The sequence below is a fragment of the Microtus oregoni genome, unplaced genomic scaffold (genome assembly GCF_018167655.1).
Source record: "Microtus oregoni isolate MIOR12 unplaced genomic scaffold, Mior012 000004F_ref0000308, whole genome shotgun sequence".
In the NCBI taxonomy this organism is placed as follows: domain Eukaryota; kingdom Metazoa; phylum Chordata; class Mammalia; order Rodentia; family Cricetidae; genus Microtus; species Microtus oregoni.
Window position 1 is genome coordinate 30260021 of NW_024543063.1, and position 121896 is coordinate 30381916.

Consider the following 121896-nt stretch of genomic DNA (forward strand, 5'->3'; position numbering starts at 1 on the left):
ACCTCTCGAAAAGTTCTGCCACACATTATGCGCATATCTAATATTTATTTTCATATGGGCATCATCTTCCACAAGTGTTATTTTAGGTGTTTGATATTTTAAACCAACCTAACTGGTTTGGCAAGATTATTACAAAAAAAAAGTAAACGGCAATTCGTGCACATAACTTCCGGTAGAAAAAAATGAAAGCCCTGGGGAGGGTTTGGAGGGACATCAGGTACACGGCCAGAGGAGACATGCTGGGCCTGCAGGCTGCAAAGCACGCTGAGCGAGCACGGCACCCAGCCACTCAGCTGGCACCTTTCCTTCCTCGGTTTTGGTTGGTTTTGCTCTTTAGGATTCCTGCCCTGGGGCCTTCCAGCTGTTCCAGCTCATCTGTTCACCCACACAAGAGAGAAAGGCTAGTTCCATTGCCTGTGTCCGTCCACAGTGTCCCTGGATGGTGTGGGGAGACACCCAACTGTCTGACCCTCCCTGCCCCACAAAAGAATCCCTCTCCCAGACCTTTATAGCAATTGATAGGCTTCCAACTCCTAAACCCTCCACAGAAACTCCCAGGCAAACACTTTCCAACTGCCAAGCCCTCCAGGATAATAAGAACTCTTAAGAAACTTCTCCTCGTTATTGCAAAACCTTGACCTCCCTTCTCTTTGCAGCCACCGTGAAGATAAGAGCAGACCAGTCAGCGATTCCCAGCAACCATGATTGTGGGCCAGAAGTTCTGAGACTCAGACTGCCCCACCTCTCCCGGGACTCTCTGTCCCCAACAAATCACTCCTCCAGATGATGGGAATGGAGGGACACCAAAGGATTTCTTTAGGATACCACAGAGTAGCCAACCCTCCCTGCTGGGTCCTCGGCAACAGAGGGAATGTATAGACACTCAGATGCTGTCTGGTCTGCCCACGTCCACCTCCGAGAAGCAAGCGGAGTCTACTGCGCCCAGGGCCAGCATTCTTGGTTGTGCTTATCCTTAAAGAATGTCCTCCGAAGCCGGGCGATGGTGGCGCACGCCTTTAATCCCAGCACTCGGGAGGCAGAGGCGGGCGGATTTCTGTGAGTTCGAGACCAGCCTGGTCTACAGAGCTAGTTCCAGGATAGGCTCCAAAGCCACAGAGAAACCCTGTCTCGAAAAAAAAAAAAAAAAAAGAATGTCCTCCGAGGCAAATCTGCTTCACATGGACTTTATAGCAGGAGAGAGTTTAGCTGACCGGGGGTCACTACTGTTAGCTGCATCACCGAGTGGAGGAACCTAACTCATGAACTGGGATCACTACATGTAAATGAGACTCTTGAGTATAACCTCACTTAGAAGTGAGGCCTTGGCTTCAAGGCGCTGGTAATTATGGAAGTCCAAAGATCCTTGTGAACTAACTGAGATCAGACAGGCCACAGAGGGCCACGGAAGTGTGAAAGGTGAAAGGAAGTCTGGATGGGGACACAGTTGACCTTTCAGGAGAGCAACTGATGGGCACAATCCTGGATCCAAACAGACTAACTCTTCCCAGATAATCCCAAGTGTATGCGTTACAGCCACCGCATCTTCCAAAGCTCGCACGCACGGATTCTGAGCCTGTTATTAGTCCTCCAGCTTTATACACTGAAGACAGCATCTCAGGAAGACTGCTGCTCTCTTTCTTCTTCTTTTTTTTATCATTTGAACCAATAACATTTTAATTATGCTGTTATAAATTTTGTATAATAGAATATCAGCACGTTTCCTTTGAAAATTAGAAAGTTGGATGATCTTGTTTGATCGTTATTCTTTCAACCAAAGAATGAAATTCACATGCCAATACCTTGAACTTCAACAGTTATTGAGAAATTGACCGACCTAAACATCCAGTTCCAGGCCGGGCGATGGTGGCGCGCACGCCTTTAATCCCAGCACTCGGGAGGCAGAGGCAGGCGGATCTCTGTGAGTTCGAGACCAGCCTGGTCTAGAGAGCTAGTTCCAGGACAGGCTCCAAAGCCACAGAGAAACCCTGTCTCGAAAAACAACAAAAAAAAAAAAACATCCAGTTCCATCCTCTCTAGCCTTACATAGGACACAATCCCTTCAATGTGGGAACCACAAATTATCAGTGGAGAAAACTGTTTCTCAGAGAGTGTAGCTCAGGGTTGTTTAGGGTGCCCGAGTGTGCAGCACACAGATTCATGAGTGCAGTCTGAAATATACGGCACAGCAAACGGACCTGGGTGAGATTGTTTATCTCGCCCCAACCCGTGTCAGTGAACACTTCTGCGAGCCTCTGTGAGCCTCTGCGAGCCTGTGCTTAATGCTGCAGAAAATGGAGTATGGCTGCATATCCAAAGTCAATAAAAACCTTTGCCTCACTGTAGGAAAGCTTCAGAAGCAATGCTCATTGGCCATAGAGTTTCTTCTGATTTTATTTTTTAAATGCTGCATACATGCATGGATACATTCACGTGGATGCTGGTGCCGCTGAAGGCCTGAAGTGTAGGATCCAGAGTCACAGTTGTGGGACACCTGACGTGGATGCTGGAAATAAAGCTCCGGTCTTCCAGCTGGGTGTGGTGACGCACACCTTTAATCCCAGCACTCGGGAGGCACAGGGAGGCGGATCAGAGAGTCTGAGGCCAGCCTGGTCTACAGAGCGAGTTCCAGCACAGCCAAGGCTACTCAGAGAAACCGGCTCAGAAAACCAAAACCAAACAAACTCGCGTACTCTGCAGAAGTATCGCCTCCTAATGTGAGCCATCTCTTCAGCCCAGCTTTTAAAATTTGTATTTGTTATTGTGTGTGTGGTGTGCAGTAGGTGGGGGAATATGTACGCCAGAGCACGCGAATAGAGGTCAGAGGACAACTTTGTGAGTCGATTCTCTACGTCTACTTTTATATGGGCTCCCGGGCTCACACCCAGATTGTCAGGCTTATGTGGCAGGTCCCCTTTTGTATCAGGATTTTTTATTGGCTGCCAGCTCACAAATGACCACAGAGACATTAATTATGAAAGCTTGGAGTAGCTTAGGTTCGTTCCTAACTGACTCTTTTAACTTAAATTAATCCATTCATATTAATTTACATTTTTCCACGTGACTCGTGGCTGTTACCTCTCCTCCTGCCCATCCTGCTGGTTCTGTGTCTCCTGGTGTCTCCACTTTTTTTCTTCCCAGAGTCCTCTTCCTCTCTGGAAGTTCTGCCTAACCTCTTCCTGCCTAGCTATTGGCCATTCAGCTCCTTATTAAACCAATCAGACACATCTTCACAGTGTAAACAAATATTCCGCAACACACTTTATTCACTAAACGATGTCCCCAGCTCTGAACACGGTTTCTAGGATATAGTCTTGACCAGCAGGACTGAGTTATAGCAATTTGCCTGTAGCACCCTAGCTGTGGGTAATGATAATGTGTTGGGCATTTGAGAACCACTATCTTAATTAGGGTTTCTGTTAACTGTGAAGAGACACCATGACCATAGTTACTCTTATAAAGAAAAACAGTTAATTGAGGCTGACTTACAGTTCAGAGGTTTAGTCCGTTATTGTCATGGCAGGAAGCATGGCAGTACTCAAGCAGACATGGTGCTGGAGAGGTAGCTGGCAGTTTTACATTCAGATCCAAAGGCAGCAGGAACAGGGAGTGAGATGCTAGGCCTGGCTAGAGCTTCTGAAATCTCAAAGCCCACCCCCTGTGACACACTTCCTCCTACAAGGGCACACCTCCAATAATGCCACTCCATATAAGTACATGGGGGTCATTTTTATTCAAACCACCACAACCACTGACATTTTATTCTAAACGTTTATAAACACACACACACACACACACACACACAATTTCAAACACAGTGACTCACACCTGTAATTCCAGCACTCACAAGGAGGAGTCAAATGGACTCTTGCGAGTTTGAGGCCAGCCTGGATTATGTAATAAACTCAAGGCCAGCCTGGGCTTTATTGTGGTAACATATGTCCATATCAAGACATCATGTTAGGGGGCTGGAGAGATGGCTCAGAGGTTAAGAGCACTGATTGCTCTTCCAGAGGTCCTGAGTTCAATTCCCAGCAACCACATGGTGGCTCACAACCATCTATAATGAGATCTGGTGCCCTCTTCTGGCATACAAACATACATGGAAGGAATGTTGTATACATAATAAATAAATAAATCTTTAAAAAAAAAAGACATCATGTTATACACTGTAACATTTTGTCAGTTTCACCTTAATGAAACCAGTGGTGGGTGAGAAAAGGGGAATTCTTTTAAATTTGCCATGAGTTTTCCTTTCTTCTCAGGTAGTGGGAGGAACTTCTCTGGTTCCCCCATTCAGTTGTATCTTTTTGGCACCCTGAAACGTGGCAGCAAGTACCCAACCTCTTCGTTAAGGAGCTGGCATTCAGAGGTGACATTTGACACAAACAGATGGACAGTGCTGGGAAAGACACCATCACACAGTAGCTGCCCCAGGGCCGTGATGTGGACTCCAGCAGCTCTGCGTGCTTGGGAAGGTGGATCCGTCTAGGGGAAGAGTTAAGAGCCAGAATCTGACAGCAGGAACTGTCCGTCTGGTCCTGTGACATTGAAGGGAGAGATGCCACCGGTAAGTGGGGACAGGCCATGGTTATGATGGGGTCAATTCAACACAGACCTGGAAGGCTTTGGAACAGATCTGAGAAGTTAGCGTGGGGTGACTTGGGTTGCTGATAGGGAAACTGTAGGGGACAAGAAGAAGCCAGGCTTGGGACCTGCCTTGAAGGTAGAGCAAGCAAGATCCCCCTGATTCCACGGGTCTTGGATTTGCACACACACAGGAGTGGGAAGGACAGCTCCAAAGACAGTGGCCTGGTAAACTGAAGCAGTTGGCGTCTGAGACAAGGAAGATATCAGCAAATAATAGTTTGCTGGGGCGATTCAGAACTTGCCTTGCACATTCAAAGTCTGGTAGTCCAGGGGGTGTCTTATTGGATATGTCGACCAAACAGTCATACACAGGAGTCCGGAGTTCAGAGAAAACTTGGTGACCTATATAAATTAAGTTTCATCAGCTGATCAACAATCATGGAGAAGGGGAATGCATACCCAGAGAAGAGAGACTGAGAATCGGACCCCGTGTTAAATAAGAGGATCAATTCATTGAGCATGGCCAGATATCAGACACTGAATAGACAGACAAGAGGAAAAATCCCAGCCCAGGCCTCCACTGTAGAGGACTACCAGCACTAAGCCCCAACACCAATCGCAGACAGCTGAAGCAATCCCTGTCTCCTGTGCTCACACTATGGTCAGCAATAAACCTGCTACAGCACTCGCTCGGCCCTACAATAAGAGAGCAGCACCACCTATCCTGCCGCCGACTGCTTCATAATCGGGGCGTGGCGAGGAACAGAACAATGCCCATGGGAACATGAGGTGTGGGTGCCTGTGGGTAAGCCCTCAGCGTCCAGCCCAAGCTGAGCAACTGGGTTCTTCCTGTGTCCACGTGCCTGCTGACCGTGGACATTGCCCTTGGCTGAGCCAGTCAGCAGACCTATTGGAGCTGGCTCTGCCCGACACAGCCCCTGCTCTCCAGGCTCAGTAGACTGGAAGCACAGCCAATGGGGTACATAGAAGAATCTGTCAGTTCTCAGCTTTGACTGGGAGTGAACCGCCATCCAGGTAGCTTGTTTCTGCCTGAAGAAGGAAAATTTCTACCTGGATCCTGAAATTACAGATGAAGCTCTTAGATTTACTTTTTACTCTTAGACTGAAAAAAAAAAAGCCTAGTGGTTGTGGCTCACATCTTTGATCCCAACTCGGATGGGTAGATCTTGGAGTTCAAGGCTAGCCTGCTCTACAAAGCAAGTTCCAGAACAGCCAGGTACACAGAGAAACCTTAGAAACCTTGTCTCGAAAAAAACGTGTGTGTGTGTGTGTGTGTGTGTGTGTGTGTGTGAGAGAGAGAGAGAGAGAGAGAGAGAGAGAGAGAGAGAGAGAGAGGCGATGACAGAGCCCTATGCCCACCGGGTACTATCTCTACTCAGCTCCTTAGTCTGAGAAAGTCCCTGGGAAATGATTGTGTGGGATTCTATCTCAATACTCAGCTTTTATGACTTTGTAGCTTAAGAAGACATGATGTCCACAAAGGAAGATAACCCAGACAAAGGGACTTGTGTGTTTGTCCTGATCTTGACTTTAGTACTGGCATGCCCTGCTGGTGAGTGGCACAGAACCATGACCTTCTTCTTGTGTCCAGTGCCTCTCCGACCCTGAATAAAGTTTCCAGATGACTGCCCGGATTCATGGCTGCTGGTTGGTTCAAGCACAAGAGCCGGATTAAACTGAGAAGAGTCCAGACTATCAGTCCTGTTGACAGAGGCGGTCATCTCAGTAAGGCACCCGCCTCTGATAAGATTCTTTTAATGGGAGATGGCTCAGTGGTTCAGAACAGAGGACCCGGGTTCAATTCTTAGTACCCACATGATGCGTAGCTCCACTGTGTGCAACTCCACTGTGTGCAACTCCACTTCCAGAAGAGTGCTCTCCTCTGGCTTTAGCTACACCAGGCACACGTGGTTCACAAACACGCGTGCAAACAAAACTCTTATACCTACAAAGGAAATAAATTAATTAAATTTTTTTTAATTTTTTTTATTAATTAAATTTTTAAAAAGACCCTTTCAGAAAAGTTGAGCATCAACTTTTCCCTCTGCTGATGCCCAAGAGTGGCTCCAGTTTAAGACTCAGAGAATGGCTCTGACACAGTGCCCCCTTGTGGGGACTCTCGTAAAAATGAGGCTTGCAGTAAGCAGTTTTCTCTCCGACTGGCTAGCCTCTCCAGGTTGAGGTACGTCTAGGGATATCTGCACAAAAGTGACACCAAGAGACCACACAGCCACAGAGGACAGAGAAGTCATTTTGGCTCCGGGGACAGTTACACAGAGCCTTTACCCTGTGCGCAGGCTAAACACAGAGAGTTACCCCGTGCCACGACTTTCTGACTCTGTCCCCACACAGAGCTTTGTGCAGCTCTGCGGTAGGAGACAGGAAGGCTGGAGGGTTGTCGCAGCGGCCAAACCACAGCACCCTTTCAAACCGGGCACATCAAACATGGATTTCCGACAGTGTAGAGATCCGAAACCTTTGTTCTGGAATTCTCTGGGGGAAGCCATGCTCTGCGTCCGGCGCCTGCAGAGGCTGACTCTTGGCTCCTGTCCCTCCAGCTCTGAGTGCAGTCTGATCGCAGGTCCTGACAGCCCTGGAAATGGGCAGCCTGGGCCTTCTCATCTCGGAGAGGAGTGTGAAAATGAGGTCATTCTTGTCCAAGGAGAGCTGGAATGTTCTCATGAGCAGAAGGTGAAGACATTGCTTTCTTCTTAACATCTTTTCCTGATAGATTCCAGGCTGTGCTTGAAGGAAGAAGAAACAAAAAACTCCAGGAGGGGAAAAATGAACTTCTCAAAACTATTATAAATCTCAAAGAAGTTACTTCTACCCTGAATCACACCAACTCATTGGAAAGAGCACTCTTCCAGAGCGGTGAGTAGGTGATCTGCAAAGAGACATCAGGAAATTCTGGAGGCTTCAACATACCACACAGAACAGGACAGAGCCAGCGAGCAGGAAACAAAGCAGCAGCATCTGGAGACCCCACTGAGCTGAAAATATTTCTCAAGAAAATAAAAGGTAAGATGACAAAAATGACAGCGATTGTTCAGGAAATCACAAATCAAGTTACGAAGAAAATCTCAACAGAAATATTACAACCCAGTCTTTGTTTACCGTGTAATAAACCTGGAAACTGCTAACAACTAAAACCAAGAATCCGAGGCTGGAGAGATGGATTGCTGGCTAACGGTCCATACTGCTCTTCTGAAGAACCTGAGTTCAATTCCCAGCACCCACTTCAGGAAGCTCATAACAGTCTGTAACTGGCTCCAGAAGATCCGGCATCCTCTTCTCGTCTCCTCAGGCACTACACTCCCATACAGACAGACAGACAAACACACATACACATAATTAAAAAAAATAACAACAAACTATTCAAAAAACCAAGCACACATAAACGTTGTTACAGGTGGAAACGTGAAGGCTGCTACCAAGGACTTGTGGACAAAAGAGGAAAGATAAAGTTAGAAAACCTCTGTAACACAGTGGTGGGAGACCATAGCAGCAAGGTGGACCAGGTGTAACCGGTGACAGGGATCTTCTTGAACTCTTCATAGTGGGATACAGGAATGTCACTGAGAGCGGACTTTGAGGTTTCAAAAGCCCATAGCAGGCCTAGGGTGTCTGTCTTCCTGCTGCCTGCAGATCAGGCTGCAAAGCTCTCAGCTACTGTTCCAATGCCATGTGTGTCTGCTTCCTGCCACAAAGACCATGGGCTAACCCCCTAAAATTGTGAGCAAACCCCCAATCAGATGCTTTCTTTGATAAGAGCTGCCTTGGACATGGTGACTCTTCACAGCACTAGAGCGGTGACTAAGACAGTGAGTGTGTATGGGTTATATGGTCAACATTATGTTTAAAATGTCCAGACTGCTGTGCTTAAGAGATCCATGAGAAAACTGTTTCAACGTGTAAGTTTCTAGCTTCTAAAACTTGCCCTGTCTTCTAACTTGTCCAAGATGGAGGACCTCCCAGATTATTTGGGCTAGTCCTGAAACTGCCTAGTCTTGTACGTTTTTAACGGCCTCTGCTGTTCTTTAAGATAGCAGGCTACAAGCTTAGCCACGTGTTCTGCTTCTGTAGGAAAATGCTGGCTTGCTCACTTCTGAGGCATCTGTAGGACGTCTGTTACCAAAGTTTGCTCTTTAGCCAGGCATGGTGGCACACGCCTTTAATCCCAGCACTTGGGAGGCAGAGGCAGGCTGATCTCTGTGAGTTCTAGGCCATCCTGGTCTGGTGTGGGAAGTCCTTCTGTATATGTGTTGCTTTTATTGGTTATTGGATAAAGCTGTTTTGACCAGTGGCTTAGCAAAATAGACTTAGGTGGGAAAAATAAACTGAATGCTAGGAGAAAGAAGGCAGAATCTGTGAGAAGCCATGGAGCTGCCAGAGGAGAAAGATGCAAGCTGCCAACTGGAACCTCGATGGTAGGCCACGAGCCTCATGGTAAAATATAAAATAATAGAAATAGGTTAATTTAAGATATAAGAGTTAGTCAGAAATACGCTTAAGCTATTGGCCGAACAGTATTGCAAATAAAATAGTTTCTGTGTGATTATTTCGGGAGTCTGGGTGGCCAGGAAATGAACGTAGCCTCTGCCAACACTGGTCTACAAAGTGAGGTCCAGGACAGCCAGGGTTGTTACACAGAGAAACTCTGTCTCAAAAAACAATTTAAAAAAAAAAAAGTTAAGCTCTGCCTGCATGTAGGCAGGGTATGCATTAACTTGACCCCAAATGTGGTTTTGCCTTTATAAACCCCAACTAACAATAGCTCAGGGGTCATACTTATAGAATTCCAATTCTCAGATGTGGACCTGGTGCTAGAAATAAAAAGCATCTTCTTTGTTAATATTATTCCTAGTCAGACTGGTGAATCTCTGAAAGATCGCAGACCCATAACACTGTCTAGATACGCATGTGGAGGCCAGAGAACAACTTACAGATGATAGGTAGATAGCCCTGGCTGTTTTCGCCATGTAGTCTTAGCTGGCCTGAATTTAATATGTAGACCAGGCTAGCCTCCAACTCACAGTTTCTGCCTCCCAAGTGCTAGGATTAAAGGTGTGTGCTACTGTACCTAAGAATGATATTTTTTTTCTTTAGAGACAGGGTTTCTCTGTGTAACAGCCTTGGCTGTTCTGGAACTCCCTCTGAAGACCAGCCTGGTCTCAAACTCATAGAGATTGACCCACCTCTGCCTCCCAAATGCTGTGATTGAAGGCGTGCGCCACCACCACCTGGCCTGAGAGTATTTCTTCTGAGATTAGAAGCTGTCACCTGAAAGTTCTTCCGGAAGCACAAGCCACGCCTTTAAACAAGAAGGGGAAGCAACAGACAGTGCAGCGAGAAGTGCGAAGACGCCAAACCATTGGACAAGATCACAGGTCTGTAAAATTCTCGATGTCGAATGATCAAGCTGACTCAAGCAGTAAAATAATCCAGCAAATCACCAGACTATAGGCCACCATAAGCACACAAACAGCTTCCAACACACAAACAATAGCCAGCTAGCTAGCAAAACTGTAGCGAAAATCTATTTACAGCAGCAGCAGAGAAGAGAAACTGTCCCAGAGTAGATGAAATCCAGAGAGGCACACAACCACTATGAGGAAAACATTTTTAAAACTCCTCGAAAGAACTAAAGGGGAATGTGAAGAGCGGTGTCATTTGTTCCGACATAAGAGGACTGGCACCATAAAGATGGAGCGCTTCCTAGGTTATTTTATTAACGAGGGTTTTTTTGTTTGGTTTGGTTTTAGTTTTTGGTTTTCTTGGGAGGGGTTGTTTTGTTTTTTTGATTTTGGTAAGACAATCCCAATGGGAATGCCAACAAAGCTTATTGTTTTTGGAGCTAGACGAGTTTATGCTAAGCCATGCAGAAATAATAAATATGCAAGAACAGACAGGACCCTGAAAAAGCTACATGGGAAACTAACGGTGCCAAATATTAAAACATCCTTCACAGTCCCTTGAATTAGAACAATGTATCTCTGACACACTCACAGTCAGACTGATCGTAGGAAAGAACACAGGTAGGAAGCAGGCCCTATGCAGGTAGGGAGCAGGCTCTATGCAGTTAGGGTGCAGGCTCTATGCAGGTAGGGAGCAGGCCCTATGCAGGTAGGGAGCAGGCTCTATGCAGGTAGGGAGCAGGCCCTATGCAGGTAGGGAGCAGACTCTATGCAGTTAGGGAGCAGGCTCTATGAAGTTAGGGAGCAGGCTCTATGCAGTTAGGGAGCAGGCTCTATGAAGTTAGGGAGCAGGCTCTATGCAGTTAGGGAGCAGGCCCTATGGGGTAGGGAGCAGGCTCTATGCAGGTAGGGAACAGGCCCTATGCAGGTAGGGAGCAGGCCCTATGCAGGTAGGGAGCAGGCCCTATGCAGGTAGGGAGCAGGCCCTATGCAGGTAGGGAGCAGGCCCTATGCAGGTAGGGAGCAGGCTCTATGCAGTTAAGGAGTAGGCCCTATGGGGTAGGGAGCAGGCCCTATGGGGTAGGGAGCAGGCCCTATGCAGGTAGGGAGCAGGCTCTATGCAGGTAGGGAGCAGGCCCTATGCAGGTAGGGAACAGGCCCTATGCAGGTAGGGAGCAGGCCCTATGCAGATAGGGAGCAGGCTCTATGCAGTTAAGGAGCAGGCTCTATGCAGGTAGGGAGCAGGCCCTACAGACATTTACTGTTATTCCTGTCAGTGGAGAAAAAAGAACAGCTTTTCAATAAACAGCTGTGACAACCAACTGTCATTTGGAAAACGATAGATCCTGATGTTATACTATACACAAGAATAACTTCCCAATCAATCAGGAGACTCAGAAACAAGCAAAGAAAATGGCTGAATCTCTCTTTAAGCTGTGTATAGGTGAAAATGCTAATTAACTTTGGAACACAATATTTGAAGTATGTGTCCTAGATTATAGTAAGAATGGCATTCTAGGGGCAGGAGAGATAGCTCAGTGATTAGGAGCACTGGCTGATCTTCCCCTGTAGTCAGATTGGTGACTACCTTAGTTGTCACCACAGAACCTTCAACCAGCAACTGATGGAAGCAGATAGAGAGATCTACAGAGGAGCGTCGGGGCGAACTACCTAGGACCAGCCCAAGAGAGGGAGGAGTGATAATACAAAGGGGTCAAGACCCTGATGGAGATACCCACAGAAACCGCTGACCTCAGTTAGTGAGAGCTCACTGACTGTAGACTGATGGCAGGGGAACCTGCAGAAGACCAAACTAGGCCCACTGAATGTGGGGGACAGTTGTGAGGCTTGGGCAGTCTGTGTGGCCACCGGCAGTGGGACCAGGATTTATCCCTAGTACTTGAACTGGCGTCTAGGAGCTCATTCTTTTTGAGAGATGCCTTGCCTTGAAGCGAAGGGTCAGACTTTGTTGACGCCCATTTCTGAGGACTGGATGGAGAGATGATGTGGCGGGAAGGTGGGGGAAGTGGGAGGAGGGGAGAGAGTGGAAACAAGGATAGCTATGCAAAATGATCAAAGATTGTATTTTAAAAATCATTATTAAAAAAGGAAAAAATAAAAATAGTCTATATGTTCAAGAAGTAAAGAAGTATGAGCATATTAAAGACATGGAAAAAAAAGAAAGTCAACTTGTGTAGTTGGACTTTCCTTTATGGGACCCCCAGCCTGTAAATAATGATACAGAGACTTATTATTAATTATGAAAGCTTGGCTTTAGCGTAGGCTTTTCCCTAACTAGTTCCTATAACTTAAGTTAATCTGCTTTTATTAATCTGTGTTCTGCCATGAGGCTCAGTTACCTTTCCTCAGTATGGCACATCCACCTTGCTCCTTTCTTCTTTCCAGAGTTTTCTTTCCTCCTGGAAGTCTCACCGAACCTCTTCTGCCTAGCTATTGGCTGTTCAACTTTTTATTACACCAACCACAGAAACACATCTTCACACAGTATACAAATATCCCACAACATTTCCCCCTTTTGCCTAAATAAAAAAAATGTTTTAACTCCAGCATAGTAAAACTATAAACAATAAGAACAATTATCAGGTAAGAATTATACTCACAATGTCCAGTCCATTTGTATTTGGCAAAACTGGGGAAAGTACTCTGTTATCTACCATATCTTGATGAGTCCAAAGTTTATAACTAAACCATTTTCTATATCATAATTTGTAATAACAGCCCAAAAATATCTTTTTAGGCCTTAAAGTATTCCTATATAAACAACTTAAACTTTTATGTCTCTCAACCTTATATATTTTATACCTCTTTTAAGAGTTTCTTTTCTGAATTCAGTGATAAGGAAAACTGTAACTATAACTATCTAGGCTTCAACCTTATCTTATTTATGGTTTCTATTGCTGCAGTAAAGCACCATGACCAAAGAGCAAGCTGGGGAGGAAAGGGTTTACTAGGCTCACACTTCAGTATTACTGTTCATCACTGAAGGAAATCAAGACAGGAACTCAAAACATGGCAGGATCCCAGAAGCAGAAGCTGATGCAGAGGCCATGGAGGGGAACTGTTTTATGACTTGATTCCCCTGGCTTGTTTTTTATAGAACCCAGGACCAGCAACCCAGGGATGGCACACCCATCAGGGACTGAGCCCCCCCCCCTTCATTGATCACTAATTGAGAAAATGCCTTACAGCTGGATCTCACAGAAACATTTCCTCAACTGATGCTCCTTTCTCTGATGACTGTACCTTGTGTCAGCTGACACACAAAACCACCTAGTACAAACCCATCAGAGATCCAAGAAGGATATAATGTTACCTGAGTAAAGAGGAAGTACGAGCAAGCCACTTCCAAAACTGTAGAAGTGACAGAGACATCTGACTGCCTAGACAGTCGCCAAGTTTCCTCTGAAACACTGGGGCATCCATCCTTGGCCTCCACCCCAGATTGTCTGCCAGACTTCTCTGAAGCAGGAATTTTTAAAGGACTGTCCTATCTTGTCTTGGAAAAGTTTGGCAGTTGCAATCTTTATCAACCAGCTAAAAATTAATTGCTAATATGAAATTAGGACAGAACGTTTGTTCATTTGGGGTTTTTTTGGTTTTTGTTTTTTGAGATGGGGTTTCTCTGTGTAGCCCCGATTGTCCTGGAACTCCCTCTGTACACCAGGCTGACCTCGAACCCACAGAGATCTACCTGCCTCTGCCTCCCAAGTGTGGCGTGCACCACCATGCCTGGCTAAAGACTTTCCTTCCCCAGCTTCAACCATTCTAGCTGGAGTTTGACTCACTTCAAACATGACACTGTCAGCATCAGCTTGTGGGGGGGTCAACCTAGGCCTCAGGTAGGTTCTTTACGGGCACTGAGGAGGGGGTAGGGTACAAAGCAGGAAGGTCTGTGATATTTCACTGGATGGGGAGGAGTAAGGCAGGACATAACAGAAGCAGAGAACCACAGGTGGATCCAGCATATCACTGATTACAGCTCTCGGGAGACAGAGGCAGGGGGACCCTGAGACTGAGGACAGCTTGGACTACAAAGAGACCTTGAGGAGGAAAAGGGCCTTAATTCTTAATAGTTGTTTTATTTTTAGTGTTTTTGATTAGAGCTATGTCTATCTGGGTGTTGCTAGGTGCACATGACCGCAGCTGCTCACAGAGGCAACGCATGTTAGATGCCCCTGGAGCCGAGTTCCAGGTGGCTATGAGACTGGTGCTGGGAACTGAACTCAGGTCGTCTGGAAGAACAGTCCGTGCACTGAGCTGAGACTGGTGCTGGGAACTGAACTCAGGTCGTCTGGAAGAACAGTCCGTGCACTGAGCTGAGACTGGTGCTGGGAACTGAACTCAGGTCGTCTGGAAGAACAGTCCATGCACTGAGCTGAGACTGGTGCTGGGAACTGAACTCAGGTCGTCTGGAAGAACAGTCCATGCACTGAGCTGAGACTGGTGCTGGGAACTGAACTCAGGTCGTCTGGAAGAACAGTCCGTGCACTGAGCTGCTGGACCGTTGCCCCAGCCCTTAGTAATTGAGGCACACATGGAGCTCCTCAGGGTATCAGGAATTTGCAGTTTCTAAATCCTGTGTGTGTGTGTGTGTGTGTGTGTGTGTGTGAGAGAGAGAGAGAGAGAGAGAGAGAGAGAGAGAGAGAGAGAGAGAGAGATTGCCAGGCAGAAAAGGACCTGGAGTTACAGACAGTTGTTAGCCACCATGTGGTTGCTGGGAATTGAACCCCGGTCCTGTGGAAGAGCAGCCAGTGCTCTTAACATCTGAGCCATCTCTCCGGCCCCAAGGGAGCTGTATTCTTCTTGTCTGCCAGACTCAGTGCTTGCTTCCGGAATCTGAATTTAAAGTATCCCGAGCATCATGAGACTCAGCCACCACACCCTCCAGAACTGTGCTGTGCAAGCCGTTGGCTCACATCTCAGGCCATGATTACACCTAAACTACTTATGGTTTAAAGCAACTGCAGAGCTTTAAGGTCTCATGTAATCCAAAGGACTTTGTGACCACGTCGAGCTTGTCCTTACTGGGTGCTCACCCTAATCTTGCCAAGCACCATAAACTCTGGATAAAGTGATTAGAGACTTCCGGTCCTTCAACCCTTGTGTTGACTTTGCTAGTGTTTGGACAGTTGTCTCAGAGGGCAGCTCTGCTGTTTGGGATGAATTCTACCAGCTACTGTTCTGTACTGTAACTTGTAAAATACACACCACAAGATCTGAGCATGGGTGTTAACAGCAGCTCCACTCATAGTGGTCAGAACGTGAAGCAACCAAAATGGCCTTCAGTAGGCGAATGAAAATCACACTGCAGTCTTTCCAGATGGTGGAACAGAACTCAGTGCTAAAACAAAATGAGCTATTGAGCCATGAGGACCTCTAGTGCATGTTACTGAATGAAAGAAGTCACCTGAAATGGACAGACAACACAGTTCCCTCTGCATGACCTCCTAGAACGCAGTTGCCAAGAGGAGAGTTGGGAGGGTGGGGAAAGTTAAGCAGGAACAGTGAATCGCAGTGGACTCTTGGGGCAGTAAGCCTACTCCATGTCGAGCTACGTCATGGTGACAATAACAAACCATACCACTACAAATCTATAAAACCCCGGATGATGTTCACCCCCAAGAGTGGTTCCCTCCTCTCTGCGAACTGTGAGCTCTGAGAAGAGACAAGGAGGCAATGAAGGCTGGTAGCTTTCCAACACGACTGACTTTGGGCAGGTGTGAAGCAGGGAGCAAGAAGATCCGGGCACAGGTGACATCTCTCACCTTCTCTTAAGGAGCCTAAAAAGGCTCTCAGAAGCTTAGCTAGGAGGCAGAGGCAGGCGAATGTCTGTGCGTTCGAGGCCAGCCTGGTCTATAGAGTGGATTCTAGGACAGCCAGGGTTACACAGATAAACACTGTCTCAAAAAAAGCAGAAAGTGAAAAGCTCAGTTTTTCATGTCTAGATCCTTAACTTTCTTTTCATAATCTAACTTTCATATGACTAATTTAAGTCCTTTATAATTTTGAGAACATTATTAAATTATAGGATAAAATCATAAAATATTTTTATTTAAATACTACATAATATGTTCTCTTAAAAAATAATCTTCAAAAAGCTGGGCAGGATAGCACATGCTTTGTACTTGGGCAGTTGAAGCAGGAGGACCAAGAATTCTTGACCAGCCTACGCTACGGAGCAACAGCTTGTGTCTAAAAAACAAACAACTGTACTTTTTTCTTTGTAAATGCTCCAAGACATCCTATACTACATAGTGAGACCTCATCTTTTTGCTTTGTTTTTCAAGACAGGCTTCCTCTGTGTAGCTCTGGCTGTCCTGGAACTAGCTCTGTAGACCAGGCTGGACTCGAACTCCCAGAGATCCGCCTGCCTCTCAAGTGTCGTGACTAAAGGTGTTGAGGCATCACCTCTGGTGAGACTGTCTGAAGAAAAATAATAACTTAGTATCCTGGAAACCCACTGAACAGAGAGAAAACTCCAGCAGAGAGTACAAAAATAAGAAGAGTAACTTTCAGACACTTGCCAACTATTTAAGTGTGTTGCTTTTGAAAAGGACACCTTCCACTCCCAGCTTCCCCAAAGTGCTGTCTTCGCTGCTGCCAGCCCCCTTCTTACACCAGCAGAGAAAATCAACCTGTGCAAGTGACTGGGGTAGCAGAACCAGTGCGCGATTTGGACAGTTGTAAGGGAAATGCCAACCTCAGTTCCCTCGAGTGTTTTGTAAACAGCATTGGATATCAGTGCACAAAGCCAGGCTCAGGGAAGCTAGTTCATGAAATAGCTCAGAGCACTGCTGGTCAGCGGGAAGACTTGGAGGGAAGACAGAGCTCAGGATGCTGCAATTCTCCATGTCTTCCCCTGCTTCCGCCACAGCAGGCAGTCAGGACAAAGGAAGAAGGAAAGTAAAAAATAAAATAGAACCTAACACTAAGGGAGCCCCAAAGCCCTAGCAAGCTGCTCTGCCTCTAGAAACTGGATTTCTTGGCTCACAGACAGCGAGGTAGAAGGAGTCAAGGGTCTGTCACACTAGAGAGAAAGACTGTTTTTCTAGAGAGCACTTTAGCAACGGCGCCTTCCACAGAAGCCATGAGAGGTGGTGGGGAGCGGAACATGACAGCCGCTGTGTTACAGTCTCAACGTCCAGATGCGCCCTTCTGAACCCTTGGTATCTGCTAATGGACGGTGGACGGGATCCCTGCTCCGTCCTGTGAGGGGAGAGAGGAAGACAACACTTATTATCAGGAGGGACGAGTCCCGAGAAAAGGGAGGGGAAGGAGGAAGAGAGGCCAAGAGTGGAGAAGGGGCGTGTTGGAAATGAAATACACTTTTTTTTTAAGATTTATTTATTATATATACAACATTCTGCCTCAATGTATGTCCGCACACCAGAGGAGGGCGCCAGATCTCAGTACAGATGGTTATGAGCCACCATGTGGTTGCTGGGAATTGAACTCAGGACCTCTGGAAGAGCAGCCAGTGCTCTTAACCTCTGAGCCATCTCTCCAGCCCTGAAATACACTTTTACAGAAATCAAAGCATGAGAAGGAAGAGGCCAGAGGGGCAAATGCAGCCCCCAGGGGAGCTGGCAGTTCTATCGCCCTCATCTCTGTTTTTTTTTTCTTTAATAGTAAACAGTGGTTCATTCAAGCAGAAAACAACTGAGTGCCCTCTCAGTCGGTCAGCTCTTTTTTTTTTTTTTTTTTTTTTTTTTTGGTTTTTCGAGACAGGGGGTTTCTCTGTGGTTTTGGAGCCTGTCCTGGAACTAGCTCTTGTAGACCAGGCTGGCCTCGAACTCACAGAGATCCGCCTGCCTCTGCCTCCCGAGTGCTGGGATTAAAGGCGTGCGCCACCGCCGCCCGGCTTGTCGGTCAGCTCTTTTGCATTTCCTATCATTAAAATGCCTTTTGCTTGTTGATTGTGATTATTATATTAGGAACTGACATTTTCGAGAGATGCGGCTGCAATGGCAACGTGCGGACACTAGAGGGTGCAATGCTCCCAGGCCAATGGCTGCTACCTTTTCCACAAAGCACCTGCTCCAAAGGGCCGGGCTCTGGGCACAGTCACAACTTAACACTGGCTGTTATTATGCCCACCAGGCTGCCTCCATGCCAGAGCCTGCTGCAATGCCTGCTGTCCCTATTCCTTCCGGAACAACTGAAAATAAATTGAGATACAAACAGCTAGATCAAGACGCCCACAAGGTGAGGTCGGTGGCGGGTCGGGGGTGGGGTAGGACTAAAGTTCCTGCGGAAGTGGGGCACTCTCTGGCTTGTTAGTATTCTCATCAGCATGAAGGCTCTCCAAATTTAACAGGTCAGAGATCTCTGAGGCTCCACTGCGCAGGTATGAGTGATTACACCATCGACTATTAGATAGTACCCTCTCATCACAAGGTTGACTTCTCTGGCAATCAGGTCCCATCTGAAGCTACTTCAGGGTCCCCAGAAATCACTGGATCACAGGTTGTGCTGGTACAGTTGAAAGAGGCTTATTACAACCAACCAAAGTATAGCTTATTACAAACCAACCAAGGGTATAGGAAGTTCTGGGCCAGGAAATGGCGGGGGAGGGAGCACAAATATTTACTTTTTATTATCTGACAATAACATAGTAACAGTTTACTTGCCACTATTTTGAATTGTCCAATAAAGTGAAGGCCAGTAAAGTGAAACTTATTGTTAACTTTATTAAAAATAGTATAAGCCGGCAGCCCTCGGAGATCCCGTGGATCTGTGTCTTGCTTCAACAGTGCTTGAGCGGAACAGACCCGGGGCCTCCCTTTGTTAGCTTCCACCGCTCCTCATCCTCTGCAGTCGCAGCCTCTGGGACCATCTTCTGGCTGCCTTCAGCTCCCAGGACCAGCCAGCACCGTCTCTTTGCCGGTAGCTCCGGACTGAGTTTCAGCCATGACCTGCCAGGTTCGTCAGAATTATTCCACTGAAGTGGAGGCTGCCGTGAACCGCCTGGTCAACCTGCCCCTGCGGGCCTCCTGCACCTACCTCTCTCTGGGCTACTATTTCGATCCGGATGATGTGGCTCTGGAGGGTGTCGGCCACTTCGGCGAATTGGCTGAGAAGCGCGAGGGTGCTGAGCGTCTCTTCAAGTTGCAGAACGATTGCGGAGGTCGTGCATCCTTTCAGGATGTGCAAAGCCATCTCAAGATGAGTGGGGTAAAACCCAGGAGGCCATGGAAGCTGCCTTGGCCTTGGAGAACTTGAACCAGGCCCTCTTGGATCTTCATTACCTGGGGTCTGCTCGCACAGATCTGTGTGGGCCCCAGGCGTCTCTGGGCGAGTCCCTCTTTGAGCGGCTCACTCTCAAGCATGACTAGGAGGCCTCTCCTTCGGTGGGGCTCCCACCTCTGCTCTGCACCAGCCTGCCTCAGGACCTTCACCCGAACCTCTCAAGAAGCCACTAGGTAGCTTTGCAACGCCCTGGAGCCCCTCTCAAGTCTTGGACGAAGTAAAAATAAAGCCTTTTGAAACAGCAATAACAACAACAACAATAATAAAATAGTATAAGCCTGGTGTGGTTGTGGTGCACACCTTTAATCCCAGCACTCAGGAGGCAGGGCAGATCTCTGTGTGTTTGAGGCCAGGATGATCTACAGAGCGAGTTCCAGGACAGCTATGGTTCTGTTACACAGAGAAATCCTCTCTCTCTTTTTTTTAAAAAAAAGAAGAAAAGAAAAGAAAAAGAAAGAAAGGAAGGAAGGAAGGAAGAAAGAAAGAAAGAGAGTATAAAAATGAATAACCTCTATAACATCGGCTCTGGATACAGCAGCCCCTTCCTCTCATCTCCTCACCTGTGACTGAGAAATTCAGAAACTTAGGACAGGAGGGTCTTCCTGGAAGCTCACACACGGCTTTCTCTCTGGTGTGACCAGACTCAGACCCGAGCAGATGGAAGAGCCCCACCTGCTCCCACAGAGCAGCCAAGGCCCTTCCTAAGCTGGGTAGACATCTGTTCAGACTGGTTTGCAGCTCATGGAAGTCCCAGGGTTCCCCAGAGGGATACAGGGCTTTGGCGATTTGGAAACCATAATTGCGTTTGACGATGCAGCACCGTGAAGGAAAAATTCCTTCACAAGAAGTGAAGTGCCACCGAGACACCAGGCGGCAGGGAGAAATGTCATCGTGTAACACTTGCTCTGGGGCTGTGCTCGTTACTTTCCTCGTGGCTGTGACTGAATACCTGACAAGGACGGTTAATAGCAGAAGGATTTATTTGGGCTCATGGCTTAGTGACGTGGGCCGTTGTAACGGGAAAGGCATGGTGCTAGGCAACAGCTGGGTCCAGCAGGAGACACGGAGAGGCGGTGAGTGAGACTCCCACTTCACTCTGCACCTTTTAATTTTTATTTAGAAACTTTTATTTATTTATTCATTTTCGAGACAAGGTTTCTCTGTGTAACAGCGCTGGCTGTCCTGGAACTAGCTCAGTAGATCAGGCTGATCTCGAAATCACAGAGATCTGCCTGCCTCTGCCTCCCAAGTGCTGGGGTTAAAGGCGTGCGCCACCGCCTGGCTTTTATTACGTGTGTGTGTGTGTGTGTGTGTGTGTGTGTGTGTGTGTGCATGCGCGCATTCATGCATTGCCATGGTGCATGTTTTAGGTTTAAATGACTTGTAGAATTGTTTCTCTTCTACCACATGGGCCCCAAAGACTGAAGTCAGGTTGCTAGGTTAACCAAGCCTTTCTGCACTGACTTTGCTGCCCACCGCCCTTTACTCAGTCTGAGACTCCAGACTGTGGGATGGCGCCACTCCCATTCAGGGTGAGTGAAGACTACCTCATAGACAGATACGGCACAAATGTCATTCCTGACTGTCTTGGTCACCTTTCTATGGCTGTGATAAGATACCACAGCCAAGACAACTTCCAGAAGAAAGTGTTTATTGATGGTTTGCTTACAGTTTCAGAGGGTTGGAGTCCATGACCAGCATGTTGGGGCAAGGGAGTAGCTGGCAGGCATGGCGTTTGCCCAGCGAGCTAGTTAGGAGAAAGGAGTTGGGGAGTTCCCCAGAGGTTAAATACGGTTCTTCAGAGCCTATCATATTCTAAGGCTCTTGCTCATGTTGCTGGATAATAAAATGACACATGGGGTAATGCTGCCCCCTCCTGGACTGTCTGGCACATAACTGACAATTTTTTTTTTTGTCCCCCAGACAATAGGCTTGCTTTCTCTGAGCTTGTTGCTCAACCAATACCTGTGGAACTATTTGGAAACGAATTTTTGCAAAGAAATTGACTCTGTGTGGGGAGGTCTTTGATTACTGCTGTGACCGCTTGGCAAGTTATGACTCTATAGAGTTTTTTTATGTCATTGTGCTTGGCAGAGGTTGGGTGTGCATCCCCTCAGATTCTTCAGTCACTCCCAGTCACCCCAACCCCCCTTTCCTGTGGAGTCATCAGTAATACCTCACCTCGATTCTGCTGGTAGCAGTCTGAGGCTTCTTTCTTGTGCTAATGAATCTGGCTAAAGGTTAAGCTATTTCTTTTCATCAGTAAGCCTCCAGTTCCTTGGAGGTTCTCTGTTGTTCTCTGTTTTAGTGACCCCTGCCCTAACATTTCTTATTCCCTCCCTCCTGCTAGCTTCCAGTTCAATTTATGCTTTTTCTCTGATTTCATAGGTTGTAAAGTTAACTTGTGAATTTTAAATCTTTCCTGGTTTCTTAATAGAAACACGTTGGGACATAAATTTCTGCTTTTACTGTATCACATAAATGTTGGTACATTGTAGTACGTTTGGCAATCTAAGCATTTTATTATGTTCGGGTAATTCTTCTAGATTTAAGTTCTTTGCAGGAGGTGAGAAAGTGTGTGATTAGTTGTTTTTTTCTTTTCTGAGGCAGGATCTTCCTGGGTATCCCAAGTTGGCATTGAACTCATGGTCTTCCATCATCTGCTTCATGACTAACGTCATAAATCTGTCTGTTACTCAGGAGTGTCTTGCCAGGGAGAGTGGCACATACCTACAGTCCCAGCACTCAAGAGGATGAGTCAGGAAGATTTCAGGTTTAAGATCCATCTTGGCTACATAGCAAAACCATGTCTCCAAAAATAAATAAAAGTAAATAAGTAAATAACCAGCAAAACAACAACAACAACAAAACCAGAAACAGCCACCAAGAGCGTCTTGGTTCATTTAGCTGCAGCAAAACATGAGACTAATCAAATTACACACAACCCAACTTTATTTATCACGGTTCTAGGGGCTGAGGTTTTGGTATCTGGTGAAGGTCTGTAAGTTTCTTTGTAGTTTCCAAGATGGCCTTGCTACCTCCTCCAGCTGGAAGGTCCTTAGGTGGTGGGAGAAGCTGATTATGCCTCCCAGGGTCTTACTAAAGTCCCCACCTATTGATACTACCATATTGGGGTGGGAAGATGTAATGGTTACATAGCCAGTTCTAGAGCAGCCAGGACTACATAGTGAGACCCTGTCTCAAAAGCAAAACGAATAAGTAAATAAATAAATAAAATCCACACTTACAAGGGGGAATGTAGCCAGTTGAAAAGCACGTGCCTAGAGCACACTAATAGAAGTTAAGCGGGAGGGGGGGGCGGGGGGGGGGCGGACAAAAGCTTGTCTCTAACATCACAAGACCCTGGATTCAGTCCCTGGAATCAAAAGCAAATAAATAAAAATGAAAGATTTAAGTTGTGACTTACATACAATCTCTCCCAGGAAATGTCCCACATACACTTGAGGGAAACATGAAAGACCCTACAGACCCCCTCCTCAAAACCCGCAGCTAGCATGCTCCCGGGGGAACGTCCCGTTTGCTTAAAAAAAATTCTCCGGGGCTGGAGAGATGGCTCAGTGGTTAAGAGCATTGCCTGCTCTTCCAAAGGTCCTGAGTTCAATTCCCAGCAACCACATGGTGGCTCACAACCATCTGTAAAGAGGTCTGGCGCCCTCTTCTGGCCTTCAGGCATACACACAGAATATTGTATACATAATAAATAAATATTTAAACAAAAAAAAAAATTCTCCGGATCAGCAGCCAGCCTGCTCCCGTAAGAACATCCCATGTGCCTGAGAGAGCAGGAGATAGAGATAGGAAGACTGCAAGGCAAGATGTCAATAAGATAGGATGTCAACAAAGCAGGTTAGCTATAAGATAGGAAAAGGATGATTGTTGCCAGGCATCCATGCTGAGAGAGGAAACCATTCATGCCCCCTGCCGCATTCCGATAACCACGCTTTTGCTTCTGTAAACTTGCTTCTTGCTGACACCCATGCTGAGAGAGGAAACCATTCATGCCCCCGCCTCATTCCGGTCGACCGATAACCACGCTTTTGCTTCTGTAAACTTGCTTTTTGCTCTTCCCTATAAAAAGCCCGCCCTCCAGTTGGCAGGTGCGCAAATCTTCCGAGAGATCTTGCTGCCCACAGGTACCTATGCCTACTCAATAAACCTCTTGCGATTTGCATCCGTGCGGTCTCGGCCTGTTCCTTGGCGTTGGGGAGGTCTCCTCCCGAAAAGAGGTCCTCGTCGAGGGTCTTTCAAACATATTTGTTCAGAAAAAGTTCCCGAGGACTGAACAGATAGCTCAGTGGTTAAGCACAACTTTTTTTGCTCTTCAGGATTTGAGTTTGATTCCCAGCCCCCCTGTGGTGGTTACAAACATATATAACTCTGGTTCCAGGGGAGCTGATGGCCTCTTCTGACCTCTGTGAGCATTAGGCATGCAATTTGTGCGCATACGTATATGCAGGCAAAACACCACATACACATAAAATGAATAAATCTAACAACAATATAGTACCATTTTAAGATTTGGGTTTTTTTCGTGTGTTTCATTTAAAAATAATATGTACTTACATTCTAGGATTTGAAATAGCAGTAGGCTTTTGTTAAGATACATAGTTGTTATTCATATTAAAACTACTTCATGCCGGGCGGTGGTGGCGCACGCCTTTAATCCCAGCACTCGGGAGGCAGAGGCAGGCAGATCTCTGTGAGTTCGAGACCAGCCTGGTCTACAAGAGCTAGTTCCAGGACAGGCTCCAAAACCACAGAGAAACCCTGTCTCGAAAAACCAAAAAAAAAAAAAAAAAAAAAAAAAAAAAACCTACTTCATAACCATTAGCTCCTAGAGGTGTTTGTAACCTGGAGCCCTAGAGTGAGGGTTTGTGTGAATCATAATTGCATTTTAATGCTGTTGAACGTGAATAATGGACAAATGGGTTTTCAAAAGCAGTTCCCACAGTGCACTATGATATGAACCACACTAATAATTAAATCAGTGTTTATATTTTAAAAGAGGAATATAAATGGAAAATATTGTGCATTTATAATTCCCAAACATAAAAGAAGAGAAAGATTGATGGAATTGGAACTACTAACATTAATTGTCAATCATCTTATGCAGGATTTAGAAGTTTTAAAACATAGCGGATTAAGTTTAGTCCAAATCACAATGACAAGGCCAAGATTCCTAGTTAATGATTTTCTTGTATTCTAGGCTAGCAGAAATATTTTTGCTCCTTAATGATGTCCTAGTAATTTGTGAACAAAAGGATATTTGAAGATATTTCTTTCTTTTTTGTTTTTTGTTTGTTTGTTTGTTTGTTTTGTTTTTCGAGACAGGGTTTCTCTGTAGCTTTGGAGCCTGTCCTGGAACTAGCTCTGTAGACCAGGCTGGTCTCAAACTCACAGAGATCCGCCTGCCTCTGCCTCCCAAGTGCTGGGAAGATATTTCGTTTTTAAATATTAGTGTCTACTCTTTATGTGTCAATACCCTGTGAGAATGAAGAATAAAGTAGTTTTGAAAACAAGCCCCCAAAACAAAAAAGTTAATTTCAGAACCAAACCAAGAAAGCTAATCCTCTACCTTTCCACTGCAGAAAATATGTAAAGATACAGAAATGAAGATAAAGGACAGAGAATTTATCCCTGTGGAAGCTTCATCGTGGTTTTTACGTCAGAGTAAGCTAGCCAGAAGAGGGGTAAAGAAGAGGGTTCAAAACCTTTCAGAAAGACATGAAGTTGTTTGTCCTCAGGGAGAGCCACTACCTTATACCTCTGAGGGGCAAAAGCCCACAAAGGGAGTTCCCACTAATGTGAAAAGTGAAATATTTGCCCCTATGTGCTTATGTCTGCAGTTTTGCAGATGGTGTCAGGATAGAGGAATCCAGCCTCAAACATGCCCTGTACCTCCTTCTCCCCCTCACTCCTAGGAACACCTTGCCTATCGCCTTCTAAGTTGTGAGAATACATTAGACTATGGAAATAAAATTTCTGAAGGTGTCCATACTCTTAACACAGGTCAGGAGAACTCATCAAGATACAGAGAATAAACAATGAAGGCTCCTGGATAGTTACAGACAACATGAATATAAGCAACATACTTGTGACTTTAGATTTATTTGTTTATTTATTTATATGAGTGTGTTGCCTGCATTTTGTCTTTGCACCATGTGTGCGTGTTGCCCATGGAGATTGAAAGAGGACATTGAATCCCCTGGAATTGGTCTTACAGATGGTTGTTAGCTACCATGTGGAGGCTGTGAATTAAACTGCAGCTCCATCTCTCCAATTAAACTGAACTAAACTGCAGCTCCATCTCTCCAACCCCCAGGGCAAATGTTTGATATACACATGATTAGAGTATAAGCCAAGATATCATAAGTTGAAGTAAGTAGCCCGTCTCAAGATGTTTACCAACTTCCTGGAGCCCAGGCACCATCAGCCTGCCAGCTCTGCACACTGAAATTCAGAGACCGTATAGACAGGAAGAAAAGCTATAGGAGGCGGGCATGTTGGCACCTGCCTCTGATCACAGCATTGAGGAGAAAGAGACAGGTGAGCGTCTGAGTACAAGGATACCCTGGTCTCAGTTAACTTGGAGGAATGGAGATGCCAAAGCCTGTGAGTGTTTTAAACAGCTATGTACTTTTAAGTCTCTTAGGAAGATACTTTATATTTAATTCAACCCTCATTTAAAATAAGTTAAGATGTTCTCTCCTGTTATCAGTTCTGCTGTTTAACCTTATATTGCAAGGAGCCTTTTCTTCTTTCTGTCTTTTTACGAGTATAAATCTTACCTGTTGAGAGCCAGTGCAGTCAAGCTCAGACCCAGCCCTCCAGGCAGATTCTATACTGTAGTTACACTTAATATACAGTCCTCAACTGTTCAGAGATCTGGGGAATATGGCATTTAAATATTTAACTATTAAAAAAACCTTTTCATAACAAAAAGAGACAGCTTGGCTCCTAGTAGCAGCACTCTATTTCCTCCACAGAAGACAGAAGACAGATGGGCACAAAGCAAGGTCCATCTGCACTTTGCTTAACTGCCAAGGGCTGACCACTGGGGAAAATCGCCTTTCTTCTAAACCGAAGATCTCCAGACAGTGGACAGAATTGTTGATATCGACAGCCTAGCTGCTCGGGTCAAGGTAGGCTTGTCTTCCTACAGATTTCTTAGCCCACAGGATCTTCTGGAGCCTGGCAGGCCCTGCACTAAACAGCAGAAGGCAAATATGACCTTCAGCGACCATGGAGGACCCGGAGGAGTAGTTCTAGCTGCCAACCAAGTAAGTTCTCTGTCGTATTTTTTTTTTTTTTTTTTTTTTGGTTTTTTTGAGACAGGGTTTCTCTGTGGTTTTGGAGCCTGTCCTGGAACTAGCTCTTGTAGACCAGGCTGGTCTTGAACTCACAGAGATCCGCCTGCCTCTCCTCCCAAGTGCTGGGATTAAAGGCGTGCGCCACCACCGCCGGGCTTCTCTGTCATTTTTTAATCAATAACTCAAGTAAAATTTTATCCTTCTCAAAGATCTCTGATGCAGTTTGACAGCTGAAAGGACAGCATCACCAAACAAATTTCAATAAGCTATAAGTTAACAAAATTCTTTCTCACGCTGCCTTTCATAGTCTTAAAAATAATTTTTATTGTGCAAAAATACCTGTCACAGTCATTCTGCTAGTGTTTAAAACTAAAACAAACAAACAAACAAAAAAAGTAAAATAAAAAAAATGAAACTATAAAACATACCTGGTCCCTGGGATATCGATTGATATGAAACCTATATTTTCAGTTAGTGTTTCAGTTAATATTTCTAGTGACTTCCAATACTGAGTATTCCATACCAAGTATTAAACATTCAATAAAGAGTTAATCTGAGAAATTTATGTTGAAAATAACTAAATGATATAATTAAAACCTATAACCCAATGTATGCATTTTGCTTCCCCCAAATGAAGAACATATTGTACTTTTATCTCTTTGTATAACATGCTTACCCCTTTAATCTGTTTTGTAAGGTTATAAGCCGAAATAAAAATTTCAAAGATATGTTTAATAGAAAATAAAATAAAAAAAAACACAAAAACAACAACAACAACAAAAACCTATGTTTTCAGAAACCCCCAAAATTCTTTTGAGTTCCAGTGAGCCAAATTAAAAGATCCACCTTAAACAGATCAGATACACCCCCCTCTCAATTCCCTGGTCCTAAAATTATTTTTCCTAAACTTAACTTTGTCCTGTGTTCTGTTAATACCTTAAATAAGTCTAAGAAACACCCGACATTTCCATACCACAAACACTGTACAGGAGCAAAGAGACCAGCTACTCCAGGATGTGACCAGCACCCAGCCTTCTCAGGTTCCCCCCAAAGACGACACCTGGTGTAACAATGAGTTCCAGGGCTACACAGTTAAACCCTGTCCAGCTTTAATCTGGGTCAAACTTTTGGTAGCAGCCTACATGCATAAAGGATATTGATAAGGAAGCACTCTCTCCTTACCTCTTGCCTTAGCTCTGGGTAGCGAGGCCATTCCTTTGCTAGCATTAGAGCCTACGACTTTGGGATTCTGGTGTCTACCAAAGAGTAGCTGAGACATCCAGCACTGTGAACTGAACATCTACTGGAATCTTCAACTTTCCATTGGTAGCTAGCCATTGTTGTCTAACAATGGACCATGACTCGTGAGACATTCTAATAAACCCGCTTTCTACATACACGGAGAGATTGATTTTTACCAGTCCAGCTCATGCAGAGAGCCTTGAACAATGCAGCCTTGTTTTACGTCTCCTGCCCACTGAGGAAGATGAGCTGGCTAACAATAGTACTCATAGAGACAGTCTTCCTAGCTCCATGATTCTCTGTGTGTTCAACTTACCCGAAAGAGTACACTTTTTTTAATTTTTTTATTTTTATTATTATTATTATTATTATTATTATTATTATTTTATTTTCAAGACAGGGTTTCTCTGTAGCTTTTTTTGGTTCCTGTCCTCGAACTAGCTCTTGTAGACCAGGTTGGCCTCGAACTCACAGAGATCTACCTGCCTCTGCCTCCCGAGTGCTGGGATTAAAGGCGTGCGCCACCACCGCCCGGCTCAAGAGTACACTTTTATTATTATTATTTATTTCTCAAAGGGTTGCTCTGAATTCTGGAAGAAAACTTCAAAAGTAATGGATCCAGCATCCAGCCTTCTGGTGGGCCACATACCTACCGTTGTTTTTGTTTTTGTTTTTTTTTTATCTGGTCCCTGCATTTCTCTCCTCTTCTCTGAAGTGCCTGTGACTAACAGGTAGAAAGTTCCTTCAGTTCACCAGATCTCAGTGAGAAGCCACAGAACAAGTATCTATCTCCTTTTGTGTCCTTAAATCTCTCTTTAAAATTGTTACTATTCCGGGTACACATTGAGGGGAGGGCTGGGAAAACTAGTCACACAGTGTCCAGGAGGAAGAAGGGGAAGTGCCTACCGAGTGCAGGAAGACAGCGGGCTCAGCAAGCGGAGCCAGTGGCAAGTGCTATTGAAATGCAAATCTCTGCAGAACTGGAAAAGGTCTGGGTCTGAGGTGGAAGGGAGAGTCAGGAACCATTGTGCTGTGCCTTTAAGCACACTGAAACCCAAAAGGCCGTGCACTTGTCACTGAGGCTTCATTAGCCAATCAGTACCTCCAGGCCAAACTGCCAATCAGAAGTGGTTCAGGGCCCTTCGGGGAGCCAGACTGCAGGCTTAGGTTTGCGGAGGAGGTGGCCCCAGTGTATTGACGTGTTGTGCATTGAGTGCTGCTGCTGGGAGCTGTGAGGGGGCCGTGCCCAGATCGGAAGCCACGACATGGTGAGCGAGGGGCTGCTGTCCCCATATCGGGAAGATCAGATGGGGAGTTGCTGGAGCCGGGGTGGCGTGGCCTCCCCAGGGCTGGGTGGGAATCTACAGCCGTATTCCTTGTCCTGTGAGCTCCCACGCGGTCCCTGCTGCTCCCTGGACCCAGGCACAGTCCTCTGAATAACTTTGCTCTGTGGGCTGCACCCATGCAGAGCGTTGGGAGCAGGGAGCTGTGTGTGGAACCGTGTTTGGAGTCAACAACTCGCTCTTGGTGCAGCCCTGGAAGGCAGGTAGCCTAAGCTGGAGAGGCATAATTTCTTCAGTATGTTCTAAACGCTCAGCACTTTGCATTTAACCTTTACATGTACGGTTCATTTACAGGTAATTGTGTGTTGGGTAGCGGTGCACATTTAGCTGTGATGAAGACGAGTAGGACAGGGGAAAGGAAGAATGTCTTCTACTCTGGGAGAGTGGAAGAATGTCTGCTAAAGTGAGACTTTCCAGACTAGGGCCCTGTCTGCTGGACTGGAAAGGCAGAGGTGGGAAACCCTGTGCTGTCTGAGACACTTGATCTCTGCTCACCTAGTAGGGAAGCTGCTAATACTCTGAAACCCAGTTCAGTGACCCTTGCTATTGAGAGACTGGCAAGGTTTAGCAATAGGAGTACCAGCTTGCAGGTTCTACAGGCCTAGACATCTTTCGTGGAGAGCCAGCAGTATAAAGGGAGTAGAAGTAACCAATGAGAGAGAAGTTGCAGTCATCCAAGCCCTTTGAAACTGAAGCTCCATGTTTCTTTGACAGAGCTTTAGGATTTCATGTTTTTCTTACTGTGCTTTGGTCTCGCCGTGGGCCTGTCTTCCCTCATTGTATCTCCATTTCTCTCATTCAGAATATGAATGGTGCGCTGTGCTATTGTGTGTAGGAAAGATGTAACCTGTTTCCTGAATGTACAAGATGTTACTGTCAAGAGATTGTCTGTGCGTCTGGAGAGACTTTGGACATTTGGATGGTGGAGGGGTTGTTGCAGATTATGAGGATCGTTGAAGTGACTAAATGCATTGTCCTCATGGTGACCATTTGCCTATAGTGACCTGGGTCGGTGTATAAGTTGATTGAATGTAAAACCTCCCAGATGATGATGGATTTGAACACGTCTCTTTGGTGACTTTCTTTCAATTGCTTGTGAAAGTTTTATTTGGAAGAGACTCTCTGGATAGTTTTCCTCATTGGGAAAGTGATATGGGTATTTTTAATTTCAGTTGATTTCCTGTTCTTTGTGTCTATTGTGTTGTAGTTGATACTACTCAGCCAGCTTCCTTCTTGTGTTGTCGTGTCTCCACCACTGTTAAAGACCCTATCTGTACACCCAACTGGCCCCAGAATGGCCTCAAACTCACTGATCCCCTTGACTCAGTATCCCAAGTGCTGGGATTAAAAGTGGGCCAAAATTCCTGACATTTTTTGTTTTCATCTTTTTGTGTAATGTGCCTGGAATGTAGGTTTTTGACCATGTCAAACATATGCTGTTTTACTGAGCTTCACTTATATCGTTAATTTTTAAAACTTGACAAAGGTTATCATTTGGTTTCCCAGGATAGCTTGTATTCATGGCAAAAATACTGCCTGAGTCTTCTGATTCACTGGACAGCACATACATCACCTTCTTCCTGCCTGTTGCTTTTGTTTTGAAAGTTTTTTTTTTTTAATGAAAATGTGTGTTTTACCTGTAAGCATGGAAATATACCACATGGGTACCTGATCTTCACAATGATCAAAAGATGGTTTCAGAACCCCTGAACTTGTAATAATAGATAGTCGTGTTCCCGAAATAAATAACTACTATTTGAGCCTGCCTGTATGTGATACCGGGAAGAGCTGTAGTAATGAGATATCTCTTCTCCTCATTTATGATCAAAATTTAATTATCAAATGCTTTCTTTTTTTTTAATATTTATTTATTATTATGTTTACAATATTCTGTCTGTGTGTATGTCTGCAGGCCAGAAGAAGACATCAGACGTCATTACAGATGGTTGTGAGCCACCATGTGGTTGCCGGGAATTGAACTCAGGACCTTTGGAAGAGCAGGCAATGCTCTTAACCACTGAGCCATCTCTCCAGCCCTCAAATGCTTTCATCTCTCCTTTTGTAACTGTTTCAACATAGAGTGACTTTTAGTAAAATCTTATTGACGTTACAGTTTAATGTGGGCAGGTTTAGGTTTTTGGAAGTTGAATACAGATTCCTTTGTAGTAACGTCAGTAAGACCATGTGAATTATTTCTTTCTGTGTTGTGGTGTTTTTTGTTTTTTTTTTTAACTGATTTTGGCATGGGAGACAAGGTCTTAGTATGTACTTCTGGCTGTCCTGTATGCTGGCATTCAACTCCAAGGCAAATATTCCTGCCTCTGACTTCTGATTGCACATTAAAAGGTGTGAGCCAATATACTTAAGTCTGTCCATTTTATTTTTCTGTTGTGTAGGTAACAGTTGTTCATACAATTTCACTCCTATGTATTCTGTACCACTGAATTTTTTACTTGAATTTGTATGTTTTTAATAGGCATTTCTCTTGCGAGATGATATCCCATTCACAGCATAAAGAGTAGGTGAAACTCCTATTCAGTTTCCTTCCAAAGTGACTTGGTGATTACATATAATGTCTATATATTTGAATAAGTGCAGGGAGTACCAGAATTATGTGACTATACTGTCAAGGAACTGTACATTTACCATGTTGTCAGTATCATGCTCCCTGTTGTACACATGTATGGGTCATTTCAGAATGCAGTGACCTATGATGATGTGCATGTTGACTTCACTTGGGAAGAGTGGACATTGCTGGATCCTTCCCAGAGGAATCTCTACAAAGATGTGATGCTGGACACCTACCACAGCCTCAGTATCATAGGTAAACCTGAATTTTCCGTCATGTTTTTACATAAGGGGACAGCTGTTCCTTAATTTTTGAAGTTCTTCTGTAATTTGATTGAGAAAGAAGAATGAGGTGAATAAACCAGGCATGGCTCTATGGTAAAACGATTATGGGAATTTAAATTTTGCATAATTTTACATAACATACCATACATTTTTACTCTATTGTAGGATACAGTTGGGAAGACCGTAATATTGAGGAACATCGTCAAAGTTCTAGAAGAAAAGAAAGGTAATTACCATGTGCAGGATGATACATGTGTGCCTCTGGAGGAACTGTAATGTGTCCTGGGGTTTTTATACTAAACAGCAGTGTAACTAAGCACAGATGCATTGATGATTCTTGAATTCTCAAAAACCGTATACCTCAATTTCAAGTAGGTGAATTGCATTTGCAAGGCATTCTTTTAAGAAAGAAGACAAGAAACAGTGCCTTAACAGATATCACCATTTGAATCATGGCTCAGTGAGAGCTGTTCTGTAGAGCTTTCAGTGCATTAATTTCTCACCACTCCTAAGATAAAGTGTATACATAATGAACAGGTGATAAGTACATCCCTCAAGCCTTCTAACAAGCACACAACCCATAGAAAAGCTAGTGTCACTCATGGTCTTGCTGTGACTGTGCTGAGTTTAGTGAGATGGGCTGTTAGGGTCAAGAGCCAAGGTGCAGTTGTTGTGGAGAAACCCTACTCTCCAGCTACATGTGTATATTTGAATTTTTCCATTTTGTTACAAATATGCAAAAATTTTCATATAGAAAATAGTCTGTAAATATAACTCTTTAATAAAGCATCTGCCATCACAGGCATTTTCAAAGATGCAAAAGAACCCATTATGAATGGGAACAGCGTGAGAGTAAACCCGGTGATAAAACCTTGAGATCTGATTCCTCTTTACAACTGGTCTAAATTGTCAAAGTTATTCATGGAGATACAAAGATTCAATGGTGTATTAAATGTGGTAAAGCTTTCCTATATCTCAATTATTTTTGCAGGGCTGAAGGAAATCATCCTGGAGAGAAACCTTCTGTATATAGTCAAGGTACTAAAGCCTTTGCATACGACAGACATCTTCAGAGCCATCAAAGCACACATCCTGCCGAGAAACCCTACGAATGTAATCAATGTGGTAAAACTTTTGCACGAAATTGGCCTCTTCAAAATCATAAAAGAACACACACTGGGGAGAAACCCTATGAATGTAATCACTGTGGTAAAACTTTTGCTCATCCCAGTGCTCTTCAAGTGCATAAAAGAACACATACTGGGGAGAAACCCTATCAATGTAGCCAATGCGGTAAAGCCTTTGCATGGCCCAGTTATCTTCAAAAACATAAAAGAACACATACTGGAGAGAAACCCTATGAATGTAATCAGTGTGGTAAAGCCTTTGCACTACGAGGTAATCTTCAAAGGCATAAAAGAACACACACTGGAAAAAAACCCTATGAATGTAATCAGTGTGGTAAAGCCTTTGCTTATCAGGAATGTCTTCAAAGGCATAAAAGAACACACACTGGAGAGAAGCCCTATCAATGTTATGAATGTGGTAAAGCCTTTATACGTCACAGTAGTCTTCAAACGCATAAAAGAACACATACTGGAGAGAAACCCTGTGAATGGAATCCATTTGGTAAAGCCTTTACACAACAAGGTAATCTTCAAAACCATGAAACAACACATACTGGAGAGAAACCAAATATAATCAATGTGGTTAAAGTCTTTGCATTCGTAAGCAATCTTTAAATTCATCAGAAAAACATGAAACTTTCCAGATTCTAACAGACTGAATATTGTAACTGTAATTCTGCCTTGTTACCTATTTTGTGTTATGTAATTTTACTATGTTTAAGTTAAAACCTTCCTTTTTATTAGACAGAAAGGGGAGATGATGTGGGATTCCCTGATAAGGAAACTAAATTTTAATCTTGGGCTCATACAACTTCTTCCCCCAATCCTGAACTTTAACAGAGCTCCAGTCATTGGCTGCAACAGAGTTCTGCAGCCAACAGGTGACACTCAAGAAGATCTTTGTGACACTCACAAAATAAAACAAAAGGGGAACCAACACAAACCTGTTTAATTTAGCAGGTAAGCTATTGAAAATATTAACAGTAAAAGTCTTAGAAAAGGCAGAATAAAAATTCACTATAATCTTCTGATTCTTTAGAATTCATTACAGATACATCATGTGTAACTTTGAAAAGCTAATAAATTATAAGCATATTAAAAAAAACTTCCAAATTCCAAATAAAAGCATACATGCTCTCAAAACCAGACGTGATATGGATATTCTAGGTTTTATGATAAAAGACATAAAAGGGTGGAAAAATATGTAACCTCTTCACCGCATCTCAGGGCTCATTTCTGACACTTCTTTTTTTATGTTTCAATCGTTTTCATTGAGCTATGTATTTTTCTCTACTCTTTTCCCTTCTTTTCCCATACCTAAGACCAGTCCAAGAGAGGGAGAAGTGATAACATAAGCACAGGGGTCAAGACAATGATGGTGATGCCCACAGAAACAGCTGGCCTCAGCTGGTCAGAGCTTACTGACTCAGGACTGATGGCACGGGAACATGCATAGGATCAAACTAGGCCCACTGAATGTGGGTGTTCTGTGGGTCACTGGCATTGAGACCAAGATTTATCCCTATTGCTTGAACTGGCATCTCTGAGCACATCCTCTTTGGACGGGTACCTTGCTCAGCCTAGAGATAGGGGTGAGGGGAGAGGGCCTTGGTCTTTCTTTGATGTGATGTGTTAGAGTTTGTTGACTGCCCAGGGGAAGCCTTTCCCTTTCTGAGGAGTGGATTGGTGGTTGGATGGGCTGTAGGGAAGGCAGGAGGGGATGAAGTGGACCGGGGATAACAGTGTAAAATGAGAGAAGATTGTATTTTATTTAAAAGATTCTTAATAAAGATAGATTTATAACAGCTTCTCATTGTCGGTGTTGTATAGATCTGAAAGAGCCTATAATTACAGCGTAGGCTATGTCAGTCACATCTGATTTTTGATTTTGGAGTATAGAAAGAAAGTCTGACCTATGCTTATTATTCTGTTTTCTTTGAATTTCTTGCCTGCAGAGAGACATTTGATTCTGGGGGCTGCTGAGCTAAACCAACACTTTAAAGGTATTTTGCCTTAAAAATTTAGGTCTAAGGACATGTTACTTTGGAAAAAAGGCTCTGCTTTTGTTTCCACAAAAGATGAGAACCTGTGGGTGTTGGACTCTAGCATCCAAACATCGAGAAGGAGTCTTCCCCAGAGACCATCTCACACACCACAGCCGATGCAAAAGCATGAGGATTTTATTAATTCTGTCATGACAGGGTCCCCCAGCATTCGGGAAGCCGAGGGACCCCGAATAGCTGGTACAGTCTACTTTTAAAGGGGCCACAGAAGCAAGGGGGGTTGTTTTTTGACTATCCTGATTGGCTTATTCGAAAGGGCTATTACCAATAATTGACTGGAGCGCTGTTGCCAGATCAGATGAGGTAAGAGGTCATTTTGACCCCGTTTCCCAGGGGACCGAACCAAAACATACGTATATGGGTAATTGTTCAGGAACTGAGTATGTGTGAGTGTAGCTGTTAGGTCCTTGGTTCCCAGGGGAGGAGGGGAAGCACCATGGCACAGAGGCTGAGAGGATTCAGAATTGTCAGAAATGGCTTCAGAATTGTCAGAAATGGCTTCAGAATTGTCATAAAGTCTTACATGGGTTCCCACCAGGCTATTGTGGTTTGATAGAACAAGACTCACCAAAAGGTCTTCATGAATACTAAAAGTACTTCACCCAGCCAACCACAGCAAGCAAGCAATTTGAAGAAAACAATGCCCAAATTCCCAAAAGGATTCTTTATAAATGTTTGTTTTCCTTCGCAGGAGGATATGATACAGTGATGAATGTTTTGCATTGGTATGGATCCTGGTCTATATACAGTTTTCTTTATTTTTTTTTAAAGATTCTCTCCTTTTTTAAAAAAATATTTGTTTATTTATTATGTACATAGTGTTTAGCCTCCATGTATGCTATATACAGTTTTACAGTTAATTTTGTTACACTGTGTATGTTTTTTTTGCTTTTATTTAAGGTATTATGTTTGTATAGCTCATTTAAAGATGTATTGTATAGTTAAGAAATAGATTAATAGATCATCATTTATAATAAGTAAACTTATAGTCATGTTAGTAAGCTTTTGTAGGTATATAGAGATGTATTTCAGTTGGATAGATAATATTCAGCACTCCAGAATCTTCAGCATAAGGCCTTTAAAGGTTTTAAGATAGGCTTATGTGGACAGTGAGACATGTCTGCTTCTGGCAGCACCATTTACTTTAGAGACGTTGATGGACGTTGAAGATGTTCCATCTTCATTAACTGAACTAGACATCAAAATTCCAGAGATTTGCCTGGTGGTGGTAGGGCACTCCTTTAATCCCAGCACTCAGGAGGCAGAGGCAGGCAGATCTCTGAGTTCAAGGCCAGCCTGGTCTATAAGAGCTAATTCCAGGACAAGCTCCAAAGCTATAGAAAAACCCGGTCTCAAAAAAGCAAAAATATATTCCGGGGATTCCTTCAACTCTCTGGATTTTGCATCCAGTGTGTGTTGAGCCTTGTTATCAGTCAGTATCTATGAGGCAGGTTTCCCCTTGTATATGACACACATATCTACATTGGTTTGCTAAACATCCATTTTGTACTTTTTTCCTAATTAATACTTATTGAAATAATAATACAATTGCATCATTACTTCCCTTTTCTTCTCCAATCTCCTCTCACATACTCACCTGTAAAGGTGTAAATGAATGCAAACAGATTGTAAAATATATACACAGCTTTAATGGGGAAATTAGACTTACAGTACCACGGGTTTCACGGAGAACAGGAAGCAGAAGGGCCTGGCAGATTTATGCGTAAACATTTGCCTGAGGCGGACACGCCCCCTAAGGCTGGGCTTAACCCTACACTCACCTCTTCTCATGTCCCCCTTTTCATTAATTTTTGTTTTTCTCTCTCCTAAATATAGGAATACAACCAGCTCAGTATAATTTTACATGTGTCTCTATGATCTCAGGACTGATCAATGGGATTAGCTAATCACTGAGTGAGGTGCTGCCCTGGAAAAGACCATTCTCATCTCAGCATTCCCCACTTGCCCATTGTTCTTTATGTAGATTTGAGGCCCCAGGAGCTTTGTACCTTTAATGGTTTTGAGTCTGTTGTTGTCATCTTTGTTTAGGTCATCTTTAAGCAGACCTGTTAGTAGAATCAAAAGGTGTAAGTGTTCTGACCTTTCTAGGAGATAGTCTCATAAGGAAATGTCATCTCCTTTCCCTGTATCTGTTTCCTTGTATTTCCAAGGTGGTTTATGTGAATTTAGATTAAAAAAATTTATATTAATAAATTTTGAATCATATGTTAATGCTTGAATATAGGATTTCATACCAGGTGTTGGGGGGGGGCGAGAGAGAGAGATAGAGTGATGGGGGAGGGCAGGGAGAGAAAGGGAGAGAGATAGAACAGGGAAGAGAGGGGGGTAGTAGTTACCACTAAGAAGGGGAAGAGAAAGAGAGAGTGTGGACTGAGCGTGTCCAGGTTTTAACAGCTGCCTAGGCCATGTGCACTAGGACTTTCATAGGTTTAGCTGCCTCCTGCATAGATCACGTGACTATGCAGTGAATCTCCAGGGATGGGAGCCACAGGCTGGTGTGAGCACCTTGCAGGTGCTAGCAATTGAAACCCAGATCTTCTGGAAGAGCAGCAGGTGTTCTTAACTCTGAGCCACCCCATCATCCTGAGAACAAAGGCTTTGAAGTCATTTGTTTATTATATTTTGAAATTCTTGGTGTCTATTGTAAAGATTCCTTGTTCATCTCTTTCCTTCTTTTAGTTTGTTAAACAAAGGTCTGTGCCAAGTTACACGTGACATTATGGTACCAAATGCATAGCTTGAAGCACAGAGAATTCAGCCACATTGAGAAGTGGAAGGATTTTTTTCACTGTAAGAACACAAGTAATTCTTTTTAAAACAGTTTTTTGGTAGATTCTATAATCTACATTTTTATCTTTCCTATATACTCCCTTATTTTTTAAGTAGTTTCAATAATCTTCTCTTTCATCCTTTCATATCTATATCTCTTTTCCTCCTTTTTTCCCTTTTTAAATTTTTATTTAATTTTTTTTTGAGACAGGGTTTCTCTGTAGCTTTTGAGCCTGTCCTGGAACTAGCTCTTGTAGACCAGGCTGGTCTTGAACTCACAGAGATCCGCCTGCCTCTGCCTCCTGAGTGCTGGGATTAAAGATGTGTGCCACCACCACCTGGCTTTTGTGTTTTTTCAAGACAGGGTTTCTCAGTAGCTATGGAGCCAGTCCTGGAACTCGCTGTGTAGACCAGCCTGACCTCAAACTCACAGAGATCCACCTGCATCTGGCTCCTGAGTGCTGGGATTAAAGGAGAGCTCCACCACTGCCAGAACTTTTTTTTTTTTTCAAAACAAGATCATATCTGTATCTTCCCTATTTTTTCTTTTCAAAACAATAACCTTGAATCTAATTTCCTTTGTTTAGCTTTTTCTCTGACCATTACCCATAACAGCTTGTAACCAATACATTAAACAAAGACAAACATCCATAATCTATTATTTGGGAATGTGGGCAGAGTTTTCTGGGCTACATTCTGCTGACTCAGGGCCCTGATAATCTTATGGGAACAAAAAGAAAATTTAGGATTCTGGTCAAGTCCTGACTGGAGTATTGTGTGAGGCTGGGTTATCCCAGTCAGCGGTCTTGAAGCTCTTCTGGATGTAGAACTCAGTGAAAACGGCAACAGAGGTGCCCTAAAACATCCACTCCCACTGCTGATTTTTCAAGGGTTTCTCCTTGATCAAACATTATTTTTCTTAACCAAAAATGAATCCACGTCCTCTCATTTCCTGCGGAAACAAAAGTAAAACCTCTTGTCCAAAGTAACATATCTTTTGACTTAATTTTGAAGTCATTTTCAAAATATATAAATTCACAAGCATTTATAACCAAATGTCTCTTAGCAGCTGTTTTTCTTCCCCAGCAGTCGAATAATTCAAAGACAACACAGTAACATAGAGTATCCAGAATCTCTGTGTATTTTCCATGTTTACATGAAAGCTAACTGGGGTAGATGAGAGTTGGGTGTGCTAGTTTTTCTCCCAAACCCAGATAGGTTAGGTTTGGTTTCAGCCTTGGCCTGCGCCAGTAGCTAAAATGTCTCAGGCAAATAGATTTTTTGTAAACTCATGCCCCAAAAAGCTGGGTGCCAATTGGAACACAATTAATCAAAACTCAGAGACAGAAACCGGGGTTCAACCTGAAGACCCAAAAAGGAAAGAGGCCAGCGACTGGCTCTTACCTCCAACCTCAGTCCAAAATGGTGATCCTGTCTCCAGAAATCTGAAAATGAGACTTTTTGTTGAGAGTTTTTTTCCTCCTGTTTTAATTCCTCTCTAGGGCTGGGAATAAAAGCATGCACCACCATGATTAAAGTCATAGATCACCTGGTTTCTATAGCAACTAGTGTGGGAACATGTCGTTGTGGATACTGGGCTTAAAGGTGTGTGTTACCATTATCTGTTCTGTATGGCTGATCAGTGAAGGTGTTTTGTTCTCAAATCATCAGTCAAACTTTGTTTATTACAATTGAAATGCCACTTCAGTACTCATAGAGACAGGCTTTCTAGCTTCATTCTCTCTAAATATTCAACTGACACTAAGACTACACCTTTTAGAAAAGAGTTTGTCCTGAATTATAGAAGAAAACTTCCAAAGCAATGGAGCCGTCATCCAGCCATCATTCTGGCGGGAGACAGATCTATCATTTTGTTTTCTTATCTGGTCCCTGCATTTCTCTCCTGTTCTCTGAAGTGCCTGCGACTAACAGGTAGAAATTCCTTCAGTTCACCTGACCTCAGCGTGAAGAGAACAAACATCTCCTTTTGTGTCCTTAAATCTCTTTAAAGTTGTTAATATTCCCGGTACCCCTCCACTCAAGGGACAGGGAATCACTCCACTCCACATTGAGGAAGAAGGGGAAGTGCCTACGAATGCGGGAAGATAGCGGGGCCAGCGATTGTAGCCAGGGACAAGTGCCACTGAAATATACATCTCTATGAATCTGGAAAAGGGCTGGGTCTGGGGTGGAAGGCGGGGTCAAAGACCGCTGCGTGTGTTTGTAAGAGAGAGTTGCTCTTGTCACTCAGGTCTCGCTAGCCAATCAGAGCCTCCAGACCTAACTGCCAGTCAGAACTGTACACTTTCAGGCCTCACTAGCCAATCAGGGCTTCCAGTCCTAACGGTCAGAACTGGTGCGAGGTTTTCCGGAAGCCGCGTTGCTGCTTGGATTGCAAAGGAGCCGGCGCCAGTGTTTTTGCGTGCAGTGGTGCACGCGCTGATGCCCGGAGCTGTGAGAGGACCATGGGCGAGCAGGAAACCCCCGACATGGTGAGCATGGGATTGCTGTCCCCAGACGGGGAAGAACAGAATGGGGAGGTTCAGGAGCAAGTTAGTCTGGTCCTTCCCAGGGCTGTGTGGAAATCGGCATCCCGAGTGCCGGCCCTGTGAGTTCCCACATGGTCCGTGCAACTCCCAGGACCCAGACACGGGCCTTTTAATAACTTTGCTCGGTGAGCTACATCTCTTCAGAGCTTTGGGAGCAGGGAATTGCATATAGGAACTTATTTGTCGTCCACAACCCCGTGATTTTGATGCATCTGTGGAAGGCAGATTGCCAAACTGGGAGAGGTTTCTCCAGTATCTTCTAGAAGGACGGCCCTTTGCATTTAACCTTTACATTAACGTCCATTTGTGATTAATTTTGTGGAGGTTGTAAAAGGCGTCTCTTGTGTTGGGGAGCACTCCCCTTCTTAGTTGTGATGTAGAAGAGTTGGTCATATAAAGGAGTTACCAATGTTTAGGAGCCAGTAAGTAAGAAAAAGTAGAATTTAGCTGAGTGAGGGCTGCCTCTAAAACACCCCAAAGATAAGTGTATGCTAACCAGACCTGGGAGAGATCAGAAACCTAGGGTATTTATTTTTTCCACCTGGATTGTTCAGGCATTTGGCTCCAAACTCTTACAAAGGAGACACCTGTGACTGAAAATCTGCCCATCCCTATATCAAAGAACAGGCATCTAACAAGCTGCTTACGGAGGTGTTACAGGGTCTCAACCTAACTGATGGCCTGGAGTGCCTTAAAGTTCCAGTTCTCTCTTTGAGAAAAGCATAGTTCTGAGAGAGGGGCAGTATGACAGCAGGTGACAGCTATTTGAAAAGCAAAACACTGCTGTGTTAAGGACTGGTCTGGTTGAACGAGACTTTCATTTATGACCTAAGGCAGGGAGGAGAAACATTCTTCCTACAAGGAATAACAGCCTGCGTTCTAGGCCTTGGGAACTTTGCCTAAGGCCTGTATATATTGAGAAAAAAACAGAGTTTCTTTTCTAAAACTACGAATTTAGAGCTGGTACTGGTCTGGGGCCAGGGCCTCTGTGGAGGGTTCCTTTAATCCTAAGAGCCAAGGTCTTCCCAGTAAGTGGAGCTGTGGTTGTCAGCCCCAAGGCCACTGTAGGTTTAGTCAGTAATGTTCTTGAGATCCTCCATGTTTCCCTCATTCACCAATGTTTGACTACCCTCCTCCTGAGTTTGTCTCATTTTCTGCTTTCTGCTGACTTGATAGTAGTTCCCGATCGCCGTCCATTTCCGCCCTAGCTGTTGTACACTAGATGTTATTCTTCTTAAGGAGCTCACTTGGCATGAGACATAGCTTGTGCCAAACCTTCCTTCCCAGCCCTGCTTTTATCCTTCCCACCTTCTCCTTTTCCTGTTTTTCTCATTCCCTGGCACTTTCCCCTCAGGACCCTGTCACTGAAGAATGACCTGCTGTATCAGGTCACTGGGGACCTTCAGAAATATTTCTGATAATGTCTTTCTGTGTAAACCTCCCATCTGCCTAGGTGACTGGACCTACAGTCTCCTGTCCCTATTTAAATTGTTCAGAGTGTAACCTGGCGCATGACCCTAAGAGAAATTAGGGATGACAGCAGATGTGGAATGCAGACTCTGTCTATGCTGCTCCTCTGAGCATTAGACAGAGATACATGCAGGCTCTCATCACAGAGATTTTTCTTTATTAATCTCCTAATTGTGTGGAGTGATTTCTCCCTGAGAAGACATAGTAATTCTAAGGCAACTACATTTCCAGCCTTTTACACATGTGTGTCTGTGACAAGCACTGTCCCACCGTCTCAGGTCACCTTGATTTCAGACCGCTGCAATCCAGGGCAATGATCTTATTGTCCTCTGTATTACACATCTAAAATTCCTAACTTAAATGCATGCACCACCTCAGAGATTTAATATTATCCATTGTGTCATGTAGTCAACTGTCGGTTGTAATTACAGGAAAAGGGTTTGCATGTGGAGCATGGCTTCTGCCTTCAGACAGAATAGAATAGTTTATTATGTACACCACAGGGAAACAGGGCAGGCAGTCAGCTGCTGGAGTCTCCACTATGAAAAAGGCCCTGATTGCGGCAGGAGGAGTTACTCTGTAATTTCCCAGCATGTGTCAGTTCAAGTCATGTGAATAAAGACTGGCCACATTGGTGTTGTTCAGTTTGGAAAAGTTACCTTGTGCAGTGAATATTGAATTTGCAATTAGGGAGCTCTCCTGTGCAGATGTGTTCAGTCCTGCTTCACACATTTACGGCCAGAGGTTTGAGAAACAGGCCATTGAGTGTTTGTAACTCTGTGTGTCAGGTTAAAATACACTATTTTATCCTTTAAATAAGTGAATTAACCATTTATTGTTAAGTGCATTGTTGCTTTTATCTCTGTTTGTTTCCATTCTCCAACTTTTTTTCCCCCTTGGCTTTTGGTTTTTTGAGTCAGGGTTTCTATGTGTAACAGCTCTAGCTGACCTAGATCTAGCTCTGTAGACCAGGCTAGCCTAGAACACACAGAGATCTGTTTGCCTCTGCCTCCTGAATGCTGGGATTCAAGAACACCACCCTTGCCAAACACCAAATTTTCTTGATCATTAAAAATTTCATTCCTTTTTTCTTAAGTGCTATCGGTTTATTTCTTTGTGTTGAGAACAGTATCTCCTGTAGCCCAGGCTTTCCTGGAGTGTGAAGTTGAGAATTACTTTGAACACTCAATCCTACCTCTGTTGCCCAGGGCTGGGTATACATTTCTGCAACTCCTTCCTGGCTGGGCCTTGGCTGCTGAATGAGTAGGGTAGGAGACCAGGGAATGAGTGTCCTCCGATGTCTCTGACTTTTCCTGGGAGTTACAAATGAAGAAGGACCTGTGCAGGAACTGAGTGCACTCATCTAATTTGAAGCTGGTGCAGGCACAGCACAGAAAGGGAATGGCAGGAAGGAGGGGAGAGCTTTCCTGCTTTGGCTTTAGTTGATATTAGCAAGGTGGGTGCTCCATAATGTCCTGAGTGTCCATTTTTGGGGATACACAGACCAGGACACTCAAGAATCTGAGTAAAGGACTTCCTTGTCATGTAACCAAATTACTGCAGTTATGCAAATTCAACTAAAATAGAGGATCCTGGTAAAAAGTTGGTTGCCCTGTCTGATAGGAGTGTTATTTTTCTCTGCTTAAGACGCACAGGCTGAGATAAAGGGTGTGAGTAATCCTTGGTGTACTCTCAGACAGTTTGCCAGTCTCTGAAGCATATGGTCCTAAACTTTTGCAATAATTATTTGTGATCAAGTTGCATCACATCCAGAGTTTCTTTCTTGCCTCCAAGCCGTACAAAGACCCCTCACTGTTTTCTAATCCATGGCTTCTCTTTTGCTTTGACAACAGTCACTGTTTGAATGGGACCTTTATTTTTTCTGCAGGACTTCTCAGCTAAAAAGCAAAGGGTTGGCTGCACTGGACACTGAGTGTGTAATATATGTGCACACAAAGGACCCTGTGCCCTAGACAAGGAAAGGTAAATACTCTGGGAGTGTAGAAGAATATCTACTTGTTGAACCCAGCCAGGAAAAGTTCAAAAGAGGCCTGCCTGAGTCTCTGTAGTTGACTGGAAGGCAATACCTGGTTCCAAGAAAGACCACAAACTGATACTACCCAGGCACCACCCAGGAACAGACCATCCAAAGGAAATTCCTAACATTCCAACCATTGTCCATAAGATCATCTGCCAGCACACACCCACCTCTTTTTCACCAGGATACCCCTAGACAAATGTCAGCCAATCAGGGGTCCTGGACCTTAGAAATCCCTTGACACCCCACCTTTGCTACTATAAAAATCTGTATCGGCGTAAATGAAGGCAGACAGAAATTATAAGAATATATTCAGCTTTAATTAGGGAAAGACTCACAGAACCCGTGGTTCCAGCAGAGAACAGGAAAGCAGAAGGGGCGGGGGAGAGCACACCAGCAATATTTATTAGTAAAAAATATCCTCAGGCGACCCGCCCTACAAACAAGGTGATTGGCTGGGGCTACCCCTACAAAAATCCAACTGCAACTGAGCTCAGAGCTCTCTGATCACCCCAATACCTTGAACACAGGGAGATGCTGAATTTGCAAACTTGTGTAGAATAAAGGCTCTTTGCTTTGTATATTTTTGTTGTTGTTTTTCCATTCCAAAATTTCCACTTCCTCCCCTCCTCCCATTCCCCTCCCGCTTCCCTACTCTCCCTCCTCCCTCCCCCTCCCTCCTTAAGAGAGGGCAGGGAACCCTGCCCTGTGGGAAGTCTAAGGCCCTCCCCACTACATCCAGGCTTAGGAAGCTGTACATCCAAATAGACTAGGGTCCCAAAAAGCCAGTACATGCAGTAGAGACAAGTCCCAGTGCCTTTATCAATGGCTTCTCAGTCAGCCCCCACTGTCAGCCACATTCAGAGAGTGTGGTTTGATCGTGTGCTCGTTCAGTCCCGGTCCAGCTGTATTTGGTGAGCTCCCATTAGAACAGGCACACTGCCTCAGTGGGTGGACTAACCCCTCGCGGTCCTGACTTCCATGCTCATCTTCTCCCTCCTTTGCTTTTATGTGCAAAATTGGGTCTCCTAGTTGGTTTTGGGAGGTCTCCATGATCTAGACATAACATACTAAAATACAAACTTTCCAGACTAGGGCCCTGCCTGCTGGGTTGGGAGGGCAGAGCTGGGAAGACCTGTGCTGTCTGAGCCATTTGATCTCATCCAGTAGGGGAGAGCTTATTATTATGAGACCCAGTTGTGCGGCCCAGCTAATGAGATACTCTGGCAAGGCTTAGCATTAGGAACATTAGCTTGCAGGTTTTCTCTGGGGTTCTCCTGTGCTTTGACTGTTGGGAGCTGTAAGACCACACGTCATGCCTTGTGAGTGTGGGGTGCGGTGAGTGTGGGGTGCTCAGCGCAGGTCTGCTGTTCTGTCGTTTCTGCTGGGGCTTGGATGGAACCTGAGTCAGCTTGTGGGTGTGTTGGTCCTTGAAGAGACCTTGGCAGTGAACTTGCCCTCTGAGCCTCCCTGTGTGGGAAATTCTGGGGAGGGGGAGGCTCTGATGCTTGTGATGTCACTGTCCAGTGTGCACACACAGACATTGCTTGTGATGTGCGGCGGGAAAATGAATTGCAAAAGGTAAAGGCCTGCTTTCTAGAAATTCTGAATATTGAATTCCACTTTCAGGTTTGTCCTATATATGATACAAGTAGTTTAGGAACTGGTAGAGAGATGATGTGGATCAATCTTCAGCCGTACATGATTAGAATGCTTTTAGCTTTCTGCTACCACCAGCCAGCATGGTGTGATTCAGAGAAACTCAGTTCCAGTGGACGAAAGGGTTTCTGTTCTGCAGAGATCTCTCAGGTGTCCATGGTGTCGTGCAGGTCAATGGAGCAGATTCCACATCTTGTGCCATAATCCATCTGGCAGGAGGCAGATTTTAAATTATTCTTCTGTGTTGTTGTGGGATTGGGCATCAGAGGGACGGGGTTTACCTGAAACCACAACAAGCCAGAGGGGCTGCAGAGCCACAGCAGGGGATCATCTCCATTTGCAGAGAGCTTTAGAGCACCAGGCGTCTGTCTTTGGAGCAATTACCAATGACTGGAGGTCAGAAACAGTGTAAGGGTCACCTTGAGTTAATTTGTAGAAGTTGTGAACTCTATGTTTATTTAATTTCTATACACGTGGACTCATAGGGGGCTGGGTAACACTGGTCAAGACCCCACTTTTCCTGGCTGAGTTTCCTCTGGTCTCTGAATTAAAAATTGACTATATTTCCCTTCCTTTGTTCTTGGCTCTTTCTCTCCATCTGCTTTATTCTTTCATAAATATTAAAAACATTCTTTTTAAAAAAAATATTCTTGATAGGTGTAGCTTTGTTGTAAGTATAGAACTCATATTGTGTTGGTCTGTGTACTGGTGTGTCATAATCCCATTGAGCATTCTGAGTGTTTTGTAATTAGCTTTCCTGTTATAAATTGTTGGGCGTTGTCGTTGGATTGTCTTCTCATGAAGGTGCAAACTTATATTGATGGATCATGCTCTCAATTATCATTTGCTTCTTTTTTTATTTATTTTTGATGTTCTTGTTGTTGTTTTTAATCTGTGAAATAGATTGAATAAAAACTGTTACGTGTCTTTGAAGGTGACTCAGCACATATTCTCCTTGGGGATGACCTGACTTCAGATACCAACAATCACATTGGGAAGCTCATACTGTCTGCTATTCAAGATCCCATTGATCTGACATCATCTCTTTTTGCAGGTTCACCAGTGTATATGTAGAAGATGGTCTATCTCATTACACAAACATACACAGAAAGTAGTAGTAAACTTGATTTCAAAGCGCTTGTGACTTCTAGAGCAATGAGAGTAAAATGAGGTGCTTTAAGTACATACTAATTTTTTTTAAAAATCTGTTATCTTAAATTTTGTTTTCAAAAGTTTTCATCTCCTTACTCTGATGCAGGCTACAGGCAATCGTCTGTCATAAAACACAACATAGTGTCTAAGTGATCCTAACAGACATGCTTTTCTTTATCACAAGAGCATGAGATCCTTTTAGTAGTCAAAATTATTTTCTAGAAAGTTAAAGTATGAGAAGGCTTCAAGCAAATCTCCAGTTTTGGTGGAACAACCTCCTTGCCCAACCAATTTTCTATGATTGGTAAAGGAGAGAACTGAGTGTACAGGATGAGGGGCGGCAGTGATTAGTTAGGGTTTGACTTTGATTGGAATCTTACAGTTCTTGTTTAAGGAACCATAATTATTAACACATGGATTTTGAATCTTTAAAACCTCATATACTGTTGTCTCTTTGTCCTAATTAGCCTCAGCTGTCAAGAGAACATCAATTGAGGTTGTGCCCAATCAGAACATCTGGTTACAGTGTCTGAGAGAGATTGTGTTCATTCTGATTGGTGCGGGAAGGCTCTTCCACTGAGTTGTCAGTATCTCTAAGCAAGTGGTCCTGGGCTGGATTAGAGGGATGGCTGAGCATGAGACGGTGACTAAGCAAGAGAGAAAGCCAGGAAACCATGTTTCCTCACCTGTTGCCTTCAGTTATTAGCTTGAGTTTCTATCCTAATCTCCCACAAGGAAGATTGTGAGCTAGGGGTATCAACCACATAAACCTGTTCATTATCTGTGTTGCTTTTGCTTAGAGAATTTAATGATGGCAATGGAGAAGAAAGCTTGAACAAAATGTAGCTAGGGGCCAATTGTGCGATACATTGGCATAAATCTTTCTGTTTCTCTCTACATTCTGAGAAAGTGAGTAAGGCAGTATTCAAAAGTAATGGGCTGATTTTTAGATAAAATATTACTTCTGTTGGATGGTTATTACTGATGAGTCATTCAGGTCTACAATGAAAAACACATCGGTTTAGAAAGAAATGAAAAGTCTGCATTTTGAAAGACAAACATGGTATGTATTCACTCATACGTGGATATTAGTCACAAAGCAAAAGATAGCCAGCCTACAGTCTTCAACATGAGGACAGGAAGCAAGGAGAACCCTAAGAGGAACATTCATAGATCCTACCAGGAAGGGAAGTAGATGAGATCTCCTTTGTAAATTGGCACAGTGGGGGAGGGAGGAAGGAAGGAAAGGAGTTAGGGAGGAAGAAAGGGGAGCATGCAAGATTGGGAAGTTTGAGTGAAGGACAGAGAGGGAGAGCAAGGAGAGAGATACCTTGAAAGAGGGATCCATTATAGGGTGAACGAGAAGTCAGGCACTAGGGACAGACACTCCCAAGAAACCACCATTGCCCCAACATAACTTGCAGGGAAGACAAGTGTGAGTCAAAAGTTTTGTCGATGGCTTGGTATCCCAATCGCATCACTATGAGCCTTATGCGGTTACAGAAGATGGCTGGTTCAGCCTCCATAGTCTTGATTACTAGGAGTTCTCACCGGGTCACCCTCATAGTCCCAGACTGTGTGCACTGCGCTGTTTCCATGTCCTCCACTAAAAACTCTACTTTCCAGTCATCTTCCCTGTGCTCTCCACCTCTGTCCCTTTCTTACTCACCTGACCCCTCAGGTTCCCATGCACGCCTGCTTCTAATGCATCCACACGATCTATTTCCTCTTGCTAGGGAAGCCATACATCGCCTCTATAATCCTTTTTGTTTCTTAGCCTCTCTGATTCTATGGGTTGTACTGTTATCAACGTGATTGTAGCTTGTGGCATGAGTTCTAACAGGCCTTAATAATAGTAGATTTATGCTTAGGAATGCCCTGTTTATAACCCCTTTTGGGGTGACCTTGTTTGCTGCAATTGAAACATTGACATTTTAGGGGTTTGTTTTGTTTTGTTTTTGCTGTAGATCTGAATGAGTCATCAGTAATACCTTCCAACAGATTCACTATTGCATTTAAGAAATTAGCCCATTATTTTTTAAGTATGCTCTTTTAATTTCTAGGGGATAGGCAGAATAAGAAAGATTTTGGACCAAAATATCACACAAAGGACCTAGAGCTCAAACTCTTATGGAGTCTATCTAGTTCTAACTGAAATCCTATGATTTCTATCTCCCCTTTCTGCCATTACTCTCAGTTTCCCCACCTTCCTGATCCTGAAAGAACAATCAGTTAAGTTCTGCATGCAACTTTCTATGGTTTTGCCACCTAAAGTCTTGCTATCTGCTACATTTTTCCAAAAGGCAACATTTGTGGGCTCTGCTTAGCAACAAATTCACTTTTGGTGTCTCTCTCTCTCTCTCTCCCTCTCTCTCTTTCTTTTTTTAACTTGCTTCTCTGTTGCTGTGATTAAATCTATTAACCAAAGGATTCTAGGGGGAAAAAACTGGATTATTTAGCTGATTCTATCAGGTTATAGTCTTCCATTTTGGGAGTTTAGTCATATAAATTCAAACTGGTCACTAAAAGGAGATACCATGGGCAAAGACTGTTTCCTGGATTTCCTCTTCCCTTCTCACTGTCTCATATTCAGATATATACCTTTTCCATTCCAGGCTTGTATCACAATTAATAGAATCTCAGAGATAGATATTAGGGTTCAACCTGAAGTTCAGAAAAGCAAAAGAGTAAGCCACTGGCTTTACCTCAACCCCAGTCTGAAATGGCGATCCCACCTCTAGGAATCTCAGAATCTGTCTGAGAGCTGTCTCCTCCCATTTTATATTCCTCTCTAGGGCTATTGATAGAGTTCTTTATTATCCTGAGTGAGACAACTAAAACACACATAGACAAAAATGGTATGTACTCACTTATATGTGAATATTAGCAGTTAAGTACTTTAGTGAAAATCTTCCTTGTATTCTAACAAAATAAAGCTTGCCTGAAATTCAAAGAGCCAAGCTACCTTCAAGTTAATCATAGAGGTCTGTATAAACAGAGAGCGTATGATATGACCGAGCATTTCTAGGTAAGCTTTGGCTGTGACTGGCTCCTTTGTCTCTCTGATCTTTTAGCATTTATCCCTACATCTCATTCCCAGGCTTTTATTCTGAACACCTGTTAGAACTTGTGCTACATTGGCACACAACTTTAAGGCATGATTCATGAAAATGTTGATTGTGGGTTTGCAGCCAGGGGCACAGGATGGAGCTGCATATGGTGCTCTTCCCAGGGTCACTGTCCAGCCAGATAGGTTCTTCTCTCTTTTTGCCTAAGCCTCCAAGTGAGATTGGGAAAAAATTTTTGTTACAACTTCTGTGCAACAAACTCCATAGGGCTGAAACTCCATTGGCACCTGGAATTCAAACAGCACAAGACTTAACCACACTTAAGACTGGCTGGGTCTGCCTTCGGAGAGTTAATTGGCTTCTTCCACACAGCCCCATGTGTATTTTTTCAGAAAGCTGCTCCCTCTGCCCTGTGAGTTGAGGGTTTCCCCTAGACTCCCTCTTCTCAGGTTACCACTCTTAGCTCATGGCTGCATGGTAGCAGCTGCAGCTCTCCTCGGCCAAGCTGTGCACCTGTGTTCTTCCATCCGAGATGCTGCACAGCTGTATGCTCCACTGTCAATGGTGGCAGATTTTGTAAGAAAACTGGGAATTCTTAAAGAGAGGTATTAGTTGAGAGAGAGAGACTTTTTCCATATTCAAAAATAGGAACACTATTACAATGGAGGAAGTTAGGTCTCTTTATGATAATATGCTAGATGATTTAAAAATAACAATAAAATGAGAGGATAACTAATTTAGATTGGATTTATATATTGTCAATTATAAACTGATCAGTTTTATTATTTCTGTTTTATCACTAAAAAAATTGGATAATATTAGTACTAAGATATAGGTTTTGTAAAAACTTACTAAAACGGATCCTAGAAATATTCGGATTCACATAGAACCTGTGCTCTTCGATCAGACTTGTTATGCAGCCTTATGCTCCACTGTCTGTAGAGCTAGAAGTATGGAAATCTCCCGAGACCAACTTCTTCCAGAGAGATGTTATGCTGATGTACAAAGGCCATCTCTATATAACGAGTCCTGGGAGGAATTACAATCACCTAACAACAGAGACATCTGCCTGGAGAGGCACACAAAATTCCTCTGTCATATGGGCATCCAGCTTCACCCTACATTTTATAGTATCTACAGCCCTCAACCTCTTTCATGGAGAGATAACTGCATATAGGGAGGAGAATCATTCAGAGAGAAGTTGCAGGGATAGGGCCATCCAAGCCCTTTGAAACTGAAGCCCTGTGAATTTTAGTCAGAGGGAGCAGGTTTGATGTTTTTCCTACTGTGCTTCATTTGGTCTTGCCTTGGGCCTGTCCTCCCTTATTGTAGCTCCATTTCTCTCAGAGTATGAATGGTGTGCTGTGCTGTTGTATGTAGGAAAGATGTAACTTGTTTCCTGAATATACAAAGTGTTATTGTCAAGAGATTGTCTGTGTGTCTGGAGAGACTTTGGACGTTGGAGCGGTGTAAGGGTTGTTGCAGATTATGAGGATCGTTGAAGTGACTAAATGAATTTTCATCATGGATGACCATTAGTCTAGAGTAACCTGGGTTGTATGTAGTTGATTGAATATAAAGTCTCCCAAATGATGATGTATTTGGACACATACATGTCTTTTGGGGACTTTCTTTCAATTGCTTGTGAAACTTTTATTAAGAAGAGACTTTCTGGATGGTCTTCCTCATTCGGGGTGGAATACGGGTCTCTATAGCATCAATTCATTTCCTGTTCTTTGTGTCTACTGTGTTGTAGTTGATACTACTCAGCCAGCTTCCTCCTCATGCTGTCCTGCCTCCACCATTAAAGACTCTATCTCTACATCACGTACCATTCAGTAGAAACAACTGCTAGTCAGTGATAAGTCTGTTTGCTACCCTTCTGCTTTTTAATTGTATGTTTGTTTGTGAAAACTAGGTTTTTCTTTGTGGCCTTACCTGTCTGGAAAGTAGCTCTGTACAACCAGCTAGCCCCAGAATGCCCTGAGACCCACCAATCACATTGACTTAGTATTCCAAATGCTGGAATTAAAAGTGGGCCAATATTCCTGGCTGTTTTTGTTTTCACATTGTGTCATGTTCCTGGAAGGTACATTTTCGACCATGTCCAGCATTGGATGTTAAACTGAGCTTCACTTCTACCTTGAATTTTCAAATTTGGCAGAAGATACCATTTGGTTTCGCAGGATGTCATGTATTCATGACAGAAATCCTGCCTGAGCCTCCTGATCTACTGCATTGCATGTGCATCACCTTCATCCTGCCTGTTGCTTTTGTTTTAATTTTTTATGAAAATGAATATTTTAAAAAGAAATACAGGGTTTTGTGGACAACCTTGTCTTGTTCCTGATTTCAGTGGAATTGCTGGGAGTTTCTCTCCATTTAGTTTGATGTTGGCTGTTGACTTGCTGTATATTGCCTTAATTATGTTTAGGTATGTTCCTTGTATCCCTGGTCTCTTCAAGACCTTTATGATGAAGGGATGTTGTATTTTGTCAAATGCTTTTTCGGCATCTAATAAGATGATCATGTGTTTTTTTATTTTTCAGCTTGTTTATATGGTGGATTATGTTGACAGATTTTCCTATGTTGAACCATCCCTGCATCTGTGGGATGAAGCCAATTTGGTCATGGTGGATGGTGGTTCTGATGTGTTCTTGGACTTGATTTGCTAGTATTTCATTTAGTATTTTTGCATCAATGTTCATGAGTGAGATTGGTCTGTAATTCTCTTTCTCAGTAATGTCTTTCTGTGGTTTGGTTATCAGCGTAAATGTAGCCTCATAAAAAGAGTTTGGCGATGTTCCCTCTGTTTCTATTGTGTGGAATAATTTGAGGAGCATTGGTATTAGTTCTTTGAAAATCTTGTAGAGTTCTGAGCTGAAACCATCTGGTCCTGGGCCTTTTTTGGTTGCGAGAATTTTGATGACTCTATTTCTTCAGCAGTAATAGGTCTGTTTAATTTGCTTATTTGGTCTTGATTTAATTTTGGTAAGTGAAATTTAACCAGAAAGTTGTACATTTCCTTCAAGTTTTCCAATTTTGAGGAATACAGGTTTTCAAAATATGACCTGATGATCCTCTGTATTTCCTCCATGTCTGTTATGTCCCTCTTTTCATTTCTGATTTTCTTAATTTAGATAATCTCTCTCTGCCTTTTGGTTAGTTTGGATAAAGATTTGTCTATGTTGTTGATTTTTCCCAAAGAACCAACTGTTTGTCTCATTGATTCTTTGTATTGTTTTCTTTGTTTCTATTTTGTTGATTTCAGCTCTCAATTTAATTATTTCCTGCCACGTAGTTCTCTTTGGTGAGTTTGCTTCTTTTTGTTCTAAAGTTTTCAAATGTTCTGTTAATTCACTAGTGTGGGGTTTTTCCAGCTTCTTTATGTAGGCATTCAGTGCTATGAAATTGCCTCTTAACACTGCTTTCATTGTGTCCCATAAATTTGGATATGTTGTGTGGTCATTTTCATTTAATTTTAGGAAGTCTTTAATTTCTCCCTTTATTTCTTCCTTGACCTGTTAATGATTCAGGTGAGCATTGTTTAATTTCTATGTGTTTGTGGGTTTTCTGGAATTAGTATTGTTGTTGACTTCTAGTTTTAAACCGTGCTGATCTGATAAGGTGCATTGAGTCTACACCCTTGAAGGTCCCAGATTCATGCCCTGACCCTCAGCAGGCTCTGGCTCTGGCTCACTCACTCAGCGGTTACTTTCCTGTACCTGTTCCAGTGGAAATTGTTGACTCTGGATCTGGTCAATCCTGATCCGCTATGTCCCGGGACTGGTTTGCTCTTGGCTTCTGCTCCCGGTGGAGCCTGTTTCTTCCTCTCTGTCCTAGGAGTCTCTGTTTCACAAGGTTTTCATCTGCCCGTTTCTAAGTGTTTAAACATGCACTGACTTTTAGAAAAATCTTACGATGTTACAGTTAAAAGTAGGGCAGTTCAGGTTTTTGGAAGATGAATATAGAACTCATTGTAGTTACATCAGTAAGACCTTCTGAGTCTTTCTACTTTTTGTTTGCTTTTTGACTGATTTTTGCGTGCGAGACATGGTTTGATATGTACTTCTGGCTTTCTTAGTGACTGCATAGACTAGACTGGCATTCAGCTCTAAGGCAGATTTCCTTGCCTCTGACTTCTGATTGCAGCATTTAAAGGCATGAGCAATATACACAGCCTGCCTATTTTATTTTTCTTTTTTGTGGTTAATAATTGTTTATATAATTTCTCTCCTATGTATTCTGTACAGTTGATCTGCTTACTTGTCTGCTTACAATTACTTGTTAAATAGGCATTTCTCTTGCAAGGTGATACCCATTCACAAGGTACAGAAATGATACCTTTTATTCAGGTCTCTTCCAAAGTGACTTGGTAATTACATTATAATGTCTATTTAATTGAATAAGTTTAGGGAGTACCAGAATTATATGACTATACTGTCAAAGAGGTGTACATTTTCAGTGTTGCCATTAACATGCTTTCTGTTGTACACATGTATGGATATTTCAGAATGCAGTGACCTATGATGATGTGCATGTTGACTTCACTTGGGAAGAGTGGACATTGCTGGATCCTTCCCAGAGGAATCTCTACAAAGATGTGATGCTGGACACCTACCACAGCCTCAGTATCATAGGTAAACCTGAATTTTCCGTCATGTTTTTACATAAGGGGACAGCTGTTCCTTAATTTTTGAAGTTCTTCTGTAATTTGATTGAGAAAGAAGAATGAGGTGCATAAATTAGACATGGTTCTGAGGTACAGTAAAGATAGTAATTTAAATTTTGCACAAATTTCCATAATAGGGCTGGAGAGATGACTCAGAGGTTAAGAGCACTGGCTTCTCTTCCAGAGGTCCTGAGTTCAATTCCCAGCAACCACATGGTGGCTCACAACCATCTGTACTGAGATCTGGTGCCCTCCTCTGGCATGTGGGCATTCATGGAGGCAGAATGTTGTATACATAATAAGTAAATAAATCTTTAAAAAAAACAAATTTCCATAATATATCATACATTTTCTACTCTATTGTAGGATACAGTTGGGAAGACCATAATATTGAAGAACATTTCCAAAGCTCTAGAAGACATAAAAGGTAATTATCATGTGCAATCTGATAAAAATATGCCTCAGAAGAAATTGTAATGTGTCCTGGAGTTTTTACACTAACCCATAGTGTAAATAAACTCAGCTTCATGTTGATTGATGTTTATTAAAATCTCACATAACCATAAACCTCAATTTCAAGTAGGTGAATTGCATATCCAAGGCATTCTTTTAAGAAAGAAGACCCAAAACAATGCCTTAACAGATATCACCACTTGAATCACAACTCAACCAGAGCTATTCTATAGAACTGCTTACCATTAATTTTACACCAGCCATATTACAAAAGGTATATATGTTAAAGAGGCGATAAGTACATCCTTCCAAACCTTCTAATAAGCAAACAGTCCATAGTAAAGATAGTGTTTCTCATAATCTTGACTGTGGCTGTGCTAATTTTACTGAGATGGGCATTTACAATCAAGAGTCAAGGAGCAGTTGTTAGGAGAAGCTCTACCTTCTATAACACATATTTGTATCTGAATTTTGCCATTTTCCTACAAATATGTAAAAAAATCTCATATAGAAAAGATTCTATAAATGGGAACTCTTTAATAAAGTATCTTTCCATCATAGACATTTTGAAATATACAAAATAACCCAAAATTAAGGGTAACAACATGAGTGTAAACCCAGTGATAAAACCTTAAGATCTGATTCCACTTTACAAATAAATTGTAAAATTTATTTATAGAGATATACAAAGATCAATGGTTTATTGAAAATGGTAAAGCTCTTACATGTCTCAAATATTCTTGCAGGCCTGAAATAAATCATACCGAAGAGAAACATTCTGTGTATAATCAGTATTTTAAAGCTTTTGCATATGACAAACATCTGCAACGGACTGAAAGCACACTTATTGGAGAGAAAGCCTATGAAGACAATCAATGTGTTAAAGCCTTTGCTTTTAACAAACATCTTCAAAGGCATGAAAGCACACATACTGAAGAGAAAACCTGTGGATTTAATCAATGTGGGAAATCCTTCGCTCATGACAATGCTCTTCAAATATATAAAAGAGCACATCTTGGGGAGAAACCCTATCAATGTAATCAATGTGGTAAAGCCTTTGCTTATCACAGTGCTCTCCAAATACATATAAGAACACATACTGGAGAGAAACCCTATAAATGCAATCAGTGTGGCAAAGCTTTTACACAAAAATGTCATCTTCAGAAACATGAAAGAACATTTACCGGAGAGAAAACCTGTGAATTTAATCAATGTGGGAAATCCTTTGCTCGTGACAATGCTCTTCAAATACATAAAAGAACGCATCCTGGGGAGAAACCCTATCAATGTAATCAATGTGGAAAATTCTTTGTTTATCACAGTGCTCTTCAAGTACATGAAAGAACACATACCGGAGAGAAACCCTATAAATGCAGTCACTGTGGCAAAGCTTTTACACAAAAATGTCATCTTCAGAACCATGAAAGAACACATACTGGAGAGAAACCATATGACTGTAAACAATGTGGTAAAGCTTTTACACGAAATTGGCATCTTCAAAATCATAAAAGAACACATACTGGAGAGAAACCCTATCAATGCAATCAGTGTGGCAAAGCTTTTATACAAAAATATCATTTTCAAAAGCATAAAAGAGCACATACTGGAGAGAAACCTTATGAATGTAATCAATGTGGTAAATCCTATGTTAATCCCAATGTTCTTCAAATACATAAAAGAACACATACTGGAGAGAAACCCTATGAATGTAATCAGTGTGGTAAAGCCTTTGCTTATCACAATGCTCTTCAAATGCATAAAAGAACACATACTGGAGAGAAACCATATGACTGTAATCAATGTGGTAAAGCTTTTGCACGAAAATGTCATCTTCAAAATCATAAAAGAACACATACTGGAGAGAAACCCTTTCAATGCAATCAGTGTGGTAAGTCCTATGCTTATCACACTGCTCTTCAAATTCATAAAAGAACACATACTGGAGAGAAACCGTATGAATGTAATCAATGTGATAAGTCCTATGCTTATTACAATGCTCTTCAAATGCATAAAATAACACATACTGGAGGGAAACCCTATGAATGTTATCAGTGTGGTAAAAACTTTGCTCATCAAAATGCTCTTCAAATGCATAAAAGTGCATATACTGGAGAAAAACCCTATCCATGTAATCAGTGTGCTAAAGCCTTTACATGTTGCAAGTATCTTCAAATACATAAAAGAATACATACTGGAGAGAAACCATATGAATGCTATCAATGTGGTAAAGCCTTTACATATAGCAAGTATCTTCAAATACATAAAAGAACACATACTGGAGAGAAACCCTATGAATGCAATCAATGTGGTAAAGCCTTTACACAACAAGGTAATCTTCAAGTACATAAAAGAACACATACTGGAGAGAAGCCCTATGTATGTAATCATTGTGGTAAAGCCTTTGCTTATTACAGTGCTCTTCAAATGCATAGAAGAACACATACTGCAGAGAAACCCTATCAATGTAATCAATGTGATAAAGCCTTTGTACAACACAGTAATCTTCATACACATAGAAGATATACTGAAGAGATATAGTAATACAGTCCAGTGGTGAAGCCTTTGCACGGCACAGTTAACTTCAAATGCTTACAAGAACATACTGTACTGAAACCCTATGACTATAATCAATGTGGTAAGGCCTTTCCTCCCACAGTGGTCTTCAAGTGCATGAAAGAGCACATACTGGAGAGCCATTGCATTGATAAGTAATCTTCAAAATCATCAGAAAAAAAGTTGTACCTCAGGGGAACCCTAAAAATATAGTGAGTGTAACAATGTGTTTCACTTTATAAAGCATTAAACCTTTTTGTGTACAATCGATCTGTTCAAGCCTTTGCTTATTACAATAGTCTTTGAGTACCTATAAAATATGAGCATACAGCCGGGTGGTGGTGGCGCACGCCTTTAATCCCAGCACTTGGGAGGCAGAGGCAGGCGGATCTCTGTGAGTTCGAGACCAGCCTGGTCTACAGAGCTAGTTCCAGGACAGGCTCCAAAGCCACAGAGAAACCCTGTCTCGAAAATCCAAAAAAAAAAAAAATATGAGCATATTATTGTAAAGTATTTGATAAGCTCTTTACCCAGCACTTACACTCTTACACAAAAGTGCATTAATTCTTTGGAAATAGTGGACAGTGTCAGTAATTGTTCAAGTTTCATGATGTCATTTTTTATATATTTATATATTTTTTTATAGTTTGCCTCTGAAAACTCATGGAAAAAAGTCAATTTATTAATTTATGAAACTGTGTAGGATAAAAGGTCCAACGAAAGAAACACGCCCTGATCTTGAAACTAGAACCAATGAAAGATACACATATTGGCCCTAAAATCAAAGCCAAGAAGCCACACTGTACCCCTGAGCTTGAAAACATGCAAACCCTGTGCAGAGAAACCAACCAGGCCCTGAACACAAAACCTATCAATCACAGTATGAAATCCAGCCTATCTCTGAGCTTGTTTTTTCCCTGGAAAAACTCTGCTCTGAAGAGTCCCTGTAGAAGCCCAGAGCGTATATTGTTGGCTTCTGACATTTTCTCATTTACCAGAAGCAACCACTCTCCTTCATTCATACCTCCAAAATAAATCCCTTGAGCCAGTTTTGGGTAAAGAACTTCTTCCTGACCAGAACAGAATCCTTGCGTGGTATCTGCCTTATAGAGCCGAGCAAAGAAACAAGGGACATCTCTGATGGGAACCCCCTTGTGGAGCAGTGCAGAGAAGCCAAGGATACCCCTGCTGGAAAACTCCTTTAGGGGAGCACAGCAGATGGAAACTTTACCCTGGATCCAGAGCAAACTACTACATTTCTTAGTTGAGAGAAGTAGAGAAATAACATTTGGGCACAGAACTGAGTACAAATGAACATCTCTGCCGGGAAACTCCCTAGTGGAGCCTAGCAGGGAAGTCATGGACATCTCTGCTGGGATGCTTGCTGGGGGAGCAGATTAGAAAAGTGATGGACAGTATTTTATTGAAAATTTTTGCGTCGATGTTCATGAGTGAGATCGGTCTGTAATTCTCTTTCTTGGTTGGGTCTTTTTGTGGTTTTGGTATCAGTGTAACTGTAGCTTCATAAAAGGAATTTGGCAATGACTTCTGATTCTATATTGTGAAATACATTAAGGAGTATAGGTATTAGTTCTTCTTGGAAGTTCTGGTAGAATTCTGCATTGAAACCATCTGGTCCTGGGCTTTTTTTCGAAGGGAGATTTTTGATAACCATTTCTAATTCTTCGCGAGAAACCGGTCTATTTAGATCATTCACCTGGTCTTGGTTTAGCTTTGGTATATGGTACTTATTTAAAAAAATGTCCATTTCTTTTGTATTTTCCAGTTTTGTGGCATACAGGCTTTTGTAGTAAGATCTAATGATTCTCTGAATTTCCTCTGTGTCTGTGGTTATGTCCCCCTTTTCATTTCTGATCTTATTTATTTGCGTGTTCTCTCTCTGTCGTTTAATTAGTTTGGATAGGGGTTTGTGATCTTGTTGATTTTCTCCAAGAACCAGCTTTTTGTTTCATTGATTCTTTGGACTGTTTTCTGTGTTTCTATTTTGTTGATTTCAGCCCTCAGTTTGATTATTTCCAGTCTTCTACTTCTCCTGGGCGCGTCTGCTTCTTTTTTTTTCTAGAGCTTTCAGGTGTGTTGTTAAGTCCCCAATGTATGCATTCTCCGTTTTCTTTAAGTGGGCACTTAGTGCTATGAACTTTCCTCTTAGCACTGCTTTCATTGTGTCCCATAGGTTTGAGTATGTTGTCCCTTTATTTTCATTAAATTCAAGGAAGACTTTAATTTCTTTCTTGATTTCTTCCTTGACCCAGGTGTGGTTCAGTAGTTGACTGTTCAGTTTCCATGAGTTTGTCGGTTTTTTGGGGGCAGCGTGGTTGTTGCCTTCTAACTTTAATCCGTGATGATCTGATAAGACACAGGTGGACACTGATATTTTTTTGTATCTGTGGAGGTTTCCTTTGTTTCCGAGTATGTGGTCAATTTTTGAGAAGGTTCCATGAGCTGCAGAGAAGAAGGTATATTCTTTCCTATTTGGGTGGAATGTTCTATAGATGTCTGTTAAGTCCATTTGCTTCATTACCTCCAATAATTCTCTTAATTCTCTATTAGGTTTCTGTCTGATTGACCTTACACCTGTCAGAATGGCTAAAATAAAAAACACCAATGATAGCCTTTGCTGGAGAGGTTGTGGAGAAAGGGGTACACTCACCCATTGCTGGTGGGAATGCAAACTTGTGCAACCACTCTGGAAAGCAGTGTTTCGGTTTCTCAGGAAATTCGGGATCAACCTACCCCTGGATCCAGCAATACCACTCTTGGGAATATACCCAAGAGAGGCCCTATCATACAACAAAAGCTCAACTATGTTCATGGCAGCATTGTTTCAAATAGCCAGAACCTGGAAACAACCTAGATGCCCTTCAACGGAAGAATGGATGAAGAAAGTATGGAATATATACATATTAGAGTATTACTCAGCAGTAAAAAACAAGGACTTCTTGAATTTTGCATACAAATGGATGGAAATAGAAAACACTATCCTGAGTGAGGTAAGCCAGACCCAAAAAGAGGAACATGGGGTGTACTCACTCATATTTGGTTTCTAGCCATAAATAAAGGACATTGAGCTTATAATTCATGTTCCTAGAGAAGCTAAATAAGAAGGTGAATCCAAAAACAAACACATAGGCATCCTCAGGAATATTAACCTTCATCAGGCGATGAAAGGAGACAGAGACAGAGACCCACACGGGAGCACCGGACAGAAATCTCAAGGTCCAAATCAGGAGCAGAAGGAGACGGAGCACGAGCAAGGAACTCAGGACCACGAGGGGTGCACCCACACACTAAGACAATGGGGATGTTCTATTGGGATCTCACCAAGGCCAGCTGGCCTAGGTCTGAAAAAGCATGGGATAAATCCGGACTAGCTGAACATAGCGGACAATGAGGAATACTGAGAATTCAAGAACAATTGCAGTGGGTTTTTGATCCTACTGCATGTACTGGCTTTGTGGGAGCCTAGGCAGTTTGAATGCTCACCTTATGAGACCTGGATAGAGGTGGGCAGTCCTTGGGCTTCCCACAGGTCAGGGAACCCTGATTGCTCTTCGAGCAGATGAGGGAGAGGGACTTGATCGGGGGAGGGGGAGGGAAATGGGAAGCGGTTGTGGGGACGAGGCAGAAATCCTTAATAAATAAATAAGTTTAAAAAAAAAAGAAAAGTGATGGACAAGCGTTCTGGGGAACTCCCTGAGGGGAGTGGAGTAGCACAACAATGGAATCTCTGCTGGGAAGTTCTCTTAGCAGAATGGAGTGGAGCCCAGCCCTAATGGCTCTCTCTCAGAAAGGAGCAAGATTCCCACATTATGCAGGGGAAAGTCCCCAATCAGAACACAACTTCAGGTGTGGCCTGACTTTCTGACAGTCAATATTCCTTTCTCCTCACAGCTTTTAGTATTCAGGATACCTCCCCTTTACAGTTTTATGTTCAGCCTGACTTCTCCCAGCCAGCATAACTTATTTTGGATACTTTCCCTCCATAGCTTCAGTTATAGCCTGACTTTCCAATATTCAGGATTCCTTTATCCTCATAGCTGTAGATACCGTTAATATCTTCCCTTTACAGCTGGAGGTATTGCTTGACTTCTGACAGTTAGACTATCTTTCTCTTCAGAGATGTAGATACCCAGCCTACTTCCCTCCACAACTTCAGATACAGCCTGACTTCCCAACAGTCAGGACACCTTTCTCCTTGTTGCTGTAGCTACCCAGGGTAACTTCCTTTCACAGCTGTGGGTAGAGCCGCCTTTGACAGGCATGGTGCACTTTCCTGTAGATCAACAACACTTGCAGTATGAATATAAATGTTATTGTAACCCTTTTTGATTTAATATTTCTTTTTAATTACATTAAATAACTAATTCAGGCATAGCAATCTATGGATTTCTATTAGTTCCTTTTTTGTTATTGTGATATGATGTCTATGTCGACTTACAAACGAGTTTGATTTGGCCCTTGGTTCCATAGGGATACAGGATCACCATGAAATTTGCATGACAACAAATGCTAGACATGGCAGCTAAAGCAGTGTGCTAAGAACTTACATCCTTTTTTAAAATACATATTTTTTTTAGATTTGTTTTTTATGTATACAGTATTCGGTGTACAGTATGCCTGCAGTCTGGAAGATGGTGGCATATCTCATTAGAGATGGTTGTGAGCCATTGATGCTGAACGATTTCAATGACCATGATTGTTAATTTCTGTTATATTTTTGGTGAAGGCTGTAGTGTGTGTGTGTTTCCCTTCTTAGTTTTCCTGGTGTGAGATTATCTATTGCCTGTATTTTTATGGGGGTTATTCACTTCCTGGAGATGGAGTTTTACTTCTAGTATGTTATATAGGGCTTGAGTTTTGGTTAGATACTCTTTAAATTTGACTTTTTAAAAACTCAAATATCTTGCTCTGTCCATCTATGGTTGTTGATATCTTTGCTGGGTATAGCATTCTTCGATGATGTCCATGGTGTGTCCTCGTCTACGAGTCATCAGTCCAGGGACCTCTGAATTTTAGTGTCTCTTTTGAGAGGTCAGGTGATTCAATGAGTCTGCCTTTATTTGTTAGTTGGACTTTTTCTCTTGCTGCTTTTAATATTCTTTCTTTGTGCTGTAAGCTTAGTGTTTATTATGTGTTGAGGTGATTTTTTTTTTTTACTGGCCCAATCTATATGACGTTCTGTAATCTTGTACCTTTGTAGGCATATGCTTATTTATGTTGGGAAAATTTTCTTCTATAATTTCATTTATAAATATTCTCTGCATTTTGGGGCTGAATTTTTATCCTTCCTATGATTGTACTATACTTGTTTGGTCTTTTCATACTGTCCATGATTTCCTGGATATTTTTGTTGTAGGAATTTTTTTATGTTTAGCAGTATTTTGACTAAAGCATCCATTGCCTCTAATGTGCCTTGAACATCTGAAATTCTTTCTTCCATCTCTTGTGCTCTCTGGGTGAAGTCTGAGTCTCTACTTTCTGTTCACTTACCCAGATTTTCAATTTCCAGGTTTCCTCCCACTTGTTTTCATTATTGCTTCTCTATTTATTTACAGATCTTGAATGCCAGATTTACTTGGCTTTGGATTTATTGATTTTTTTTCAAATTCTCTTTGTCTGTTCCTCAGTTTCTGTATGTGATTTGTTCATATCCTCTTAGGGATCTTTATCATCTTCATAATGTAATATTTAAGGTCATTTTCTTGTGCTTCAGCTGTGTTGGATTGTTCAGGTCTTGTTGCTGCAGCATAGGTAGGCTTGGCTGATGCCATATTGCATTTTTCTATGATTGCTTGTGTTCTTTTTTTTAATATTTATTTATTTATTTATTATGTATACAATATTCTGTCTGTATGTCTGCAGGCCAGAAGAGGGCACCAGACCTCATGTGAGCCACCATGTGGTTGCCAGGAATTGAACTCAGGACCTTTGGAAGAGCAGGCAATGCTCTTAACCACTGAGCCATCTCTCCAGCCCCGATTGCTTGTGTTCTTAACACTGGCATTTAGCCATCTGGATTTGAGGTGACTTTAGGTCCAGGTGTCAGTTTCTGAAATTGTCTTTATTATATGGGTGTTTTGTTTCTTGGTTTCTCTTTCCTCTCTGGTCTTTTGCCCTAAATGACCAAGAGTTCCGGTGACAAGTGTGTCTTTGGTTACAGAGGCAGGGGGCTAAGCCACCAGCCTAGGGGAGGAAGCAGAATATTTATCATCTCTAAATAACTCTGCATTTATTTCTGCTCTGCACCAGTTCCTCTAGTTATCATATTACGCCCAAGGAAATGACCCATATCCACAGTTATGTAGAATTTAACTCCTGATAAATCATCCTCCATCTTCTTCCTTTGATATATATTATTATCTTTTACGGAGTGCTCAATTCTCACCTCTACACCAGCAGTATAAAATGCCTACAACCAGGGTCCTACAAGTTTTCTCCAATAGCGCTGCCCACACATCCATGAAACCACATGTTGTGGCATCATCTGTCGAGGGTGTCACATCGGCTGACATCTGGCAAACATCAGCTTCAGTGGGATTTGTATGTTTCATGGTAGTGGTGTGAGGATTAGAATTATTAAGCTAAAGTAACAGAGATGTAAGAGAAATGAGACAGAAACACAGAACAGTTGTAGAAAGGCCACTTGTTTATTTCTAGCTGCCCAGACTCCCAAAATAACCACACGGGCCGGGCGGTGGTGGCGCATGCCTTTAATCCCAGCACTCGGGAGGCAGAGGCAGGCGGATCTCTGTGAGTTCGAGGCCAGCCTGGTCTACAAGAGCTAGTTCTAGGACAGGAACCAAAAGCTACGGAGAAACCCTGTCTCGAAAAATTAAAAAAAAAAAAAAAGAACAAAAAAAAAGAAACCAAAATAACCACACGGAAACTGTATTAATTAAATCACTGCTTGGCCATTAGCTTAAGTGTATTTCTGGCTAACTCATTTCTTAAATTAACCTGTCTCTATTTATCTGTGTATCACTATGAGTCTGTGGTTTACAGGGTAAAGTTCCAGTGTTTCTCTCCATTTCTTTTGTGTCTTAACATTTTCATTTTTTATTAACCAGGCCTTTTTGACATCTTTGATAGTTTTATTCCTAGATATATTGTTGAAGTAATTTTGAATAAAATGTTACCATGATGTCTTTCACAGCATGCTTGTTATTGGTATAAAAATGCTACTCTTTTTAAGAACATTATTTATTGTATTATTATATCTCTGAAGTTTTATTTTTATATATCTTTTCCTGTTTTTAAAATTTTAGTAATATTGGCTTTACAGAAGGAATTTGAAAGGGCTTCTGTAGTTTCTAGTGTTTTCTTTTTTAATAATTTAAGGATTAACTCTAAATAGTTGAAAGCATGGTGGGATTTGGTGTGACTCTATATGCACCTGGAATTTCTTTAGTTAAAGACTTTTTGTTACTCTTTCAATCTGCTCATTTGTTATGGGTCCATTTTAGGTTATTGATACCATTTTTGTTTAACGTTTTGGTAGTTTTGATGGATCTGGAAATTGATACATGTCTATTATTTTTCTGAGTTTCTAGAAAATATGTTTTAAAATAATTCTGACCACCTCATTTCTTAGTTATTTTTATGTCTTTTGCCTGTATGTGTGTCTGTGCAATATGTCTATACAATACCTAAGGAAGACAGAAGAGGGCAGTGAATCTCCAGGGATGGGCGTCACAGACTGGTGTGAGCACCTTGCAGGTGCTAGCAATTGAAACCCAGATCTTCTGGAAGAGCGGCAGGTGTTCTTAACTCTGAGCCACCCCCTCATCTTGAGAACAAAGGCTTTGAAGTCGTTTGTTTATTATGTTTTGAAATTCTTGGTGTCTATTGTAAAGATTCCTTGTTCATCTCTTTCCTTCTTTTAGTTTGTTGAACAAAGGTCTGTGCCAAGTTACACGTGACATTATGGTACCAAATCCATAGCTTGAAGCACAGAGAATTCAGCCACATCGAGAAGTGGAAGGATTGCTCTCACTGTGAGAACACTCCAGGATCAGCAGAGTCATGGGGAATTCAATCTCCCCGTGTCAGGAGCAGCAAATGCTTGTCAAAAGAGAAAGCATTTAATCCCAGCACTCGGGAGGCAGGGGCAGGTGGATCTCTGTGAGTTCAAGACCAGCCTGGTCTACAGAGCTAGTTCCAGGACAGGCTCCAAAGCCACAGAGAAACCCTGTCTCGAAAAACCAAAAAAAAAAAAACAAAAAACAAAAAACAAAAACAAAAAAAGAGAGAGAGAGAAAGCAGTAACTGCACAATTTTTAAAGATAGAAATACAAGAACTCCTGAGAAAAAGAATAAAAAGGAAAAGGAAACCTTCCAAGTAGAGAAATAGGAAAATTCAGGAAATCTTCCCCATAGAGAAGAGGGAAGAAAAGGAATGGAAAGGAAAGGCAAGAAAATATCTCAAAGGAAAATGGGAAATGATAAATGAAGAAAAGAATTTTCCTGCTAGAATGGCAGAAAATATTGAATCAAGGCCTAAAAATTAAAAGGCCAAGGAAAAGAAAAACAAAGGAAAAAAATAGCCTGTTTCCAGGAAAAATAGAGGAAGAAATGAGGCTCTTTTCTGATATAAAAAATTGAGAGTAGTGAAAAATCAGAGCTTTCGCTGCATGGTGATGGAACACGCCTTTAAGTCCAGCACTCGGGAGGCAGAGGCAGGCAGATCTCTGTGAGTTTGAGGCCAGCCGGGTCTACAAGAGGTAGTTCCAGGACAGGCTCCAAAGCTACAGAGAAACCCTGTCTCCACCCCCTCCCAAAAAAGAAAAAAATTAAATCTCAATCTCTCTCTCTCTTTCTCTGTCCCTCTCTGTCTGGATGCAATAGCCCTGTCAGCACAAAGCTTTGACATCTAAATTACAAAGACATAACAGGTGAGCCTTCCTGCTGCAGTAGGAGTGAACTCAACAAGCCAAGAGTTTAGAATTCTGTTGTGCGGATCTCTGTGAGTTCGAGGCCAGCCTGGTCTACAAGAGCTAGTTCCAGGACAGGCTCCAAAACCACAGAGAAACCCTGTCTCGAAAAACCAAAAAAAAAAAAAAAAAAAGAATTCTGTTGTGCTTACTTTGGTTAAAATTTTGTTGTTATTGTTTTTCCATCAGAGTGAGAATAATTCAGTGTTAAAGGTCCCATCATGGGAAATCTTTTTAAATTTTTTCCTAATAGTGGAAATTACACATTACTAATGGTCTCTTTGTGGAAGTAAAAAGGATTTTAAATAAGCCCAACTTCTAGTAAGTACAATTGAAGTTAGTACATAAATCATTGATTCAATGCTATTTATATTTCCAAAGGTATTGATCATTCATTGTATAGAAGATAGTCTTTTCTGATTGTCAATTAATGTTTAGATAAATATTTGGTTTTCATGGGAGATGAACTGAAAGACCAATATTCATGATTTTAAATGATATTATTGGGTATGATCTTGTCTGTTTCTCATTACTGAGAATTTGGCCCTGCTCTTTAAGTTGTCTCCAAAATATTCATGGTTAAATTCTACAAAAAGAGTAATACCAAAATATATTGGGTTATTAAGTTATTAGACAGCCTGGCTGTGGTGGCACACGCCTTTAATCCCAGCACTCAGGAGGCAGAGGCAGGCAGATCTCTGTGAGTTTGAAGCCAGCCTGGTCTACAAGAGCTAGTTCCAGGACAGGCTCCAAAACCACAGAGAAACCCTGTCTCGAAAAACAAAAACAAAAAAACCAAAAAGTTATTAGACAATATGGCTACTAATTTAAAAGCGCATGGAACTAATTTTTATTGATAAAGAGATTACAGAATTGTTTCTCCATTAAATAAAATACAGGGAAATTGTTTGATCCACACTGAATAAACAGCAAGTTGCATTAACATGTTACTTAGGATCTATAAAAAATATTCCTGTGTTTAAGACTTTATTAAAATGCTCCATAAATATTGCATAACTTTGCTTGTTAAAACTCTACAGAAACCCTGTCTCGAAAAAACCAAAAAAAAAAACTCTACAGAGACTGTTTTATAGCTTTTATAGATGGCTTATGTATAGAAGATGGTAGTAGAATTGTTTAATTGTTGCTTCCAGTTTTTTTTTAAAGATTTATTTATGTAATAAGTGTTCAGCCTCCATGTATGCCTGCAGGCCAGAAGAGAGCGCCAGATCTCATTACAGACGGTTGTGAGCCACCATGTGGTTTGCTGGGAATTGAACTCAGGACCTCCGGAAGAGCAGTCAGTACTCTTAACCTCTGAGCCATCTCTCCAGCCCTTGCTTCCATATTTTTAAGGTAATACAGCTCCAATTATAATATAGAACAGTTTTAAAAATATGAGAAAGAAGGTGTTTTGGCAAACAGTTTTTTGTTTTGTTTTGTTTGTTTTTGTTTTTTTATTTTTTCGAGACAGGGTTTCCCTGTAGTTTTTGGTGCCTGTCCTGGAACTAGCTCTTGTAGACCAGGCTGGCCTTGAACTCACTGAGATCCGCCTGCCTCTGCCTCCCGAGCTCCACCACTGCCCGGCTGGCAAACAGTTTTTAATGACTAGAGGCCACAGGGAAAATTGCAAGTAAATGACATTAAGATTAAGGCCTACTAGCTGGGCAGTGGTGAGACATGACTTTAATATCAGCACTCGGGAAGCAGACGCAGGTGAATCTCTGTTGAGGCCAGCCTGATCTAGAAGAGCTACTTCCCAGGACAGCCGGGAGCTGTGACAGAGAAACCCTGCCTCAAAAAAAAAGAAAAAGAAAAAAGAAAGAAAGAAAGAAAGAAAGAAAATGACAATGGAGGCTAATGACTCAACATCTCTGAATGCTCCAAATGCTCCGGTCCTCATCCTTGATAAACTTATTTGTGGTAATTGTACCGGTGACAGGTATTTGCTGTGGCAAATACCATGAGCAAACAAAAATTAGGGGAAGAAATGATATATTTCATCTAATACTTCCGGGTTACACCTGCTGTGTTGATAGAAGTCAAGGTAGGAATTCTCAGTTAGGGACAAGGAAAGACAGGAACCACGGATGAATGGTGCAGCTTATACTTATCCTTCCTTGCCAGGCTCATGTCCAGCTAGTACCCTCGTACAGCCCATGTCACCATCCAGAAGGGAGATTTGTATAGTTAGTTCCCAAAAGTTCTATTTTATTATGCTAATGGTAATCACACAAGGCTCACCTCATAGATTCTTTTTTTTTTTTTTAGTTTTTTCGAGACAGGGTTTCTCTGCGGTTTTGGACCCTGTCCTGGAACTAGCTCTTGTAGACCAGGCTGGTCTCGAACTCACAAGATCCTCCTGCCTCTGCGTCCTGAGTGCTGGGATTAAAGGCGTGTACCACCATCGCCTGGCTCATAGATTCTTGGCTGTGGTCCTAAGCCTGTCTCCCCAAGGTTACTCACCTGTGCAACATATCCTAGCAGAATATCAGGTCCAGTCAGTAACAGAAAAATAAGACGATAGGGTTAGGATCCTGGGAGAGATGCTCTAGACACAGAGCGTTATCAAGGTGATATCTCTCCAGATGGACATAACAGAGCATCTCTCTTGGTCTGTGCTTCTACCCTGTCCAGGGTGCATTATGGTGTCTGTTTGACATGAGTAAGGAACATTACTGGATTCTGGTTATCAGGCACAGCCTTGTGTCTAGTGGGTTTTTTGACTAAGCTATTTTTGTATATGTAAATGTCATTTTTACTTTGTTCATTACAGTAACATTCTAATTCAGTTGCCTTTTCTGTCCAGTTGGAGCACAAGGAGCAACCCTGTCATTATTCCCACACTGGGTTAAATGTATCCTAAACACTACATATAATCTATCATGGAACCCACCAACTATCATGATCTATTAAATTATGTTGTGAAGAGAAATTTATAGTGTGCATTCACTATTTCCTCACCTAGCTTTCAAAACAGAGCATATCTTACTTCCTTGTGGCCAGTAATACTTAGTACCTGATTCATTTCCTTCAGAGAGAAAAATCTCATGAGAACACTTCTAATTTTACTTTTGACAGAATGAACAATGAATCCTATTATACATATGTTTAGGTAGTTGGTCCTCCTGTGTGGTTAGTAGAACCTAGGAATCCAGTACATTCATTCTGTATATCATGTAACATAGAATTGTTACTATTTAACTCAATTTGTTTTTAGCACAAGAAATACTACAATAGTTATGTTACAACAACTTCCTATTCTCTTTTGGATCCTAGTAAAAATGAGATTAAGAGTAATTTTCCAGAATCTTCAATACAATGCTTGGAAAATTTCTAATAATTTTTTAAAAACTTCTTTTTGTTTCTTTTTTCATTACTTAAATTTTTTTCATTCATTTTACTTTCCAAGTGATGTTTCCCTTTACTCCTCTCCTCCTGTTTCCTTACCCCACCTCCACTCACTCCCATCCACTATTTCCTCTCCATTCAGAAAGTGGCAGGCCTCCCATGGGTGCCAACAGAACGTGGCACGCCAAGCCTGAGGGGGGATCACGTTCCTCCTCCTAAATCAAGACTGTGAGAGGGAACCCAGCATGGTAAATAGGTTCCCAAAGAGCAAAGAAGCCAGTCACTGGCTCTTACCTCAACCTCAGTCCAAAATGGTGATCCTGCCTCCATAAATCTCACAATGAGACCAAGTTGAGAGTTGTTTCTTTCCTTTGTATAATCGTCTTTATGACTGGGATTAAAAGCATGCACCACCATGATTAAAGTCATGCACCACCTGGTTTCTATGGCAACTAGTGTGGCTCCTGGTATTGAAGATGCATCTCTTTTGTGTTTACTGGGATTAAAGGTGTGTGTTCCCATTACCTGGTCTGTAAGGCTAACTAGTGAGGCTGTTTTACTCTCAAATCTTCGGTCAAGCTTTATTTATTAAAATACAATAGAAATGCCACTATAGTAGCCATAAAGACAGTGTCACTTGCTTAATTATTCTCTCAATATTCCATTTGCACTCAGACTACACTGTTTAGCCCCATTCATTTGTTAAGAGTTTGTCCCGAATTCTGGAAGTAAACTTTACAAGCAATGGAGCCCTCATCCAGCCATCATTCTGGCGGGAGACAGATCTATCATTTTGTTTTCTTATCTGGTTCCTTCATTTCTCTCCTGTTCTCTGAAGAGCCTGTGAATAACAGGTAGAAATTCCTTCAGTTCACTTGATCTCAGCGTGAAGCCACAGAACAATGCTTAAATCTCTCTTTAAAATTGTTAATGCTCTGGATACCCTTCCACTCAAGGGACAGGGAATCACTCCACTCCACACTGAGGGAAGGGCTGTGTAAGCTAATGACATTGTGTCCACGAGGAAAAAGGGGAAGTGCCCATGGACTCCAGGAAGATAGCAGGAAGGGTCGACAATTATAGCCAGGGATAAGTGCCATTGAAATACTTATCTCTGTAGATTTGGAAAGGGTCTAGGTCTGGAGCGGAAGGCGGGGTCAGCGATCATTACGCTGTGTGCGTAAGCACAATGTAACCGTAAGAGACTTGCCCCTGTCACTCAGACCTCACTAGCCAATCAGGGCTTCAGGTCTAACTGCCAGTCAGAACTGGCGCAAGCCCCCTTCCGGAAGCCATATTGCTGCTTGGATTGCGAAAGGAGCTGGCGCCAGGGTTTTAGCGTGCTGGGTTCCACGTGCTGCCGGGAGCTGTGAGAGGACCATGGGCGAGCAGGGAAGCCACAACTCCGTGAGCAAGGGATTGCTGTCCCCAGATGGGGACGAACAGATGGGGAGGTTCAGGAGCAAGTTAGTCTGGTCCTTCCCAGAGCTGGGTTGGAAATCTCCAGCCCGAATCCTGGCCCTGTGAGTTCCCACATGGTCCCTGGAACTCCCAGGCACGGACCTCTTAAAAACTTAGCTCTGTAGGCTACATCTGTTCAAAGAATTGGGAGCGGGGAGCTACCTGTAGAAACATGTGTAGTCAACAACACTGTGATTTTGATGCGTCTGTGGAAAGCAGATTGCCAAACTGGGAGAGGCCTAGTTTCTCCAGTATCTTCTAGAAGGACGGCACTTTTTAAAAAAATTTATTTATTAAGGATTTCTGCCTCCTCCCCGCCACTGCCTCCCATTTCCCTCCCCCTCCCCCGATCAAGTCCCTCTCCCTCATCAGCTCGAAGAGCAATCAGGGTTCCCTGACCTGTGGGAAGTCCAAGGACCGCCCACCTCCATCCAGATCTAGTAAGGTGAGCATCCAAACTGCCTAGGCTCCCCCAAAGCCAGTACGTGCAGTAGGATCAAAAACCCATTGCCATTGTTCTTGAGTTCTCAGTAGTCCTCATTGTCCGCTATGTTCAGCAAGTCTGGTTTTATCCCATGCTTTTTCGGGCCCAGGCCAGTTGGCCTTGGTGAATTCCCGATAGAACATCCCCATTATCTCAGTGTGTGGGTGTACCCCTTGCGGTCCTGAGTTTCTTGCTCGTGCTCCCTCTCCTTCTGCTCCTGATTTGGACCTTGAGATTTCTGTCCTGTGCTCCAATGTGGGTCTCTGTCTCCTTTTATCGCCTGATGAAGGTTAATATTCAGGAGGATGCCTATATGTTTGTCTTTGGATTCACCTTATTTAGCTTCTCTAGGATCGCGAATTATAAGCTCAATGTCCTTTATTTAGGCACTTTTCATTTAACCGTTATGTGTATCATTCATTTGCGGTTAATTTTGTGGAGGTTGTAAAAGGCGTCTCTTGTGTTGGGGAGCACTCCCCTTCTTAGTTGTGATGTGATGTAGAAGAGTTGGTTATATAAAGGAGTTACCAATGTTTAGGAGCCAGTAAGTTACAAAATGTAGAATTTAGCTGAGTGAGGGCTGTGTCTAAGACACCCCCAAGATAAGTGCATGCTAACCAGACCCGGGAGAGAGAAGAAATCTGCGGACACACTTTTTTCCACCTGGATTGTTCAAACATTTGACTCCGAACTCTTACAAAAAAGAAACCCTTGAGTGAAAACCGGCCTCTAGGCCCAGCCCTGTGTCAAACGAGGAGCATCTAACACGCTGCTCAAGGAGGCGTTTCAGGGTCACAACCTACCCCAAACACTGGTGCGCCTTAAAAGTTCCAACTTTCTTCTCGAGAAAAGCATACTTCTGAGAGATGGGCGTATGACACCAGGTGACAAGTATTTGAAAGTAAAACACTGCTGTGTGAGGACTGGTCTGGCTGAGCAACATTTTCATTTAGGCCCTGAGGCAGGGAGGAGGAATGTTCTTGGGGAGAGAATAACACCCTGGGGACCAGGCCTTGGGAACTTTGCAGAAAGCTTGAGGTAAGCCGGGCAGTGGTGGCGCATGCCTTTAATCCCAGCACTCGGGAGACAGAGGCAGGCTGATCTCTGGGAGTTCAAGGCCAGCCTGGTCTACAAGAGCTAGTTCCAGGACAGGCTCCAAAGCTACAGAGAAACCCTGTCTTGAAAAACCAAAAAAAAAAAAAAGAAAAGAAAAGAAAAAAGATCACTCTCTTAGTAATGGCCTCTCTGCTATGAAAGGACCTACTCTTTTTCAAAGTCAGCATGCCTAAGTTTTTAATCCTAAAAATACACTATTTTTAAAATTTTCAAATGTGAATTAAACACTTTTTTCCGTGCATTATTGTTCTAATTTCTTTGTTTCTGTTCACAAATTTTTCTTCTTTTCTTGTTTTTGGGGTTTTGAAATCAGGCTTTCTCTATGTCACAGCTCTGGCTGACCTGGATCTAGCTCTGTATCCCAGACTGGCCTTGAACTCTCAGAGATCAGTGCCTCTGCCTCCTTGGGATTCAAGGCCTGCTCTACCACTGCCTAGCACCAAATTTTCTGAATCATTAAAAATTTCATTTCTTTTTTTCTTAAGTGCTATCAGTTTATTTCTTTGTGTTGAGAACAGTATCTCCTGTAGCCCAGGCTTTCCTGGAGCTGTGAAGTTGAGAATTACTTTGAACACTCAATCCTGCCTCTTCTGCCCAGGGCTGGGTACACATTTCTGCAACTCCTTCCAGGCTGGGCCTTGGCTACTGAGTGAGTAGGGTAGGAGACCAGGGAATGAGTGTCCTCCGATGTCTCTGACTTTTCCTGGGGAGTTACCATAGAAGGACCTGTGCAGGAACTGAGTTCACTCATCTAATTTGAAGCTGGTGCAGGCACAGCACAGAAAGGGAATGGCAGGAAGGAGGGGAGAGCTTTCCTGCTTTGGCAATAGTTGATATTATCAGTGTGGCGTCAGGTATTCAACTTTAGATGCTCCATAAATGTGCTGAGTGTTTTTTGGGATATACAGACTAGGGCAATCAGGAGTCTGGGTGAAGGACTTCCTTATCATGTAACCAAATTGCTGCAGTTACAGTAATTCAACTAAAATAAAGGATCTTGGTAAAAGGTTGTGCCCTGCCTGATAGGAGTGTTATTTTTCTCTGCTTAAGACACACAGGCTGAGATAAAGGGGGCGAGTAATCCTTGGTGTACTCTCAGACAGTTTGCCAGTCTCTGGAGCATATGGTCCTAAACTTTTGCAATAATTATTTGTGATCAAGTTGCATCACATCCAGAGTTTCTTTCTTGCCTCCAAGCCGTACAAAGACCCCTCACTGTTTTCTAATCCATGGCTTCTCTTTTGCTTTGACAACAGTCACTGTTTGAATGGGACCTTTATTTTTTCTGCAGGACTTCTCAGCTAAAAAGCAAAGGGTTGGCTGCACTGGACACTGAGTGTGTAATATATGTGCACACAAAGGACCCTGTGCCCTAGACAAGGAAAGGTAAATACTCTGGGAGTGTAGAAGAATATCTACTTGTTGAACCCAGCCAGGAAAAGCTCAAAAGAGGCCTGCCTTTGGCTTTACCAGAGACCAGTCAGTCTCAAGAAATCTCAGAAGAGACACTGCCCACAGCCAGTTGAAACTCCTTAAATCCTGCCCAGTAACACCAGACAGCACACCTTCCTCTGGGTTACACTTTGCAAGATTTTTACTTTCCCAAATGACAGGCAAGACCCAGGAATCCATGTTGAAAATATCAGAAGAATTCAGCCGTAATGGAGCACAGCCCAGATCTTGCTTTCTGGTCCTAGGGACCCCAGGGGCCAGAGCAGATCTAGGGACCCCAGTCTGCACTCCCATTCCTGGGCTTCATATCTTGGTCTACAACTTTTGAAGAGTCCAGTAGTTGACTGGAAGGCAATACCTGTTTCCAAGAAAGACCACAAACTGAGGCTGCCCAGGCACCACCCAGGAATAGTAAGTCCATGGAAATTCCTAACATTCCAACCATTGACTATAGTATCACTTGCCAGCACACACACAACTCTTTTCACCAGCATACCCTAGACAAATGACAGCCAATCAGAGGTCCTGGACCTTAGAAATCCCTCAAGCCCACCTTTGCTACTATAAAAACCCAACACCAATTGAGCTCATGGCTCTCTGATCATCCCAATACCTTAGACACAGGGAGAGGCCGAGATTGTAAACTTGAATAGAAGAAAGGATCTTTGCTTTTACATACAGGTCTCAGTCTCCTAGTTGGTTTTGAGGGGACTCCATGATCTGGACATGACGTTGTTGTAAAATACAAACTTTACAGATGAGTTTGAATTTGAGACCACAGGATGTTGAGATACCAATGTACATCTGACATTGTGTGCTGCATACAGGGATTCGAAGTTGCAAAAGACAGAGTTTTTGAGAAATTGCAGGCATAGAGCTATCGATGCCCTTTGAAAATGAGGCCCCTTGTCTGAGACAGAGGCACAGCATTTGGCATTTGCCCTGTATGGATCTCTGTCATCTTCATAAAATTTTTTGAGGTAATTTTCTTGTGTTTCATCTGTGCTGAATTGTCCAAGTCTTGCTGCTGTAGAATAGGCAGGATCTGGCAATATATTTTCCTATTTTTGATTGTGCTCTTAACACTGGCATTTAGCTATCTGGATTTGAGGTGATTTTACATCCAGGTGTTGATTCCTGAAATTGTCTTTGTTACATGGGTGTTCTGTTCCTTAGTTTCTCTTTCCTCTCTGATCTTCTGCCATAATTGATCAAGAGTTCTAGTGACCAGTGTGTCTTTGGGTTCATTAGAGTGTCCACTCTAGGTTCCGTGGGGATTGCTAGATGTGGCCTGACCTTTCCTAAGGTCAAAGTCCCCTTCAAAAGTTGTAGACCAAGATATGAAGCCCAGGAATGGGAGTGCAGACTGGGGTCCCTAGATCTGCTCTGGCCCCTGGGGTCCCTAGGACCAGAAAGCAAGATCTGGGCTGTGCTCCATTATGGCTGAATTCTTCTGATATTTTCAACATGGATTCCTGGGTCTTGCCTGTCATTTGGGAAAGTAAAAGTCTTGCAAAGTGTAACCCAGAGGAAGGTGTGCTGTCTGGTGTTACTGGGCAGGATTTAAGGAGTTTCAACTGGCTGTGGGCAGTGTCTCTTCTGAGATTTCTTGCGACTGACTGGTCTCTGGTAAAGCCAAAGGCGTCTTCTAAAGTAGTGGAGCCCATGGGCGGGGTGAAGTGTAGAGTTGTTGGACATGCATAAAGGGGCTTCTAGGGTAGAGAGCGGTGTCTTTCCTGGTGTCATGAGGACTGCTCTCACCTCCTGTAGAGCTGCGGGGTACTGTGGGCCCTAGTGGGGAGCCCAGAGTAGGGAGTACAATCTGGGGTTGCTGGCCAGGCTTTAAAAGTGTTAGTGGGAAGTGAGTGGTGCCTTAACTGGGTTCCCTAGATCAGTACTGGCATCTGGTATAGCAGAAGTTTTCTTCCAGATCTGGAGACCAGAATATGGATCCAGGAGCGGGATTACGATAGTCTCCAAAGTTGTAAACTAGTTTATGGAGCTAGAGGTGAGGTGTGTGGTGTGTGCAGTCCGGAATATTTTGGCAGGTTTAAAGGGGATCAGTGAGCAAAAGCCACAGCTTAATACTAATGCTTCAATTTCCCAGGGATCATTTATTCAGTCTTTTATATTTATTTGGATTGATTTGTTGTTGTCACAGTTAGTCTGTAAAAGACTTAGTTTATAGGATAAAAAGTACTGTGATGACTGGGCAGGTCACATAGCAAATGGGGAATGACAGGAATTCAGATGACAAAAGAAAATTAGGCTCTTAACCACCTCCTACTTCAGATCCAAAGGAATCTGTGGCCTTCTGGTGTGCCATCTACATATTCATTATATTCGTGGAAGACATTCTCTCACACAGCCAAACAGGTACATAAAACTGGGGATAAACTTGTCTTCAGAAGTTCTTGTGAGTAATAAAATAATTAGAGCAAAACAAGTTCCTTTACATGGTGTATAATACAAATCAAACAAGAGTTCCTTGAAAATCTGTTTCCTTGCATTTGTTTTTAAAAGTTTTCATTTCCTCACTATGATGCAGAATTACCTTCAATCATCAGTCATAGAATACAAAATGATTTCCAAGTGATCCTAACAGACACCATTTTCTTTATCATAAGGAAATGAAATATATTTAGCTGTCAAAACTATTTTCCACTATGTTGAAACATCAGAATTCCCATTTTGGTGACACACCCATCCACTGCAAACCCATTTTCCATTAGAAATGGAGAGAACTGGAGTACAGAGTGAGTTCTTGTCAGAAGAGATGGGGAAGAGCAGACAGAGGCAGAGAGAGACAGAAAGGGAGAAGGGGAAAAGTAGGGAGAAGGAAGAGACAGAAACTGTCACCACATGGCTCCATGCCCAGGACCAGCTGCCTTCTGAGAGACCACACATACCCATAGGCATCATTGGTAAAAAAAAAAAAAAAATCTTAAAAGCTCAAGTGAATTTAAAGATGTTTTTTGTTTAATTATCATATTTAAAATGAAAAATTACATTTATCTTGAATTTATAATAAGGAGTTAAATTACAGATTTTTTATTTTAGATTAAAAAACCAATAGCATAGAAACATTTGATGAAAATAGATTGTTGTAATTAATGTTTATATCAACATAAATTATATTTTGAAACATCTTTACACTCAAGGGGAATTTCTTCTCCTGAATAGAGTTTCTGCAGTATGGTTCATTTTGGAACATGATTTAGGGGGTTGAAGTGATGAGCAGTGTAACACTGGTTAGATTGTAGGAAGAGGAGTTCTTCCCCAACACCTTAAATCTGTAGTATCCTGAAGTGAGGGACTCCTACAAAGTTCATAGAGCTAATGCCTGTGCTGGTATTTGTTTACGATCTGACAAATAAGCTTGCCTGGAGACCAGAGTGCAAAGCTAGCCACACTAGTCAGCCATAGAGGCCAAGCAGTGGTGGCACACACCTTTGATCTTAGCAGCCACATTAGTTAGCCATAGAGGCCGGGTGGTGATGGCGCGTGACTCTAATCCCAGCCCTTGGCAGGCAGAGTCAGACAGATCTCTATGAGTTCAAGCCTACCCTGGGGTACATGAGGTTGATCCAGTCTGAAAGGGAAACAGCTCACATCTCTGATCCCAGCACGAGGGAGGTGGAGACGGGAGTGCAGTACAGTCTTTATGCCTGAGACAGTCAGTCTGGCAGTCAGTCATTTTGTTTTCTTATCTGATTCTTGTGTGTCTCTCCTTGATCCCTGAAGTGCCCCTGTGTCAGGTAAAAAGAATCTTCAGTTCACCTGACCTCATAGTGAAGCCACAGAACAAACACCTTTTGTGTTCTTACATCTCTTTAAAATTGCTAATATTCTGCGCACCCTTCCACCAGTGGTTGTGAAAGCTGTTCACACTGCATGCAGGAGGAAGAAGAGGACGGGCCTGTGGAGTGCCTGGAGGTGGCTGGATTAGCTATTGGAGCCAAGGGCAACAGTTATTGAAATGAAAATCTCTGCCTGTCTGGAAAAGTCTGGGTAAGGGTGGAAGGTTGGCTGAGGAATCGACTTGCGCTGTGTCTTTAAGCACGGGGTAATCCTAAGGGCGGGACTCTTGTCACTCAAGTATCACCAACCAATCAGTGCCTCTAGGCCGAACTGCCAGTCAGAAATCGTGCCGGGCTCTTCCCTGGCCTCCACTGCTCCTTTTGGGTTGCCGAGAAGCTGGGGCCAGTGTTTTCTTTCGCCTTTTGTGCTGCTAGTGCCGCTGCAGGGAGCTGTGAGAGGGCAGCGGGCGAGCCGGGAAGCCAGGAGGACATGGTGAGCGAGGGGCTGCTTTCCCAGATCGGGAAGATCAGATGCGGAGATCCAGGATCCTGCGTGGCGGGTCCTGAGGGCCGGGTGGGAATCTGCAGTCATATTCCGTGTCCTGTGAGCTCCCATGCGGTCCCTGCTGCTCCCTGGACCCAGGCACAGTCCTGTGTATAACTTTGCTCTGTGGGCTGCAGCCCTGCAGAGCGATGGGCTCAGGGAGCTGTGTGTGGAACCGTGTTTGGAGTCAACAACAAGGCGCTTTTGGTGCAGCCACGGAAGGCGGGTTGAATAATTTGGAGAGGCCTGTTTTCCCCAGTATCTTTTAGATATTCAGTACTTTGCACCTGACCTGTACATGTAAGGTTCATTTACAGGTAATTGTGTGGAGGTTGTAAAAGGCATCTCCTGTGTTGGGTAGCGCTGCACAGTTAGCTGTGATGAAGAAGAGTAGATTCATGACATAAAGAATTTACCCATGATTAGAGCTAGTAAGCCTCATAAAGCAGGAAATAACTGAGGAAGGCTGCATCTAAAACACCCCAAAGATAAGTTTATGCTAACCAGGCCTGCTAGAGATGAGCATTCTAGGGTACACAGTTGTTTTAACAGGATTGTCCAGACATTTGGCTCCAAACCTTTACAAAGGAGACACCCCTGGCTGTCAATCAGCCTCTAGGCCCAGTCCCATATGAAAGAACAGCCTTCTAACAAGCTACTCAAGGAGGCACTACAGGGTCAAAACCTACCTTATGGCCTCCCGTGCCTTAAAGTTCCAGTTTTCTAGTTGAGAAAGGCATAGCTCTGAGAGAGGGGCAGTATGACAGCAGGCGACAATTTGAGAAGTAAGACACTGTTGTGTTGTGAGGAGTGATTTCTCCCTGGGAGGACACAGTATTCTAGAGCAGCTGCATTCGCAGCCTTTTAGAAACTGTTTCTGAGACTGCTCTCTGCTGGTGACCCAGGTGGCCCTGATTTCAGACTTTGCACTCCAGGGTGATGACTTTGTTGTCCTCCATATTACATCTCCAAAATTCTTAAATTAAATGATTGCACCACCTCAGAATTTTAAAATTATCCATTTGAGTCGTAGAGTTGGAGTTGACTGTCCATTGCAGTAACAGAGGGATTGCCACATGGAGCCTTCGGACCAGAATAGGAGGAATCGTTTGTGTACACTGCAGGGGGAAACAGGGCAGGCAGTCAGCTGCTGGGGTCCAGTATGAAAAAGGCCTTGAACATTTAGGAGGAGTTAATTTGTAATTTCCCAGTAAGTGTTAATGCAAGTCACATGAATAAATACATTTCAGATTGGTGGGTGTACAATTTGAGAAAGTTGCCTTGGGAATGAATATTGACTGCACTCATAAAGACATTCCTCCTAGTTCCATGATTCTCTAATTTCATTTTTCTGCAAGACTGCTTTTTTTATCATTTTTATTTTTATTTTTTTTAAATGTTTATTTATTTATTATGTATACAATATTCTGTCTGTATGTATGTTTGCAGGCCAGAAGAAGGCACCAGACCTCATTACAGATGGTTGTGAGCCACCATGTGGTTGCCGGGAATTGAACTCAAGACCTTTGGAAGAGCAGGCAATGCTCTTAACCACTGAGCCATCTCTCCAGCCCCCTTTTATCATTTTTATTCTTATTACTAATTTGTTATGAGTTCTCCCTGAACTTCGAAAGCAATGAAGCAATTATCCAGCTTTCTGGCAAAGGGGGATCTATCATGTTTTTTTTTTTTATCTCTCCCCTGCATTTCTCTCCTGTCCTCTGAAGAAACTGTGGCTCACAGGTAGAAAGTTCCTTCAGTTTTCCTGAGCTCAGCGTGAAGCTGCAGAAGAAACATCTTCTGTATCCTTAAATCTCTACTTGAAATTGTTAATATTGTGGGTACCCTTCCACTCATTGACAGGGAATCACTCCACTCAAATACTGAGGAAAGGGCTGTGCAAGCTGGTCCCATTGTGTCCAGGAGAAACGGGAAGCGCCCCCTGAGTGCAGGAAGACAGCAGGGTTACCTTGAGACAAAGAATCCTGAACTTGCCATGGGGGAACTTTCCTGTGCAGATATTTTCCTTCACACATGTGAGTCAGCCCAGAGGACTGAGGAACAGGCCATTGGCTGTAACTGTGTAAGGTTACAGTTGTCAGCAGCCAACATGTTTATATAGTCAAGATCAATCAGTCCCTTATTAATGGCCTTTCCTCTACTAGGGAAGGACCTACTCCTTTTCAAAGTCAATATAACTAATTTTTTAAATCTTTAAAATACACTTTTTATTTTGAAAGTCACTTAAATTGGTTTCATTTTTAACACTTTCTGTATGTCCTTTAGTGCTCTTATCTCTGTTTCTGTTCTCCAGTATTTCTTGATCTTTAATAATTTCATTTCTCTTGCTCAAATGCTATTGATTTGTTCATTGCTGTTTTTTTTCTTTTTCCTCTGACACAGTGTGTGTGTGGGTGTGTATAACAGTCCTAGCTCTCGTGGAACTAGCTCTTGTAGACTAGGCCGACCTTGAACTCACAGAGATCTGTCTACTTCTACTCTCAAGTGCTTGGATTGCAGGTGCTTGCCATCACTGCCTGCCTGGCTTCATTTATTTCTGTTTAGAGCAATATCTCCTGTTGCCCAGGCTTGCCTGGTGCTATGAAGTCGAGAATTGCTTGGAACACCTAATCCTTCCACTGCTGCTCAGTCCTAAGAAGACTACCACTCATTCCAGGCTGGCCTTTGATTGGTCAATGAGAAGGATAACAGACCAGTGTATGAGAGTCCTCCAATCTCTCTCATTTTTTATTGGTGAGTTACAAATGATAAGGACTTGTATAAAAATTGAGTTTTTTGGGCTGGTGAGATGGCTCAGTGGTTAAGAGCACTGCCTGCTCTTCCAAAGGTCCTGAGTTCAATTCCCAGCAACCGCATGGTGGCTCACAACCATCTGTAATGAGATCTGGTGCCCTCTTCTGGCCTGCAGGCATACATGCAGAAAGAATCCTGAGAATACTGTATACATAATAAGTAAATAAATCTTAAAAAAAAATGAGTTTATTGATCACCTTTGAATCTGATGTAGCCACAGCACAGAAAGGGAATGGCAGGAAGGAGGGTGAGTGCTTTCCTGCTTTGGCAGGAGTTGATATTAGCAATGTAGAATCGGGTAATCCATTTTAGATGCTTCTAAAATGTCCTGTGTGTCCATTTCTTGATGCAAAATTTAAAGATCATAAATTCTCCCTCTGTGGTCAGTTTATCGTTATTGTACCCGTCTGTGTTTGACAGTTGGACCCTCAGTGAGGAGAGTGTGTGAGTTGATTGTATGCAGTGGTGAAGATGAAGGCGGGTGAATTTGAGATCACAGGATGTGGAGATCCCAAGCTATGAGACTAATGCCATTGAAAGCTGCGTATGGGGATTGGAAGTAGCAAAGGACAGATTGTGAGAAGTTGCAGGCATAGAGCTATCGATGCCCTTTGAACATGAAGCAGTATTGTCTGAGACAGGCATAGCATTTGGCATTTGCCCTGTATAGGTTCAGTCTTTCCTTACTTGTGCATTTCCCTCTCCTTTATTTATATCTTATTTCTTCCTTTCTCATCTCAACTGCAATGTCTACTCACTGCACTCTACTCAGTCCCCCAAACCTTTTCCCCCAAAACTTCTCTTTTTTTCATTTCCGTTTAGAAAAGAGGAGGTCTTTCATAGATATCCACTAAATATGGTGTCTTAGTTAGGGATTGTATTGTTGTGATGGACACCATGACCAAAAAACAAGATGGGGAGGAAAGGGTTTTTTAGATTGCACTTTCAGATTGATGTTCACTATTAAAGGACGCCAGAACAAAATTCAGACAGGGCAGAATCCTGGAGATAGGGGGTGATGCGAATGCCATGGGGGACTGCAGCTTATTGGCTTGCTCCAAATGACTTGCTCAGCTTCCCTTCTTATTGAACCCAGGGCTACCAGCACAGGGATAGCACCTCTCAATGAGTTGGACCATCCTCCATTGGTTAATAATTGATAATATGCCTCACTGATGGATCTCATGGACACATTTCATCAGTTGAGGCTCCCTGCTTTCTGATGCCTCTAGCTTGGTGTCAAGTAGACACATAAAACCAGATTATACACATGGTATAACAAAGTATAATAAGACTGCTCAAATCATCATATCAAGGCTGGATAAGGCAGCCCAGTTTAAAGACAAGGGTCTCAAGAGCAATTAAATGAGTCAAAGACGCCTCCCCCTATACACACTCTCACTTTTAGCAGGCTTACAAAACCACCAAGGTACGTAATCATAACATGTATGCAAAGGAAGTAGCCCAGACTCTTACAGGATCCATGCTGTGTTCTCCTGGTGTCCTCAGTCCCTCTGGCTGCTGTAGTTCTTCCTCCCCTTATCTGCAGGGGTTCCTGAACTACTCCTAACTTTTGGCTCTGGGTCTCTCTATCTGTTCCCATCATTTTCTGGATTAAGCTTGTCTAAACAAAAATGGGCTAGGTACCACTCTATGAGTATAGCAGAATTTCACTGCTTTTTTTTTTTTTTTCTAGTCTTGATTCATTGTATCCTAGATCTCTGGGCTGTTGAGCTTCAGGTTTTTGGGGCACCCAAGCAACTGTGTTTGGCATGCGCTGTCGTGCATGGAATGGCCCTAAAGTTAGGCCAGTCATTGGTTGTCCACTCCCTCAAGTTCTAAGCCGTCAATAACCCAGTATCTTTTTTTAAATTTATTTATTTATTATAAATTTCCACCTCCTCCCTTCCTCCCATTTCCCTCCCACTCCCCTGCTCCCTCTCCCCCTTCCTCTCCAGTCCTAAGAGCAGTCAGGGTTTCCTGCCCTGTGGGAAGCCCATGCTCCTCCCCCCTCCATCCAGGTCTAGGAAGGTGAGCATTCAAACAGACTAGTCTCCCACAAGGCCAGTCCATGCAGTAGAATCAAAACTCAGTGTCACTGTCCTTGGCTTCTCAGTCAGCCCTCATTGTCAGCCACATTCAGAGAGTCCAGTTTAATCACATGCTCCATCAGTCCCAGTCCAGCTGGCCCAGTATCTTTCAATTAGGACTAATTGTAGATCAAAGGTTTTATGGCTGGGTTGGTGTTCCTGTCCCAATACTGAAAACTTTGCCTGGTTATACAGAGGTGTTTGACTACTCATCCCCCGTTCCTAGGAATCCTCTCAAGAGTCAGTTTCATCGAATCCAAGATGTATGTATGTAAAGAGCTAGTGTTACTGCTTCTTTTTGACTTAGAAAGAAAAGTGATATACTCAACAGAGGCTGGGCTAGGTTTTCATATCAACTAAATGTCCCCCAGTTCCAGTAGTCTCTCCCCATATTCTCTCTCTCCATTCCCTCTCACAGCCTGCTCTTTCCTGTTCCCGTCCATCCCACCCCATTGTATCCAGCAAATCTATTCGATTTCCTCCTTCCAGGGAGATTCTGTGCCCCTCCTAGAGCCTAACTTGTTATTACCCTGTCTGGGTCTGAGGATTGTAGCATGAATATCTTTACAGCTAATATCCACTTAGAAGTGAGTTTATACCATGTTTGTTTGTGTTTTTGGTCTCTGTTGCTTCACTCAGGATGATTGTTTTTCTAGTTCCATATATTAGTCTGCATGTTTTATTATGCTCTTCTAATAACTGAGTTATACTCCATTGTATCAATGCACCATATTTTCTTATCCATCCTTTGATTGAGGGACTTCTAGGTTGTTTCCAGTTTCTGTCTATTAGAAATAAAGTTGCTATGAACATAGTTGAACAGGTGTCCTTTTGGCAGGTTAGAGCATCGTTTGTGTATATGCCAAAGAGCACTATAGCAGCATCTTGGGGTAGATCTATTCCGAATTTTCTGAGGAACTGCTGCTTTAATTTCCATAGCACCCATACAAGTTTGTAAAATTATTTCCCAAGGAGGAACCTGCCTCTAATTTTTGATTGCAGTGCTTAAATGTGTGAGTCAATATACCCAGCCTATCCATTTTATTTTCTTCTGTAGTTAATAATTGTTCATGCAATTTCTCTCCTGTGTACTCTGTGCTGTTGATCTTTTTTACTTGTCTCTATGTTTTTAATAGGCCTTTCTGTTGCAAGGTGATATCCTATTTACAGGGTACAGAAATGAGAGAGGTTAAGCTCCTGTTCATTTTCCTTCCAGCGTGACTTGGTGATTACATTGTAATGTCTATATAATGGATTAAGTGCAGGGAGTACAAGAATTATATGACTTATATTGTCAAAGAAGTGTACATTTACAATGTTGTCACTATCATGCTTTTGATCGTAAAAATGTATGGGTCATTTCAGAATGTAGTGACCTATGATGATGTGCATGTTGACTTCACTTGGGAAGAATGGACATTGCTGGATCCTTCCCAGAGGAATCTCTACAAAGATGTAATGCTGGACATCTACCACAGCCTCAGTATCATAGGTAAACCTGAATTTTCCATCATGTTTTTAAATAAGGGGACACCTGTTACTTGGTTTTTGAAGTTCGATTGAGAAAGAAAAATGAGGTGAATAAATCAGACATGGTTGTAAGGTGTACTTAAGATAGTAATTTAAATTTTGAACACTTTCAGTAATAAACCTTATATTTTCTACTATATTGTAGGATACAGTTGGGAAGACCATAATATTGAAGAACATTTTCAAAATTCTAGAAGACAAGAAAGGTAATTACCATGTGCAAACTGATACAGTGTGCCTCTGGAGAAATTGTAATGTGTCCTGGAATTTTTATGCAAAAGCAACAGTGTAAATAAGCCCAGCTTCATGAGCATTGATGATTGTGAAATTCCCATTAAATCATATACCTCAATTTCAAGAAGGTGAATTACATCTGTAAGCCCTTCTTTTAATAAACAAGAAAAGAAGGCCTTAACGATACCACCATTTGAATCATAGCTAAATGAGAGCTATGCTGCAGAACTGCCAATCTATTTAGTCTCATATTACTTATATTAGAAAATGTATACGTGTTGAAGAGGTGATAAGTGCAGCTCTAGAACCTTCTAATAAGCTCACAGTCCATAGTAAACTAGTGTTCCTAATTGTCTTGCTGTGACTGTGCTAAGTTTAGTGAGATGGGCATCTAGAGTCAAGGGTCTGGGGGCAGTTGTTATGGAGAAACCTTACTCTATACCACATGTCTATATCTGAAGTTTTCTATTTTTCTGCAAATACGTGAAAAATCTCATACACAAGAAAGATTCTGTAAATGTGAACTCTTTAATAAAGTATCTTAGCATCACAGGTATCTTCAAAGGTGAAAACAACCTGAAATGAGGGGAACAACATGAGTGTAAACCCAGTAATAAAATGAGATCTTATTCCTCTTCATAGTTGGACTAAATAGTAAAATGTATTCATATAGATATGAAGATTCAACTGTGGTTTGAACGTGGTAAATCTTTTACATGTGTCAATTATCCTTGCAGGCCTGAACGAAATCACACTGGAGAGAAACCTTCTGTGTGTAGTCAGTATGTTAAAGTCTTTGCTTATGACAGGCATCTTCAAAGGCATGAAAGCACACATATTGGAGAGAAACTGTATGAAGTTAGTCTATGTGGTGGAGCCTGTGAACGTGAGAGAAATCTTCAAATGAATGAAAGAGCACAGACTGAAGAGAAACCCTATGAATATAATCCATGGGGTGGGGCCTTTACTCCTCACAGTCATCTCCGAAGGCATGAAAGAACACATACTGAAGAGAAGCCCTATGGATGTGATCAGTGTGGTAAAGCCTTTGCACATCCTAGGAATCTTCAAATGCATAAAAAAACACATAGTGGAGAGAAACCCTATAGATGTGATCAGTGTGGTAAAGCCTTTGCACATCATACAAAACTTCAGATACATAAAAGAACACATACAGGGGAGAAACCCTATGGATGTGATCAGTGTGGTAAAGCCTTTGCTTATCATAGTAATCTTCAAGTACATAAAAGAACACATACTGGAGAGAAGCCCTATGGATGTGATCAGTGTGGTAAAGCCTTTGCACATCCTAGAAATCTTGAAGTACATAAAAGAACACATACTGGAGAGAAACCTTATGAATGCAATCAATGTGGTAAATCTTTTGCTTATCACAATACTTTTCAAATGCATAAAAGAACACATACCGGAGAGAGACCATATGACTGTAATCTATGTGGTAAAGCCTTTACAAGTTACGGTAGTCTTCAAAGACATAAAAGAATACATACTGGAGAGAAGCCCTATGAATGTAACCAATGTGAAAAAGCATTTGCTGATTTCAAATCTTTACAAATTCATAAAAGAAGCCATACTGGAGAGAAACCATATGAATGCAATGAATGTGGGAAAGCCTTTACACAACACACTAATCTTCAAACACATAGAAGAAAACATACTGGGGAGAAACCCTATGAATGTAGTCAGTGTGGTAAAGCTTTTGCATGTCACAGTAGTCTTCAGATACATAAAAGAACACATACTGGAGAGAAACCCTATGAATGCAATCAGTGTGCTAAAACCTTTGCACAAATTAGTCACCTCCAAACACATAAAAGAACACATACTGGAGAGAAACCCTATGAATGTAATCAGTGTGGTAAAGCCTTCGCTTCTCACAATGCTCTTCAAATGCATAAAAGAAGCCATACTGGAGAGAAACCCTATGAATGTAATCAATGTGGTAAAGCCTTTACACAACACACTAATCTTAAAATACACAGAAGAAAACATACTGGAGAGCAACCCTATTAATATAGTCAATATCATAAAGCCTTTGAATGTCACAGTAATCTTCAAATGTATACAAGAACACATACTGGAGAGAAACCGTATGAGTGTAATCAATGTGGTAAGGCATTTCCTCACCATAATGGTCTTCAACTACATGAGGGAACACATACTGTTGAGAAACCCTATGAATCACTGTGGTAACGTCTTTGCGTTAATCAGCAATCTATGAACTTATCAGAAAAAGATGTTCTGCAGATAAACTCTAAATATATAGTCAGTGTGGCAAAATTTTGCAGTTTATACAGGAACAAACCTGTTTGTGGGCCTTTTATTAAAAGCCTTTTTTGAAAGCCTTTTTTATTGCAATAGTCTTTGATTGCCTATAAAATATTCTGAGAGCACATTATCTGTAAAGTAGTTGGTAAGCTCTCTATCCAACACATAGTCTTACGTGAAAGGGTATTTACTCTGGAAAAATTTGACAGTGTCACCCATCTGTTCAAAATTTATGTTGTCCAGCCAGGCACTGGTGGCGCATGCCTTTAATCCCAGCACTTGGGAGGCAGAGGCAAGTGGATCTCTGTGAGTTCAAGACCAGCCTGTTCTACAAGAGCTAGTTCCAGGACAGGCTTCAAAACCACAGAGAAACCCTGTCTCAAAAAACAAAAAGAAAAAATAATTTATGATGTCCGTTTTTATATTATTTGCCTCTGCAAATGATGGGGAAAAAATCAGTTAAGAATTTATGAAACCCTATGTGTAGGGAAAAAGTTCGAGTCAAAAAACACACCCTCAGCAGAGAAGTGGGTCTCGAGTCTGGGATGTCTGGAAGGTGAAATGAGTCCAGGAACACAGGATTCTGATGCAAGCTGACAGACCATCAGCTGCAGGCCAAGTTCTTCCTCTTCCTCTGTTCCTTGCCTCGAGCTTCAAACCTCAGTCTTTTATTGTAAATTTTACACAAGGAAAATGATTCTTTTTTCTTGCCACAGGTCAATCATTACCTGGACCTAGCAGTTCACAAGAAGTATAAAAATTCTTTGAAGGCCAGGCAGTGGTGGCGCACGCCTTTAATCCCAGCACTTGGGAGGCAGAGGCAGGCGGATCTCTTTGAGTTTGAGACCAGCCTGGTCTACAAGAGCTAGTTCCAGGACAGGCTCCAAAACCACAGAGAAACCCTGTCTCGAAAAAACAAAAAAAAAAAAAAAAAAAAGATTCTTAGATATCAGAACACAATCATTCATTTTGACATTTTCCCAGTTCCTAACCCCATGCCAGTCACTATATTCTTAATTCTTAGCTGAGTTAATCATAGAACAACTTCTGAGGGTTTTACCTCAGAGGCTAACTGCTGCAGTTTACAGAAGCATAGTTCAGTGGGTTTTACTCCATTGTCATAACTTCAATTTGATTAATAAGGCCATAGGCAGTCAGCCCTAAAGCCCTAGGTTCTTTTGGAACTTTGTTGATCGTAACCAAGTTCTTTTCTGTTTCAGTATAATTCTTTTGCCAAGTTTTATAATCAGGTAAACAAAACAATTTCTGCATTTTCCCAAATTTCTGCAATTCTTTCATCAGCCAGGTTTTTTTCCCATAACCTACTTCATAGATTTATTGCCTGCCCACTCTCTCTGATCAGAAAGACTCATATTGTACAGCACATCTATATTTTCAGAAGCTACTAGTGAGGAAAGAGAAAAAGAACATGAAGAACAAGTGCACTAGCAGAATTGCATAATCAGAATCATCTGTAACAGTGCCGAATGCTTAAGCAGATTCCATAATAGTGGTCCTTTGGGGCACGTAGATGTTTTCTTCTTGGTACTCAAGGAGCATGCTCATTTAGCTGCCATTAGGTTACATGGAGGGAACTGCTTCCTGCATCTCAGGAATTGCACATGGAAGGGGGCTATGCTTTTCAGTCTCTCAGCACAGGTCTGACAGCAGAACCAGTGAAAGGCACATTGGGCCTAAAATCAAAGTAAAAACTCACACTCTACCCCTGACCTACTACTGAGCTTGAAATCCCTGTGCAGGAAAACCAACCAATCCCAGAGCACACAACCAACCAATCACAGCATGAAACTCACCATATCCTGAGCTTGTTTAAGCTCAGGAATTGAAATCCAACCAATTCTTACCCTCGAAATACTCTTCCTGGAAAACTCTGCCTCTAAGGGGCCCCATATAATATCTGTGCCTAACAGAAGGTGAAAGACCCCCACTCACTAAGCAGCAGTAACGCCATTTTGCAAGGCTTAAACTTTGGAGCAACATAAGTAAAATTAGAGCAGGGAAGTTCAACTTGAGAACAAGGGCGGAGAGGCCAGGCAGTCAGCCATCTGGCCCCAAGCGATAAGGAGCCAACTAGAAACAGGGAAAGTAGAAGGCCCTCTGGACACCCCCTCCCAGAACCCAAAGCTGGCCTGCTCTCATAAGAACATCCCGTTTGCTTAGGGAAACAGGATGCCTATAGTCAGTGAAAGACCCCCACCTAGCAGCATTAAGTTAGCAGCAGCCATAACAAGGTTTGAATTCTTTTAGCAATATAACTAAATGCTAGGATATGGGAATTCAATTTAGAGATAAGGGCGTTGGCCAACTTAGGGGCAGGGGCGTTGAGCCAGGCAAGATATCTATGGTCAACCATCTGGACTGCCAGCAGGGGACTTGGGGTCCAGAGGAAGAGTTTGAGCCTTAGATGGGCCAAGTCAGCATGCATGTTTGATTTCTTGGAAACCATAGAACTGCACCCGAGCCTTATTTGAATTGCCCAATCAGAACCCTGTAACTATGCGTCTCGCTTCTGTACCCGCGCTTCTGCCTCCCCACCTTATAAAAATTCACTGCCCCAACCTGAGGGCGCGCTTGTCTCCCGAGAGACTAAGTCGCCCCAGGTACCTGTGTACTGAATAAAGCCTCTTGCTATTTGCATCCGAAGAGTGGTCTCGCTGTGCCTTGGGAGGGTCTCCTCAGCCTGAAAGACTGCCCACCACTGGGGTCTTTCAGAAGGCAGCTGTCATTTTCTACTCTGCTAGAGGCAACCACTCTCCTGGATTCATACCTCCTAAATAAATCCTTTAAGCCAGATTTTGGTGGAGACCCTTCACTCAAGGAGAGCAGAAACCTTGCATGCAATCTCCCTAGTGGAGCAGAGCAGAGAAGCAAGGGATACCTCTGCTCAGATACTCCATCACGGGGGCACAGCAAATGCGGCAACATTTCTTAGGTGAGAGAAGCCGAGAAGTAACAGTTTGGTCCAGAGCTAAGTAGAAATGAACATCTCTGCTGGGAAATTCCCTAGTGGAGCGGAGCAGAGAAGTGATGGGCATTTCTGCTCTGATAGTCACTAGTGGAGCAGATTAGGAAAGTGATGGACAAGTTTTCGGGGAAACTCCCTGAGGGGGTAGAGCAGTGTGGTGATGGACATCTCCGCTGGGAAGTTCTCTTAGCAGAGTAGAGTGGAGCCCAGCTCTAATGACTCAGAGAGGAGCAACGTTGCCACATGATGCTGGGGACCGTACCCCACCAGGACACAACTGCAGGTAAGGCCTGACTTCCTGGCAGTCAGTATTTCTCCTTACAGCGTTAGGTTCCCAGGATACCTTCTGTTTACTGCTGTGTATATAGCCTGACTCCCACCCGCTAGGGTAACATCTTTGACAGTGCCACAGTTATCTTGGATACTTTCCCTCCATCGCTTCATTTGTAGCCTGACTTCCCAATATTCAGGATTCCTTTATCCTCACAGCTGTAGATACCCTTAATATCTACCCTGAAGCATAGCAGTGAGGAGATGGAGGCTAGAGAATGGAATTTTAAATAAAACTGGTTTCATGTAGGTGTTCATAATCCAGAACTGTAAAGAGTTTCACAGAATGAAGAACTATCAACTTGGCATCGTGTGGAATCTTCATGTGAGAGGAATTATTTGCTAGTACAGGTATTTATGGAGGCTCTTAATGTGGGCCCATTTCCACTTGCCTGTCAGTCAGAGATGGAGGGTGGTCCAATGGTTGACAAGTATATTTGTGTTTCCCAGCTCAGGGTGTGATTGCTTGATTCTTTTAACATTAAAATAACTCATACAGGTAGGTCCATGCCATCAGGACAGGTGAATATACTTCTACTCCTTTTGTAGCTATGAGGTCACCTGGGGAATGGCTGCCTTCAGGAATGGAGGTCTAGGGCAACTTCACTGCCTAACCCACAGCGTTCTAATGATTCAATGCCTCAGAGTGTTGGAGTGAATGAGTCTTTGAATTGTCCTCTGTATCCTGTTAGTAAAGTCTTCTATTACATTCTCACCTCCCATTTGCATTCTGTATGAAAGGTATAGAAAAATACACATGGGAAATTTCAATAATCACTAGCATGCCCTCCTGGTGTTATTCTATGGTTTCTTTTCTGTTATTTTTTCTATGTCTCTGTATTCTTTACTTATATTTCTAAAGTCCTGTGCCCTTACCCCAGGAAGAGGTTTTTTTTTCAAGGCCAGTCCTCCACAGGTATTGTGTATATTTTAAAATTTATGAACTTCCCTGTTACCTGCCTATACCAATGGATGGTATTATAATTTATGTGCATTTTAATTGCCAAGTGTGTCAAAGACATCTAGCTAAGGTTTAGCAATGAACAAGTTTCAAACTGGTATAAGTAGCTCTGTAGGCCAGTGCATATTGTGTGTTTGAGAAACTGTAGCCACTGTTTCTTTAGATCAAACTAAGCAGTAAAGCCCTCTACCACATGGAGTTGATCTAGGATAGTTTGGTAGTAAACTTGAGTTTCTTCTTGTATGTTTGAAAAAAATCACATAAGACAGTTTATTTACACTGGTTTTAGGTGCCAGAAATTAAGTTTATTTACATGTACTTGTGAGATGTTGAGATGACTCATCAGCTCCAATCATGTTGCCATACAAGCACAGTAAGTTTAATCCTGGTAACACATGGTACAAAGAAAGAAATCTTGAAAGTTTTCCATTGTCTAGTACACAAAAGGTATAGCACGTACCTGCATTCACACATCAAAAATGACACACATCACACCTCTCTCTCTCTCTCTCTCTCTCTCTCTCTCTCAGACACACACACACACACTCATATATATATATATATACACACACATATCACACACATGAATATACACACACACGAATATACACACACACATATATATGCACACACATCACACACCTTTCTCACACACTCACATATATATACACACACGAATATACACACACACATATATATACACACACATCACACACCTTTCTCACACACTCACATATATATACACACACGAATATACACACACACATATATATACACACACATCACACACCTCTCTCTCTCTCTCACACACACACACACACCTCTCTCTCTCTCTCACACACACACTCATATATATATATACACATATCACACACATGAATATACACACACACGTATATATACACACACATCACACACCTCTCTCTCTCTCTCTCTCTCTCTCTCTCTCACACACACACACACACCTCTCTCTCTCTCACACACACACACACACTCATATATGTATATACACATATCACACACATGAATATACACACACACATATATATACACACACATCACACACCTTTCTCTCTCACACACACATATATACACACATATCACACACACAAATACACACACACATATATATATACACACACATCACACACCTTTCTCTCTCTCACACACATATATATACACACACATCACACACCTTTCTCTCTCTCACACACATATATATACACACACATCACACACCTTTCTCTCTCACACACACATATATATACACACATATCACACACACAAATACACACACATGAAAGCACAAATACACAAGACATAAATACAAATAGATATAAAGATGCATGAACATACAAACACAAATACACAACATCACACATACCCATACATGCACAGCACAAATAAAAATACACACAATCACATAAAGACACATACATACAAACCCATACACCCACCAAAAACTCTCAAAAACAGTATTATTCTTTTGAGAACCCTTAAGAAATGATACTTGTGTTGAATAAATTAACACAGCACTGAAATTTTTATTAGATTTGTTAATCTTCATTTGTATGACATAACACTATCCCCACATTCTCCACTCTCCCTGGAAGCAGTTCAGGAAGAAACAGCCTCTCACCTGCCACCCCTCCCCCACCCCAGGAGATGGATGTATGCCGTGGGGCTGTTTGCTGTCTTGCTTGTCTGTGTGTCTGCCTCCCCACTTGTTTCCGTGTGTGTGTGTGTGTGTGTGTGTGTGTGTGTGTGGCCTGAGGTGCATTTGCATTTCACAGACATTTGACTGCTCTAAGCTACTTCGAGCACTTGGCTGTTAGGCTGCAAAGCGGGTTCTCTGTTCACAGCTGCAGCTACTGGGAGCATGTCCCACGGAGGACTTGGGACCAAGAGGTATCAGTCCCTTATTTTCTGCTGTGCCTGGGTTCAAGCCATGCTTTTTATATTCAGAAGTCCCACCAGATGCCAGAGTTAGAGGTAGCTGACAAATTTACAGGCTCCCACGTGCCCACCATTGTACCGGCTCTGAGCAAGCTGTATCCGCAGCTTAGGAGAATACAGCTATGCCATTTTTCTATTTCTCCTGCTTTCTTCTTTTAAATCTTGTAATCACAAAATTAGGAAAATTCCTGCATCCTCTCCTCTACTAAAAGTTACTGATCTACCCTGGTCTACAGGCGCCTAGTTTCTCGGGTCGTTTAACCTCTAGCCGTTCCCTTCCAGCCAAGTCCGGCCCGTCCATGGGCGTCATAGCCCTCCATACTTTCCTGTCTCCTGCCTTTTATGACTCCACAGCACAATGCTGGCCAGGCTCAGCCGGTTACAGCATGTGTGAACATGCCACTTCATCGCAGGCCTGCAGCTATTGCCCAGTCATGTGTCCCATGCTCCCTTCACTCTTCCAACCCTTCAGCAGTGACAGCTAGGATTGACCATAGTCTGGCTCTGCAGAGCGGGCTGGATACAGCAGGTGGGCGAAGTCCATTTAGTGGTCCCCGGCTACTGCAGGGCTGATGGAGGAAGGTCATTGGTTAATTATAATAAAGAAACTGCCTTGGCCCATTTCATAGGTTAGAACATAGGTGGGTGGAGTAAACAGAACAGAACGCTGGGAGGAAGAGGAAGTGAGGTCAGACTCCACAGCTCTCCTCTCGGGAGCAGATGCCTGAGAGAGACGCTATGCCCCGCTCCTGGGCAGACAAACGCCATGAAGCTCCGACCCAGGATGGACTAGGCTAGAATCTTCCCGGTAAGACCGGTTCTCACAGATTATTAGAAATGGGTTGATCGGGATATCAGAATTAGCCAGTAAGGGCTATAGCTTAAAGGGCCAAGCAGTGTTTAAATGAATACAGTTTGTGTGTTGTTATTTCGGGCATAAGCTAGCCGTGCAGGCGGCCGGGGTGCTGGGAACGCAGCCCCGCCGCACTTATTACTACACAGGGCTGTGCACCCTATGTTCCCTTTGTTTCTCCTTCTGCTCAGCAGCAACAGTAGCTATGCAGTAGGCTAGGCTGCACCTTGTCCTGGAGCTTCTATCCCCATGATCTCTGAGTTTGCTAGTGGGGCAGTACCATATTGGTTTTAGTACTATAGCTCTGCTGCATGCCTTGAAATCAAATATGGGGACATCCCCGGCTTTGGTCTTTTTACTTTGGGTTGAAAAAAAGAAAAGAAAACCAATGTTTGTTCTTTTTTAAAATTATTATTAATTATATTTGTGTTATTTTATTATATTTCTGTAGTTCAATTTTGTACATCTTTTCCTGTATTTTAGAATTTTAGTAATATTGGCTTCGCAGAAGGAATTTGAAAGGCTTCTTCTGTTTTTGGTATTTGTTTTTCTTAATTTAAGTAAGATTGACTATACATCATTGAAAGTATGCTGGGATCCTGCTATGACTCCATCTGGGCCTGGGCTTTTTTTTAGTCAGAAGGGTTTTTTGTTACTCTTTCAATCTTCTCGTTTGCTATGGGTTTGTGTAGGTTGTTGATCTCTCTCATTTTCTTTTATGCTTTGGTAGTTTGGATGGATCTGGAAATCGGTACATTTCTTTTAGAGTTTCCAATTGATAGAAGACATGTTTTAAAAGTATTTTGACCACCTTTTTTCTTAGTTACTTTCATGTCTTTTGTTTGTATGTGTCTGTGTACCATGTCTATACAGTACCCATAGGAGCCAGAAGAGGGTATTGAATCCTCTGGGACTGGGGTGACAGATTAGTGTGAGCCGCTGGGCGGGTGCTGGGAATAGAACCCCAGATCTTTTGAAAGAGCAGCAGGTGCTCTTAACTTCGGAGCCACCTCATCATCCCCAGAACAAAGGCTTTGGAATCATTTGTTTATTATGTTCTGAATTTCTTGGTGTCCATTGTTAAGATTCCCTGTTCAGCTCAGACTTCTTTTAGTTTGTTGGGCAAAGGTTTGCTGATTTCTGTTCCTTTTTTTTTTTTTTTTTTTTTTTTCGAGACAGGGTTTCTCCGTAGCTTTTGGTTCCTGTCCTGGAACTAGCTCTTGTAGACCAGGCTGGCCTCGAACTCACAGAGATCCACCTGCCTCTGCCTCCCGAGTGCTGGGATTAAAGGCGTGAGCCACCACCGCCCGGCTTGATTTCTGTTCTTAAAGAAGCAGCTCTTAGATTGATTGTTTTTCTGTTGTTTTATTTGTTTCCGTTCCATAATCTTCGGACAGATGGACTTCCTTTCTGAGTTGTGTGTCTGATGTCAGATTGTAACCTGCCTTAGAGAAGGTCAACGCCAGAGCTGTGTGTGCGGAATTAGGCTTCAGCTTTACCAGCAAAGCCAGAGTGAGCCATGGTCTGAAGCCCTGCCTGTGGCTGTGGATACTGCAGAGGTGGGAGGTGGGAATAAGGGAGGGACTCTCCGGCTAATATGAGTCTGACTGTCCAGAGCAGATTTTTAGGTCTTGAGATGGCAGCTGTGAGGATGGATGTGACTATTTTCACTTCTTAATGATAGGTCAGTGATTGGGATGTAATTGGTAATGATTAGTAGTGTCTACTTTTTTCTGTGTCAATATCTGGTTACAACTACAAAACAGAGTGGTTAGAAGACATGCACCCCCCTAAAAATTATGAAAGTATAACCAAGCAAATCTATATTCTATCTTTCTGTATGCTATGCAGAAAATAACTCAGGGACAGGGAACAATTGCTGTGGCAGTGACTTACAGCTAGCTGCCCATTTCCAGCTCTCACTGAAGACTCAGGTGAAGAGAACGGGGCCCAGCTGGTTGCAACACAGTATTCATTTCTTAACCCATGCCTCAGATAAAGATTAAAGAGGATGAAAGAAGGTAGAGAAAACTCTGAATCTGATTCTTCTGATGAAGAACCACTACCAGCCCCTCTGGAGGAAGAACACACTCAATGGTAAATAGTCCCCACTAATTGAAAAGGTGCTCTGTTTCATGCTGAGGGGAGAGATGAATGTGGCAGGTCTCTCTGTGTACTGCAGAGTTTCCAGGCAAAATCACCCTGCCTTGAACATGCACTTGTACCTCTTTATCCTTGTTACAGGAATACCCTTGGTAATCATAGGCCAAGTTTTATAGGCAACTAAGTTAAACTCTGAAAATAGCAAATCTCAAATTGCCATAGTTTAAACACAAATGAGAATTCTAGCACTGACACAAAAGTAAATGCCAAGAGCCACAATGGTGGTAGTGAAGGAACTGGGAGTCCTTACAGTTGGAATGACAATTGATGTGTCTAAATCAATGCCTGAGAAACTGGAAATTTGATTTTAGACATATGCCTAAATCTAGTAAACACTAAGACTAGTCATTTATACACTTCAAGGAAGCCATTTTATTTGATTGAAATAAAAAGATATGATATCTCTATAGTTAAAAATAAGTGTATAACAACTGAATTCTTATTTTTTCTGTATCCTGCTTTTACTTTAAATGTTTCAGAAATTTTTCTAGATTTGCATTTTTTAGCTCATTGACGATTTCATACAACATATTTTGATTGCATTCATGCCACAGTTCCTCGCATATTATATCTCCCTTTGCTACTCACTTCATTTGTGTCCTCAGGCTTTTCTCTAAATTCCATCAGGTCAGAGTTTTATTGCCAACTTTGGAGCATGGTCCACCTACCAGGGGCTACATAGACCCTTAAAGAAAACTACCTGTCCTTGAAACAGTTATTGCCAGTAGCTCCTCAACACAGGTGGGAATTCAAGTACTCTTTCTGATGTCATGATTCGTGAGATTGCACAGGTCTTGACCAGGCTCTGACAACTGCTGTGGAGTGCATATATTCAACTACCCCCCCTTTTCCTTTTACAGAAAATATTGCCTCCTTGCAGTTACCAATGACTTCTGACACTTAAGATCTTTCTTTCCCCTCTTCTGCGTTGATTCCTGAGCCCGAGGAAAGGGTCGGAGACAGGTGTTTCGTTTAGGGCTGAGCATTCTGCAGAGACCGGTTGTCAATCACCATTTAGTGAAGAAAAAAAAAGCTTCTCTGATAAGAGTTAAGAGGCACCAATCTATGGGCTTAATGCTGAGACAGGTAAGTTTCTTAAGCCTTAAGAAATTGAAAAGTTGCTGGGCGGTGATGGCGCACGCCTTTAATCCCAGCACTCAGGAGGCAGAGGCAGGTGGATCTCTGTGAGTTCGAGGCCAGCCTGCTCTACAAGAGCTAGTTCCGGGACAGGAACCAAAAGCTACGGAGAAACCGGGTCTCGAAAATAAAAAAAAAAAAAAAAAATGAAAAGTCTACCATGCCCTTCTAGAAACCACATGCTCAGAAGAATGTTGAGATCATTTCAGCACTTCAGTGACCCTGTTGAATTTAATCATGAGAACACAGGTGAGAACCCCTCATCTTATACTTTTCCCATCTCCTTTCTCCTGAGGAAAAATCAGATGAGCAAAGGTAATTGGTTCTCTTCTACCTTGAGTATCATTCTAGTAGACAGGACAACTTAAGAGCACAGTCTAGTGCTCTTCTCCTCCTCACACTACACAGTTTGTTTCCCATAAATAAACATGGATTTTTCTCAAAGAATTGGGATATTTAAGATGGTATTGCTTTGAGTGACAGCAAAAGCGTAGAAAGTGCCATGGAAAAAGGTCTTGGATAGTCTTAGCAAGTGAGCCAGTGGTTACAATGCAGATGTTTGCAGTGTTCCCAGGGATGCAGATCCACACCAGAAATGCAGGGGTTGCTGAGAGCAGTTGCCTAGGATTGTGGTCTTGAAACCTGGATAAATGCTTCTGACATCAGTAAAGGAAGCACGGTATCTCTGTAATTTAGAACAACTCACAGTGTTTCTACTGGGCATGCACTTATCTTGCCAGAAATCTCTGGGGGCCACAGCAGGAGCTCTTCATGCACACCCCGACTCTTGCTAGCCTCATAACACAGCATTTTCTGGGTGCTCCTTTTGTCTTCCCCTTGGATTTGTGGCTCCATCTTATCCCTCTAAGTGTGATTATTGAAGTTCCTGAACAAAGTTGGTAGTCTCCTTGCTTAGCCCTTTGAAGCTGGTCAGAATAAAATGTCATATGTCCTAGAAGGGAAAGGAACTCATAGGAGTGGCTTTTCCCTTCTATTTACTTCTTTTCCCTTCTAATTAATAAGGAAGAAGGTCAGGTCCAGTCTCTAAAAGAAGACTGTGACTCGAGGCTTATCACCATGGGTGAGATGCTCTAGACACAGGGCAGATCTAGGTGATATCTCTCTAGATGTGCATAGTAGAGCATCTCTCTTGGTCTTTCCTTATAGACTGTCCAGAGGGTGTGCTGATATCTGCTTGTCTTGGGTAAGTAGTGTCACTGGGTTAAGGTTATCAGGTGCAGCCTTGGGTGTAGTGGGTTTACTGACTAAGCTATTTTTACATTTCTAAATATAAGGTTTCACTTTGTTCAATACAGTAAGGCTTCTGATTCAGTTGTCTTTCTGTGCAATTTGAGCACAAGGAACAACCTTGTCCTTATTCCCACACTGGGTTAAATGTAAGCTAAACATTACATGTAATCTATCATGGGGCTTAGGGTTGGCCCCACCAAAAATTTTATGATCTAATAAATTATGGCACAGAAACAAGCTTATACTTTTAGTCTTTCTCAATAGTATGGCTTTGCTGTTTCCTCACCTAGCTTTCAAAACAGGAGAAGATATCTTGGGGCTGGAGAGATGGCTCAGTGGTTAAGAGCATTGCCTGCTCTTCCAAAGGTTCTGAGTTCAATTCCCAGCAACCACATGGTGGCTCACAACCATCTGTAGTGGGGTCTGGTGCCCTCTTCTGGCCTTCAGACATACACACAGACATAATAAATAAATAAATATTTAAAAAAAAAGAAGATATCTTACTTCCTTCTGAACTGTAATATTTAGTACCTGATTCATTACCCTTCAGAGAGGAAATCTTATGAGAAACACTTCTAATTTTACTTTTGACACAAAGAACAATGAATCCTATTATGCACATGTTTAGGTAGCTGGTCCTCTTGTGTGGTTAATAGAACCTAGGAATCCAGTACATTCATTCTGTGTATCATGTACCATATCATTACTACTATTTAACTCAAATTGTTGTTAGTACAAGAAATAACACAATAGTTGTGTCTCAACCACTTCCTCTTCTCTTTTGGATCCTAGTAAAATAAGATAAAGAGTGATCTTCCAGAAACTTCAATGCAATGCTTGGCAGATTTCTAACAATTTTAGGAAAACATTCTTTTCATGTTTTTATTACTTAAATTCTTATTTATTAGGTAAATTTTTTTCATTTATTTTACACCCTGACTGCTGTTTCCCCTCACTCCTCTCCTCCCCTTTTTCCCCCACCTCCACTCACCCCCAATCCACTACTTTCTCTCCATTCAGAGATGGGCAGGCCTCCCATGGATGTCAGTAAAGCATTGCCCAGCAAGTTGAGGCTGTCCCAAAATCTTCCCCTGCATCAAGGCCGTGAGAGGGAACATGGGGAATAGCTTTCTAAAACCCAGCTCAAGTGCCGGGGACAGGTCTCGATCACACTGTTAGAATCTGTACAAATATATCAAGCTACACAACTGTCACACCTGTGCAGAGGGCTTAGGTCAGCCCCCTGCAGGCTCTCTAACTGCTGTCAGGTGTCCCTGAGCTCCCAGGGGCTTCAGACCGCCTTCTGATCCCCTGTCATGACCTTGAACTCCCCTTGAACAGCCCCTCCTTACTCTCTCCAACTGGGCTCCAGGAAGCTTAGGTTAGGGCTTGGCTGTGGATCTGTGCCTTTGCTAGAAAAACATTCTTTTTTTTTTTTTCTCTCTCTGTGGCTTTGGAGCCTGTCCTGGAACTAGCTCTTGTAGACCAGGCTGGTCTCAAACTCACAGAGATCCGCCTGCCTCTGTCTCCCGAGTGTTGGGATTAAAGGCGTGCACCACCATCGCCCGGCCCTAGAAAAACATTCTTAAAAATTCATTGGTTTACTGGTAGCTGGAATATTTACTCAATAGGCATTGTTTTAGCTTCCCTAGTTGGAGTCTTAGCATTAACATAAAATGTGCGCACAGCTCAATGTACAAATAAACTAGTAAAAATGTTTCTAAAATAGAAAAAGTTCAAGAAAAATTGTTATTGATTTTATAGAGTGATTGAATGAAGGAAAGCAACCTATAGGTATGTGAAGAGTATAAATTACCCCTCCAGTTCTCTTCAAATATAAGAAAATGTGAAGAAAATTTCTCAGAAACTCTGTCTTGTATAGAAAACTATCATGCAAGAATAATGTGCCAGGGGGCTGGAGAGATGGCTCAGATGCCTGCTCTTCCAAAGGTCCTGAGTTCAATTCCCAGCAACCACATGGTGGCTCACAACCATCTGTAATGAGGTCTGGTGCCCTCTTCTGGCCTGCAGGCATACACACAGACAGAATATTGTATGCATAATAAATAAATAAATATTAAAAAAAAGAATAATGTGCCAGTGGTATAGGATGAACTGTTTACCAGATTTGTTTATAATATTCATTATATACACTGTTGATTAGGCTATAAATAATGAGTTCCAGGCCAGCTGGAGCTTTCTAATGAGATCCTGTCTCAAATAACAAGGCAAAATTTTATTCAGATATCTATGTATGTTTATGTGTGTCTTGTTTAGAGATGTCTTGCTATCATACTTATTATGTAGGCTAAGCAGGCTTGAATTCATGGAGATCACCCTGGCTCTGCTACTATGCTTGGGTATATTAATTTCTGAGAATGGTTTAATAGGGACCAATGGCTGACCCCTGACATGACTTTAAGAGATATTGTCCAGAACTTCCTGTGCTCTTTGCTATTCAATTTTCTTTTTAAAAAATGTATGTATGGGTCGGGCAGTGGTGGCACACGCCTTTAATCCCAGCACTCGGGAGGCAGAGGCAGGCGGATCTCTGGGAGTTTGAGGCCAGCCTGGTCTACAAGAGCTAGTTCCAGGACAGGCTCCAAAGCTACAGAGAAACCCTGTCTCGAAAAACTAATGTGTATATATATATATAGTGTATGTGTGTGTTGATATTGTCTCCGTAGCACATGCTTTCTAACTCACTGTTATTCTCCTGTCTCTTGTGTCTGGAGTTCTATAGTAAAGAATTTATCACTAACCCCAGTCTGAAAAATAAGTTTTATGGTACAAATCTTCTCTTGCCATAGTTTTTGTTGTTAATGCCTATTTTTAAACAGAACCAATATCAGTCGTTATTTTATGTGTATGTGTTTCTTTTCTGGAATTCATGTCATTGTATACCGTTCATGCCTGATGATCAGGGAGGCCAGGAGATGATGTCATAATTTCTGGAACTGGAGTTACAGACAGCAATGAGCTAGGTGCTCTTGGAGATTCTTTAGTTCTCTTAACTACTAACATATCCCCAATCCAATTGTTCTAATCTTGAGTATGTTTCCTGTACAAGGCAGCCTAGTGAAGGGCCGACACCTGATGCTGATTAAAAAATGGAATTCTCCTTACTGTGTGTTATATTCAGGCAGGAATGAGTTCCCTAAGTACATGGTCAGCACTTAAACCATATACATCCAAACAGCAGAGACAGACATAGCAGGGTGTATTCATATATTTCAGTACAATTATTCATCCATACTTAACAAGGAAGAACTTGGAAGGGAAGTATATAGAAGGGAATGGAGGGAAGACCAAAAGGAAAAATTGATGTAATATGTTTTAATTTAAAAAGTAAATAGAAAAGAATTCAATAAAAAAGAGGGGCTAGGCCGGGCGATGGTGGCGCATGCCTTTAATCCCAGCACTCGGGTGGCAGAGGCAGGCGGATCTCTGTGAGTTTGAGACCAGCCTGGTCTACAGAGCTAGTACCAGGACAGACTCCAAAGCTACAGAGAAACCCTGTCTCAAAAAAACAAAACAAAACAAAACAAAAAAAAGGGGGGGAGGCGAGAGAGATAGCTCAGCAGTTAAGAGCACTGGGTGTTGTCACAGAGGATCCAGGTTCCATTCCCAGAATCAACATGGTAGGTAACTGTTTGCTGAACCTCCAGTCCCAGGCATCTCTTGCTGTCTTCTGGGCTCTGTAGGTACTGTGTACAGATACGTTCAGTAAAAACATCATATAAATAAAATTAAACAAAAGTTAGAAAAAGGAAAGAATGGGATTTTCTACAGTGTTGACGCAGCTCTGAGACTGACAGGGATGGTTAAAATAAACTCCTTCCCGCACATGAAAGCTGCTGTGGCCTTCCTCCAAGTCAGCCTGCTCTAGAGGCGGAAGTAGCAGTGTTCTGTGGCTCATAGAGCTCGTCACACCCACACACCTAAGAGCAGAGGCCACAGAGCTGTTAGGTGAGTTTTCCTTCATGTTTTCGTATGTGATTTCTATGCCTCTTGTGTCTTTTGAGAACTGTGGCATTGGTGCAGCTGTCTTTTAGGTCAAACAGCAAGGTTGACATGTATGTAGCACAGGCTCCAGATCAATCTAATTTCCCAGGCTCATTCACTTGGTTTTCAGCTAAGATCTTGTGGTACAAAATGAGCATGTCAGAGGCATTTCTTTTTTATTATTATTTGTTTATGGTTTTTCAAGACAAGGTTTCTCTAGTTTTGGACCCTATCCTGGAATTAGCTCTTGTAGACCAGGCTGGCCTCAAACTCACAGAGATCTGCCTGCTTCTGCCTGTGAAGTGTTGGGATTAAAGGTGTGCGCAACCACTGCCCAGCCATTATATTATTTTTATAATTAATGTATGTTCCTGCATGACTTTGAGGTATAAAAGACCCTAAATATCCCTGTTTTTACATTGTAATCATGTTCAGATGTGAATTTATTAAGTGAGCATGCTTAGGAATAGGCAGAACTCTACCTGCACATGTCCAGACTCCTAAGTGAAACCCCCATCCTTCATTTGTTTAAGGAACACATTGCTTTGGAAAAGACTCCTATGCTTTCCTTGCCTTTTGCAGGTAAGAAGTCCTTCTCATTTCTCTGTTTGGCTGTTGTGGTGACTATTCATGGTTGTGAAACTGACTAATTCTGGAATTAACTAAAACCCAGAGTTTGGTATACCTGCGAGGGATTTTTCTTAAAGATTTTGCACTAAATGGCACATGTTTAATCTGGATGACTTGAGTTGATTAGATCCAGCTATTGCATCTTGGTGGTGATGCACACTCACACACACCCGCACTCAAGAGGCAGAGGCAGTCGACTTTTCTAAGTTTGAGGCCAGTCTGGACAACAGAGTGAGTTTCAGGTCTACACAGATGGAGACTTGTCTCAAAAACATCCCCCCCCCCCAAAAAAAATCAAAGAATAAGATCCACATTTAATCTGTACCACTCCTTCTAGTTGCAGCCTACAGATATAAATGATACTGAAGAAGGAAGTTCTCTCTCTCTCTCTCTCTGCCTCCCTACCCTAGCTCTGGGTACCAAGTTCATCCCTTTACTAGCAGGAGAGCCTACTCTTTGGAACTTTGGTGCATACTGAAGACCAGCTGAGACATCCAGCGTCGTGGGCAGAGGAACTACTGGAGTCTTCAACTTCCCCTGTGTAGACGCGATTGTTGGACAAGCGGGACCACAGCTTGTGAGACATTCTACATACGTGGAGAGATTGAGTTTTACCAGTCCCACTCATGTAGAGAGCTTTGAATAATGCAGACATGTTTCTTTTTCTCCTGCCCGCTGAGGAAGGTGAGCTGGCTAACAATAGTACTCATAAAGACAGTCTTCCTAGCTCCATGATTCTCTGTTTATTCAACTTACTCTGAAGACTTCACTTTGTAGTATTATTCATTTGTCAAGAGTTTGCTTTGAATTCTGGAAGAAAACTTAAAGCAATGGAGCCGTCATCCAGCCATCATTCTGGTGGGAGACAGATCTATCATTTTGTTTTCTTATCTGGTCCCCTGCATTTCTGTCCTGTTCTCTGAAGTGCCTGCGACTATCAGAAAGTTCCTTCAGTTCACCTGATCTCAGCATAAAGCCACAGAACAAACATCTCCTTTTGTGTCCTTAAATCTCTCTTTAAAGTTGTGAATATTCTGGGTACCCTTCCACCTCTGGAACAGGGAATCACTCCAGCCACGTGGAGGAAAGGCGCGTGCAAACTAGTCACACAGTGTCCAGGAGGAGGGAGGGGAAGTTCCTGTGGAATGCAGCAAGGTAGCAGGATCAACAATTGGAGCCTGGGGCAAGTGATACTGAAATGCAAATCTCTGTAGCTCCGGAAAAGCTTGGGTTCTGGGGTGGCAGACAGGGGCGGGACCATTGTGCGGTGTCTTTAAGCACCTCCTCACCCTAAGGGAGATGCTCTTGTCAATCAAGGGTCGCCAACCAACCAGGGTCTCCAGGTCGAACTGCCAGTCTGATGCCGTGCAGGGTTCTTCCGGGAGCATGGTTGCAGGCTTGGCTTTGCAGAGGAGCTGGTGCCAGTGTTTTCGTGTGCTGTGCTGTGAGCTCTACTGCGGGGAGCTGTGAGGGTGGCCGACGGCGAGCCGGGAAGACACAACATGGTGAGCGAGGCGCTGCGGTCCCCGATAGCGAACAGCGGGTGGAGAGGTGCAGGCGCCAGTGTGGCTCGGACACCCTGGGGCTGGGTTAGATTCCCTGTTTGGTGAGTTCCCGAGTGGTCCCTGAAACTCTCTGGACCCAGGCACCGTCCTCTGAATAACTTTGCTCTGTGGGTTGTGCCTGTGGAGCGCATTGGGAGCAGGGAGCTGTGTGGAGAAACAATAACAATGCGCTTTTGGTGCAGCCATGGAAGGCGGGTTACCTAACTTGGAGAGGTCTGGTTTCTCCTGTATCTTCTAGACATTCAGCACTTTAACCTTTATGTGTAAGGTCCATTTACAGCTAATTTTGTGGAGGTTGCAAAAGGCATCTCGTGTGCTGGGTAGCGCTGCACAGCTAGCTGTGATGTAGAAGAGAAGAATTGGTGATAAAAAGGATTTATCAATGCTTAGACCTAGTAAGGTCACCAAAAGTAGAATTTAGCTGAGGGAGGGCTGCCTCTAAAACACCCCAAAGATAATTATATTCTAAGCAGGCCTGGTAGAGATAAGGATGCTAGGGTACACGTTTTTTTTTCCACCAGGATTGTCCTGATTTTCGACTCTAAACCATTACAAAGGAGATGCATTTGATTGACAACCAGCCCATAGGCCCTCCCCCATCTCAGAGAATGGGTCTCTGACAAGATCCTCAAGGAGGCATTAGAGGGTCACAGCCGACCTTAAGGCCTGGAGTGCCTTAAAGTTCCAGTTTTATTCTTGTGAAAAGCACAGTACTGAGAGATGGGCAATATGACACCAGGTGACAACTATTTTAAAAGTAAAACACTGCTGTGTTAAGGACTGGTTTGGTCCAGCAAGGCTTTCATTTAGGCCCTCAGGCAGGGGGAGGAACATTCCTGGGAGAAGGAAGAGCAGTGTGGTGTCTAGTCCTTTAGAGATTTGCCCAAGGGCTTGCTGTGTTGAGAATAAAGCAGGGCCCCTTTTCTAAAACCAGACTGCAGAGCTGGTAATGGTCTGGGGCCAGAGCCTTTGTGGAGGGTCCTTCTGATCCTGAGAATCCACCTCTTCCCACCACAGTCCCAAGGCCACTCAGGGCCTAGTCAGTACTGTTCTTTAGAAACCCTGTGTTCTCCTTGTGCAAGATTGTTTGACTAACCCGATTTGTAAGTAACAGACAAGATGCTATTCTTTTTTTTTTTTTTTTTTTTTTTTGGTTTTTCGAGACAGGGTTTCTCTGTGGCTTTGGAGCCTGTCCTGGAACTAGCTCTTGTAGACCAGGCTGGCCTCGAACTCACAGAGATCCGCCTGCCTCTGCCTCCCGAGTGCTGGGATTAAAGGCGTGCGCCACCACCGCCTGGCCATGCTATTCTTCTTAAGAAGCTTACTTGACATGAGACACAGCTGTGTAAGAACTCCCCACCCCAGCTTTTATCTTTTTTACCTTCTCCTTTTCCTATCTTTGTCCTTCCCAGTCCCTTTCCCCTCAGGACCCTGTCACTGAAGAATGACCTGCTGCATCAGGTCACTGGTGTCCTTCAGAAATAATTCTGATAATGTGTTTGTTGTGTAAGTCTGTCTGTGTATCTCTAGTCCTTTGAGCATCCCTGTGTGGGATTTCCTGGGTAGGGAGAGGTTCTTTGCTTAAGAAGACTTTTGTATTAGTTTTTACTTCATCTGCTGTTAGATGGTTTCATTTCTTAGTTTTTAGCGCTTTTTTGTTTCCTGTATCCTATCTTTGAATAAAGAGTCTAGCTTTTCTTCTGGGAAGTATTGAGTCTGAGTATAAGGAAGTATCTTTTTTTTTTTTTTGTCACAAAGCTTAGAAATGTTTTAGCTAAATTACATTTACCCTGCTTTCAGTTTTTAATTTACGAATTGCTTTATATATTTCAGCTAATTTGCTTGGCTGCGTTTCTGGAATTCATCTCTGTAGACCAGGCTGGCTTTACATTTGGGACAATCCTGCTGTTTTACAGAGCTGGGATTACATGTATGTGCCTAGTAAAATATCATTTCTCTTCCAGTTAATTTCTCCCCTATTATATAAATTAATGATTGTGTATTGCAGCAAATGTGAAATCTGCTAACAAATGTAGCTCTTGCTTGCAGGTAGACAGTCATTGGGATGGACGTTTCCTGTTCTTCAGTTGGAAGTTAGGATATTTGTGTTCACATTATTTAAATGCAGGATACGTTTCAGCCCTATGGAAGTATAGAGACATTCTGTGTGTTTAAGTGAACCTATCATTACTTTTCTGTAACATTAACTATGTACCAGAAAGGTTCAGACAAATACAAAATAAGGAACAAAAGTTTCCTGCAGCCCCAGTCTATGTTCTTTTGGGCCCCTGAGAACACTGGGTTTAAGAAGCATCAGTTTACTTTGTAGGTGCTGGGCTGGTTTATCATGTTGCAGCTGCTTTTTTTTTTTTTTTTTTTTTGGTTTTTCAAGACAGGGTTCTCTGTGGTTTTGGAGCCTGTCCTGGAACTAGCTCTTGTAGACCAGGGTGGTCTCGAACTCACAGAGATCTGCCTGTCTCTGCCTCCCAAGTGCTGGGATTAAAGGCGTGCGCCACCACCGCCCGGCTGCAGCTGCTTTTCTTCCAGCGAGGCTCATAGCTGGCCAAAGTCATGTTGAGAAATTCAGTGTTGTTGACTTGCAGATACTTATGTTTTGGTTTGTTTGCCCTACTTATTCACCCTTTATTATTTGAGGATTCCATACAGGAATATAATGTATCTTGATCAAATTCACTCTTTATTTCCTCCTCTTTTATTTTTTTTTTTTCGAGACAGGGTTTCTCTGTGGTTTTGGAGCCTGCCCTGGAACTAGCTCTTGTAGACCAGGATGGCCTCGAACTCACAGAGATCCGCCTGCCTCTGCCTCCCGAGTGCTGGGATATTTCCTCCTCTTTTATATCCTTACCTCCTTTTGTTTCCTCTTCTCTACTTCATGGGCAAATTTTAGATTCACTGAGTTCACTTAGTGTATGGAAAGGAATGTGATTATTTGGCTTCCAGGTCCAGTTCACAGTCCATCATGCTGGCAAGTCAGTCAGGAACTCGGGGCAGAAGCCTGGAGGCAGAAAGTGAAAGAGACCCTGGAGGAATGCTGTTAACTGGTGGCTTCTTCCTTGCTTCCTCAGTGCTCTTCATTCTTTTCTTTCCTTTTTTTTTTTTGATTGAAAACAGATTTCCATACTGCATAGTTTGATTATGATTTCTCCTTCCCTAACTCCTCCCAGATCTTCCTCTCCCATCCAAATCCACAACTTTTTCTCTCTCACTGGAAGCCAAATAGACATCTAAAAATTGTTCACTTTCTCATACATTGCAATACCACCTGCCCAGTAAGAGTACAGTCCAGAGTAGGGTGGGCCTTCCCTCATAAATCATTAATCAAGAAAACTCCCTATAGTTGAAGTTCATCTTCCCAAATATTCCTAGTGTATGTCATGTTGAGGAAACGCCAACCAGGACAAGGACCTACAGTCAGCGTGGGCTGTGCAGTGAGACCCTATCTGAAAAGAAAATCTAATTAAGCAAGCAAGGAAACAAACTGAACGAATGAGTTAAAGAATGAATGACTGAGTGAGCCCTCATAATTAGTTCATCTTTTAGCTTTACTCTTTTCGAATAAATTGATGGTCTTTCCAAGACCCTGGCAGATTTGGTTATGAAAGCACCGAGTATTTTTGTCTTTTCTTAAGTTTGGCTTTTAACCAATTTGATTTTGTTCAAAGGTAAAACATGGGGAAATTTTGGATATGAATAGGACCTGCTCCATGTATCATACATTTTGGTCTTTATTCCTGAAGCAAATCTCAGGATGATGCCTGAGGATTAACTTCCATAGTCGTCCTCTGGCTCCCTCGTGAACATTGCAAATACCAAACAGTCCTTAGCTCATTTCTCAGGCAGCACAGATACCACAGGCAAAAGGCAGAACAAAGAGCAGCGCAGCCAGCTGACCACCTCCCTGCACTGTCCCTGGGAGGAAGTTCAAGCAGAAGTCATTGGGCACCAGATGATGACATAAGTCACAAAACAATCCCACACCAGTTTAGAATTATGATTAATATAAGGGTTATTTATTTAAGGGGAAAACTTACAGATCGCTGTCCTAAACAACAGTCCTCTGCGCAACCAGGAACAGTCTTTAGCACCCAGGAGTAGGAAGCAAGAGGGCAGGTGCACGGTTCTCGCTACTTTTACCGTATAAGAGACCATGCAAAGCAGCTTCTATAACACAGAGTGCCTCCAGCTGGCACACACCAGTCCAAATTTTAATAGAAAAATGGGCTCTTTCATCTGGGCAAAAATGCTCTTTCTATGGGGTAACACAGATGTCACTCATAACCTTCATGGTTACTGGAAAAAACAGAGCAGGCAACCTTGAAGTCAAATGACTTCTTTAAGTCAGAAATGGCTCCAGGTGAAACCTGAGTCACTCGTGGACTCCAAATTACCCGGAGGTAATATCTGTCCTTCTTGCTGAGGTGTGTTTCTTGTATTCAGCAAAAGGATCAACCCTGTTTTGACATGCATTCTGTTAGTCTCTGTCCTTCTTGTTGGGTGTTTGAGATCATTTATTTTGAGAGAAGTCAATGACGGTTGATTGATTCTTTTTATGTTGTTTGTGTGTGTGTGTGTGTGTAAGAGGGAGAGGGGGGAGGGAGGGAGAGGAGAGGAGAGGAGAGGAGAGGAGAGGAGAGAGAATTTCCCTTCTTTTGGCTTTGGTGGTGTGAGATTATCTCCTTTCCTGTGTTTCCATGGGTATAGTTATCCTCTGTGGTTGGAGTTTTCTTTCTAAGAAGCCCCTTCTGAAGGGCTGAATTTGTAGATCGATATTGCTTAAATTTGATTCATTGCGGAATCTCCATCTGCTATGTATAGTAGTCTTGGTCTGCATCTCTGATCTCTTGGAGTCTGTCGCACATGTCTTCAGGCCCTTCTGGCTTTTAGAATCTTCATTGAGAAATTATGTAATTCTTATAGGTCTGCCTTCATGTCTTGTTTGGTGTTTTCTCCTTGAAGCTTTCTTTATTCTGTATGTTTAATGTTTTGAATATAATGTCATAAGGGGATTCTTTTTTTCTGGCTCAATCGATTTGGTTTTCTGTAGGCTTTTCCGTTGTAGGCCTCTCTTCTCATTTGTAGGCTAATCCTCATCGGTAAGCTCTTTGGTAAAACTAAAAATGACATGAGGCACACAAACTCGTAACTGGTCTTTCGAGCCATTTGATTTGCTCTTTTGTATTTTTAGAACTAGTTATATTGGCTATTATCAAAATTATGGAGGTTGTTCATATTATAAATTGTTCCTGTTTGTATAGATTGTGGTATACAGGGTGCCTGGACTGGGTTTCTCCTGTAACCAAATTGGTGACTACCCTAATTGTCATCACAGAACCTTCATCCAATATCTGGTGGAAGCAAAGGCAGAGATCCACAGCCAAGCACTGTGCCAAACTCTGGGAGTCTGGTTGAAGAGAGGGAGGAGGGATTATATGAGCAGGGTAGGGGGTCAAGACCATGATGGGGAAACCCGCAGATTTGGGAGCTCACAGGCTCTAGACTGACAGCTAAGGAGCCTGCATGGGGCCAACCTAGGCCCTCTGCATGTGTGTGACAGTGTGCTGAAGCAGGATTAATAAAAACTCAGAGAAATTGGGGTTCCACCTGAAGATCTGAAAAGCAAAGCAGCCAGCCACTGGCTCTTACCTCAACCTCAGTCTGAAATGGCGATCCTGCCTCCAGGATCTCAGAATGAGACTGAGACTGTGAGCTGTATTTTCCCATTTTATAATCTTCTCAAATTCTGGGATTAAAGGCATGCATTGCCCAGTTTCTATGGCAACTAAGTGTGACTGCTGGGATTAAAGTTGTGTGTTCTCACTGCCTGGTTTGTAAGGCTGAGCAGTGGGGCTGTTTTACTCTCTGATCTTCAGGAAAGTTTTATTTATTAAAATATGAATGAAATGTCACAAGTATGTGTGGCTTGGTTTGTTTGTGGGGCTTATAGCATTGGAACTGGTATCTGTCCCTAGTGCCTAGGTCAGCCTTGATGCAGGGGGGAGGAGCTTGGTTCTGCCTCAGCTTGATATGTAAGCCTTGTTGACTCCCTTAGGAGTTGGGGCTGGGGTAGAAATGACATAGAGGAAGGGAATGGGAGAAGAGGAAGGAGGGGAAACTGGTTGGTATGTAAAATAGATTTAAAAATTCATAAAAAAGAATTGTGTTAATTGCAGTGAGAATGGCAAAGACTAAAACAGCTGACAGCAAAGGCTGGAGAGGAAGTGGGAGAAAATAGAAAGGCTGTGAGCAGCAAGGTAGAGAATCCTAGTTAGTATAGCAAGGTCACACTTTAGTATGCTAAAACACAGGGCTCATGAAGAAGGGCTCTTAAAGCAATCCCACACTAGCTCAGAATGGAGAATAATAGGTGGTAATTTATTTAGGGGTAGACCCACAAATCGTTATCTTCTACTGGAATGGAGAACAACAACCGAATCCCACAGCCAGGAAAGAGAGAGGCCGAGCAATTTACTCAGCATAAATAGGATAAGAGGTCACACCCAAGTGGGCGGATAACTTAAAGGCTACTGGCTGTAGGATTCCTATAGCACCTCCCCCATATTAGAATATTATACAATAAACAGCTGTGCATCAAATGAAGACAATGACCTCAAAATGTAAGCAATGTATAAGTATCTTGATTAGAGGTCGAAATGTGTATTGCAATATGATAAATAAATCCTAATATATATATCAATTACTCACTGTTATTATTAGTGTGAGTAAGCTCACGCTAATTTATTACCCCATCCAATTCCCTCACTTGTTTTTTTTTTTTTCAGAGAGAACCCTGATCCTACATAATTTTCCCCCAACCCTCAACTCTATACCAATTATAATCAACTCCTACGTGATGTCCCTAACCTTGAGGGCAAACTTTGTTGGGCGAGGGTAAGTTGTCTTCTAGAATTACTTCCAGCTGTCGTGGGGGCCATGTTCTTTCTATGGGATCCTGTGAAAGTAAAATGATTAAGTTCCAGATTACTGTCTGGTATAATTGCAAATAGTCTCTGAGTATTTGGTAGGGTTTTTCTGAGGTTCCTATTTGGAGTTCTGGCTAGAAGTAAAGAAGTGTACCATTTCAGCTAACCAATTTGGAACCATCTTGAGCAGCTGGTACCCAAAACAGGTCTTATAATAGTACTATCAGCATCATGTCGTCATATCAACTAGGTGGAGTTGTTTTTGTGGGACCCCACTTTTCTGGAAACTGCAAATTTTACTGCAGGAAAATTCATTGTTCATTGTAGAAACCTTAAGCATTATTTATATAGACATATACAGACATATATTCAATGAAGGTATGATAGAGACAAAAATAGGTATGAAGAAAAGTAAAATTTTTTCTAAATTCTTTTCTTTCTGTCCCATATCAGATGACTCTTTTTTTTTAAATAATTATTTATTTATTATGTATACAATATTCTGTCTGTGTGTATATCTGCAGGCCAGAAGAGGGCACCAGACCTCATTACAGATGGTTGTGAGCCACCATGTGGTTGCTGGGAATTGAACTCAGGACCTTTGGAAGAGCAGGCAATGCTGTTAACCACTGAGCCATCTCTCCAGCCACCCAGATGACTCTTGATATGAGACAGAAACTCTGAATAATTCTTTTAGATGTAGAGAAGGACAGAGCTGTTGTCTAATTTCAAAACCCAAAAGTGTTATTACTGAGTCTTGAGGAAGGTTGTTTCCTAATTTTCTGAGAAATCACCACACTGACATCCAAAGGGGCTGTACCAGCTTGCATTCTGACCAGCAATGCAGAAGTGTTCCCTTTTCCCCACAACCTCTCCAGCATAAGTTGTCATCAGTGTTTTTGATCTTGGCCATTCTTACAGATGTAAGATGGAATCTAAGAGTTGTTTTGATTTGCATTTCTCTGATGACTAAGAATGCTGCACATTTCCTTCAGTTACTTTCATCCATTCTAGATTCCTCTGTTGAGAGTTCTCTGTTTAGGTCTGTACTCCATTTTTTAAAAATTGGATTATGTGATCTTTTGTTATCCAATTTTTTTTTTTCTTCGAGACAGGGTTTCTCTGTGGTTTTGGAGCCTGTCCTGGAACTAGCTCTTGTAGACCAGGCTGGTCTCGAACTCACAGAGATCTGCCTGCCTCTGCCTCCCGAGTGCTGGGATTAAAGGCGTGCGCCACCACCGCCCAGCCTATCCAATTTCTTGAGTTCTTTGTATATTTTGGAGATCAGACCTCTGTCTGATATCGTGTTAGTAAAGATCTTTAACCATTCTGTAGGCTGTCTTTTGTCTTATTGACCATATCCTTTGCTTTACAGAAGCTTTTCAGTTTCAGGAGGTCCCGCTTATTGTTTCTCTCAGTGTCTGTGCTGCTGGGGTTATATTTAGGAAGTGGTTCCCTGTGCCAATGTGTTCAAGTGTACTTCCCACTTTCTCTTCTATAAAGTTCAGTGTGGCTGACTTTATGTTGAGGTCTTTGATCCATTGAGTTTTGTGCATGGTGAGAGATATGGGTCTATTTTCATTTTTCTACATGTTGATATCCAGTTATGCCAGCACCACTTGTTAAATATGCTTTCTTTTTTCCATTTGATATCTTTTTGCTTCTTTATCAAATATCAAGTGTTCGAAGATGTGTGGATTGATATCTGGGTCTTCTATTCTGTTCCATTGGTCCTCCTGTCTGTTCTTATTCCAGTACCAGGCTGTTTTCAGTACTGTAGCTCTGTAGTAGAGTTTGAAGTCAGGGATTGTGATGCCTCCAGAAGTTCTTTTATTGCCGAGGATTGTTTTGACTGTACAGGGTCTCTTTTTAAGATTTTTTTATAATGTATACAATGTTCTGTCTTAGTGTAGAGCAGCAGAGGGCACTACATTTCACTATGGATTGTTGTGAGCCACCATGTGATTACTGAAATTTGAACTCAGGACCTCTCGAAGAGTAGCCAGTATTCTTAACTGCTGAGCCATCTCTCCAGCCCCCGGAGGTAGGGTCTTAATATGTACTTCTGAGTGTCCTGGAATTGACTGTATACACTAGGCTGGCATTCAACTCTGAGACAGATGTGTTAACTGCCTCTGAATTTTGAGTGCAGTGGTTAAAGGTATCAGCCAATACACCCAGCTTGTACATCTTATTTTTCTTTCTTGTAGTTAGTAATTGTATACATTCACTCATGTGTACTCTGAACTGTTGGTTTGTTTCCATTTGTTGATCTGTTTACTTGTGTCTCTGTTTTTTCATAGTCATTTCTCTTGCATGATGATATCCCATTTACAGTGTACAGAAATGACAGAGGGGAAGCTCCTATTCAGTTTCCTTCTAAAGTGACTTGGGGATTGCCTTATAATGTCTATATCATGTAATAAGTATGAGGAACACCACAGTTATATGACTATACTGTCAAAGAAGTATATATTTACAATGTCACTATCATGCTTTTTGTTGTACACATGTGTGGGTCATTTCAGAATGCAGTGACCTATGATGATGTTCATGTTGACTTCACTTGGGAAGAGTGGAAGTTGCTGGATCCTTTCCAGAGGAATCTCTACAAAGATGTGATGCTGGAGACCTACAGGAACCTCACTGCCATAGGTAAGACTGGATCTTCCTTCAGGTTTGGAAATAAGGGGAGAACTGTTACCTTGATTCTTGCCGCTCTTCTGTAGTTTGCTTGGGAAAGAAGAATGAGGTGAATAAATCAGGCATGGCTCTAAGGTTCACCGAAGATAGTAACTTAAAGTCTGCACAATTTTCAATAATATACCATACATTTTCTGGTACTATATTTTAGGATACAGTTGGGAAGACCATAATATTGAGGAACATTGTCAAAGTTCTCAAAGACATGGAAGGTAATTATCATGTGCAAGCTGATACAAACGTGCCTCTGAAGGAACTGTAATGTGTCCTGGAAGTTGTAAACAGAAGCAGCAGTGTAAACAAACATAAATTCATGTACATTGAAGATTATTAAATTCTCACAAACCATGTACCTCAATTTCAGGTAGGTGAATTGCATTTGCAAGGCATTCTATTAAGAAAGAAGACAAGGAAATAGTTCCTTAACAGATATCACCATTTGAATCATAGAACTGCCAATCTATTTAGTTTTATGCCATTCATATTACAAAATGTATACATGTTAAAGAGGTGATAAGTATATCTCCAAAATTTCCTATTAAGCATACAGCCCATAGTAAAATTAGTGTTACTCATATACTTATTGTTTCTATGCTAGGTTTACTGAGAGCTGCAGTTAGGGCCAAGAGTCAAGGTGCACTTGTTACCGAGAAATCTTATATCATTTAAGTATATCATATGTCACTCTCGTTATAAGTCATGAGCATAGGGATATGGACAGACATAGCATATTGCTCTCTGAGAACAAATAGAAGATATGTAGCAGTCGCCACATTGAATATACTTCTTGAATTTGATTCAAGTATACAAGTATTTGGCCTCCCAGCTTCAATCCATCAACAAACACACACTGCAGAAAGCCCTATGAGCACTAGGACTGAGCATAAACTTCTGTTTGTCCTAGGTGACTTAACAATAGAGTATGAGTCAAAAGTATAGGATAATTTATAAATGCAATAAGAGTGGTGACGCTCTCAGTTTTTCCAGCTCTCTTGAAATAGGTGCAAAATCTCATATAGAAAAATATTCTGGGCCGGGCGGTGGTGGCGCACGCCTTTAATCCCAGCACTCGGGAGGCAGAGGCAGGCGGATCTCTGTGAGTTCGAGACCAGCCTGGTCTACAAGAGCTAGTTCCAGGACAGGCTCCAAAACCACAGAGAAACCCTGTCTTGAAAAAACCAAAAAAAAAAAAAAAATAAGAAAAATATTCTGGGACTGGAGAGATGGCTCAGAGGTTAAGAGCATTGACTGCTCTTCCAGAAGTCCTGAGTTTAATTCCCAGCAACCACTTGGTGGCTCACAGCCATCTGTAATGAAATCTGGTGCCCTCTTCTGGCCAACAAGCATACAGACAGACAGAACACTGTATACATAAATAAATATTTTAAAAAAGAATATTCTGTATATGTGAATCATGTAATATTCCATGAATATACCATTACAGGTATCTTCAAAGACATAAAACAGCCCATAATAAAGGGGAACAAAATGACTGTAAACACAGTGATGATTTCTCTTTAAGATTGGACCAAAATGTAAAATTCATTCATACAGATTTATTGATTCAACAGTGTATTGAATGTGGTAAAGGTTTTACCTGTGCCAATTATCTCTGCAGGCATGAAAGAAGTCAAATGGGAGAGAAACCTTCTATATATACTCAATATGTTAAAGCCTTTGCATATGACAGTCATCTTCAAAGGCATGAAAGAACACGTGCTGGAGAAAAACCCTATAAATCTAGCCAATGTGGTAAAGCCTTTGCATGTGATAGACATCTTCAAATGCATAAAAGAACAAATGCTGGAGAAAAGCCCTATGAATGTAATGAATGTGGTAAAACCTTCGCACAAAGCTGTCTTCTCCAAAAACATAAAAGAAGAATACATCATAAAAGAAGAACTGACGAGAAACTCTATGAATGTCATCATTGTGGTAAAGCCTTTAAATCTCCTAATTATCTTCTAATACATAAAAGAACGCATACTGGTGAGAGACCCTATGAATGCAGTCAATGTGGTAAAACCTTTACATGTTATAATTTTCTTCAACTACATACAAGAACACACACTGGAGAGAAACCCTATGAATGTGATCAATGTGGTAAAGCCTTTGCACGTAAAACTAATCTTCGAACACATAAAAGAACACACACTGGAGAGAAACCCTATGAATGTAATCAATGTGGTAAAGCCTTTTCTCACCCGAGTCATCTTCAAACACATAAAAGAACACATACTGGAGAGAAACCCTATGAATGCAAACAATGTGGTAAAGCCTTTGCACGTCATGGTAATCTTCATGCACATAAAAGAACACACACTGGAGAGAAACCCTATGAATGCAAACAATGTGGTAAAGCCTTTTCAGACCACAGTCATCTCCGAACACATAGAAGAACACATACTGCAGAGAAACGGAAAGTACCCTCCAAATGTAATCAATGTGGTAAAGTCTTTTCATATTATGGCTTTCTTAAAAAGCATGAAAGTAAACATGCTATAGAGAAACTATGAATGTTATCAACATGGTAAAGTCTTTGCTTATCAATGCTCCTAACATGCATAAAAGAACACATACTGGAGTGAAACCCTATAACTGTAATCAATGTGGTAAAGCTTTTTGTACAACATAATCATCCCCAAACAAATAAATCAACACACTGGAGAGAAATCCTATGATTGTTTCAATACCTGTGTTACAGGAATGAATGCTTAAAAGAGAAAAACTTTAATCAGTGAAAAGTTGTTTACAGAGTTATTTTAATTATGTCATGTCAGTGGGTGTTTGTGTGGGTATATGAACATGCATACTAGTTCCCAAGAATGTTAAAACCCTGGGTCCTCTTGTAGCAAGAATTATAGGAAGCTGTCAGGAGTCGGAACTTGGTCCTGGGAATGAACTTTTCCTAACTACCCCGTGATGGAAGAAGGTCATTGGTTAAATAAAAAGAAACTGCTTGGTCTACATTGGTTAGAAGTTAGGTGGGAGGAGTAAACAAAACAGAACGCAGGGAGGAAGAGGAAGTGAACTCAGACTCCACAGCTCTCCTCTCGGGAGCAGACGCCTCAGAGAGATGCCATGCTCCGCTCTCCTGGGCAGACGCACGCGATGAAGCAAGCCGCCATTTTAGACATGCTGAATCTTTCCTGGTAAGATCGGTGCTCACAGATTATTAGAGATGGGTTGATCAGGATGTGAGAATTAGCCTGTAAGGGCTAGAGCTAAAGGGCCAAGCAGTGTTTAAATGAATACAGTTTGTGTGTTGTTATTTCAGGGCATAAGCTAGCCGAGCAGACGGCCGGGGTGCTGGGAACGCAGCCCCGCCGCCCCAATTACTACAACCTTGTCATGTCTCCAGACCTATAAATTCTTTAAATGCTACTGTGTGATTCAAAGTCCTAAAGACATAAAAGAGATTTAAGGATACGTTTGAACTCATAATCCTAATATGTCCAGCTCCAGAGTAAAGTCCAAGGGTAGATGATGTGCTCCAAATGTGTGCTGTTTTGTCAACACAATAGAAGAGCTTATAGTAAACATTAAATACTTCATGTGTGTATCAAAACTGTATTTTCATTTATCTAGTAGAGATAGATATAACAAAGTAGAATAATCAGCAGTCAGCTGTGTATCTCATACCATAGTTTGATGTTCTATATAAAGTTGGTTGTTCGGCCGGGCAGTGGTGGCGCACGCCTTTAATCCCAGCACTCGGGAGGGAGGCAGAGACAGGCGGATCTTTGTGAGTTCGAGACCAGCCTGGTCTACAAGAGCTAGTTCCAGGACAGGCTCCAAAACCACAGAGAAACCCTGTCTCGAAAAACCAAAAAAAAAAAAAAAAAAATTGTTGTTCCACGCTTCTCCATGTCCCCATTGTTTAACAGTTTTCAATTTTTTCTTGAAATGCTCTCCTACAGGGTTTATCTAGAGATGCCAGGTAATGTAATGACACTAAGATTTATTTTGTCACATTTATGTTGTATGTAATGTGATTATGAATTTGTACGCCATGACAGATATGTAGAGATCAGAAGGCAGCTTTGTGTTGTCTACTTTTGATACTCTTTTATATGGTTATTAAGGTCAGGACTGGAGCCTTGCAGACCACAGATCTTGTACCTTCAGGTACAAGGGTAGCTGTAGGTGGAGACTGCTCAATCATTTCCCGGCCACTCAGAATCTAAAAATAACACTGAAACTGTATTAATTACAATACTGTTTGGCCAATGGCTTAGGCATATTTTTAGCTGTTACATCTTATATTAACCCATTTCATTAGGTCATACTACAAAAACCTGTACTCCATAAAATTGGACAATATAAAGAAATGGACAATTTTCTATTTAGATACCATAAACCAAAATTAAATCAAGACGAGGTAAATTTTAAATGTACCTATAAAGTGCAAGGAAATAGAAGCTGTCATCAAAAGTCTCCCAACCAAAAAAAGAAAAGAAACCAGGACCAGATGGTTTCAGTGCAGAATTCTAGCAAAACTTCAAAGAAGAGCTAATACCTATACTCTTGATGTATTTCACAGAAGAGAAACAAAAGGAACATTGCCAAACTCTTTATGAGGCTAACAGTCACCCTGATACTGAAGCCACACAGACTCAATCAAGAAAGAATTGCAGACCTATCTCACTCATGAACATAGATGCAAAAATACTCAAGAAAATACTAGCAAACCAAATCAAAGAACACATCAAAAATACTCAAATACCATGATCAAGTCAACTTCATACCAGAGATGCAGGGATGGTTCATCATATGAAAATCTATCAATGTAATCCAACATATAAATAAACTGGAAAGAAAAACCATATGATCACCTCATTAGATGGTGAAAAGTCATTTGACAGAATCCAACACCCCTTTATGGTAAAAGTCTTAGAGAGATCAGGAATACAGGGATCATATCTAAACATAATAAAAGCAATATACAACAAGCTTACAACCAACATCAAATTAAATGAAGAGAAACTCAAAGTGATTCCATTGAAATCAGGAACAAGGAAATGCTGTCCATTCTCTCCATATCTATTGAAGACAATTCTTGAAGTTCTGGCTAGATTAACAAGACCGCAAAAGGAGATCTAGAGGATTCAAATTAGAAAGAAGTCAAACTTGTTATTTGCAGATGATATGGTAGTATATATAAGTGAAGCCAAAAACCCTACCAGGGAATTCCTACCATTGATAAATACTTTCAGTAATGTGGCAGGATACAAGATCAACTCAAAAAAATCATTAGCCCTCTCTAGAAATAATAAAGAAGCTGAGAAAGAAACATCACCTTTTTCAATAGCCACAAGTAAGATAAAATATGTTGGGGGTAACACTAACCAAAGTAGTAAAAGACCTATGTGACAAGAACTTTAAGATTTTGAAGAAAGAAATTGAAAAAAATTACAGAAAATGGAAGGATCTCCCATGTTCTTGGATAGGTAGGATTAACAATTAAAAATGGAAATCCAACAACCATCTATAAAATCAATGCAATCCCCATCGAAATACCAACACAGTCCTTCACAGAACTTGAGGAAACAATAGTCAACACCATATGAATAAAAGAAAAAACCCAGGATAGCCTAAACAATCCTGTACAATAAAGGAACTTTCAGAGTCATCACCATCCCTGACATCAAGCTCTATTACAGAGTGACATTGATGAAAACAGCATAAAAAAAAAAAACAGAGGCTGACCAATGGAATTGAAGACCCAGATATTAAATCCATACACCTATGAACACCTGATTTTTGACAAAAAAAAAAAACAATTTAAGCTTAACTTATACAGTGGAAGAAAAATAGTATCTTCAACAAATGGTGCTAGCATAACTGGATGTCAACATGTAGAAGAACGAAAATAGATCCATATCTGTCCCCATGCACAAAATTCAAGTCCAAATGGAATAAAGACCTCAATATAAATCTGACCATACTGAACCTGATAGAATAGAAAATGGGAAGTAGCCTTCAATGCATGGGGAAAGGAGAACACTTCCTAAAAATAACCCCAGTAGCACAGATCCTGAGCAACAAGTAAATTGGACCTCCTGAATCTGTAAAGGACACAGTCAATAAGACAAAAAGGCATCCCACTGAATTGTAAAAGATCTTCACCAACCCCATGTCAGAAAAGGACTGATCTCCCAGATATACAAAGAACTCAGGAAATTAGACATCAAAATTCCAGTTAACCCAAGTGTGACCCTTGGAATTTATATAGACTTATAACATAAGCATTTTGTCCTAATAATAACCATTATAGCAGCAGTTAGACTGCAGTTTTCATTTACAGATCACAGATAATGTTGACTTTTTTTTTTCTTTTTTAGTTTTTTTCGAGACAGGGTTTCTCTGTGGCTTTGGAGCCTGTCCTGGAACTAGCTCTTGTAGACCAGGCTGGTCTCGAACTCCCAGAGATCTGCCTGCCTCTGCCTCCCGAGTGCTGGGATTAAAGGCGTGCGCCACCACCGCCCGGCATGTTGACAGTTTTTGATAACCTTCTCTATGAAAGTCTAATCAGCTAAGACCTTTAGCCTTGTCATTTCATGGGAGGTCAATCATTTAAAACCCTATAACTTAGAAGTTTGCAAGATGATAATTATTAACTTCTATTTAAGACCTGAGTC

The 121896-nt window shown here is 42.3% G+C and overlaps 4 protein-coding genes and 1 pseudogene across 5 annotated transcripts; all 5 read left to right on the forward strand.

Annotated features, from left to right (window-relative positions):
* The first annotated feature begins 18956 nt into the window (after positions 1-18956).
* On the forward strand, positions 18957-19381 carry LOC121447320 (annotated as a pseudogene).
* Positions 19382-29030: 9649 nt separating this feature from the next.
* LOC121446723 (zinc finger protein 431-like) lies at positions 29031-115598 on the forward strand. Its single transcript, XM_041649445.1, has 3 exons — positions 29031-29136; positions 115081-115207; positions 115407-115598. The coding sequence occupies exons 1-3, from the start codon at positions 29134-29136 to the stop codon at positions 115469-115471; spliced, it is 195 nt and encodes a 64-aa protein (XP_041505379.1). The 5' UTR covers positions 29031-29133; the 3' UTR covers positions 115472-115598.
* Positions 40410-58016, forward strand: LOC121446718 (zinc finger protein 431-like). Its single transcript, XM_041649438.1, has 4 exons — positions 40410-40536; positions 54494-54620; positions 55019-55079; positions 55852-58016. The coding sequence occupies exons 1-4, from the start codon at positions 40510-40512 to the stop codon at positions 57641-57643; spliced, it is 2007 nt and encodes a 668-aa protein (XP_041505372.1). The 5' UTR covers positions 40410-40509; the 3' UTR covers positions 57644-58016.
* Positions 78632-87851, forward strand: LOC121446721 (zinc finger protein 431-like). 2 transcript variants are annotated; one of them, XM_041649442.1, is made up of 5 exons: positions 78632-78766; positions 81383-81571; positions 85087-85213; positions 85397-85457; positions 86223-87851. In XM_041649442.1, the coding sequence occupies exons 3-5, from the start codon at positions 85180-85182 to the stop codon at positions 87517-87519; spliced, it is 1392 nt and encodes a 463-aa protein (XP_041505376.1). In that variant the 5' UTR covers positions 78632-78766; positions 81383-81571; positions 85087-85179; the 3' UTR covers positions 87520-87851. The 2 variants fall into 2 exon arrangements, with proteins under 2 accessions (XP_041505376.1, XP_041505377.1); XM_041649443.1 differs by having other exon boundaries at positions 78635-78766; positions 81221-81571.
* LOC121446722 (zinc finger protein 239-like) lies at positions 115477-118215 on the forward strand. The gene is made up of 2 exons (XM_041649444.1): positions 115477-115619; positions 116874-118215. The coding sequence occupies exons 1-2, from the start codon at positions 115603-115605 to the stop codon at positions 117769-117771; spliced, it is 915 nt and encodes a 304-aa protein (XP_041505378.1). The 5' UTR covers positions 115477-115602; the 3' UTR covers positions 117772-118215.
* Positions 118216-121896: the final 3681 nt, after the last annotated feature.

Excerpts from the sequence above, each read along its gene's own strand:
- LOC121446723 (XM_041649445.1), top strand. Across the intron at positions 115,208-115,406 it reads CAGGAACCTCACTGCCATAG|GATACAGTTGGGAAGACCAT; the intron begins GTAAGACTGGAT and ends ACTATATTTTAG.
- LOC121446718 (XM_041649438.1), top strand. The coding sequence starts at position 40,510 with ATGGGCGAGCAGGAAACCCCCGACATG. Across the intron at positions 40,537-54,493 it reads AGCAGGAAACCCCCGACATG|AATGCAGTGACCTATGATGA; the intron begins GTGAGCATGGGA and ends TGGATATTTCAG. Across the intron at positions 55,080-55,851 it reads AGCTCTAGAAGACATAAAAG|GCCTGAAATAAATCATACCG; the intron begins GTAATTATCATG and ends ATATTCTTGCAG.
- LOC121446721 (XM_041649442.1), top strand. The coding sequence starts at position 85,180 with ATGCTGGACATCTACCACAGCCTCAGTATCATAG. Across the intron at positions 85,214-85,396 it reads CCACAGCCTCAGTATCATAG|GATACAGTTGGGAAGACCAT; the intron begins GTAAACCTGAAT and ends ACTATATTGTAG. Across the intron at positions 85,458-86,222 it reads AATTCTAGAAGACAAGAAAG|GCCTGAACGAAATCACACTG; the intron begins GTAATTACCATG and ends TTATCCTTGCAG.